The sequence below is a fragment of the Catharus ustulatus genome, chromosome 1, assembly GCF_009819885.2.
Source record: "Catharus ustulatus isolate bCatUst1 chromosome 1, bCatUst1.pri.v2, whole genome shotgun sequence".
In the NCBI taxonomy this organism is placed as follows: Eukaryota; Metazoa; Chordata; class Aves; order Passeriformes; family Turdidae; genus Catharus; species Catharus ustulatus.
In genome coordinates, this window is record NC_046221.1 from 60,740,925 (window position 1) to 60,867,992 (window position 127,068).

At 39.7% G+C, this 127,068-nt stretch overlaps 2 protein-coding genes across 3 annotated transcripts; both read right to left on the bottom strand.

The window, feature by feature from the left end:
- Positions 1-40,570: 40,570 nt before the first annotated feature.
- RAMP3 (receptor activity modifying protein 3) lies at positions 40,571-86,707 on the bottom strand. 2 transcript variants are annotated; one of them, XM_033078413.1, is made up of 4 exons: positions 86,597-86,707; positions 70,884-70,913; positions 67,740-67,872; positions 40,571-48,952 (listed from the first exon to the last, which is right to left on the bottom strand). In XM_033078413.1, exons 1-4 carry the CDS (start codon positions 86,646-86,648, stop codon positions 48,697-48,699), a joined length of 471 nt encoding a protein of 156 aa, XP_032934304.1. In that variant the 5' UTR covers positions 86,649-86,707; the 3' UTR covers positions 40,571-48,696. The 2 variants fall into 2 exon arrangements, with proteins under 2 accessions (XP_032934304.1, XP_032934312.1); XM_033078421.1 differs by lacking the exon at positions 86,597-86,707 and adding an exon at positions 75,187-75,216.
- Positions 86,708-103,141: 16,434 nt separating this feature from the next.
- On the bottom strand, positions 103,142-106,562 carry LRRC14B (leucine rich repeat containing 14B). The gene is made up of 2 exons (XM_033076317.1): positions 105,658-106,562; positions 103,142-103,787 (listed from the first exon to the last, which is right to left on the bottom strand). Exons 1-2 carry the CDS (start codon positions 106,560-106,562, stop codon positions 103,142-103,144), a joined length of 1,551 nt encoding a protein of 516 aa, XP_032932208.1.
- Between the last annotated feature and the right edge of the window lie 20,506 nt (positions 106,563-127,068).

Below are 127,068 nucleotides of genomic sequence, written 5' to 3' on the forward strand. Positions count from 1 at the left end.
TTTAAATTTGACTATTTATTTGTATGTCCCTTTTTTCAGAAATCTGAAATAAATAAACATCATTCAAGTGGCCAGAGATTTCCTGGAACTATAAGAGAATTTAATCTCACTCTCCGCCTACCCAGTTCAGAGTGGAGGGTTTCTGTTTTCCACATCCTCACTTAGCAATTGGGACTCCTCAGATTTAGCTGGAAAGGTCTTTCCAAGTGGTCTAGTCTGCACGATTCTGCTAAGACTTTCAGGCAAATTAAGGGAGTTTTCCAAAAGAAAGTACTTTCAGCTGAAAGTGCCAACTGTCTATTATCTCTGTTCATTTAACTTCCAGAATTTCTTAACTGTTCAACAGATACAATAGAATCAGCAGCTTATAAAGTCTCTGGAAGGATTTTCCAAGTACATTGGGCTTCAGTAGTGTCAGTAAGGCAGTGCATAACACACCAATCCATCAGTATGAAATGAAACTTTAAATTTGAAAAAAGGTCATAACAGCCAAGGAAGGGCAGCTGCATTTCAAGAGTTGCCTTAAAGATGAAGGCAGCTGAACAAGGGTTAGGAAAATGCAGCCAAGAGATTCAAAAATGTGAAGTTTCTAGTCTCGTTGACTGTTTACTGTCTCTGAGAGGCAAGAGATTTCATGTGGAACTTAAAAAATTAATAGTGAGTTACTCTCTCACCAAGAAACATTAGCTTGATGATCAAGCTGGTTCTAATTTTCTGATGCCATCCCATTCTTTTTAATGACAAGTCCTCCAACCCCCCTCAGTCATTTATTTGCGGTTTTATCCTTCTTGCAAATAGTTTTATATCTCCACTTAATCATTAATAAGTCAACAAGACTGGAAGAGGGAGATAAAAACTGGTTTTCTGTCCCACAGGAATGTGAAAATCTTCTAGCCTTAATTTGGAATGGGAAGCCAAAATCTCAGCAGAAATATTAACAGTGAAATAGCTTTTAAGTGTTTTGCTGCATTTCTATTTTACAAAAACAAACAGTTAAACTAAGCCTGGCTGTTTATACCAAAACTTCAGATAAAAGTTATCTGCATGGTCTTTTCCTGTATTTGAACAGTAAACAAACAGTTGTTGAAACTAGCCTTTTCCTACAGGAAATTGACTTCAGCAGCTCAGCAGTTTCATATGAAAAAAAGCTTTGTCCAAGCCTGTCTTGGGTCAACATTTGCACTCCAACTGAAACCTCCTTTCTTGGAAAGACACAAGCATGAAATGGTAGCAAGAGTCAGTGTCAGTGGATCCCAATAGTGTAGACTTTGAGATCTGAGCAGATAATTTTGGCAGATAAGCAAAATGCATTCAGAAATAATTGAAATAGGATTGGTCACAATATAAACAACTGAAATTTCCTCAGACTTCCAGCACAACTTCTAGCTAAACAGCTAACAAAAATAAATCCCAAAAAATCACTGTCATTCTGAATATGTAGACGGCAGAGAGTAATCATAGGAGTCAAATCAAGCTGGTGAAATATATTTAAATGTCAGTAGAAGACTAGTTGTGCTCTCTGTGTCCTAGAAATGCAACCCGGAGTTTTGCCAAGCAAGACAGTATAAATTTACTTTCTCTCTTCACCTTCCTGTAGAATGTTTCCTTATGGTGAAAGATATTAAAAATAAAATTCTTGATGTCACCTCATGGTACTGATAGACCATCACACACCATCTTTTTCAGTGAAGCTCTGTATCTGATAGCAAATTTACTTCTGTGATCATCCCTTTATTTGGTGTGCAAGAGTAACCCCTATTACTCCTGCCAGACACAACATATTCCCATCTTCTCTGTTTTCTTCCTTCATTTTTGGCAAGCTGTGTTTCAGTGCTGGTCAGGAATCATGCTTCCTTGCATACCACTGTGCAGCTGGTCTAAACCCTTCTTCAGTGAGATGTTTAAAGTGCATTTTTTAATGTCAGTTGTGCAGTGAGCTTCACTTGTTTGAAATTTTAAAGCTGTGTCAGTACCCAGATGTGTTCATGCTTAAGTGATTCATGGAGGAGGTTCAGGGAGCTAGTTGGTGGCCAGCTTTACTTTGAAATAACACCAAATCTATGGCATTAACTAATATGATATAGTAGTTTAATCTGGTTCCACAAATCACACATTCTCGTACTTTAACAACTTCCTCTAATTTATCGTTGCAAACAGAATAAAGTCCAAAGATGTATATATAACCTCTCTATGTGAGATGTATTTAGGCATATTTCTTTCAAAGGGCCAGTCGCAGAAAGCAGGAAAGAGCTGAGAGAATCAGCTGAGAGAGTTCAAATATTAAAATGGAAATAATCTTAGAGAACTGTTTAAAATCATTTCTCCAAATACACAAATAGCCTGCAAATGAGAAATAGACCATACCACTTAAGGAACTTAGTTATGCCTGAGCGTGTTCAGAAAAATCAAGGAATGTTTGGTGTGTTACTAGATGGAAGTGTCAGAATTGAGAATTGCATTAAACAAAGGTTGGAGGTGTATATGAAATGTGTGTTCTGTGATCCAGTCATAGCATACAATGTCACTTATATTCCAACAGTTCCAAATTGTACATGATTACTTTAAGGAGGCCTTCTTCAGTTAACAAGGCCAAGTACCTTTCATCTAAGAGCTTAAAAATGCTGACATATTCTCTGAATTGCTGCTTGTTGATTTTCAGGATCTGATCATCAGAGGAGCTCAAGAGGCCTGGTAGGAAATAATATGCTGATATACAAAGGAGGCAAAAACCTAGAAAAGCTGATCTAGTAACATGAGTAAGTGATGTGACCTAGTGACTTCGGTATTGTGAGTATTGACCCTCTGCAATTCAATATTACAATTCATAACTGAGAAGAATATAGAAAATCATTATATAACTAATGGCATACAGGTTGTATGAGACAAAAACGGAAGAATGATTGCACTTATGGAGGGGGCAGATGAGACAGTTGTACAGCCAGAGGACTCAGGCCAGTTGGAAGTTGAATGCAGCTGAATGCAGGAAAGAGTTCTTTTTCTGAAAAGGATATGTGAAATTTTATATATGTATAGGAAGAATAAAGGAAATTTTTAGTTAAAAGGAGGCCTCTAAGTTAGCTACAATGAATATAAAAGCTATTTTGAGTAACGTTTATTGATTATCTAAATACAGCATGATATTGTCAGTGTGATATTGTTGCAAAAAAGAAAAAAGTGGCATTTTATACACACAGGGAAAGTAATGAGTAGAGACAGAGAACTTCTGATCCTTCTACCACCTCTAAATAATAATTAGTACTGCAAAATCTGTTTTGAAACAGAAAATGTCTCGGAGGAAGGAGAAGAATTTTTATAGGTTAAGGAAACCTGTCTTGTAGAGAAAGACACAGAAACATACTAAGTGAAGAAGAAAAACACATATAAGCCTAAGTCCAGGCAAATAAAGCACAGATTTGACAGTGTAGCACTGCAGCTCAGCAATGACAAAAGCTTGACAAGTTCAGGATTTTTGTTTCATTTTTTTCCATAAGTCTAATGACTGCGGAGAGCAACCTACTGTGGTCTGTTCTGTGTTGATCATCACTCAACATTTTGAAATAAATATTAGGCTTTTTTTTTCTAATATATATGCCATGGCTAAAAAAGGAATTAACACTGTAATGATGCAGTCACTTGCATCAAACCGCCTAATCCAAAGTATCCTGTTCTTTTGCAATAAGAACGTATTTCTGGGCTAAGTGCAGCATTTTAGCATTGTCTCCTGGATATATCTACAGAAAAGGCAGCCACTGCAGCCAGAGGGACACATACAAGGATCTTGTTCTCCTTCACACAACACATTTCTGCATCTTAACTGGGCTTTGTTCCAAATGACCCCAAATGCTCAGAGCTAAACTAAGTTTTAGGCTAACAAGGAGAAACTGGTCTTGCGTTAGGAAAAGTCCGTGTTACCACCCACTTTACTGGACACAAACTATCCTACATGATCCTAAATCTCCACCTTGGTGAATCTGAAGTCAGATTTCTGAGTCCCTATGACTAAACCTGTCGTTTCCATTACTGACATCAAAGTACCTGTTGATGAAACATTTTCCTGCTAGATTATAGGATCATTCAACAAATGTATATAGATTATGGACAACATATCTCAACAGTTTAATGAAGAGGGAAACATGAAGATTTTGCCTCTGAAATGTCTTCATTTTAAAACTTTTGTGCCATTCTCTCAACTTGATTGAAAACAGAATGGTTTCTATAGCATGATCCTCTCTGATTAATCACTCAATCTTATTTTCCTCTTCTGAATTGCAATAACTTGTCAGAGAGATTCATTCTAGCTCCATTTCCATCTTGAGGACTAGCTGTAATTAGTTTTGAAGTGTTTGTGCAGTTTTTTTTCTGAAGTTGCTCCGTTTTCTTGTTTTTCTATTTTTTTTAATATCAACTCATTTACTTCAAAAGCAATCAAATGAACACTCACAATATTAATTAGACTTTAGAGGCATTAAGGTATTTTATTCCTGGTAGTAATATTTTACCATTTTATTTTTACCCATTTAAACAACAGTGGCAACCTGCAGTACAATTCTTGAGAGCTAGAATGGTACAGAAGCACCACTTCATGCTTTTTTAAATTTTTTTTTGCATATTGGAGAACACTGCCTTTGATCATGTTGAAGAATCACAGAATGACTGAGGTTGGAAGGGGCCTCAGAGGTCACATAGTCACAATACCCCTGATCAACCAGGGTCACCAAGACCCAACTGCATTGGATCATGACCAGAAGACTTTTTAATATCTCCAGGGAGGGACACTCTAACACCTCCCTCAGCAACCTGGGACAGTTTTTGTTACCCTCAGAGTGAAAAAGTGCATTTTGATGTTCAGATGGAACCTCCCATGTTTCCGCCTATCTGGTCCCATCTCTGGGCACCACTGGAAAGAGCCTGGCTCTCTCTTCTTTGCACCCTCCATTCATGTATCCATTATCATTGATAAGATTCCCCAGAACCTTCTCTTCTTCCAGGCTGGACTGTCCCAGCTGTCTCAGCCTTTCCTCATCCAAGAGATACTCCTGTCCCTTTATCACCTTCATGCTCCTTCACTGGACTCTCTCCAGCATGCCCACATCTCTCTTGTACTTTGGACCTCAAAACTGATCACAACACTCCAGGTGTGGCATCACCTGAGGGGAGGAGAAGGATCACTTCCCCAAACCTTCTGGAAATACTTTGCTTAATGCAGCCCAGGACACCAGCAGTCTTCATCATGGCAAGGGCACATTTCTTGCACATGGTCTTTGTGAGGCATCCCAGACCCTGTTCTGCCCCACTCCTTTCCAGACTGATGGGCCCCAGCGCTTGGGGTTGCTGCTTTCATAGAGCAGGACTTTGCACTTCTCCTTGCTGAACCTCATGAGATTCTTGTCAGCCCATTTCTGTAGTGCACTGAGGTGACTCCAGAAGGCAGCATGAGCCTCTGGTGTATCACCCACCCCTTATGGCAGCAGCAAGCTCCCTGGCTTACTTTTGTCACCTATGTACCTAAAGAAGCCCTTTTTGTTGTCTTTGACATATCTCACCAGATTCATTCCCAGTAGGGATTTAGCTTTCCTAATCATATCTCTGCATGCTTCTATTGTGTCTCTGTATTCCTTCCAGATTACCTGTCCCAATTTTACCCTTTGCATGCTTCCATTTTTGTGTTTAAGTTTGGCCAGGATTTCTTGTTCATCCACATAGGCTTCCTAGCATTTGCTCTTGACCTACTCACTGAAATGGACTTCTCTTTGATTTTGGAGAAGGTGATCCCACAATATTAACCAGCTATCTTGGGCCACTTTTCTGTCCAGGGCATCATCCCATGAGACTCTTCCAAGCAGTCATCTGAAGAAGTCAAAATCAGCTCTCCTGAAGTCTAGCATTGTGACATTGCTGTCTGCTCTATTCCCTGCCTACAGGATCCTGAACTTCACCATTTCATAGTGACTGGTCTTAACATCCCCAACAAAACCCTCTTTGCTACTGAGTATAAGGTCGAGCAACACCCTCTCCTCGTTGGCTCCTCTTTCACATGAGTTGCCTGTCATCAGCCCTTCCCAAGACCAGTCATTTATGGCCTTCTGTGTTTTCCCCTTAACAGGTTATCAGGGTGTTTGAAATCCCCTGTCAGAAGAGAATGGGAAGCTTCACATGGTTCTCTGTTGGAGACTTCATCCATTTGCTCTTCCTGGTCAGGCAGCTCATAGCAGACATCCCCTACACCACCTCCACTAGTCTGCTTCTTCTCCTTTACTCATATCTTCTCAGGTGGGTCATCATCCATTGCCACGCAGAGCCCTATGTGCTCCAGTTTCTCTCTCACATAAAGGCCAATTCTTTCCCCTCACTTTCTCAGGCTGTCTTTCTAAATATTCTATATTGCCCCTATGCAGGCATGGGAGCCTCTGGACAGTAGGAAGGAAGAGCTGAGCTGTTCTCTGCTCCTCAAGAGAGCTATATACTGGGTATCCCAGAGGTAATGACACCTCTTGGCTAGACTGGGGAAAGCTGCAGAGCAGTTGCTGGCTGTCAGGCATTCTGTATCAAGCCCCTTTTCTCTGAGGATTTCAATAATCAGAGCTACCCAGGGACAGCAATCTCTGAAAAAGTAGCATTTTCATTCACTGCAAAACCTATTTTTACTCCTTTGGTAACTTAGGCCATCCTGGCCTTTCTGGTGACAACACTAAGGTTTGCCAGCTGAAGCTTTACCAGTCAGAACTAGAATCAAATCTATAACTGATTGAGACCTCATGTCTCTGACCACATTATCCACTATGTCATTTGTGTTCTTTTGTTCTCCTAATCCATTGATTGAAAAAACTGTTTTAAGGTGCCCTTATGCCAGATACCATAGCTGTCATTAGAAAAGGCTGGAAGCTATCTCATAGAGCAAGTCAAAATGGAAACAAGACAAAACAATCAGAGAAAGCCAGCCCACTACAGCAGGGCATTCAGTGGAGAAAAAAGAAAATGCTCACACAGAAGTTGCAGGACAGGAGATGTAAAGTGTGAAATTTTTGTTGCTGTAGAGAAACCATTTTATTTGGTAAGAGTTGAATAATCTCTACCAGTAGTGCAATGAAAAAAAAAAATCTGCGATTCAACATTGATTTACCAAAATATGAGTATTGGTCTAGTACCGATACTCAACTGTTACAGACAAAAGACTCTCTGACAATTTAAAGTTAGAAAGGGTATGTTTATTCAGCACTGGGCAGCAGCGTGGGGTAGCCCCCTAATATGCACTGCAAAATTACAGGTGGTCACAGAGTCTATTTATTGACAAAAGGTTTAAACAAATACATATTCATAATACCAGCCCCTCCCATCCCCTGCTTCCTATGGTAATTAGCTTGAATGGCTATTAAGCATGCGTGGTTGGCTTCTTGAATTAAGTCTGGGGTCGTTTTTGTGGGGAGGGGTCCTAAAAGGAGGCAGTAAGGCGAGTCTTCCTCACCCTGAACTTTCGACCCTTTTCTGTTAATGACAATACAAATGATTTCTGGGGATATTTCAATTTTTCAAAGAATAGGTTTCTGATTGCGATTGTTCGTGCTTCTTCAGGCCTGCTTACCAGTTTCGTCTTTTCCCATTGTAAGCACAGATGAGCAAACATGAGATGACAGATGATCAATCAATTATTTAAGTTTAACTAAAATCTTAATTTTTCTAAGATTAGTGTTTCAAACATAAAAACATTAATTAGCAATATCACAGTTTTGCTAAATAATTTTGCATCTTTCTTCTGTTTCCACATTACCTCAGAAGAAAAATTTTGAAAAAACCCAGATTTAGTCATGAGTAAAACCAGTGAATGCAGTGCCTAAATTGCTGCAGTTGTATGTGTTGTAAGAGCTTCCAGATGCTGTGCTTCCATTGGGAAGTGAAGCTTTTCAAGAACCATGGAGAGATGTGGACTATTAGGTGTGATTGGACATGCTCAAGTGGGCAGCAAAATTAAGTTTTGCTTAGTTTAGTTAGAGTTAATTAGAAGGCACGACTGATGTGTATGTTGGCTTGCTCTTCCAGATCAGAGGGGACATAAGAAAAGTCTATCAACATTATATTGCTGTTGTCACCAGGGTTCCAAATGTCCCCATCAAGACAACAATTTTGTAAGGTATTGAATGCACACTCACAATTGAGTAACTGAGGTCTAAAAGATTAATTTCAGCTTGTCCCGTTATCCGTGGTGCAGTGGTCATGTTTCTAGCATTCCAGGTTACTGTTACAACTACTAAAGTTTTCCTTCTCTTCTGTAATTGCATATTCCATCATTGTTACTCAGATCACTTCTCCAATCACCAACTTTTCATTTTGATACATGCTCAGAAGAAAAGTGCATGGTAGAATACTGCTGGACCCTTCTAAATTATGGAAATGGCATCCAAACACACCTAATAACAGCTGAAAATGCTTCTTGTCACTTACAATAAAAAGACCAGTTGCTCACAACTGAAAGACCAACAGAAAATAACAGTAGTCATACTCCACAGGCATTACAAGCAGATGTAATTTTTTCCACTCTCATCTCCTCCACAATTTTTTAAAAAAATTGTCTAGAAAGGAAGCAGCTCTCAGATAAATTTTTTTGTCCCACATCTTTTCATGCAATTGCATAAATATATGCAATAGAAACAAGCCTATCATCTGCTATTTTTACATGATAATTTTAAGGAAAGTTTGTCACATGAAAGCAGAATTGAAAGATCCTATCTATAACTTCAAGTGCTTTTTCCTTATGCTCTCTCTCTTACTTAATTTTTTCTGCTTTATGACTGCTTTGGCCACGCTCTACTCTCCCGATGAAACCTGACCCACCCTCAAGCCTGTAGGGTTTGTGAAATTGTTAGGTTCTATGTAGAGTTATACTTTTTGGACATGCAGCAGGTCTGATTACATGCTCACTGGTCTGCAGTGGAGTTAGCATACAGATGATTCATGTAGATTATTGTATCATTTCTAACCCACCTAATAAGTCTGTCTTTGTGGATATATGCAAACAGTAAGAAAATACACCACACTCTTTTAAAGGATCAGGACAGCCCTTTTAATATGACTAGGTTCACACAATCTGTGTGGAAGTGTGTAACTAAGAAACAGGCCAGCCAGTTCAGGAAATATCAAACTGAAACCAGCAGAGTTCGCCCTGTCTTTGGTCTTTCCTCATTTTGATTTAAAGGGAGCCACAAGTGCAGTGCTTCAATTCCCAGAAGTTTCTAGGGAGCCAGGCAAATGAAAAGGGAAGTGCACAACAGAGCTTTTTGTTTGTTGTTTAACTCTTGCTTTGTCATGCACATCCCAAGAAAAAAAAAAACACTAATATGATTTCCAGTTCATTTTTTGTGCCTATTGCTCTTTTTTTTTTTTTTTTTTTTTTTGGTCCATGTATATATGAATGTCTTTATATAGGATTAATAGCATTTTCTGATCTACATTCTAATCATTAAAAAGTTAATGCTGTTCTACTCAATTACCCGCAGAAGCAACTCTGTCTCTTTGGAAAGGTATTGCAGAACTCTGCTGTATCATACACATATCTCAGGTATATCCTACACCTCCCCAAGATGCCTGGAATCAAACAGGCTGCTGCAAATACCTTTCACAGTACCTTTCATTGGACAGGATGCTGGGCCATCTTTTCTAGACCATGCTTTCACCAAGAAAGGTTGGACCAGATGATCCTTGAGGTCCTCTTCCAATCTGAAATATTGTACAAACATTAGTTCAATCGCATGATCTTGGCAGTTAAGAATGTCATCCAACTGTTCCAGAGTGTGAAACTGAGCTACTTCCTTCCAAAACTTGTGACTTATTAATGGCTCATCCTCACTTCTTGAGGAAAGAAATATTTACTTGTCAATGGCATGTAACACGGGGATTTTACACTCCTCTTTACAAAGTAAATTGGTAGTGTCAGCTGGTGTGTCTTCACACAGTCGGTGGTAACTTGCCACCTTTTCAGAACAAGGACTGATAACTATGTTGAGACTTTCTTGCCCATGGGTAACATGCCTTTCTAAACAGCATTCCTCTGTTTGCGTGTCTGTGTGTGTGTGTTTAAAGAGTATCAGATTCCATGCATGGAAAGGTGTTCAGTAAACATAGTGATGGATATACTTCTGGAACATAGAAGAAAGCGGGGAAGCTCACTGCTTCTTACACAGGCTACAAGGGAGGTACCCAGAGAAGCCTGTTAGCTGGAGACAAAAGGAAGGATAACCTTTGGAACTGTGGGAAGAACGCAAAGTGAGGAACTGTCATTTAAGAGGGGACACAGAGAATGTGATCTGACAGCTTGGGAAAGGAGAAAAGTGAAAACCAAACAGCAATGCTCCTGTCTTTTCTCATATCTTGCCTTTCCAAACCACCCAGTTTTGCATAGCATAGCTTTCTTGTTCCCTCCCTTTATATCCACTCCTTGCAGTTCTGCCCCCAGTGCTTCCCACATACCTTTTCATTCTAGCCCTCTTTTCCACTGGTCTACCTGCTTGACTCCTTTTCATTTACTTCCCACAAACATTCACCCTTTCAGATTTCCCAATGACCCCGCAGCGCTGCATGACTGTGAAACAACCTGGATTTGGGTGGCCTCACACCCTCTGGAGCAGATTACCTGCAAGTAAGAGTAACCTTCCACAAGTCTGTCCTTGTTTGGTTGAGGCAGTGTTAATTTTTATATAAGTAGCTGCTACAGGATTTGAATTCAGTATGAGACTGATGTTGATTACACAATGATGGCTCAGCTGTTGCTCTGCAGTGCTTGCCCTGAGCCAGGGGCTTTTCAGGCTCCTCTCCTCTGCCAGTGAGGAGCTGCACAAGGACCTGGGTGGGAGCATGGCCAGGACAGCTGACCCAAACTGGCCAAAGGGATATTCTGGGCCACAGAACATCATGTGCATTATTGAAGCTGGGGGAAGTTGGCTGAGAGGGGCTGATTGCTTCCGGGGGACAAGCTGAGTATTGATCAGTGGGGAGTGAGCAGCTTGATTGTGCATCACTTGTTTCTCTTTCTCTCTTCTTTTCATTGTAATTGTTATTACAATTAGTATTATTAGTGGTATTATTATGTTTTATTTTGTTTCAATTATTTAACTGTTCTTATCTCAATCCACGAGGTACAGCCTTTTTCCCTTCAATTTTCCTTCCTGACAGGGTGGGGGAGTGAGCATGTTTCTTCATGGCACTTGTTAGCTGGAGTAATAAAATGAGTGAGCCTTGTGCAGTGAGCCCTCTGCTTTTCTGCCCTGGCTTTCCCAAGTCATTCCCACAGGTTTCACTTATTAACATTTCTTAATTCATGGTTTCTATTTCCTCAGTTCCCCAGTTCCTTTTTATCTCCTTCCAGAGATTTTTTTTGTCAAATTTACACCAAAATATACTTTAAAACCTTTAATTTATTGTATTTGTGCTTTAATGTATTTGTGCTGCCAATGTTTCCTTATTGGACCTGCAGCTGAAAAGCAGGACTTACAGGCACACATGCTGCTCAGGTCTTATTACATGCAAAACTCAGTGAGGCTGACCCCACATTGCATTCAAAGTCTGACTGCCTGATTGTCTATCCACTACAATATAAGGTACCTTCTCCTTTCTAAAGTAAAAAGGCTTTCATTTGAAAGCATCTCACCTAAAGGGATTTCACCAGCTTCAAAAGAGCCTTTCTTAAAAGAAAGGTTTTTATTTGACAACGACCTATTCTGTGCCTTATGAAAGCATTTGCGGTGTTGCAGACCTCAGGTTTTAAACTACCACCTGCAAAACCTTAGAAGATGAGATTTAAAAATAGAGTTTAGCTGTCATTCTGTACTTTCATTCACATTTGCCTGAATCTGTGCTCGTAGGCTAGAGGAAGACCAGAGAAGGTTTTTCTGTGGAACAGCAGCAACAGGTAAAAATGGTTAGTTACTTAATTTCTGGGGACTATTAGGTTCTTTTACATTTATACAAGATCAGTAGATCTTTAATTAATGAAAAATAACAGAAACTGGAAATTCTACCCTTTACTCTTGCTGGGCATGTTTTTCCTCTCTCCTTCTTTATGAGAGGAACCAAATAAATCAAGAGGTGACTTCCATCACACTAGGGAAGATATTATGTTAGGTATTTTTAATCCACTTGAATGAATCCCCTCCCACCTTGAAGACCACAGTCTTACTCTGTCACTTTTCCCTCTAGTTCTCATCAAAGCAATCCCAGAGCCTTCTTAAAATTCGTTTGTTTTCAAGCTCATTCTCAATATCTTTCTACTCCTTTCTTCCTTTTATCCCTGTCTGCCCTGCACTTCACAAAGGATGACCAGAACTTCTTGTTTTCAGCCTACTATTTTTACAGTTATTTAAAAATAACACCTCAGATGTGCTAATATGAACTTTTAGAAACTGTAGATCCTGAAACAATAATATAATCCTGAAAGCCCTTAACTATGGGGTATCATTTTAAAATTCTCGTATGACACAACAATCAATTAGATCACAATACATATAAGCTATTTTGAAACAAAGACTTCTGATTAGAAGTTCATTTTAATTCTGGAGCAAGCAAAATACGTCAAGAAATATTTCCAGGGAAAAAAAAATCTTCATATGGCTAGAAATACTTGAAACATTCTATTCTCATTTTTCCTTGTTTTATATAATGTTGTAATCTGTAACAAAAGGTGAAATTCATTTCAGTACAAAAAGAAAAGGAAATTCTTTTGATATAGCTGAAAAGTATGGTTTTTTCCCCCTAAATATAATGTTGTCACATTGATATGGAAAACTTATTTTAGAGGAACAGTAGAATAATATGGAGAAAAACTGTCCATCAGAAATATTCTGGCTACTGTAGAGCTCAACCAAACAAGTGCACCCCTTGCCAAAGTCTCTGGGCAAGGTATCAAGTTAGGGACTGTATTGTCTGGATCTTTTGGAGCACAGGATGGAACCACCCATACTTTAACTAACAATTAAGAAAAGCACTACATTTCTCCTTAGAGAAATTGCACAGAACTGAGGCAATTTCCCCAATTAAAAAAAAAAAGCAGGAAGAAAATAATTGAATACAATAAAGGTGCCCAGGTGCAGTATGTCAAGGGTGGAAGCCTACAGGAAAGAAATTACTCAAAGAAAAAATAAACATGGAAATATTTATTATTTACAAATACTTGTCCACCTGGACTACAAAAGCTCTTCTTGAATTACACTCCTTTCAGATAAGTGTGTTACTAATTTTACATGAAAAGGCAGATTTTCAGGGATATAATTAAAATAAATTGATTTGACCACTTATTTAATTGCTTAGAGGACTACAGCTGGAGTTTGGGATTTTTTGTGAGCCCAAGGGATTTGTTGGCCCAAATCCTATTTACCGCTTTGTTATCTTGTAAGAAGCTCATCCTGAACATATACTTGAATTATAACTCAAGTTCTTTTTGAACGTGAGTTCTAACTAGGAAGTGTGAAAGGCTGAGGGTTCCCATGCTTTGTTGAAACCTCAAAATCAGACTGCTAACCTCTGTCTCCAGAAATGGCATAGTAATAATTGAAGAATCAATCTTCCCATGCGAGTTTTTCATTTGGGAACAAAACCAGGAAATGCAAAAGAAGTGGAGGCTTGGAACAACTCAGAAGCAATGCCTGATTTGATCCCTTACTCTCTCCAAAAGCATCAAGTATTTGGTCACTTCATCTATCTTTGTCACCTGCCATCTGCCATCTCACCTAAATGCACCTCATCCATATGCAGGACAGTATTCCCTCTATGTAGGTATCCATGCCACTTAAAACTTTTTCTTGATACAACCAATTGCAAAAATTAGAGGACTTGCTGATCTGAATCTACAGCTCGGCAAATATCTACTCAGCTGCCTGGTGTGGCTTTTCACTAAAATTTTACAAAACCAAAGCAAACCAAAGAAACCATCACCAATAACAAAGAAACCTCCACCAGAAACAAGAAGAAACCCCACATACCAGAAAAAAAAACAATAACAAGTCACAAACAAACAAAAAATTCCACACCATGTCAGAGTAATCCTTAATTACTTTCATTTTTCATTACGGTAACATTCCTGGCCCCAGCCTCTGGTCTCTCCTGCAATGGGTTTGTGCTGTAATTCCAGAAGGCATAATAGGTCTCAGCTGAAATCTTGAACAAGCTCCTCTATGTCCAGCTATCTGCACCAGCCTATATCTATTTGAATCAATATTTAGATCTGCCAGGAAAACAATTTCATTAATGAGCCCCCACTGGATTTTCCTCTCTATCGCTTGCACTGTGATAAAACAAAAATAATTTTACAAACCATTCCATCTGGCAACCATACAATTTTAAGCAATTTTATTACTATACCACTGAAGAGTTGAATACATTCAAACTTTGCTAGTGAAAAATTTAATACAGCTCGCAGCATCTGGAAGAGAAATAGGGAGGTTACCAGGAGGAAGCAACCCCTTTGTGCCAACAGCCAGGTCTGCCAAGGGTACTCAGCCAGCACTTCAGGACACTAAAATAACACCAGTGCTGTTGTTTGGGGGTATGTGAGAAAAAGGTATTTGATTAGGCAAGCTTTTAGCTCCACATGCCAGAGCCGAGGAGTGATACAGAAATATTTATTTAATTTGTTTCTGTCCTGGGTTGAATACAGTCTTAAGGAATTGGTTAGGAAAATGACACTTTAATTGCATCTGTCCAGTTCTAACTGGGAAGAATCCAGAAGCAGACAGAAAACTAAAGAAATACATGAAGTTTTCAAAGTCAGCTACAGCTATAAACCAATTTTATGATGCATTTGAAGTGGGAGAACAGAATATGATAGAAATCTCAAGTGACATTTCTGATTGACCTTGTATGTGGAGAAAATCAAAGAAATCATCCTGAAACTGTGTCATTCGGGAAGCATTTTGTAGCCTGTGTCAACAATACAGTACAGAAAGTCATAAACAGTGGGGACAGAAAAGCCATGGGGAGAGTTGGGAAGAGGAGAAACACGCATGCCGAGGTACTTGACATCATTTGAAAGGCTGAGTCCAAAGTGAAATTCCTACTGGGGTCAACATTCCAGCCAGAATTTCACCACATCAAGTGGTTTTATTAAGCCTTCCCTCTGCCTGGATCAAAGCTGCCAGGCTGAATTGCATTAGAGGGTTAGGGGCTTGACTTCTGCAACTGAGTGAGAGTGTTGCACAACCAAAATCATTACTTGCTTGCAATACCCGCACCTCAAGGAAACTTTCAATTTTATCTTACTCAGTGTTAGCTCTTTTCTTCTGTCAACTCTACCTAAATTCTCTTCATTAACTTCTTCAGAGGAAAGTATCTTTTTTTCTAGACTATGAGAAATAACAGGCTTAACAGCTAAGTCTGAAGGCCAACCTCCTTTGACAAAATAAACCCTTAAATCTAAAACATGCTTGTTAGGTGAAGCAGCTACTGATATTTTTGATAGAGTTAGCTAGAAAATGTCTTTTTGCTGGAGAAACTTCAATACATACTTCCACCTGCTTTTGCTTTTCTTCCAAAATACTTCTAAAATAGGCTGGGATGGAGAGTTAAGAAATTAATTTTCCATTCACTTTTCTATCTTTTTAGAGTAAAAAAGGCCAGACAGTTGTCCCATCTGTCCCACTAGTGCTGCTCAGGCATTGCCACCCAGGTGTGATGGTGCATGCACGTCAAACATGCCAGGTCTTTCCTGTTTCCATTCAAACTGCATCATCACAGAGGCTCTGCAGCTTGTCAACAAAACCTGCCCTACTCTTATGCAGGGAATCAAGTTTCTTAGGGAACTCAGGAACCATGAATCAGTTTATAACAGCCTTACCCCAGTTTTCAATCCCTTTGTTCAGGTCCATATGTTCCAGTGTTTTATTTTACATAGTTCAGTTGGGTTTGTCGCACACACACACACATGCACACACCTCCCCCACAAAAAAAGCAGAAACTATTGGAGGAAAAAGAGGCTTTGTTTCCTTAATTTCATGGGAAACCCCACAGTTTCCAGTTCCCAAAACACAGTGAAGGCACGACACTGCCTTTGTTGTGTGTTAGTATTCTTACTGGAGTGTAAATCCCAAGGGAGTGAATTCCCCTGTTGCAGGGGAACCTGGAAGAGCAGCAGAAATTTCAGCTTTTTTCTCACTTCTTTCACAAGTCTGCCCATGCTTTGGTGTTGTAGTAAAAATGGTGAAGCCTCTTTTGTCAGTACCCTGCCTTATGATGAGGGGATAATAACACACCATGCTGTACAAACTCAAAAGGTAAATCAGTGTTCTCAAACCTGTAGCTTTGTCTTCTTATCCCTGTATCCAGGGAAACAAGTAGCTCTTGAGGCTGACTTCAAAGCAACGAATATTGCAGAGAATTTGTTTCCCATTGTGACTGGTCCAAACATGATGGCAACATTCAGCTTGAGCTGTCAAACCCAAGGAGATGCTTAGTTTAAGGACCTGGCCTTTCTGTTTGTATTCTTTGCTGTAACTTTTGTTGATGATGTCCATTTTTTGGTGAAACCTGCATGCAATTTTAAGGGATACGTGTAAGGATCACTTGCCTGTAATTTGTTCATTTGCATATCAAAATGTTTGTAAGTGACTTGGCTTTACTTTTAGGTGAGATTGAGTTTTAAGAAGGCAGAATTTTATTATAAAGAATCTAAAAAGGCCATAATACTGAATCTGTAGAAACATCAATCACATGATATCATCAACTGGCAATATCAATAAATCACTTAATTTCAATTAAGTTCTCTTCCCCAAATTCTACAGCATTTAAAAAGACCAAAAATAATCTCATTCTTTAGGGTCATGCTAAATGATTGATTTTCAGGTAATTGAACTAATCATTTATTGGTTTAGAAAACTATTTTTCAGCCTGGGAATTATGATTTTTCTAAATCAGAACACTAAATTATTAGCCAAACAACTTCTGTGTAAAAACACGGCAAGTTTACTCTTCCCAATAAGCATATACACCCAGATGATATTTATATGTTTTGAAATAGCTCTGTTCAAGCCAGCAGAGTTGTAGAAACATAAAATCAATGTAATTCAAAGCACTTAGACCTTAGTTGCATTATAAAAGTTGGCATGATATCCTCACCCTGCTCCTGCAATCTTTTCTTTGGATAAGTACAGTGTTGGTCACAGGTGAGGCTACTGAGAACCTCACTCCCTGAGCAACTGACTGACACCATCCCAGTGGTAACTTTAGTTACACTTCCTAGTGCTGGGCCACCTGTCTGTAGGGAATGCTGGATGTTTTCTATCAGCTTTAACACATATTGCCAAACTCTTACCCTCCGTAAGTTAAAAAGGGAAAAAAAAAATTGATTTGCACCACTCATCTTCTAAGTCTTTTTAATAAAAACCTCTTTGGCACATTCCATTACTTAATTTAGAAATCACAAAAGCTTTACCTGTCTTTAATTTCTGGGTAGTTCTGTGCAGATGCTGAGATAAAGCTAATTCTAGTTCTCTGAAAATTCCCCAACATGTCAAGTCTTCTGTGGAAAAGGCACTATTTAGCTCCTTCATGAGGAACTTCATTGACATTTAGATCTGTCCATATGCTGCCCCTACTCAGGACATCAGTCAAAGAGGTATAGGAATAATGTACAATTTTATAGGAATAATTTACAATTTACAATTTACCTAGAGCAATGAGATGCCGCTCTCCCCAGAAAGGCTCTCATGAGGGGGCCTACACTTTATGCAGATCTTCCGCTCAGATGTACACCTCCAGCTACATCAGTAAGGATGAAAAGTGATTTTCCTGACTTTACTTTGGAATTGTCTCTCTCTGATGGAGTGTCACATAACTGCTCCCTTCTCCCTGCAAAACGCACCATTACTGACTGCAGTGCAATGGCCTAGGTAGCACCTATCTGTGCCAGCTTCAGAAAAAAGGTGCTGTCTGGCTAGAACAGCTTTGCAATTATACTCATATATTTTATAGTAGAAAGAGAAAAGTCAGATATGTATAAGAAAAATGGTTAGAGGGCCAGAATAATTTCATTTGAAGAGAGACTAAAGGCTCTAAAGACAGAGCAGACATAATAACTGGTATTGGGATGGTAAAGCATTCACTGAGAACCACTCCTTGTTATGCAGTTCAGAGCCAAAGCACATTTAGTAGAAGCCAGTATGTAGGTACTGCACTCTACGTGTTTATTATGTGGAAATTATTGCCTCAAGATATCACCATATCTACATTTTGGGAAAGCTCATAAAAAGACATGAACATTCATGTACAGTAATTTCATGAGTATAAGCTGCACTATTTTGACTAAAATTTTGGTCCGAACCCAGAAGTGCAGCTTATACTCCAGAGCGACCAGAAATTCATAAATTTGCCAACCCAGAAGTGTGAACCCACAGCAGCCCCGAGCCGAGTCGGAGCCCGCCCAGCCCTGAGCCAAGCCAGTAAACCCCGCAATCCCACAATTCTGTTACCAACTGGCAACTTTGTGAAAGTTGCACGCGGATCCTCACTGCGAATGAAAGTGCGGCTTACAATCCGGTGTGGCTTATATATGGACAAGGAATGAAAAGTTGCCGACACTCAGAAGTGCGGCTTATAATCAGGTGCGGCTTATAATCACGAAATTACTGTAAATCTTATTTAGGTAAATTATGTCAGCATTTGTATTTAGATTTATTAGAAAGACACTAAACCTTTATTTTCAAAGTCATAAATTAAGCTAACTTCCACTGTGCTAGTTATTCCCTAACACTGCATACTTCCCTCCAGCTAATGTGCTGTGTTAACATAATTTACTTCTGATCTCCATACACAGGAAAGCACTTCCACATTCCCAGAATTCAAACTGATCAAACTATTTTTTTTAAAATATTTTTTTGAAAGTGCAATCATTTCTTGTCTCAATCCATTTTCAAGTAAAATTCTGTAATTGACTGTACAATCACAAACCTTTGTGACATTTAGGAAAGTTTTACAGCCCAGTTTCATATGACTTTCTGTGGTTATTCAGAGAGATATGCTAAGTTCTAACTAAATGGAATTGTTGATACCCCAAACTTACCCAGCATCAAATTTAGATTTGTCCCCTGGTTCTAAGTGTCTGCCTTTGCTCAATCATGAAGAGAATTCCTTGTTATTTCCCAACTGTCTTGTATATAAGTTAGCTTCAAACAGCTGAAAAAAGATTTCTGCCTGGTTTTAGCACAGCTTGTTCAAAGCTTCCCAAAGCAATTAATTACTAGTCTTTGATATTTAAAAAGTTCCTGGTACAGGATGTGTCATACCTCGCATCCATAATGTGCTTTCATCCAGGAGATGTGATGGATTTTACAATGTCTGCATCTTCATCCCAGAAGCTGGAAAATATTTTTAGCCTCCTTTTCCTCATATTTCATTTAGTTTTGACCAACATTTTACTAGAAAGGCAAAAGGAAATTTGGCAGACATTTTTCCTTCTATCAATCTGAGACATAGAAATGGAATACATATAACGAATATAGATGCAAAAGAATAAAGGTATTGTAGGTAGCAAATTATACAATTAGTAGTGCCACTTAGGAAACTTGTGAAGCTGGGATTTCCAAGTGTAAGTTTCTTTTAATTTGCCTGCACGGAGCCACGGAGGATAAAATATTTTTGAAAGTTCTTACACAGGAGCCACCAAACAAATGCAATACTCAGTGATACTACCTACTTTTGAAAATCCTAGGTGTTAATTGCTGCAGTGTTGATGTGATGACTTCAGTTTGTTCCAATGTCAGCTTTGAATATGTTTTCTTCATGATGACAGAGTCCTGTTTTTGAATGCCACATGTTTATTTGTTGGGGTTTGAAGGATAATTTTCAACATTCACACTTCAAATCCATGCAAATTCTGTGGATGGAACATCAATATTTTTACAAACTGTGGTTATCATTAAATTATTTTCAGTTGAGAATATGGAATAAAAAATGAAATTTCAGAAATGAATAGCCAGTATTTGTCATCTGAGAGCAAGTAATTCAGTAAACTAAGTATCTGATATCCAAAGCAGGAAAAACACCCTGATTAATGAATATACCTGATGAAACTATGTTTAAAGTTTCCCACGTGCCACAAATTGCGACTGTCACACTAAGACATTGGTTCCATGTTCAGCTGTGATGTTTCCACTGTAATCCTCTGTGATTCTAAAAGACATGCAGAAGCAAAATGTGGAGAAAAATCAGTAGCATTTATAACGTTCTTGCTGAAATTCATATGAAGGGCTACACTAGTGTAGGATGTAGGTAGGAGATAAGTAAACTGTGGGTGAGGGTCTGTAGTGACACAGAGGCCCCACGCAGGTGCAAAGGAGAGCCCCTTTATTGCAAAAACCAGGACTTTTTAAGCAGTTATACCTTTATCAGTTACATAGTTTTAAGTCATAACAAGCATAATCCAACCAACCACCACACAGCAGGATATGAACACACGATGGTTGTAACTTGTTTTTCTGTCCCTATTTCAGCTGAGTCTCTTTCCTTTACACAGTCCTTTTCTACTTAACCAAAGTAATAGGTCTGAGCCATGATTTTACAAGGGCTTCCTTTTGTAAGGCTTTACCCATATGCAACAGTAAATAATGAACTATACCATCATAAATAGAGGATTTTTTATAAAGGAGAAGTTGTGGAGCAAAATAACTGATACAGAACTGCTCAATCATATGAAAAAATTTATTATCTCTTGGTATTGAGGAATATATCATCAGTAAGTTTTTATTCTTCCCCGCAAAAAAATCACACACAAACTCTTTTGTAATCATCAGCTACTCATGTAGTTGGCATAAGTATAATTTCAGGATTCATAATGTTTTAATTTAGTCATTAACCCTACTGTTAGTACCTAAAAAAAAAAAAGTAGTTGTCAGATTTTTATACTACTGAATTTAAAAATAAGCTGATCCCACACTGAACTTTCACTAGCAAATAATAACCATGGTTATCAGCAAGTCTAAATTGCAGAAATCTTTACCTATTTACATTTTTAAAAATTAAATATACAGTAATTTCAACACTATAAGGCGCACCCTTTTGACTAAAATTTTCCCTCGAACCCGGAAGTGCACCTTATAGTCCAGTGCCCCTTATATTATCTACAAAGTTGCGAAATTTGCCAAACCGGAAGTGAGAGTTGCGAGCCGTAGGGGGAGCTGGCAGTGCCACAGCAGCCAGCTGGAGGCGGGCCCAGGGGCCCGCGGCACCACCCCTGTCGGGTGGAGGCAGGCCTGGGGGCCCATGGCTGCCGGGTGAAGGTGGACCAGGGGGCCCGCGGCACCACCCCTCCCAGGTCCAGGCAGTCCCGGGGGCCCATGGCTGCCGGGTGAAGGTGGGCCTGGGGGCCAATGGCTGCTGGGTTGAGGTGGGGCCTCGGCCAGCAACCGAGCTGGGGGAGGTGGGGGTGGAACCTCGCTGCAAAAAAAAAGTGCACCTTATCGTCCAGTGCGCCTTATCTGATCTACAAAGTTGTGAATTTTGCCAACTCCCGGGGGGTATACCTTATAGTCCGGTGCACCTTATGGTCGTGAAATTACTGTAATTTAAATACAAATGCATGTGTATTAATAACTTGTTCATGCCAAATGCCAACCCTTTCCATCCACTAAAAAAATAACACAAATATTAGGAAAGCTACATACCTGAAGGTTATAAAGAGTCAAAGAAGCAGAAGAATTGTACCATATATTGAAGTTCTGAAGTACAGATTGTCCAGACCAGTGTATCATCAATAAATGATTGTGCATGTACAGTAATTTCACGAATACAAGCCGCACTGTTTTGACCAAAATTTTGCTCCCATACCGGGAATGCAGCTAATATTCAGGTGTGGCCAATATGTGAATAATTTTCTGACATTTTCAACCCTGGGAGTGCAAACCAAGTCAGTGCAAACTGCAAAGTCGAGCTCCTGCCACTAAAACCCTGCATTTACGTGGTTGTTACAAATTGATACTCTGTTGCACGGTGGGTGGAACTGCTCTGTGCAGGCAGCACAGGGGGTGGGGAAGGCGGGGCAGCTCCCTCCTGCTGGCCCCGCGGCTCGGGGGAAGGCGGACAGCTCTCTCCTGCTGGCCCCGCGGCTCGGGGGAGGCAGGGGCTCTCTCCTGCTTGGCCCCGCGGCTCGGGGGAAGGCAGGCAGCTCTCTCCTGCTGGCACCACGGCTCGGGGGAAGGCGGGGCAGCTCTCTCCGCTTGGCCCCGCAGCTCGAGGGGCTCCCGTCCCCACGCGCCGCTGCTGCAGGAGCAGGCAGGCTACATCCCCGGCTCCCATGGCCGCCGCAGGTGCCGGCGGGCTCTGTGCCCCCCCTGCCACCACGGGGCAGCGCCGGACCAGGGTGACCGAGCCCAGCGGTGGCGGCGGCCGGCCCCGAGCATCCCCGCCAAGTGGCGGCACCGAGCTGGGCCACCCAGCCCTGTCGGCAGCCCCGAGCCCTCATGGCCCGAGCCAAGCCAGTAAACCCTGCCCTACCGCGGTTCGGTTACTATGTGGCAACTTTGTTGCACGCGGGTCCTCGCTGCGAACACAGAGCGGCTTATACTCGGGTGCGGCTTATTTATGGACAAAAAACAAAATGTTTGCCAACACCCAGAGATGTGGCTTATACTCAGTGCGGCTTGTATTCGTGAATTTACTGTATATGGAAGAGAAAATAGTAATGGTAACAAAGAAAGAGCACAAAGTACATATGCTGCTCTTGCCAGTTGCTGTACAGGCTTGATGAAAATGAAGCTAAAAAAAAATGCCCAAAAGGGTAGAAAATTATTCTTCAAGAAAATTGTTACAACAACTGCAACAGCCACAACTTATTTTGCTTATAGGAGTTTTGGCACATCTAAAAGGACCACTTATATGAGTGTCACATTAAAGTAATTTCACAAACGTGGGGTAAAGCATATCCTTCAACAGACAAGACAGCATATAGATTGTGTCCTAGAAAAGTCTAAAGCCTGTGTGAAGGAGCCACAGAATCACAGAATGATTTGGTTTGGAAGGGACCTTAAAGATCATCTCGTTCCAACCTCCCTGCCATGGGCAGGGACACTGTGCACTAGACCAGGTTAGTCAGAGTCCCATCCAGCCTGGCCTTGAACACTTCCAGGGATGGTCACCTGCAACTTCTCCAGGCAACCTGTCCCTCATCATCCTCCCAATTAATTTTTTTTTCCTAATATCTAATCTAAACCTATTCCCTTTTAGCTTCAAGCCGTACTTTCTTATCCTGTCACTACATATTCTCGTAGTCTTTCTACATCTTTCTTGTTGGCTTCCTTTCGGTAGTGGAAGCCCACAGAATTTTTATCACTTCTATCCTTTCTTTTCTATTAGTACAAAATGTCAGAGGTGACCTGGTAGCTCAGTGAATCAGAGAACAGTACAGAGTACAAACTGTTCTGAAGGGTTACATAAAGAGTTGCAAAGGATATATTTGGTCTCCATATACTCACTTCAGTGATTAAAATATTACCTACTGCAGACTAGAAGGAAAAAAACATGAGAAATTGTAACTCTTGGTTCAGGGATGAACTGCCCTTGCATAGGCAATAAAGAGGCACATGCAAATACACTGGCTAAGTCACCAGCTGTGGTACTTGTTCCTTTCCGTCAGCCTCTAAGAACTTGATTTTATCAGATATGGAAAGTCTTATCACCTTGCAAGTCTGGATCACAGGATCTAGTTTTTAAAATTCTGTTCAGTGAAAATGGTACAGAAAGAGAGAGAATTTCTTTCTTTTGTTATTTCAAGTTTATTATATGCATAACTTTGAGTCAATATGATGTATACACAGTCAGCTGAACAAAGAGAATCCTTCATATCTCAAACAGGCAACAAAATAGAAACAGATGAAACAGGGAAAGGTATAACATCAGAATGGTCCAAGAAGCTTGAGACACACTAACAACCTCAATCCTTAATCATTAGCAAATGACTTCTTATGAACATTGCCTCTTCACGTTACTGAGAAGAAAGAAACCTTCCTGAGGCCATGATACAGAGAAAAAAGAAGTGCTCCCACATATGCAACCAACAGACAGCACAAGAAACACCAGGTTATTAATTTGGTAATCGGGTCATCACTGATAGTGTAACATGCATTTTTTTATACATCTATTATTCACCTTAAAATTACAGTAATTTCATGACTACAAGGCACACCGGATTATAAGGCGCACTTCTGGGTTTGGACCAAAATCTTAGTCAAAAGGGCGCTCCTTATAGTCGTGAAATTATGGTACATAAGGTCTCATTTTAAACTGCTATTCTTTTTATAATGAGAAAAATGCACATTGCAAACTTCTTTGGAAAGGAAGTCTGACGTTGCTGAAGGAAAGTCTTACGTCTTAACTAACAGATATATAATGTTTCCTCCTCAATGCACTCCAAAACAATTCTGAAAGAAACATCTCTGTAAGGTGCAGTGGATATGAGGTAAAAGATCTTGCTTTTCTTTGGGATTTGCTAGGTTTCATATTTTTGAGCTTTGCCTCTGGGTTATGAAGCAAAGCACAAACTTTAAGCAGCAAAGAAAAACAATGATCAGCATAGAACCTGTTCTTCACATTATCAGCTTCTGGTATCGACAGCTTCCACTGGTCTCCATCCAGAAATAAAACTCAGGATGTGTTGATGTAAAACATACCCTCTCATTTGTCAGTCACAATTCCAATGCTCAGGATTACTAGGGATGAAAGATACCCAGTCTGTGGGCAGAAAGCTGGGAATTTGAATGCTGAAAGTTTCATTTACAACAGAACTGTAAATTTAGAAATAAATCACACTTTCTGAAAATAGATCCTCTTCATCTTAAGTTGCTTAATGTCTGTAGAGCAATTTGAGGTGATAAAACTGTGATACTTTGCAAAAGAATGAAAGCTATTTCTGTTTTCATCACTACTATGAATTTTCATTTACTTTCCTTCTGTGTTGATTTGTGTCCTTTAACTGTCTTTGCCTCTCACTGGCATTGCCTGCTTCAGATTGTAACATCTTCAAGACCAGTACTTAACACTCTGCAGCTTCATTCCTTAACATGCTATGGTCCTACCAGCTACCTAGAATCTCCAAGGTTACAAATATTCTATAATGTCAAGACTAATTCTCCAAGCCATATCTGTTTAAAATACATGCAAGGATTATTTTTGAACTAATGTAAAATACTTGCTGGTCTCTATCACAGGTACAGAAACAAAATATTTTGCATTAATCTGTAACTGTAAAGCCCACATTTTACCTGATGAGTGTAACTTGCATTTGTGTTAGGGTTCATATTCAGATAAATTGCTCTTAAGTGTGACTAGACAGACAGGTAGCTTCTATATACGGCAGGAAAGATCAGAGCTTGACTCTTCTGCTCGTTTTGCCATTTTAAAAACTCCAAAAGAATGTGTATATTTAAGAGAGCATGTGTTTGGATTTTTGTGCTAACTACTCCAAGAGCAGTGGTTATTTCTCCACACCAGATTTTTTTCCCCACAGTAGTGAGAACACTTCGTTCAGCTCTTGAAAGTGTTTGGACAGGTTTCCATTTCCCTTACCTGTAACAAGGGTAATCATGCCCCTGTCTCACAGTAGTCCAACAGCCCTCACTCTGAAATATTTGCCTTTGCTAGCACTGCGGACACATTTTTGTCAGCCTTTCAACTCCTTAATTTTCTTGCACAATTGCTGTCATATCTCAATGACTTACACTGGCACCTCTGCAAGGACTGACAGGTGCCTTTGAAATAGGTCTCCCCATCCGTGCAAAGGACTTGTTGTCCTTGAGCGAACATGATTTTATGAGGACTCTGACTGTGAATCTCTCCTGAAAGCATTAAAATTGAAACAATGTTTCCCTTTTATGTTTTGAAGTTTTAGCTTTTGGCAGTTTAAGTATTTGAACCCAGCCAGATGTTAAATATTCTCAAAGGGAAATAACCACATTACCTTTGGATCTGGATTTTGTGAGAGAAAACATTTTACTGGAACCAAGATCATAAAGAGGGAGTAAAAGCTGAACTTCAAATATGAAATGTGCAGTACAGATGAAAATGGTGTTCTAATTCTCAGACAGATTTTGTAATTATGTTAATGGTTTGACTGCACTGTTCTAACAAGACAGATTCTGGGTTTGTGTGCAATTGCAGGGCATATTTCACTCCATTCTAACACTTCCTAGATAATAGGAAATTATAGAAATTCTGACCTTTATTAAATTGTGTCTTGAGTAACATACATCGATGTGGCCCAAGAGGAAACTATTAATGAAAAGTCTTACTAGAGCAAATAAGGTAATTTCTAGAAAGTAACAAAGGAATCAAGCAACTAAAAAAATTGTCAGATGTACAACATACTTATTTTAGAAGTAAGGGTATAATGTGACCACACTATATGTAAAATAGTTTCATAGGTATTATATACCAACACAAATTTCTTCAATAATATTTAAGAATCTTAAGATTTCTTTTTCTAAATAACCCTTCCGTTCTACATTGTTGATGATTTTTCTTTTTTATAGCTCCATAAACAAAGCCTGGAAAAACGTAAATAAAATTAACCAAGTAATTTAATTCCAGATTTTTCCTACAAAAATCTAATTAGAGGAGGTAGCTATATCATTTGCCCATTTCTGAATTTAAGTGAAAGCGTATAGTTGGAATAAAGAGTAGAATCAAAGAATCAGTGCATCACTCTGCTTGGAAGATACCTCTGGATACTCTTCTGGTCCAAACTTCTGGTTCAAAACTTAATCAGCAGGTTACTGAAGACCAAGTACATAATCAGATTGTTTGATAGCTGTTGAGTTGTAGTTACTTGAAAGTCTGGGGCTAAAAAACTGGGTTTTTCTAAAAAGTAAAATCCTGAAATTAAAACATGGATACTGAAAATAGGAATTTATTTTTCTTTAAATAGTCATCACAGTTCTTACATGGAATACATGAATGTTCAAGAAGTACTAACTGGAAAGCACAAAGTAAATAGCCAAGATTCCTTGCATTTTAAAATTGGGTTTCCATATTAAAATCAGTTTTTAATATGGCCATGATTTTGTTTTACCAAACATGAGGCAAACTTCAAGGTGCAAACAGGAGAGAATCTGTATTTATTTTCATAACCAGATTATTATACTCACACCCATACATTTGCTGACAATCAAAGTAACAGGTAGTTCTCACCACAGAACCCATAGACAATATCAATCTATAAATCCATAAGATATTGCTCTTTGATTGTATCATATTTACACACATTTTCTATGTCAAAACCCAGAGACTGTGTTGCATTTTGTAGCATGTATACCCAGGCTATGGCAATAGCAGGAGTGCTGTACTTGTGCACAGAGCTGCCTATAAGCACTCTCCATGCACTACTGAAAGAACAACCATTAGTTACTGAGCAGCTGTTCAACACAGCCATAGAGGAGCAGGAAGACTGTTTCTAATTTTAAAGACTGGAAATTTGGAGCTATAAACAATAAATGCAACAAATCTGGCCAACTTCTTGGTTAGGAGAGGCTATGTAATTTAGAGAGAACATACACTTGGACCAGTTGCTACTCAGGAAAAGAGGAGTCATCCCAGTCCAATTTAATTTCTGTACTAATCTTAAGTAATAAAAACCATCTAAGATGAGGATATACAGAGAAGCTTTCATTCTCTTCAGTGAACAATATATGTAGATTCTAAACAGCAAGGTCTCAAAATAGCCTTGTTTTGAATGTGTTATATGTCATGATACAGGGAGCTGACTTCCTATGCTGCTAAAAGAAGGCTAATCTGATTTCCACCACAGCACTACAAAAAGCTATATCAGGTTGGAGCCACAACCAGACTCTAATGATATCCTGGAACATCCACATTTACTGTAATATCTTTTTTCACCTACAGCAGAATAATTTTATGTTGTCACAGTTCTACCGGAAAAAGGAAAAAAATAAAAAGGACTGCAAGTGCAGCCATATGAAATCATTTTATTTTGGAGATGGAAACCTCTGGACATGGACACCTCTAGAGATGTAGCTGGAAGTGTAGGGGTTTACACTGTAAGAAAGTGAATTGAAGCTTCTTATATAGCCTGCTTTTCACCTAAGTTAGAATAAGTCAGCTTGTTCTGAGGGTCTGGGCCAAATTATCAAAATGCAGTTCAGACTTTTGCACACTCTTCTCTACTGATCACCTTCTATAAATAAACTCAGTAGAAAGGAAACACCCTCTTGCATACAATTAGTATTTTCTTTCTAGTTCTTGCATTCATATTTCACCTCCGGTTATGCAAGGAGATTTATTGTGCTTTTAAAGGAAAAGACAGACACAGAATACATATGTCTGGCATTGCTTTGCTCCCAACAGTAAAAACAATAATACTCTGTTACACATTACAACAGGAGTGTAGTCATTACATCAGTTCATTATTCATATCCTGTGATGTCTGATAAAGAAAGATTTTATGCAGTCCATGATTCAAACATCGATTTAGTTCAGAAGAATTTGTTTTTGTTTGCATGTTTGTTTAAACAGAACAATAGCATTGCTTATCTTTGCAACATTTGCTCAAGGGAACAATGGTCTTGGAGGGAATGCACTATCTATCTAACTTGGTTATACTGCAGAGAGCACTAAAACAGAAAGTAGTTGTTTGAGTCTGATGAAGGAGATAATATCATATATTATAAAATATATTATGATATAAATATATTTGCATCATCATATATTTTATTAGTATGTAATATTAATGAAATAGTATATTTTCATTTCATTAATATTATTTTCAAATAATCTATTTGTAATTTATTAGAATCATTTATTATAAGTTGTGATTTATTATAATGTATTTGATTTTATCTAATTTTATTAATATTTAATATATTAATTTTATTAATATATAATATATTACATTATCAATAAGAACATCATGGGTGTTTTGTTTCCTTACTTCCCTGATAATTCAATTGGAATGTAAACCTCCCCAGGTAGTAAACTAGCATAGGCTCCAGTGCCAGCAGCAAATCTGGCCTTTTGAAGACACCACATTATCAGATATATAGAGGAATTGAGCATTGCAAACAGAGATTCAACCAAGCAGGATGTTGCTATCCTTATCTGTAGAACTAAAGATACTAAAACGATTCAATTCTGCTGAAGGTTTAATCCGTTTGGAATTAGTTTTCATACTGAGATAGGGACATAATTTATTTTCTAACTTTGTGCTAAAGAAAACACCTAAGTTTGTTACTGGTCTGAGAAATATTGATTTTCTTCTTTTTTTGACAAGTTTCCTTACAAATACAAAGCTGTCATTTCCATTTAATGAAACCCATTGGAAATGTTATTTTGGCAATGCTGTTGTACTGCTACACATCAGAATTTTCCTGTGCTATTGTTCTGAACCTCTGGGATTAATGGGTCAGTTATAAACATTTGTTGTTCCACCCTCACAGTCCTTAAAGTGGCTAAATAACTAGGGGATACTGTCTGTTCATGTGCTGGGGTTAAGTACATTCAGAAAGTCTGGAAGGTTGACAATGGACGAATGGATGACCATGTCTCCTTTAGGGAACAAAACTAAACAACTCAAGTATACTCAAGTTCAGAGGGGTCAGGGATCACCACTTTGTATCTACATAATCAGAACAACATCTTTGACATGCAGTAAACATAAAATATTTTCATACAATCAAGTTCTTCAGTTATTTAAAAGTACTTTTTTCCCTTAGATAAGGGAAAACTAAAGCAGAAACTCTCCTATTCAGGATCATGCATTCATTGTGAGTCTTTTGTATAATCATCCTGCAACCTACTGAGCCAATTCTAATTTAATTGACATTGTAAACTTCTATAAATTGTAATACTTCCCCTTTCTTCTTTACTGCATTATTTCATTGCTTTTACATTGTTGCCATATGGTCTTATACTCCATAATATGATGGCATATACTGTGTTCTTTATTACCTCTATAATCCGATGGATTTGACTTTGATTTTTGAAGTTTTTTTTAGCTTGGGCTGTTTCCATTGCTCTTCTAATATGGAAGTATTCTTTGTATGTGTATTAACTAGGATAATGTCATCACTTACACCTATACATTTGTAATACAACCAAACATTCTCCATTCCTTTTATGTTGCTGAATCATTTGGTTTTGATTAGAAAACTTTACTCTAAAGCAGAGAGACAGGAATTTGTGATAAGCGTACATACATCTGTGACCTCTTCATCTGTTCTGACTTAATATCTACCCCTCAGGGAACCACAGAGGTAATCAGTTCTGAAGACTGGCCTGCCTAAGATTATATAGTAGTGTAGTAATACAATGAGAAAGCAATAAGACATTATTCTAGAGCACCTAAGTATCACTCAACACAAAATACAAAATTACTTTTATTGACAGATACAATCAGATACATTTTAATCGTGCAATTGCTTCAAGTCACTAATGGTTTATATCTTTTCTCCCTGTAACTTTACCCTGTAAAATGCTGTGTTTTAGTAGCTGCCAGGTAGAAGAATGCTTTTCTAAATCTGATGAAATTGAGAGAACTCACCAGTTCACAGAACTGATCTTTAAGACAGATCTTACCCTAAACTTATGATTCCTGCATTCAGCCTTTGACTGTGAATTTTTAAAAATGAAATATTTTCCTGTTTCTGGAAAACCAGGATGTGATTCATAAACAAAAGTGCAACATTTTCATTCCCCATGTGATAGCTAGGAATTGTACTTGGAGTTTTCACATAAAATGAACAGAACCCAAAGCCAAACATCGTGCTTGGATCCATATACTCAGCAAGCTACTGAAAACCTTTCCAAAATGTAATGTTGTTCCTTGAAGACTATGACAAAATTAAAATTGATCTATACAGCAGTCTGAGTATAGGATTTAAAGCTTATTTTACAGCTACTTCTACCCAAATATGAACTGAAAAAATAAAACAGCTGCTCTGTAACATTTCCTAAAAGAGAATGGATTCCAGAGCAAAGATACTGTAAACACCCTGAGAACAGTGAAATATAGTCAAATTACATTTGGATCCAACTTTTCCATTACAAATCCCATAGGAAATTATAGTTTGCAGATGGAAACAAAATGTCTCAATGAGATGTGATCTAAGTGGTCCAGAGAGAGGTTTTTATGAAAAGAGCAACTAAAAAAACCCAAAGATATATTGATTTTCTCTTAATTCCTTTTTCTCTCTCACACTCATTCAAAGTTTTACACTAATCCATAAAGCAACCATTGCTTTCCAGGGATGTTTTAATTACTATTTTACAAAAGAAATGTAGTCTTTTTTTTTTTATTAATATGATATCCTTATGACATATCAAATAATATGTTTCATTTAATGAACCAAAATCCAGATGTGGAATGAATCTTTTTCAAAGATTGCTTCACTGCTGTCTTCACAGATGCAGAGAAATCATCTTTTGTTGTTGAAGTCATTGCATACACCCAGTCATAGTAGTCAGACAAGTCACGTGCTAGAATCTCAATCAAGTTGTCAAGCACTTGCATCAAAAATAAATCAGGGTTATTGTAAGTGGAACACCTCAGATCCCTGCAAAGATCTGCTTTACTCAAAGTCTTTTAACTGCTTTTGCTTATGAATACCCAAACTTGCTCCAGTTTGGTACCACCAGTGATAAGAGTGGCAGCAGCAGCTTTACTTTCCTCCAATATTCTCGTCAGCTTTATAATTTCTCAAATCATAAGTTCATCTTTAATAAGCAATTGTTATATTATACCTCCAAAGTTTCCAAACAAGGACTCTTCTCCACTAAATCAACATTTCAACAAATGTATACGTAACTGCCCTGTCTTTGTTCATCACTTAGCTTCTCTTGATTATTGCAGCAATTTCTTGCAGACTAACTTTGCACGGGGGAGTTACTGGTTTATTTACTTTGGGGGCATAGAGCAAGTACATGTTTCTCCATGCAATTACCCATGGTTATAGTTCAAGCACCAACCTAGATATGTAACAAAGATGCATTCGTGAGCTTTCAAAGGAAAAAAAAATAGATCATGCAGATAAAGAATTCATCTCAGAAACTGTGAGACCCAACATGTCCTTTTTACAGAAAGTCCATTGCCTTGCTTTGATGCAAGAGGAAGTGAGCACATGGAAGACTGTGACATGGAGTGACCCATTGGTACACAGCATACTATAGTCCCAGTCCCCTACCCAGGGTTATCCAGTGCAAGAAAAAGTCACAGTTTGCATCAAGACAAATAGATTTTTCCAAAGTCCGAATAAATTTTGGATTATGTGTCTTTCATGACATAGAAGTTGACAATGTCTGTGTCCCTGTCAGCAAGAGGCCTGCAACCCAAAACTGCCTCCTGGGGAAGACGAAATTCAGTTCTGCCACAGAACACAAACTGTCAATGTCAGGATTCTGCACCACACACAAGTATAAAATGCTAAAGGATGGATTTCTCAACAGGTAACTAAAATGCTGTAAAGAACTGGAACATGAGCAAACCTATAAAAATCTTCAGCATGCAACAGAAGGAGATGTATTGTAGCCTAAAGATTAACACAAGAACAGGATGCATGCCTTGTAAGACTTACATTTTTAATTTTTGACACAAGACATTAATATTCTTCCCCATAAAGTTTGTTTGTAACACAAATGTGGATGTTAGCAGTTCTGTGTATAGCAATGGAAAATATCCATTGAATTGTCCATCCAAGTCATTATAACTGTTATTATCTGTACACAACACTTTTCATTAATTATCTGGCACTATTAGCTTGACTTAAGTTGCCATACTTTACTGATTCCCAGAAGATTGGTGAAGACATATCACAGGATTCTTCGTCATTTATGGCTATGGCAAAGAAGAGAATGTTTTGTTAAAACCATTCAAATATTACTTCTTTTTATTTTGTAATAATTTAGCACTGTTTGTTAACAGTCCAGGGAAATTTTTATGTTTTGTTTTTGCATAGCTGAATTCACACAGCCAGCTAGTAAAATACAGTTGTCCTCATTTGGGGGACCACCTCAGTAGACGGGCCTACAAAATTAAAGTGTGCTCTTTGGGTAAGCAAAGCAGAAGTCAAATGAGTATTTCTATTATTAGAAACATAAAGTCAGCAAGAGTCAATTGTCTTAAGTTCATTTGCAAAATAAAATTAGTTTTCCAATTGGAAACTAATTCACAAGGGGAAGCTGAATTAGAATGTAAAGAACATGTTTGTATCCGAGAGGAAATGAAAGCATTGGAAGGAGTACAACAGGGTAAAAAATTGCAGAGTTAAAAAATTAATTGGAATACACAATGAACAGCCAAGCGAAGATGATCCTGGGGACAAGGCACTAGACCTAAGTTCAGAGGCCTTGATTCTACTATTAGCCTTAAAGGACCCTGGTTTTAGGAAATACTGTGTGCCCAGACTATGAGAAATTGGCCAATTTCAGGTAATAGGAAATCACAGACCACATCAGTTGATCCTGGAAGTTCCCTCTTTGCTTATGGGAACAAAGTATACCCAAGATATAATTCTGATTTTATTAAAGTATAATCCCTTCCCAAGCTCTGCTCCATGTCCCTCTTTCCCAAAAGATGTATTAATTTACTTCCAAAGGGATCTTGAGAGAGGCAAGAACATCAACAGCAGTACTGCAAAGCAAATAATTCATTGAGCTATCCAATCCTCTATACTGTAATGCTTTTCTTTTAACTGCTGCCAGGTTTGCATCTTTTACATTCATGGAAAGCATGTTTCCACACGTAACTTCTCTGTGAAGAGCAAACTTTATTTACTATATAACTTTTATAATCAGAAAATTAAGAAAAACCCCAAAATTCATCACCACTGATCTTCATTTCAGAGTTGCTCAGTCAAATCAGTGGATTTACTGCAGAATAAAACTGGCATATTGTGATAATGAATCAAACTCTTAGTCTGATAATTTCAGGTTATTTGTGGCCAGTGATATGGCAACTGCTTACAAAATCACTGTAGCAATCAAATATTGACCTTGGTTTCCCTATAATTTGCAGCATGATTTAGAAGAAAAAATTGCAAGGAAATTTAGGCAGGTATTAATCTAATGGGAAATGAGGATCATTTAGATTAGGTTATGGAAGCAAGACTGTGACCAGGCAACAAAGAAACAATCCTCACAATTCATGACCAAAAAAAATTTAAAAATCAGTGGCCTTACTAAGAAATTTTGACAATAGTGATTAAAAAGCTTAAAAGGAAAGTCAGTATCTGATCCACAGTCATACATGGTTTGCATTCTTTGAAAATCAAACGTACATTACTTTTGTAAACATTGTTTCATGTAACAGATTATCAGCATAAATATCTTGGGGAAATTGAGAGTCTATTTAAACCAAGGCAGTCCAGGAACATAAATAAGAAATCATAAAACCACTTGATACAACTACACAGAAAAAAAGAAAAAAAAAAACCAGAAAAGACATAGAAACATAGAATTAGAGGATGTTTTGGGCTGAAAGGGACCATTGAAGGTCATCTTGTTCCATTCCCCTGCCAGGTGAAGGGGTATCTCATACTGGATCCACTTGCTCAAAGTCCCACCAGTTAGACATTGAAAACTTAAAATGATGGGGCATGCATAGTTCCAGGACCTCACCATCCTCACCCCAAAAAATCTCTTCCTTATATTCAATCTAAACCCACTTGTCTTACATGTAATTTCAAGTCCTCTCTAAGACTCAAACACATTTTGTTTGCAGAGAACAAAGCATCTTGCTTAACGCAGAAAGTACAGTAATTTCATGAGTATAAGGCGCACCGTAGTATAAGCCACACTTCCGGGTGTTGGGAATTTTTCGTACTTTTTCCATATATAAGGTGCACCAGCGTATAAACAGCATTTTCGTTTACAGCAGGGATGCTCACGCAACAAAGTAACCAATTTGTAACAATCACGCGATCGTGGGTTTTACTAGCAGGTGCTCAATTCACGAGTTCCGCTCCCCCCAAGGTGCTATTGGGAGCCCCGGCTTTCCCCAATGCTGCACCACCGGTGGGAGCCCCCTCTTTCCCCTGCGGTGCCAGTGGGAGCCCGCTCCCCCCCGCTGCGCAACATAGTAACCAATTTGTAACAATCGTGCGATCGTGGGTTTTACTGGCAGGTGCTCAATTCGCGAGCTTGGCTCAGCCCGTGGCTCACACTTCCGGGTTGGCGAATTTCAGAACTTTGTCCATATATTGGACGCTCCGGAGTATAAGCCACAGTTCCAAGCTGGGACCAAAATTTTAGTCAAAAGGGTGTGACTTATAGGCGTGGAAATACTGTACTTCAGATTCACGGATCTAAGTAAGCAGTAGCTACTGGCCACCAGATCCATCCCATCCCCATTCTAGGAATACTTCATATACGCTGCAAACATGTAAAATGTTTCTTGAAATTATCTCACTTGTAACCTGCTTATTCTGTAAGAATAAGCATTAAATGTCTGGCAAAGCAGGCTTACACTAAAACACCTCAGACAGCTACTTCACAGTCAGACCAGGCTTGGATGTGTCCAGATTGTTTTGTTTGATTGGTTTTTTTAACTGTCAGTAGCTTTTCATTTGGAAAAGCAGAGGAATGTTTCAGGATGTGTTTGTTAAGAACTCTTTTCCCCTTCCCTAATCCTTCCTTTCACCCTCACAGAAATCTGCTCTGGTCAATGAGCCAAAAAATCTCCTTTAGGGAAAATTTCACTTCAGTTTCATGAATGTTCTCTAGACTAAATGACAGTTTCTTATTTTCTTCTCTGAGGTCATATTCAGGAAAGCCAGTACTTCTAAAATGCCTTCTCAATCTCTAGCAGTCAATATATTTATTTGACTAGAGAGAAGAACCGAAATATATTGTATATTAAAGAGACCAAATGAAAGTTATACATGAATTACAAGAAGTATTTACACAATTATTTGCTTTGACTTCAAAGCTACTCTCTGCATTATACATTTTTTATTGAGATTTTGAGGCAGAAACCTACATCGACTCCAAAATTACCAATGACTCCTGTATGCTTTGGTAGCATTAATATTCTTGATTTCTGTACAGCAAGTCTGGTTTTTGCTGCTGCTATCTATCTCAACAAATTCTTGGGCCAATAAGTTCCACAGTTTAATCCTATTTTGTGTGAAGAAGCCCACCAGATTAGAATTTTGTACCTTTTAAGTCTACTTAATATTTCCAGAGACTATGTTACACACCAGGGAAAATGTGGTTAATAAAAAATTAATCGGAAAACCAAAAACTCTTCACAGCATTCTACTGCATTTCATACAAAATCTATGACGTATTCTTTGGCATCAGTCTGTCATCAGTGGTTTAAAAACATTTGAGCAGAAACGTGAATGGAGATTTTTTCCTTCCAACAACATGGATATACTTCCTTCTAACTGAAAATAACTTCATTTCAAGCAAAATCAAGTATATTATGACTAATTACTGACAAATCTACTGAGTGCTTTTGTTTCCATTCAGCTAAGCTAACTGATATATGACATCCTCATAATTCATAAAGACTAATTCCCGAAGACTATGACTACGTACAGTAATTTCACGACCATAAGGCGCACCGGACTATAAGGCACATCCCCCGGGAGTTGGCAAAATTTGCAACTTTGTAGATCATATAAGGCGCACCGGACTATAAGGCACACTTTTTTTTTGCTGCGAAGATCTGTGCCGCACACAACAAAGTAACAAATTAGTAACAGAAACCTGCGATCGTGGAGTTTACTGGCAGGAGCACAATTTGGAAACATTTTTCACAAATCGGCGTAGGCTTTCAAAGGCAACCCCAGGTGCCCTCCCTGTGCAGTGGGCCCTGGCACTCCTGCCCACCCCTGGTGTCGGCTGGCGCCGCTTGGCGCAGCTGCAGGGCCGCCTCCCACTTGCAACTCCATGCTGCTGTGGTGCTGTTCCCCCTCGCGGCTCCGTGGAGCCACCCTGGCACCCATCCTCGCTCGGTTCGGCAGCGCGGCCGCCCCGGCGCCCGTCCTCGCTCGGCTTGGCAGCGCCGCCGCTTCTCGCCGCTTCCCCGTGGTCGGCAGAAGCGCCACCACTTCTCACCCCTTTCCCACGACCGCAGGGGCTGCGCCACTGCTGCCACTTTCCCGTGGCCGGCAGCGCCCGGCGGTTCTTTGCTCCCCCCGTGCCCGACGGTGCCCGGCAGCGCTTCGCTCCCCCCGCGGCCAGCGGTTCCTTGTTTCCCCCACGTCAGGGCCGGCGTTGGCTCCCTCCCTCCCCACCCAGCTCCTGCCGGCCGTGGTTGCCTGCTCCTGCCCCTCCTCACAACTCAGCGCTCCCACGGCACCGCCCCTCCCTCGCAGCTCACACTTCTGGGGTGGCAAATGTCGCAACTTTGTACATCATATAAGGCACACAGGTCTATAAGGCGCGCTTCCGGGTTTGGGGGAAAATTTTAGTCAAAAGGGTGCCCCTTATAGTTGTGAAATTACTGTACTTCTCATCTTTTCATCTCCAATAAACATTCCCCAGAAAAATGAAAATTTTTTTCATTGTACTGTGTCATTGTACTGTGCCACTCTTGTACTATTGCTTATGTCTTTGATAAGTGGCAAATTACTTCTGCAGACTTTTATTTTAAAATAATTATCATAGGCACACAAATCATTAATTTATTATTTTAGGGGGTTTTGGTACAAATTTCCATCCCCTCAGGGATTTGTTTCATTAATGGATTATCTTGGTTCATCTCAAAATTCTCCAGTATTCATAGCTGTGAGATTATTGCACACACACATATAGCATACCAGGACTCTACTACTCTACATTCTGGCCATGTTTTTTTAGCTAAATAATAGTAATTCATGTTTTGCAGTAGCCATACCAGTTTACATGCACGATGTGAAAACAGACAAGCATGATCAGTGTTGCATTTCCTTTTTTTTCCCCTGATTTAAGAAATAATTTTGGAAGTGTATTTAACCAGGGATATAACCAGTTATCTTCATAGAGCATCCAAGAGAATTTGTGTGGCTCTAATAACATATGTATAGATGCAGGACTCCCACTGTCCATACCTGCAAAGTCAATAGAAAGTGGCAGGCTCCTCTATTCTCATCATTTGCTGTGGGTTATAACCTGGGTACCACCCCTCATGCTTGATACTGACTGTATTGGCAGAGATCCAAAACATGTACCTTACTGAGAAAATATCAGCTCACTCCCCTGAGCTCAATAGTTATATTACACACCTCTAAGCAAAGTAGTTTTCAGGTACCACAGTGAATAAAGAGTCAATCACATCCACCAGGCCAATATTCCATCCCAGTCTACATGGAGAAACTGCTGCATGGGAAACCTGGGTTTGCACTCAAGTATCAGTGCAGAGAATCCACACCAAGCAAGGACATTCACATGAATTATCAGTTCAGTCTCTTGTGCATTTTATGGTCAGAATGAACTTCCCTGGGATTCTTCTTCCTTGGAACTTCTGTCTCAAAATACAAGCCAATTGAAATAAAAATGTCCTAACTTTCTTTTGAATTATATTATTTCTTCTGAATTACATTATAATTTCTTCTGAATTACATTATAATTTCTTCTGAATTACATTATAAGCCAGCTGCAGAAAAAGTGACCCTATGCCATCATGTAGGTTTCTTATGAACTGCATTGTCCTTGTTAAATGCTTGACTTCTTGTCAATCTAACCCCAGTCTCAAAGGAGGGCTATAAATAGAGAGCAGTTACTGCACACTTCTGATCCACGGCAGCAGCCAGGAACCCTGCAATTTCTTAAGAGAGAAACACACAACACAAACCTATAAATATTTCTATTTTCTTTTTTTCTCAGGCACTTTTTCACCCCAGAGAGTGGAAATAAAACTGAGGAAACTGATCATATGACCCTGGGAGAACTGAAATCATTGCTCTGATATGAGCAGTCTTTGGTAGGAGCCTAAGGAACAGGATGCTTTGGTGACATTAGCAGTCATTAACTTTTGATCCTGATCATCAGACCCAGGAAATTTGTGGCTTGCACCATGCCTCGTATTTATTGCTCTAAGACATGGGTTACCACTACAATCTTCCATTTTGGAAGGCCTGTGGCTGTCTCAGATACATCGTGTTTAGTGGGAGAATTTAACAAGAACTTGTACTCAGTTTTTGAAAAAAGGAGAAATGTTTAACACAGATTTATGTGATTTCAGGTGTATTTTCTATTACTACCTGTAAAGCTGTAAGATGAGATATTGTAAGGGACAATATTGTTTCAGTTAATTTTTTCAGCCCTTTTTTTTCTATGACTTTTAAATCTCATGTATTTTTTCCTTCAAAAACAAAATTCTTTAATAAACTAGTGTCTACATAATGACTACCAGCACACAGACTAATAATTTCCACAGCAACTGATGACTAATGCAAGAAGAAAGTATCTGGTTGAAAGTTCTTCTGCAGCTGGAAATATTCCCTTGCCTTTCAGCCTCACAATATTTGGAGCTGAATTTTTGATGGCACTGAAAAGACCAAGTTTGGATTACTAAAGTTGAATCAGAAATTAAACATCAGTCAAAGTCAAACCTTACTTTGGCATTGCTCTTTCTCTTCTATCAGTTTCAGAGCTGAATTTTGCTCTGTCATAGATCTGGTATGATCCAGTCAAAGGCAGGTCAGCAGATCAGCTCAACTAACTTCACTGGTGCATAAGTAGGTTCTAAAGTCATTTAAGAACAAGTCAGGAAAGAACCATGCAAATGTACAAGCCTACAACCAACTGAATCCATCAAAGACACTAAAAGTTTGAGTAAAAGTAAACAACTTCCCAGATCAAGGATTGGCTGTGGTACTGACTGGTGGATTGCATTGCAATAGATTGCACTTTAATGCAGGTTTGCTTTCTGGCATGCATTCAATTAAAACACTCCCAGGTTAACCAGGCAATTTATCTCTACTGCTCCTATTTCCATTAACTTATAAACATTAAGTGACATTTGCCCTGGAGACTTCTCTTATGTTACATACTGCTAATGCATTCTTTCAACCAGATTTGTAGGGGTTTCTTTCATGGAATGGAATGGGACAGAAGCAAGTCACTGCTGTTGGCAACCACAGGCTTGTGAGAAAGACATCACATACTTTTGAGGCATGAAAGTGTGTATAATAAGTTAATCAATGTTTCCCTGGTATCCAGGTGTCAGGGAGCAAGGGCAAGGCAGTGCATCCGCATCCCTGTGGCACACCAAGAGGTGTGTCAGGGACCCACCAGGCTGCCTGGGATGTGACCTGGCTGGTAAGCTGTGGTGGCAGGAAAGACCTTTCATAGAAAACTTTATTCTCAATGTCATACTTGGTTTTCATCAAGGGTGTATACTCTCTAGCCTGCCTATCAGTGAGAGGTGATACTTCTCTGAAGTTGTACTTAAAAAATGACTTGGAAAACCTAGTGCATTAATTAAAAGTGATAACCATCCACCTTAAAAATCAGATTCATTCTCCATAAATAAAGTGCATAGCACAAGTGCAAAACAATGCCAACTTCTGTTGGTTGCTCATCACACTGTTTTGTCTGGTCGTTTTCAATTTCCACCAGACAGGCATCAATCCCCTTGCCTATATCCTTGAACTGAAATAACACTTCAAAAGAGACATCATGAATTGTATTTTTTTTTATTATTATTCCAAGGCTTTGACTTTGGATAGTGCTTTACAGAACAGTAAATGGTGCATTCCATTTATAACAAACATTTGGGAAAACAACAGCCACATTTTTCCCTCCAACTATGTATCCCCATGAGCAAGAATAGTACATATTCAAAAAAGAGAATTATGCTCTATTTTTGTCTGTGAGCTGGGTGGTCCAATTGGTTGCTGCATTTGCCTTTCTTCTCTAAACACTTTGATTTTAATAATACCTTTGGGCACAAAAGAATATGAGTATGACAAATTCATCCTATGTGTCCTGACTTGCGTTACCAAATCTTTGTACAATATACTTTATTATACTGGCAAAATTTAGAAACCAAGGGAAAACGTCCGTCTGTAACTTCTGCATAAATTAATTTTACAAATATAATAAAAATGTAAATGAATACTTAGATTGATTATATGATTTTTGACACCACACATGTTAACGGTACTGTAAAATGTCTTTCAAGTTTTACTTCATCTAAAAACTTTGTCATTTTTTTCTCAAGACAATACATCGGTTACCTTTTACTTCTCCTTATATGCACCTTTCTAACCTATCTATAAGTCAAGATAAAAGGAAATAGGCAATATTTTCCATTTGCTAACATTTATAAACACCAGCAACATTTCAAAGGAATCTTAATTGCTTCTTGGTGTATTTCTGAAGGGCAAAAATTTTTAAGACTCTGTAGACTGCCCTAAGAATTAAAGAGAATTAAGAAATGCAGTGGTGGAGAAAATGTTTGACTGACATTTCTTTAAAGCCATTGAGCTAAAATGAAGGTTAACCTGATTAAAGGAGACTGTTAAGATCACATGCTGTGGTCCAAGAGGAAAGTTCTTGTTCTTTGAATTCTCCAGACTGCAACACATCCTTGTGATTGGGCTCAAAGAGATTTGAGCCCAACAGAAAGGAGGCACTGCTCTACTTCTTACCACACTTTTCCCTGAAATTTCTCATCATGGCAATTGGAGTGATATTAATTGCACCAAAAAGCACACCTTGTGTCTCCAGACAGAGAGCTGACCCGTTTTGTTACTCCCCTGAAAGCAAGGGAGTCCAAGTCTGATTTCTTACCAAAAGTACATTGGCAGAAAATTACCATGTTCATAATAATGCTCTATAAATACCATACTAGAGAATGGAAAACAGAGTTTGCACCTATACAATTGACCCAGCTCTAAGCAAGTGAAATCAAAAATTTCACATTTGCCAGCCTTAAGTGATAAAAAACTTGATGAGCAATGTGGGTTTTTCAATGCAGAATTGCACTGTGGTCTCTGGAATACACATTACTTAAATTGCTCTGTTTTATAAATTTTACTTGATTAACTGTGTTTCTTCTCTTGAATTTGATGTTCTTAAAACTTCTGGAACCCAGGACAAGTAATCATAGCAATCCGTAGCAGGGCAAAAAACTCAAACATTGTGTACATTTGGGAAACTCCTGCAGCTGATGTAGATCTGGTCTTTGCTTTTCCAAGTGTTCGTCTAACTGTATTCTTGCTGGTTACCAAGGTTTGGGTTTCATTCTTTAATGAAAACCTCAACTGGCATCATAAACTATCATATTGGCTCTTTTATGTAAGCAAATACTATAATGTTGATTTTTTCCTCAGCAAAACCCTCCTGTTTCATTAGTACACTTTTGCAGTATTAGAAATATTTGTGACCTAATGCTGCCCTTGGTTTGTATTTCTAAACTGTTACCCTAGAGTATACACTGACAGTACCATATATTACAGAAAATACCATATCTATCAGTTTTATAATCTACCAAAGTACGCAGCCAGAGTCAGAAACATTTTTCTTCATTTTCTGCAGCTAAACAAAAATAATTTCGTAATTATTTCAGATTATATACAGCATGCAGATGGAGAGGATCCAGTGATCAAGCACCACATCTGAAGTACTGAAATTACACTTACTGGTTTCTTTTCCTGAAAAGAGCATAAGAAAATCAAAGTTTATGTAGTAGATTTATGAGAGCATTTTGTGTTAAGTATTAAGGTTTTAATTATTAGAAAGGACTGCTAGTTCTGCTACTCTGCTCAAGAAAGTACTCCTAAAACATGTTATTTTTGCTAGAAAAACCAAATTGTTGAAAGACAGAAAAAAAAAGATAGTCTGCAGATATTCTGCCAACATGATTGTCTAATACCGGTTTTCTCCAAATGTTTTGAAAAGTAGTTTTAATGCCCAGATTAATTCTTAAGAAGGGTAACATTTACTGGCAGAGCTCTTCACTTTAAAATAAACTGGGACAAATTAGGCAGTCCAAGAGAACTGGGATTCACTCCCTGCTGACAGCAAAATTCATTCCAACCACCTCATAAATGTTATACTCTAAGCAAATCTCTCTCCTTAGAGACTCAAATTCGAGGGAATGCACTCATTCAAAATCCCAGCACAGAGATCCCAGCGCACAGGTCTCTAAGATGCTGATCCTATAACGCTTCTATAAACTGTAACCTCAATTACTAACAGTTGTCCTTAAAAATCATTCCCTTTGTCAAAACACAGCAAACTCAAGTCTTTCCAGGTGAGACTTTCCAGTCTGCAGAGTGACTCCAGATAGCCTCAAGCAGCACTCTACTACAGTGCCCCACTAGGACTAAGAAAATTTCCTTTCTAATCTGACTATAATATTCCTTCAGGTCTGCTGGCTCAGACTGTGACTCTGACATAACTGTGTCCAGTATTTTCATCAAAAACAAAACAGAAAGTAAGATACCAGTTGTCTGTGTAACTATCTTCATATCTTTGAAAAATTATCCATGCTGACCTTAAAGAAAGTAATCTCATTTCAGTAATTTGAAATAAGAATGACTGAATGTGCAACTGCTTTCAAATTTAGTTCCTATCCAAGTTCCTAACAAAACAACCTGCTTGTTCAGGTCTCATAAAATGTGTATCTTTGCTTGTACAACAATTGACCAATATAATCTATCAAAATCTGAATATTTTGGTGGTACAGGAGTCTAATCAGACACAGATACACTCCAAGACAGGTATCAGTCGGTCTCCCCAATGTCTTGGCTCTTATGAAGCTTGGATCTGTGCTCATACGTGACTCCAATCGCTTCTCGTGCACATAAACCAGTGGGATTTCCTCTTTGTAGTGATAGGCACCCACATAACATTTTCTGGTTTATGTAGAATTTCTTTATGCATCAAATATTGAGCAGATACGCCACTCACACTCAGTCATGGAGTCTCCATAATGCATAAAACAACTATTAGCTGGAAAACAGCAGCATATTCCCCTTGCAGTTATGCTACAGTCCTGTTGAAGAGAAGGGAGAAATAAGGTACATATTTACATACATAAGTAGGTTTTCTCCAAGACAACCTTATAAGATAAGGTTGTTTTTATGAGGTGAGTAATTAAATATATCATCATTTCTTAGGATTTGAAGTGATTTGTGTCAGTGGAATTATCTGTGTTCCCACTCACTGTCTCTACATCTATGCAGTTCCCTGGTGTGCTCACCAGGAATAGTTCAGTTAGCTTCCAAGTCACTCAACATATTTCACTTTTAAGCAGCTATGTGTAAAAAAGCTTCCACTGTTGTCATTCTTAATCTTTAATGGTTTTGAAACTGTCAAGCAAAAATTGCATTCTCCTGCAGTTCTGAGCGGCAGGAGAATGAAGATGACAAAAGATCCATGTTAATGTTAATCATAGATGAGAAATATAATGACACTTTTCAGAAGCTTAGAGCTCTGCTTTAACAGGTACAGGCTCCTTATTTCCCCCTTCTAGGCCATTAATTTAAAAAAAAAAAAAAAAGAATAATTGTAAATAAAAGAATAAACAACAAAGAAAAACAATCAGCCAAATAGGCTGAATCAGGAAAATTCTCCCCCCATGTTATTTCCCATTTTTTTTAATTGCTGTCATTTTGAATCATTAGATTGTTATAAGTATGTTCTTCAACTCAGTGTTCTTTAAGTAATTTGTGATCATTCACATTCTTATTCTCATAGCATCCTTCTGAGATTATTCCCTACTCAGACAGGGCACTGAAGAACAGAGGTCTAAGGTACCTGGCGCATGATTAACATCCTCTGTAATTTAGATCTCTACTACGTTGTAGCTGAGCCTACAGTGAAACTGTCACTAGGATCCATTTGATGGTCTTTTGAGAGCATTTCTGGTCATTAATCTTATCAAAACCAAGAGTCTCCCTTATAATGAGATGAAAACGAAGCATGAGACCCTATCTCATGTAGATATCTACACCCCAGATGCAAAACACTTTAAAAGAAAAAATATCCCACCATGAAGGATTTAGACAGAACTCAGTTATATATGAATGTCAAATCTTAAGGAGTAATTCCAGCTATGCTGCTGCCATCCCTGCAAGTTCCAAAGGAAAAAAAAAAGAACAGTAGCCTGGTAGTCTTGTCTGTATACACACACTCCCAGGAAACTCTACAAAGGCACATATTCTACAGACTCATTTGAAGCTGTTTCCATTCCAGCAGTCAGGCCATCACATTAGTCATGGTTTCTGTGCAAGACAAAAAGGCACATCCCTCAAAACCGAGTCTGGCACCACATTGATGTGTCTCCAGACACTTCTCAGCAGTTAGCTCTCACAGCAGCTCCAGGGTGGTACCTTTATGCTGCCTGTGACCACCTGGGTCTGCCTCCACCCCCTCAAGTGTTTCAGCGCAGTTGGTGTAGACAGATTATGCCTATTATGCACCATTACAATTTGTGTCCTTTCAAAATGTTCTGCTGAGAGTTCAGCCAAAGACAAGGTAGTAGCCTCAATGCTCCTCAGATTTCCTACTGTGCAGAAAATTTGCTTTTCTTGTCAAATCCACAGAGTTATCTGAGGGCTCAGATTCCTATTTCAAAATTCTTTTAGAGTGTGTTCTGAAACACAGACTCTTTAACTAAAATTCAATTGCTTTTTTAATGTCCACTTCTGGGTATTAAGACACCACTGCATGCACGTAGGTATTTCTCTCAAAGTACACAGAGATCACTATTCTTCTTGCATTCAGAAGCAATGACAGTCACTAATTGTCCTCATCCTTCCAAACCACCCATGAGCTAAAAAAATACAATGTTTTCTTTTTCTCCTGTGGAACTCAGACTTTGCAAACAGACCTCAGGACCTTTCATTTTCTGAAATACCCTCATGCTTTTGACAATCAAGACTTCAGCAAAATAATACCCAGCACTGCTGCATCTTGCTGCCTTGCAAAATTCATACTTTGTTTCAGTTTCCAAAAAAGCCAATGTATTGCAGCAGGTGGACACCTGCTGCCAGGATGCACACATGACATTCAGACAGGAAGAGACACCACCTACACCAGTCAAAAAAGGGGCACAAACCACACTTCCCCAGTTGTTACCAAAAGCAAAAAATCCCAGAACTCACAGCAATTAGCAATCTCAGCTAGCTGTCTCTTCTGTTTTGGCCTAAATATTGCTGGGGAACAACCACTCTTCCAGTTCTAGGAAAGATTTTCAACAAGTTGGTTTTTTTCTTTTTGAATATCTTTATTCCTGAAACTCTGTTGGGACATCAAATTAATTTGAAATTGATAAATGAGCCAGATTCTTGGTACCAGATGTGATTTTCTTGCCAATGGAAACAGGTTTTTGGGGAGAGGTAGCAAGGTTCATGCACCACTAACTCTCATTAATGCGTAGTACAACCTATATCAAAAGATTCAACAGTTATCATTCTGGGTCCCTATTAATGTACACAACTGTTAAGACCTAACTCCTGCAGCTGCTTTTTTCCTAAAAGCAGTATAAATATTTCTCAGATTTAAACCACTGAGGCTACATCAAATAATCAGTATTGTTTCCCATGCACAGTTTCAACTTCTCTGCCCTTCTTCATCTATATAAATGTAATGGAAGATCAACTTGGATAAGGAAGACACACAATTATGTATAGCCTCCAAAGCACAGACTAGTGTCAGAATTCTCTACTTCTACTCCATGGCACATGAAGTAAAAGCTACTATTTCTACTTCTTTGGTTCTTATATTTTTAAAGACTCTTTGAACTAGAGATTTTAAACATGGCATTCTTTAAAGATCACAGTACACATCTGGTGATATGAAGTCATCAAGCTTTCTTCTTCCCTTAGTATCCAGACCAATCTTATTTTATAAATTAAGCTTATGAATCAAGCTGACTGATAGCTCTCAGGTGACCTGTTCATCAGGTGAACACAATTTCAAATGAGTCAAAAATGGTCCAGAATTTGCCCCAAACACAGCAATTAGGTTGAAATTAATGTGGCTTTCAAAAACTCAAAAATTTTGCTATGTGGTTTCCAAATCTAAGTTTTGAAGCTTGCTGAAGTTTAAGTAAAATGAGGACTAAAACATAAGACTGCGTGGTTTTGGCCACACAAAATGCTTAACCAAACAATAACTTGAATAAAATGAATGGGTTGGGCTTTTTAACTGACCACTAGATTTGGTGGTCCAAAGCATTTTAATACAGAAAGTAACAGATAAATACAAAATTCAACCAAAATCCTTAGTACATTACTTCACTCTTCTTTTTTACAAAGAGCAATTTCTGCTAGCATCTAGAGAATGAGGAAGAGTCTGGAAAACCACACAGGAAACACTTTTGAAATTGAATCATTCCAACATTAGCGTAATGAAAAAACAAGTTGTGAAAGGACATGAAAACAAACCAGTACAGCTCACAGGGGTTATTTATTTATCTATATGCAATGTATAAATAATCTTGTAAATTGAGCACTTCTAATTCGATTCAAGCATGGAAATGCTTTTCATACTCACAGACCTGAGTGTCAAACACAGAGCCCAAATCTTAAAGGAGGCAATCTAACTATAAAGTATATAAATGCAATTGCTTGGTCATTCAACTGTATTTTATTTGTGTGCATAAGGTACAGAAAAATGAAAATTCACTTGTATCAGACGTTGCACACTTGTCATAGAAGAGCACTGGACTGAAAGACGTTTTGAAAGGAAGATTTGCAACACAAAGTTCTTTTGTTTTGAGCATATGATCTTTATTTCAACTATTACATAACTTGACAGAATTAGATTTCTGAGTTGAATTTTTTCTCTCCTTTTACTTCTATTCCAAGTTTTGATGTTCATACTTTAGTTCCCACACTCTTCACAGGACAAAGAATTATTTATGTACAATACTCTGAAAGGCACCTCAATCAACATGACACCTCTATATTTATTTGTAGGCTATCACTTGCACAAAGTGAAGTGAATGTGGAGAATATACAGTGAACACAAGTCATCAAGAAAAATAATCATAAAAGAGGAAAATTAGAGTCTGGCATATGAAAGTTTCTTCATTACTCCTTAGTATATTTATAATCAATGAATTTCATTTTCCAGCTCTGTAAAGTAAGACCTGTACATCCTCCCAGAGTTTGTTTGTAAGACATACAATTCCAAGAAGCCATGCTTAAAGGAATTTTATAAACTATTTTATAATGTGGCATGATAATTTCCCTGTGCAGATAGTCACTGGACACATAAATTGTTTCTTTGCCAGAACAATACTTCCCAGTTTTTATAATGATGATTTTGACTAACATCTAGGAAAAGCTGCCACCTGGTTACATCCAGGTTAATCAGTTCACCAGTTAATCAGTTCCTTTGCCAGTGATCTTGCCAAGTCACAGATGAAAACCTTGAGTGTCCTGCACAAAACCTCAAGAGATGCAACTTTCCCCACAGTCAGTATTACACACATACAGATTTGCAAAACTTTACCAGCCAGCTTTACCCATAGAAAAGTAACTTTACTCCTTTTGCAGGCAAGGGGTCCATTTGCCTGAGAAGTCTCCTGTTTCTGGGAGCTGCCTGTGAATTCCATGCTGATGAGGCTTGATGGAAGTAAAGTTTTCCACCAGCAACTCATGGTCAAGGCAGAAGCAGTGACTTGCAGAAGCAGCAAGCAGCTCTTCTTTCACTGGAGCATCTCAGTATCTCACTGGTTCCATTTCAGCAGATATGAAATCTTTATGCCAAGTTCCTCTCTTTGTCCTCCTCTCTTAGTGTTCAGGGAATAAAGAAAGGAAGAAAAGGAAAGCCCAGAAGAAGAACTTAGACCAGGATATCACTTCTCTTGCTGCACCATACTACCAGTGTTATCATGGCACATGTCAACATGACTGGGATCAAGATCAGTGTTATGAGAATTTCATCCGGTGGATCTTCCCAGTGAACCTTTTCTGAAGTACAGTTTGAAAAGAATTGTTTATGAATTCCAGTGATAAAGCCTTCTGCAAGGGGGTTTGGCCAAAAACAACTTGCATTGTTGGCTTCACGTTCTGTGCACTGGGTAAAGTTGTCGTAATACCTGGGAGAAGAAAATTAAGAGAATTTTAAATAGAATGTATATGCACATTACACTTAGAGACAGCTATGGAGGGCACCACACAACATCTCTGAGAGTGTGTCTATCATGGAGCAACTCTGTTGAAGGACCTCTAATGGAAGCTGTGGCTACTCACTACACAGTGAGGCAGAAGAACTGACTTCGCATGCGAAGTGCTGAGACCCCAGATAGACAATAGTCAAGCCCCAACTACAGCCAGGATGTCCTAATGTCACTTCAGTTCAAACAGAACTCTCTCACTAGAGACACCTACAGATTCTTTAAAAAACATGCACACAAATGTGTCAAGAACAGGACATTTTGAACGAAGTATGGATATTTCATCCCTCAGCTGCCACTGGACATGATGATGTGGTGAAAATTATCATGTGGCACTAGGACTGAACTACAAGATGCAGTACTGTGTAAAAATTCTGGTTCTGTTGCACTCTCATGCAGTAAGAAAATAATCGGAAAATAAACACACAGAAAGTTAGCTTTTGACAAAATTCCTCTTCTTTCCAACTCCAGCAAATGCCCAGTAGGGAATAAATAAAATAACAATTTCTAATTACATGTTTGCTTATGAAAGGCTGGGAATTCCTTGTAACACCTGACATAATGATGTCAATGCTGCATGTGCTAAAATTTACATGGTCAGGCTTATATTTACGAGAATTGGCTACCCCTCAGGAAAAAAAAAAAAGGAAACAATAAGCCTAAATGAGTAACATATGGGCTTTGTGGTGTTATTATAAGCCAAAGAAATTGAGGAAGTGAATGGATATGGGGGAGGAGATAGGAAATTAGGAAGACGAAGAGTGTCTAGTCAGTGCATGAATAGGGTAAGAAATAAGGAAGCTGAATTATTGTCTGTCACAGTTATTTTAGTCCTGCATGACTCAACAAACTCACTTCAAAGGGGAATTAGAAAGGAGAGAGCAAAAATCCACATGACATCTCCAGGGACAGCACCCTTTTACAGCATCTGAAGACCCTACTCTCCCTATACAGTTCATTTAAATATGATTGACTCCTTGTGACATTAAGTCCTACAGGGGACTAATGTTGACTCAATGCTTTTCTGTAAAGAAGAGACGTTCAGTGTTTGGACCAAAAATAAAGTCTATTGTCTGCTGTGTGTCTGTCAGGAGAAAAGTCTGCCCACCCATGCTACAAGCACACAGGTTGAGAGCAGCTAAACTCTCAGGGCTGTGCTCACAGAAGGAAAAGCCTCACAGAAAGTTCCTTGCAGTTCTCATTCTCAAGGAGTTTCAGCCAATACTGCCTCATTCTTAAGCAAACACACTGGATAACCTAACACCAAACTCCAGCATGAATATGCATATACACACAATGTATGCATATTTTAAGCAAAGCTACTAGAAAGGAAGCTTTTGTGATATCAGCAACTACAGGACAACAACAGGAAATAAGCTAAAAATAAAGTACAAGCATCAGCTGTTTGCTATTTTAATTCTTTCATTCTTCTGTGCGACCTGATGGCATCCATTCTTTATGTCCTTGGACTAAATTAGAAGCTGGACATGTCTAGTTGAATGGGGGAAATACAGTCCCAGAGGACCTGAAGAGCAACAGGTCTGAAGGCAAGGCTACAGGGTTCAGCAGTTACAATGCAGAGATGGAGGAGCATTCAGCTGCCCAGACATGTCAGTGCTCCACCTGGCACAGACACCAGGCAGGACTCCAAAATGCTGTACTCTGCTCCATCCTGCTCTGGGCCATGCTCTCATGGGCACCCTTGTGCCATCAATGTCTGCTGTTACAGCCACCTCAGTAAGAAAACCAACAATAAATACGTTTTTCTGCATAAAAGTACCCTAAGCTCAAAGATTTGATGATTTTTTTTCCCCTGTGTTTAAAATCCTATAGAAAATTCAGTGTTATACCAATTATTTTTCTTAAATGTTAGATTTATAAACTAAAGTATTTCCCACTGATTTTTGATTGCAAATACAACATAACTAGAAAAAGCTGGTTAAGTGTTGCCAAAAGGCTAGATAAAACTAACTTGTGATATACATTTTATTTGAAATACTGAATCCCTAAGACCCAAAGTAGAATAAAAATGTTATCGTAATAGTTAGAATTCCTTACAATTTTTCCTTAAAACTTTCTCTCATGGAAAAAAAAAGAAAAAAAAAATCTACCTGCAGTATAACTCTCTCACAATTGTGAGAAGGTACATAAATGAAATATCTCAGCTGTTGGAGAACCGTATGTCTGCCAGTTAAGCTAAATTCACTTAAATATTTATGTAGTTTAGTCATTCAGAGTTTATGCACTGCAACAAAAAGTTCATATTAAAAAAAAAGATCCTCTGCATGGAACTGCAGATCAGCTGCCTCAGAAGGGAGCAACTGAATCCTCATTCTACAGCATGGATGTTTTTGTAGCTGACCAACTGGCTTGCAAGTTACTAGGTTTTTTTTAAGAGAGAGATGGGGGTTAAGAGATATTTAATACCAGTTCAATTTTCCTATGCTTGGTTATTTTATGTCCTATTTAATTCTCTTTATTGAGATGGTAAAGGCTGGAACAGGAAACCTTTTCACTCTGTACAATAAAATGGTTATGACAAAGATGTCTTGGCCTCTGACTGGAGATACTTTAAGAGGAGGGCATCAAAGTCACACAACTTGTGAAAGGAAAGAACAAGAAATGGCAGTTTCTACCATTCCCAGAATGAATAACTGGAGAGCACATTGGAGCTCAAGCTCCTTCACTTCTCAGTTTATAAGAGGGTGTTCTTTGTGCTGAGACAAATCTTCATCTCTTTCAGGCTAGCACAAGGGACCTAGGTCCTACTCAGGAAAGGGATATTCGCTGGGAGTCAGGTCACAAGCTTTGTGACAAATGGGACAAAAAATAGTATGAGTTTCAACTCAGTTAAGTAATCAAATAGAAAAAAACCAAAATCTAAGCATAGTCTGAGCAGCAAAATTAATATAAAGATGTGCTTTACCCTGATACACTCAGGACTACTGTAGTTTCTATTGAGGAACCAACTACTCAGTCATACTATACAATATTGAAGATACTTTCAGAGAACACAAAAAATAATTCCTTTCAGAGCAATCTCTGAGCTACAACACATTTGTCATGAAAAACAATTTTCAATACTCTAGAACAATACTTCATTTTCAGAGCGCATATACTTTTTCTCCTGTACTTTATCTTTCCACTAAACCAAATAATAACAATTTTGTCACTGGTTTCGGGTTCTTGGGGTTTTTTTTTGTTGAAGCCTTGGAAGATTTTATTTTGTGAGTACTTTACCCATGAGAAAACATATTTTTATGTATTACCTATAACAAAGAACCCGGACAGCAGGCAGTTTCTGTGAGGAATGGCAGTGGACACATTTGCCTTAATGGGACAGTGTTTCATGGAGTGTCCACTCACACTATTTAAATAGACAGCTGGGTTTATTACACCTCATCTGTCTCAGGGTACACAATTGCCTCTCACTCCGGGCACTTCTCAGTCTAAATGAGGCTTGACTCCTATCCGTATTTTCCCAGGGAGGAATGTGGTAAATTCTAGCTCTTTCTTCCTCAATATCCCTGCATGGGAAAACTGCAGAGATGATTGGTTTACAAAAACCCACAGCCTCCACATTTTCATGAGACTAAGAAAACAGATTGTTTAATTAAGAGTTTTAACAAATAAGCATTTTCCAATGCAAAGTTGTTATTTGAGAGAATCCTAAACAATTCTCAAAAAGCCAAATATCATATATATGCCACTTAAACATTTGAGGGCTTTTTCTGGTTGCAGCCAGTAAGCCCACTGTCAGTTCCCATAGGAGAATCTTTCCACCTCTTCAGCACTCATGGATAGACTATCACAGAGACACTCAGCACTCAAGCAGTCAGGAATGTTTTGCAGTTGTTTGATGAGGAGAGCCAGGAATTAAAAACCAAAACACCCCACTTTCTCAACCCCATTTCAAATAAATCAGTTTCATGATTACTGATATAATTATGGAAGGGTAGTACAACATACATATAATACATTGTGAGTAATTTTTGTTATTTTGAGTCAACTAAGTACACAGAATACAGTGAAAAATCTCTCTAGCATAATTGAGTCTTGATGCAAACTAGGCCATAGATGCACCAGGGACACTCACTCCTGCTACTCTACAATCCCAGACAGCAATCTAGAGGAACTGTTCCAGGACACTACAAGTCATGTGGTGTATTTTAATAAAGATGCTTTAAAACTATTTGTTTTCCCCAAATTAGTCAATCAAAAATTTCTTTATACACAGTCACATATTAAATTGAATTTTCATCCTTGTAACCTCCTCCCAGAGTGGACTACAAAACGTTGAAATGTAAAAATATTAACAAGAAATATCACTGATGAGAAAGGCTTTTCTTACAGTATTTCCAGATGAAGTGGAGGCAGGAAGTAGCAGAAAACCTCACCAAAATAAAAGGCCTATTCTTATGCGAGATGCAGCCAGACTGTATAGAATTTCAGGGTGTAACAGCCTGGATGAACTTCAAATAAGGATCCAAACCTTAAAATGATAATTTCCTGATGTTTCACTACTATATTAAAAGGACAATTTTAATTTTATAGTGAGTTAGGAGCCTATAAATATGATGGAATATTTCTGAGATTTTCTCAGTCAAAATCTCTCCAAATATAGATTTGTGCCTGTGTCTCACAATTCCTTTAATCACATATCTTCTGCCAAAATGAGTATTCTCACAGTCACATTCTTACCTCCTTAATCAGATCAGATCTACTATTGGGCAGCTCCAATACAGAATTCAGCCTCAAGAAAATAGCATGTTACAAAAACATAAGGAAGGAAATTAATGGGGGAGGGGGGAAACTGGTCTAATAACAAAATTATAAAGCATAGTTTACTCTCATGTCACTAAATAATGAACATTGTGACAGATTTGCTCACTTGGGTTGAAAATAATACACAGACTCTGGTATCCTTTGAAGTAATTACAGATCTTCACCCTTAATTTCACATCAACAGCTGTCTGGAAAGTGCAAAATGGTTGAATAAACCTAACTAAAACCCCAAAAATGCACAACTATTGCCACATTGTTGCTAATTACCTAAAGGTACAGCCAGAAAATGTAAATATAAAGAGCAACTGTAGATGTAATCAGTTACTTTATACACCTAATAGTCATCTCTAATGAGCAGCAGAAACACATTACACAAATGTAGAACACGTAGCCTGACATCAGGTACAACATCATTAAAATCAAATATTTAGTAGCACCAGAATTTTACCCAGTCAGAAACTTCTACTGGCAAGCAGGCTTTACCTTCCACCACTCCTGGCCTAGATTTTAATGATTACTAAGTTGTACACTCGGCCCACTTTTGGAGGACACCCAGTAAGAGGGGAAGCAGTCTCTGAAGCCATCACTGCATCATGTCTTCAGAAGCCAACTCATAATTCTCTTGAAATAGACAAAACTCAAAACAGTAAGTGAAGGCAAATCCTAATCCCACAAACACTTAATCCCACTTAACATTTACATATCCAACTTCTTATATGCACAATGTCTTTTAAGTAGCCATCACTGATGATGTGTGGAAGAAGATGTCCTTAATAGCATTAATAGAATCATTACCTACCTACCCCTTACAGTCAAACACATCAGGCTTGTGATTCTGCCACAATTTTAAATCAATTTTTAAACCTCTTCTTATGGATCAAGTTTCAAAGTTTTTGTCACATTGGTCAACTAGTGAAAGCCCTTCATTTTCTTAGGCATCTCCACATGAGACAGCATGTTTCTGAGCACAAACACATCACATGTTTTTGTGCACATCAGTATTTGAAATTTTACAGCTAAAATTTTAAACGTTGCACTATAACATGTGAAGGGAAGCAGGAAGCATTCCACAATTCAGCTCCAAATTATAAGACCATCTTTTGATCTCCAGTAAACAGTTCTCAGTGCTGAAAATGGCAGATGCACAATGTCTGCTACCTCATCTGCTTTTTCTTTATTATAGTCAATTATTTCTCTATTCAATTCAGATTACTTCACAGTGGCAAAGGCAATACCTGACTAAGATCTGGATGTTTTTCTTTCCCATCAGCTGTGCATCTCCCCTCAGTGTCATTAAGAAAACCATTAGCATTTTCTGGTGCGTATTCTCCTTCAAAGGCCTAGCATGACAGAGATGAGAGCTCTGAAAAGCCAGTAACATAATTTGAAAGCACATTCCTGCTATTTATGGTCATGTTCCATTTTAAATCAAAGTCCCGCGTGCTTAGAAACAGTCAGTGGAAACACTGGAATAATTGCAGGGCATGATGCACAAGACAGCTTCCTTTAAGATTCCCCTGCCAAGGAAGGGGGTTTAGGACAACTGGTACAGATGAGTCCCACACCTGTTCTGCCTAGCAAAAAAAAAAAAAAAAAGCCTCACAAAAAAAAGGAAGCTAGTAGAGCATTGCCACTCAAATCTGCCACTGTATCAATGGAGAAATATGCAAGCAGTACACTATCCTTGTATCTATCTCAGCTCAGCTCTTTCCCCAAAAGCATTTCCACCTCAGTCACCACAGATTTGCATAATCATCCAGCACCTGGGGAGGAGCCAGAGTCAGGAGGGAAGATGCTAGCGCAGAACTGCTCTGAGCTCATGCCACATTTCAGGAGCTCAAGGCTTTTCTTTCCATCTAGATGAACCAAGCTGACAGGTGAACAGAGAAAATGTGGCCTGAATTCAGACTGGTGCTCCACAGCTGGGTCTCCAGACAGCCACCCAAAACAAGCAACCATGAAGATAATCATTTTTCTGACCAACAGACAAAAACTCACAGGAAAAGAAATTAAAGAAGGGCCCTTCTTCAGTCTGCATCTACAAACAACTGCTTCATATTCCATTTTTATGAGGATATTAAAGAGTATTAAAGTGTCACCTGCTGAGTAGAAGCTGTTATTAGATTCCACTTAGTCCAAAGTAGCACAAGATTTTTATAATATCACAGCATTATTTCTTCAAGTGGAAAGAGGGGAGAGAAATATCTGGTAATATGCAGCTGTGAAATAGAAATCATCAGTTAATCAGGCTTATACTTTGAGAAACACCCACTGTAGCATCTCCACGTATTGAAAAATTTAAAAAACCCAAACCCAACAATTAATCTGCTTTAAAGTTGAACTGATCATCATTTTTATAACCCTCCTCATATAGTTTTTTCAGCATGTAAAGAACATACACTTTTCCTGATTATTGATGGAAAATGGGTTTTATATAAACTTTTAAAAATTCCTGTAATTAAAAAAGCCACTTTGGGAGAAGAGTGGCTGTTGTGTTCTGCTGCAAGCAGAGCACAAATAATGGGAGTAAAAAAAATCAGTCAACTAATTACAGATCTTAAGCTTCAGCATATGTCAGCTATTGGACTAGTTAAAGAATAAATGCAGTCTTGTATAATAAATTATGTGAAATTGCAATCTAGGCACAGACAGTTCACGAACGATACCAAAATTGGTGAAAAATTAACCATAAAATCAGGGGAACAATAACAATATTAGAAATTTATTTAAAATTAAGCATAAATACCGTTAGGCAAGAACCTTATTACATAAAATTCTGCTTATCTACTGTACAAGTACATTATTACGTTAATATAGAACCATCTTAAGACTTCTTAAGCTACCTTCCTGCATATAAAAATTGGACTCAGCACCTCACCGGCAAGTCCCAATCCCACAGGAAGACATAGAACGCCTTTCTAGATGCAAGAATGCTCATTTTAACATTTCTATGTTTACTTTACAATGATATCTTAATATTAAGTGGCACATTTTAGGAGTCAGTGAAATGTATGAAATGCATTTGTGTATCTGAAAGGCAAAACATAAATTTCCTGAATGCTGCAAAGAATTGTGCTCACAATTGTTCATCAATGCACTATGCCTTGACAACCTTTGATTTCCACTCATTCTATACTCAGCATTTATTTTAGAGAAAACTTTTAATTTTACAAAGCTGCCATATCTCTCTTACTTTTTATAAGCACTACAGGCATCTTATGCATTGCCTTCAAGTCTGTCGATGCAGGCAGCAACATTTCTGCCTTTTGCAGATTACGCAACAGACTGCAGAAGGTGACTTATCTGCTTAAGAGTGCAGAAGACTTCATTTCTTGTCTTGTAACTACTTTCCAATACTGAATAATATACTATTCTGTAAAGATAAATAGAAATGTCAGAGCCTTGGCAATTACCCACATAATTTTTTTTTTTAAGTATTATTACATAATAAACGTCTGTAATTGAAACAAGATCCTGAATATAAAACATATTAGTATTAATTCGTACCTATTGTGTTTTCAACAGTTAACCACACGAATAATATCACATGTAGCCTGGAGCAAGTAAATCTATTTTTTTGTCTCTGCTGAGTTAATCTCTACTATTGTATGTTCATGGTTGATCCATTTAGAAACAAAGAATGCAGAAACTGTTTTGCAAACCAGAAGTACCAAAAAAGCTTGCATTAACTTTTCCTTTTCATAATGCATTTATACCTTCATTTTCACTGCCTCTTAAAATACACTGTCCATTATATATGCTTTGCATAATTCATATCAGTCTATCAAGTTATACCATATTATTTTGCCACCAAGAAACTTTACACAGAAATCTTATGTAATGTTGCTTTTTTTAAAATACAGCCTTTAATAATAGGCTCCATGAAGATTGTTTTCAATTATTGATCTTACCACCATAAAATTCAAAAAGGTCCTGAGAGGTGTTGAAAGGCATATCAGCTGATAGTAGTGAGATTTAACAGCAGACTGCTTTCTAACATCACCTCTAAATTCCTTACATTATTTTTTCCAAGTGACTTAGAATTATTATATTCTTATATCTTAACCTGTTTGTTAGTTGACTTGGAAATATGAGCACTGACCTGTTGATGCCAGCTTGTGAGTGCAAGCCATCACCATTAGTCCAAGGCATCTGAAATACACATCAATTTGACTCACAGCACCCTTGCTAAAATATTGCTACTGGGGGATTCAGGTGACATCAACTCCAACAATGTTGAAAACTCTTCCAGAATGTTAAGAAAATACTGATATTTATATCAGTGACCTCTTGGCAAATGCCAGATTTCACTCTCTTCTTGGAAAACAAAAAAGATTCAGTACAAATAAATTTAACAAGTATTAAAAACTTGCTGAAAAAACTGAAGTCTGACACTAAAAATGGAAAAGTTTCCAGGTCTTGATAATGTAAAGGTAATTCTCTTCCTACTTAGCAGGAGACTCAGAAGATCCTTCTCTTTTTTCATACTGACAGAACATTCACAAAGATTTGAAAAATTAGTGATAAATTGAAGAACAGAAAGATCTGAGCCATTACAAACCTTGAAAAGGTGGTTAATAGGATGAAAAAGCACATTATTCTGGTGTGATATGGTATGGAAGACCCAATGTCTCCCATGGTTTAACAAAGGAAGAAACGGTTATCCATAACGAATAACAAATTCCAGTCACTTTCTGCCTATTCCACAGCACTAGTATCCCTGAATGGTGGCTTTTGTAAACTGTGATTTCAACATGTATTGTGATATAAATAATAAATACATAGTTTTAGTTCACCAAGTATGAGTTCTTGCTAGTTAGTGTATATAATTCAGCAGCCTCTCAAAATATTGGCAAATTTCTCCTAATCCTCTACAATAAACTCATTCACCGGTTCCAAGTGAGCTCTTCAAAGCAAGGTTTTGTTTGCAAAAAGCAAGATTTTTCAGTGTCTAAAATGAAAACCCAAGAAATCTCATCAGATGAAAACCTGATAAGGTTTTGGTAGTTTGTAGCATAGCTATGTCTGTAATATGCTGCAGAAAAAACTGATGGCTTTGCATTTAAAAGCAAAGTGGTCTGGAGGTCATCACAGAATTTAGAAATGCCAGTGTTCTTAATATAGCAATACAATTCAGAAGTCAGAGTAATTCACTAAAAATTCAACATTCGTTAATGTTTTTCACCACCCTCCTGCATCACGTAAGATGGCCACAGCAAACACAGTTTTAGAAATGCATTGCTGTAATTCTGCACTAAAGAGAGAAAAAGTATTAGAAATGAGTATCCAAAGCATCTCAATTCCATCTTGGAATTATCAAATGTAGACTTTATTTTCACAACATGTATTATATAAAATGTCTATGCCTCTCCCTTACAGTAAAGGTGACATTTATAACTGCACTAAAGAACCATATTCCAGCCTCTGCATCCATCAGAAAGTAGTTATAAGGAAATGGAAGTATTCCTGCCTCATGCTGAACCCTGGTGTTTGAATTCAAACTAACCCCTTTATTTATATTCATCAGGACATATCCTTATCTACACAATATAAAATAAAGCCAATACATTTCATATGAAAGTATGATCTGAAATACAGATGCTGTGGAAGATATTCTACTATAGCCCCATTAAAGGACCCACTGTGCCTCTGCATTAACTTCATGGTAACTAGGGTGGTTGATCCCAAAACAGCACACAATTGTACACATTCTCAGCACAGCCCTGTAGCTGGCTTCTCTGTGAGATTTTATAAACTTTAGGTTTCCTTCATTCCCAATGTTTTAAACAATAGAGGGCAAGCAGTATTATTTCTGCCATGAAAAATTGCTATTGTCAGCTACCAGCATGATGGCAACACAAGTGCTCAAATACAACAGTTCTTTTCCATTGTTTTACTTCCTCACACCTAATTGATTTATAAGCTGCTTTCCTTTTGAAAAGAAAGGCATGAGTCACAGAAGGAAAACAGTATGTTCTTGGGGTAACAATTACCAGCCTAGTTTTGCCACTGCTACCATGACCTCTGTGAGTTTTTAGACGGCTTTTTTAGTACAAAACTACTGTAAGTTTTGAGATGTAAAGAGGTGAAAGAAATACACAGGTAAAAAAGATTAAATATCAGCATCATCTTCATTTCGATGAGAGCTCAAAAAAAAGCAGTAACTGCACCCGTATGAGAAGCTGAAAGGAAGACAATGCTACCAAAGAGGACCAAATGCTGGAACGTACCACACCAGTCCTTTTCCTATACCCCACTGAACACTGAATGGTAAACCAGTTACACTGACATGAGGCCACACAAAGTGCAGGTGTACAGTAATTTCACGAATACAAGCCGCACCAATTTGACTAAGATTTTGCTCCTAAACCAGAAATGCGGCTAATATTCAGGAGCGGCTAATATGTGAATAATTTTCTGACATTTACAACCTCAGAAGTGCCAGCCAGAGTGCAAAGCCGAGCTGCTGCAAAGTCAGCATTTTGCGATTGTTACAAATTGTTACTCTGTTGCACCGCAGGTGGAGCCTGGCTGCCTGCAGGCAGCACGGGGGGCGGGGAGAGAGGCGGGAGAGCTCTCTACCACAGCCCGGGGGAGAGACGGGGGGGCCCCGCGCTGCAATTGCGGCGGCTCGGGGAGGAGAGGGGGGACCCGGGTTGCCCCTACCGCAGCTCTGGGAGGCGGCGGGGGACCCAGGCCACCACTGCAGCCGCTCTGGGAGGCGGCGGGGGGCTCCGTCCCCGCCCGCCGCCGCCGCAGGAGCGAGGGGGGCTCCGTCCCTGCCTGCCACCACAGGGCAGTGCCGGGCCGTGGTGACCGAGCCCAGTGGCAGCGGCGGCTGGCCCCCAGTGGCCCCGCCGAGCGGCAGCGCCGGGCTGGGCTACCTGGCCCCGTCAGCAGCCCCTAGCGGGCCGAGCCTGCACAGCTTTAGCTGAGCCAGTAAACCCTGCCCTGCCACCATTCTGTTACTATTTGGCAACTTTGTTGCACGCGGGTCCTCGCTGCGAACGACAGAGCACCTTATATTCAGGTGCGGCTTATTTATGGACAAAAAACGAAATATTTGCCAACACCCAGAGATGCGGCTTATACTCAGTGCGGCTTGTATTTGTGAAATTACTGTACTCAATCTTCCTTCTCAGAAACACTGAGTTGAGAAAAAATATTTTCTTCTACAAAATCTGGACTAACAAAACTGGGAGGACTTACAGTTGGCTAAATAAGGGATTTTGGTCCCCCTTCTCAGTAAGATCTTCAGGGGAAAAGAAGATATTACCCTTCAGACACATACAGAACTTTAGGCAACAACATTGCAGAAAATTACCCAAAGACCAGGCAGTAAGATGGCCTTTTGCTGTGCAAGCACATTTGTGATTTGCAGCAATTTTATCACGACTTTGCCCAAAGTAAACCGTAACTGATGTACCTGTCTGTCTACAGGGATATGAATCCCAAGACAAACAGACAGCCCCCTCCTAACATGACACAAATGGGGAAGGGTGGGACTCCCTTTAATCAGTAGTGTTCTGGATCTAAAATTGTGTGTGCTGGTCACCCAAACATCCAGTTTCCAGCAGCCCCAGGTTGCCTTTCATGTGAGAAAACCACATGCAAAAATCCAGAAGCAAGACTTTTCTGAAAATATATAAAAGAATGAACAAAAGGTGTTGGTTTTTCTAATTATTAGACCATTACCATGGGAACATATTAGCTCACATGAATCAGTGGCTCACCTCAGCCGCATAACAAGCCCAGTGGTTTGTCTGAGATCTTCACTAGGGATTTGTACTGAGATTTGACACTAGGGAATATGCCAATCCTATCTGGAAGGAAATGGAAGAGGTGTTTACCCAAGAAATGAGAAGGCTGAGGTATGCCAATGACATTTTTGCCTATGGGGTGTCACTAGAAAATGCTCCAGTCACACCCCACAACTTGCAGAAGGCAAAGCAGGAATTTGGAGAATGAAGAGCTACCCACAGTAGGAGAGTATCTGGTCCAAAAATATGTAAGGAACCTGAAGGTCCACAGGACCTGACAAGAGGCATATGCAGGTCCTGAAAGACCTGGCAGAAGAAGTGGCTAAGTCACTACCATCATAGTCGAGAAGTCACACCAGTTCAGCGAAGTTCCCGTTGGAAAAAAGGAAAGAACCCCCCTTTTTTAAAAGGTAAATTAAAAGGAGCACCTGTCCTCTGAAGACAGGCTGAGATATTTAGGGTTGTTAAGCCTGTAGAAGAGGCTTTGTGAAGAACCTTGTAGCACCTTACGATACCTAAAGAGGACTAAAGATAGCTGAGAGGGACAGTAGTGACAAAACAAGGGGGAATGGCTCTAAAGTGAAAGAAATTACGTTTGGATTAGATATTAGAAAGAAATTCTTTACTGTCTAGAACAGGTTGCCCAGAAAAACTGTGGATGTTCCATCTCTGGAAGAGTTCATGGACAGATTGGATGAGGCTTTGAGCAACCTGGTCTAGCGGAGGATCTTCCTGTCCACAGCTTGGAACCAGATCATCTTTAAGGTCCCTTCCAATCCAAACCACTCAGTGATTCTATGATTTTCACAGAACATTCCTCCTCTGTAGAAGTTTTGTCATTAGCAGCTGGATGCAATTGGTGATTGGTGTCTAGATCAGACTTCCTGCAGTAGTCAGTGGGGAAGATGAAAAAACTCAGATAACTGATCAAGAAAATTACTCAGTTTAGAAGGCTCTTACATACACACTCAGCCAGCAGAGGTTCTTGGCTCCAAGCCTCAGAAGTGTGGACATATAATTTCATTTTGGGCTGCACATGTTTCTTCCAGAGTTTGCTTTCCCACTGATGTTAATGTGATCAAGCTTTCTTTTATGTAATATTTTACAATGTTTCTTTGAAAACTAGGCACTTTTACAATTAGCTTAGTTGGGCCAAATTCTAACAGGCAAAATTCCCACTGACTTTAAAATTGAGCAACAGGATTACTTTTCCAGATTACATCAAATTTAGTCATACAAATTTTTTTCTTTAATTCTTATTTCAAATCCTCAGCATGTGTACAGAACATGGGTGGACTCCCTCATCATCTTCAATGGGACAGAAACTGTTTAGAGAATTAGCATTCCATGTAAAGTGTTGTGGGAAAACTACACTAAGACTGTACAGAAAAAAGAATCATTATTTACAGTGGGCACAGACTGTGGACCATGCACACAGAAAAGCAGGAAATTTCATCAGGCACACACACACACCTGCAATGAATCTGCTTCAGATGTACAGTTAAAGAAAAAAATAACCCTCTCCTATTCTGCTATGAACTAGAATTTAAAGCATGAGAAAAATCATGCTTTTAACGTCTTCTGGGTACTGTAAAGCAATGTCACACAGCCATTGCCTCCCAGCAAATTAGGGACTCCTAGAGCTCTGAAAACAGGCAAAAAGACATGCAGGGATTGGAGGAAGAAGCTTGTTATGATCAGTTCTTCTTCTCAAACAGAAAGTCCAGATCTGACATATGTTATATGCACTACTTTGCTAGAACTCTCTTCAAAACACAAATTGTTATTTAACCCTTGGACTCTAAATCCACAGCTATTCCTTGGCTGGTAAACACAGAATGACTGACTGGGAGCTCTCAAAGCAGCAGGTGTGCAACCCTAGACTCTTGTGAGATAAGCGCTGCAGCAGCAGTACTGGCTTGAAATAAGAGGATGCTTCATCTGTAAACAGATTACACTCTCTGTTTGTAGATGTAATGATCAATACTAACCTTTCAAATGCAGAATGGATGCCTTTCCACGATACACTCACTCACTCTTACAGGGTTTAGAATAGTGACTACGGGGGAGATTGTGGGGCCTGTATTATGCAACAGTGCAGACATGGCCACAGCCATCTCTCTGGCCTCAAAATTCCCAAAATGCTGGTAACTAACTCAGAAACATCTGGAAAATGATGATGCAGAGGAGAGAAGACTGGTGCTTGGGAGCAGGCTGAAACCTCAACAAGGCACTGAAAATCATCTTTAGTGTGTTTTGGTCCCACATTTCCATAGGGGTTAGGCCTAGGAGACACACACAGATTTGTTTAGAGACTGTTTGTTCTAGCTAAATTGTTTCCAGGATCCAGTTAGAAGCATTTAAAAAAACTGTTTCATGAGCTAAGAATAGAAAGTAATCTAAGCAATTACAATAAGGAACATTTTTCCAGGTTCATGTAAGACAGCTCTGGACACTCCCGTCTTCATCTGGCCGTTGCTTCAGGAATTAGTCATACCTGGGCTCTCAACTGTAGTCCCACACCAGGATTTATCATAGGACACTAAAAAAAGTCTGACTGTCAATAATGAATTTTGGCTTGTGGACAGCAGTTGATTTTACATATTCAGCTGTAGTTGCTAAGTATTAAGAAGATAATACAGAAATAAAACACATAGTTATTATATGTAGTGCAGCACTATTAACATACATGCTATTATAAGTTGACATAACAGAAATATTACACATGAAAATAATCTAAAGGTCTCAGCAAGACTGTGACTAGGCAAACTTCTGTTCTGTCAATGAACACCTCTGGCTGTGTATTGAAGGTTTTACCTTTCTTGTAAGCTGTTTGTGGTTGGCCTTCACATTCTGATGTCCAAGCTGGAACCACTGAAACACACCACGTCCAAACGACTCAAAATATTTTAAAATCCCACTTTGATCCCTCATCCTATTTAAGCTTTCAAATACCTTTGGACAATTTGGCCCAGAGTATTTGTATCCTAATTGCAATTAGGATACTAATTACAAATTCTCACAGAAATATGGAAAAATAAAAAGGGAAACTGCATCTGTAAAGCTTTACCTGACAATTTACTGTTTATATGTGATCATTTTACACTTCCAGCAAGATCAATATCAGCTGTGGATCCTAAACTCTCATATTGGTTTGAGGTACCAATTGCCACACATAGAAGCCTCGTCTGTTCAAAATCAGTAAAAAGGCTGCTTTTTAAAGAACACGAGTTTGTCAAGAATGTCAGAGATGTCAGAAAATCTTACCGTTTGTTTAAGTTACAGCAAATTGGAGTCACTGCAAATTCTCTCACAAATGTTTGGCCAAATGTGAAGCACTACAGATAATTCCTATTTACAATCCCATAACCAAAGGACAGCCATTTACACTGAAGAGCTAAAACTCCTCCGTGAAACAAGGAATTTAGAAAAGTAGCAGATTCCATTAACTGTTACATTCCAATATCAGTTACAAAGATTTGTTTCTAAAATGAAAGGAAAACCACCATGCAGAAATTACTGCATGAAGTTTCTTTTATACAAAACTCACAGTTTTAACCCACTATCTGATCCAGGCTGATTAATTGTTACTGCTGGAGGCTAGATATAAAGTCAGCAAAAACCAGTACTATCCTGTTTAAACATCTGAATTTTAAGTGCCCATGGCTAGATATACCAGTTTTTCATTAATTTGTCAGATTAGTCCAAAATAAGAAGTGTTTCTGTCCCATCTCTCAGGGCTCCTCCAGTGAGCTGGAATAAATTAGCCTTTATGTGTCCTTGCCCAGGGCAGGGGGGCTGGAACACAGGGATCTTTACAGCCACTTCCAAACCAGTCTATTCTGTGATTCTATATGCTTCTTATAGAATGCATGACATCAAATAACAATGCGTATTCTCAAAAGAGTAAAAATCTTAAAGGTAGATGCACATTTTCTGCTTCTTCAGAGCAATGAACTCCTATGGTAAGCTTGTAATCAGCCTTCTAATGCTTGATTAATCCTTGATTCAGGAGATAAATTTCAAAACAAATTCCTCCTGCTACTCTCTCCTAAGGTAGAACTTGAGACATTATAAAAATGCTTTTTAAGAAAATGAGCATTATGCAAAATTGTAAAAGGTTTTTCTTCTGCAAGAGCCTTGAATTCTTCCGGTACTGCTTTTGAGGAAAAATGAGCAAAGCCTCAGACTGAGCAACTTCTTCAGAAAAATTTTCTTGTCCAAGGAATAAAAATGACACCGAATGGTAAACACAACTGGAAAGGATAAAATCAAGGTGGATTCTTAACTTTAATTAAAAATCAGGAAAACTCAGAGACTTCAGACATCTCCAAACCTTGAAAAATGATTGCACCAAAATATATAAATTATTGAATAAATTTTAGCAGAAATCTTGCAAAACGTTGCCTGGTTTTTCACCTGCATTAATAAAGCCATAGTCTAATACGCAGAGTTTTTTCATTGCTGCAAGTAATCCCAATAGTTGAGGTCACTTATCAATTTAAACAAAATATCAGCAAACAACCCTTGTGATTATGAAACAATTTCAATGAAGATAAAATGGACCAAAATTACAGTGTTTCCTTCAAAATAAATAAAACATCTTGTACCTAGATGAGTTACAAAATTAAATTTGTTACTCCATAACATACAGATATTTATTAAATAAATTTAGTAGTACCAGCACTGCAAGGACTTTCTTTTTCTTTGTATACGCACACTTCCCTGTCAGATTTGACTGTAATTTCTTCCAGCTGGTTTAGAAGAGCTAACCCTCTCTTGCTCTTCCCCACAGCTGGAGAGAGCTGCACGAGTACATCTTTCACTCCAGTGCCATAGGATTTAAGAATCTACCTTTAAACAGATTGCAAGATTTTAAAGTCATCAAGGTGTGCAAATAAATGTGCTAGGAAGGAATAGCATCTAAATTGATAATATGCTGTCAGATTATGAAACATTATCAGCAGGTGAGGCATTTCAACATGGTGCTGGTGCTAAGGGAGTCTTGGGGAACTGCTTCAACACAGCACTGCAGTCCAACATTTCATTATCTGTTGAGACTGCTGGTGATCAGCTAGTTAAAGTCTTGCATCACATGACATGACACTAAACAGGACACAAGACCAATGACCCTACAAGAACATATCTGGAGTTCAGTGACACTATAAGAGGTCTGGTGACAGGTGGCTTGGGGCTGCTCTGCCTCCACAGTAGCCTCCAGAAACAGCACCAGCATGGCTTCAAATGCAGGAAGATGTTCTGCTTCAGGCTGGCTCGTGCCACACCAGCTCTAGTTCACTTGAGTCTTGTTTTTTGAAGTGTTGAACACCTGCAGTTTCCTCTGATTTCAGCTGGTGTTGAGGGTACTCAGAGCTTCCGAAAACCAGGCATTATGCATGAGCAGACATGGTCTTAGGAAGCAGATACTCCACAAAGCCAAAAATGTCACCGATTTCACAAACCCTGTGAGTTTTCTCCAGATCAGAATTTGAAATGTGCAGCTTTATAGAGAGATGTTTAAATACCTCCAGCAACTACGGAACAGGAAAAGAGATTAGAAAATGATAATGTCACCCTCACTACTGTCAGTCTTGTAGTATTTTAAACATCTGAACAGAATGAGTGGTGTTCACTCTCTCCATGCTAGCTGGCAAGCAAAGAAACATATGCCAGCAGGTTCAGTAGGACAAATCTTTTTAAATTTGGATAGGGCAACTTCACATGAGGTGAATTTCTGAAACACTATGATATAACTAAAAAAAAGGAAATCAGAGGAGGGAACTGCATTACTGTCAAGAGAGAGAACAGCATGATTCTAAAAGCATTATTGCTTTAGTGGTTTCACAGAAAAGAAATTACTTAGGGAATGTTAGCTTAAAAGGCACAGAAATATAGATTAAATTTAAACATGACTGTTTAAAGTAACAATAGCAGCTAGCATTACATAGCCCACTGGTTAGTTTTCATTAAAGTGGATTATTTTGCACACTGTTTGAGTTAAGAGCTGGGTGTCTCCATGTGCACATGGCCTTACTGCAGGGCTTAAGAGCTACAGCTTAGCCCTCTGCAAGTGGCAACAAAACACAGAAGGTTTTCTATTTTCTGGAGCAGAAATATTTTATACGCTTTAGGGGAGAACTGCTAAAACCAAAACTAACTCTTACATGATAAATTCTGTCAGGTTGCACCACTTTTTTGAGTCCACTTTCTTCATCATCTCTTCAAAGAATTTCCCACAGGCAGGCAACTTTTCTAACATGAGAGATTCATTGCAGAGCTCAGTCTGTTGACGTGCACCTAGGAAACACCAGAAACACTTTAATCACAAACACTGAAATAGAAGCACAAACACATCACTCAAATTTGTTCACACAGTCCAACTTGCCATTTACATTCTCATACAATTAGCATTTAATTTTCTAAGCAATTTTAGAAAATAGACAAAATAGGTATCTACATAGATATGTTAAAAACATAACTTGGTATAAAAAACTGAAGGTTACCATGTACAGTACTGTGTTTTAAACCTAGCATAGAGGAACCTATTTAATCACTTTTCTAATCTTACTTAACCACTACTCATACTAACTCATTACCACCCATTTGCATTTTTAGTTAAAAGGTAACTGGATCTCCCAATCCCTCATCTCAGTGTCGAAAGCACTTTTCAAGCTTACACAGATGCATGGCTACTAACTATATTACTGTGAAATTATTTTAACATTGGAAATATTTGTATATCTTATCAGTTAGAGGGTGTGAATTTCCACAGTTACAGCTTTTTCTTTAGTATAGCTGCTAAAGGAATTCTAGGGAACAAGTCCTATGAAGAGTGGCTGAGGGAGCTGGGGTTGTTTAGGGTGAAGAAAAGGAGGCTCAGGGAGACCTCATTGCTCTCTGCAACTTCCTGAAAGGAGGGCGTAGCCAGGTGGGGTTTGGTGTCCTCTCCCAAGTAACAAGCGATGGAACAGCACAAAGTTGTGCCAGGGGAGGTTTAGACAGGATATTAGAAAAAATTTCTTCACCAAAAGAACAGGCTACCCAGGGAGATGGTTCAGCCACCACGCCTAGAAAAATTTAAAAGGTGTGTAGATGTGGAACTTAGGGATAGATTTTAGTGGTGGACTCAGCAGTGTTGGAGTAACAGCTGGACACAGCGATCATAGAGGTCTTTTCCAAAGAAACAATTATATAATTCTATGAATTATCTACAATCATCAAATGAAATTGAAATTACAGCATATAGCTACTTGCAAAGAAAGAGTTAATCTTGACTTGAGCAAGCCTGTATCTTTTTCAACCTATAATGGCAGCTCCAGTATATTTAATCAGTCAAATGTTTTTCTCAACCAGAACATGCCTGTTTTGGAGTACAAAGATAATATTTTAATATTTCTTATAAAATTGAAATTCTGAAAAAATTCTCTTCAGACTAATGTGTTTGATTTTGATAAGCCTGAAACATTCTTTTTGAGCAAGCCATTAAACATCTTGCTTTACCTCTATAGATGCCACTATTTTGACCATTCTTGTGTATAAAAAATGCACATTGAAAATTACCTGTAAATATATGTATATAAACATCTTTAATACAAATACCTAAATTAAATTAGTCAGAAAAAAAAACTGTGAAAATTTTTTCCCTTCACAGCAGCTCAAATCCGAGAAATGTATTTAACCAAACAAAACTGCAACCCAAAACTGTGCATACCTTAACTGTGTATAACCCTAAACTGTGTAAACCCTAACTAGTATATCAGGGAATCCCCCTGAGAACTCTGGAGGAATAGGTTTTTTTTAAGAATACAGCCAAGGGGAACAGACCATTTACTCCTAAAAAAAATGTACTGAGAGCATATTTACACCAGGGAGAGATGCTTCTATTAGTTGCTTTGAAAGCAGGATCCTATAACTGCTGAAAAGAGCTGGTGGTTCTAATTTTGAGTGGTAACAGCCAAACACACCGCCTGAGGCCAACTGAGGTCAAAACCACATAGGACTTTGCTTGGTAAGAGGAGAAGTCCTCATGGCCCAATTCCTTACTATCTTGTAAAGAAAACCCCAAACTCTAAGGCAAGATGACTGGTCTCAGGCTTCACATCATAACTCAGCCATCACTCAGAAGCTTGAATACCTCCATTTGAAATGAGGCATGTGATAGCAAAACAGGTTTGAGTGAACATCATTTTACCCAGGAAGGAGCTGGCTCCTTTGGAGCCTGGGCAGGAGCACCTTGCAATTTAACTCCAGCTATCACAGCTGACTCCTCAGCCGGTGGTCACTCCCTCTGTGATGTTGTGTGACAAATGACAACCATCTCATCTGGCCAAATAAGCACTTTGCTTTCACACATTTGCCAAGAGCAGCAGACTCATAACAGGACAGCCCATGCTTCACCTGAAACCTGAAATAAGTCTACAATTCCTACAGATCACAAACCTCTCCAGATGTATGGCTCACCCACTGGAACCTAATCCTCGCCCCTTCATCATGTCTGTCAGCGCTCTTAAAGCTGTCATGAAGCCTTCATCCATGTCGGCAAAAAGTCAGAACTACAATTAATCACCAGTGATAGAAGTGGCAAAAAATTACCACACAGGGGCAGCGCAATTGTATCCATGGGAAGTTAGCATGATAACATGGATCCTGCCTACTTAAGTGTTCCTGTCAATTCATCTGGCAGCTGCAGCAGTTACCAGTTACACTTTCCTCAGCTAGACCTGCAGATGAATGCTAAAACCTGCAGAATTCAAAACCACACAGCTCACAACTTAAATCCTGCACTGATGCTTTGACAAAAGTTACACAAAGCTGCTTTTTCTGGCAGGGTATTCTAAACAGCCAGCTATCATTTGATTTATAACCAAATCCAACAGAGCACACGTTCTTCTTCCACTATGTCACATGTGCTGACAATTTACTCCAGCCCCTTCCCAGCAGAGTGTTTGAATGGATTTTCCATGCCCTTGGTATTTCTGGTTGTCTGTATTTAAAACAGCAATATTTTTTCAAGGTCATAGGAAAAAAACCCAAAACTCTATCAAAGTCATTTGAGCAATAGGATGAGTTTCTATCTAAATCCCTGACCAAATGAGTTCAAAATCACGGAATTCTGCAGTTTCACCATTACTATTCAGAATGACCTTCACAAAACACTACAACACTCTCTTTGCATACAACCAATGGACAAGAGCAGTTGTAAAAAATGCATGACAATTGACTAATTGAGACAAGATAGGATGGGTTTCTCAAAAGTCAACCATTAGCAAAACAGAAACAGAATTTTGAATTTTTGAAGTAATACTCACCTACAAATCCAAACGTCATTAGACCATTAACTAGGAAGGAAAAAAAAAAAAAAAAAGATGAGTTAGATACTTAGTGCAATTACAAGCCAAGTAGAGGATAACTATGTCTCAACAGAATATTCAAAATGCTTATTCAAACACTAGTTTCAGTTTTTTTAAAGAGTGTGTCTGAATGAAATGAGTATTTGGAGAACATTATGTTTTTAAATTCCTTTTTATCTATCCTTTAAATGGCTGAGTCAGACCTCTTATAGGTCTGTGTATACCACTCCTTCCTCTAGTTTCTAATATTAAGGATTAGGGACAGGGCTTCAAGCTTCTTAAGGGTGAAAAAGTTCAAGAAGAAAACACATACACTCAAAACAGGTGTACTGCACATTCTAACATGCAGAGAAAAAAATCATTTTGTTGTTAAGCAAACACAACCATAAGTAAATGTGTACTCTCTTTGTTAAAAGCATATTGCTGTGTTTAAGTCTCCAGCTTCTGCACAGTGAAGTCAAACATTTTAAAAAACATTACCATCAAAACCTGTAAGCTTCTTATGCAAAAGTTATGCTAACACAGGTATGTTGGAAAAGCAACCAGGGAAATGGAAACAGACTATACCAATGGAAGAAGCCTTCTGATTAGTGATTTGCAGTATATCCAGATGAATTAAATTAACAGAAGCCCACTGTCTTTGCACAGCTCCAGCCACACCCAGGATATTGTAATAGCTAAGAGGGACATGGCTTCAATTATTTTTTATGTCCCACTGAAAAATAAAAATTGCTGACAAATCTTTATAGTGTTAACCTCACATCAGAAATTAAATGAAGGATATCACACAGATGGGTGCCTCCCTGTTTGTAGAATACATGGCAACCCAGTAAAACAGACCAAGATATCTGTATCAGAGTATCAGTACCAATCATTAATCTAGGCCATGGTCACTGGGATGTGCCAAGCTGTCAACTGAGTTAACTGAAAATTATTGTGTACATGCATGCAAGAAGAATTTAGATCCTTCTAAGGAACATATTTTTCTTCCAGAAAAGCATTAATCTCTGTCTTAGTTACTAACGAGCCAGAATGTACTGTGAAGAGCAGGAATCCACACATTGGAAAATTGTCATGCATCCAAACACAGAGATGAAACTCCATAATACACTCTGATAGCTGTATCTCTTTCACAAATAGAGCACTTTTCTCTCCAGGCTATTAGCAGATGGGCTAATAAATACACTTGATTCCCTGGGTAGGTTTTTCTTGAATCCTCATTTGAAAATGTGCCTTATTGACTGCAAAAGACTAAAGATCGCACTAAAAGCACGTGCTTTACGATAAACCCAAACCCACCCATTCTGGGTAAACAGTGTAGGGCACACAGAGATACCCCAGGTACGCCCCTGGAAAGTCACAGACTGCACCTCCAATTCTTATTCTATCAGTTCCTATCACTGTGCTCTATATCTTTCATAGTTATGGTTGCAGTAATCCTCACAAGACCACAGCAGTGCAAATAAAGAGAGGGTTTACAACTAGAAAGAGCCAGCCTGCCCCAAGTGTCAGTGAGGAAAGCTGTGAAAAACCAAATACTAAATAAAGGCTTACAGGTTAGTGCTCAAAAATTCTCCTGCCCACAAGAAAACATGCTATTTGCATTTTTGAAGAGCTCATAACAAAGTAACACAGGATGTTTTTCACCTATTCTCAACCAAAAGAGTCCAGATACCATCAGAGAAGGGTAAAACAGCCATTCAGATTACATCTCTCATTAGAAGATTCATAGAAGAAGAAAATGGGTCTGTGTTGAAAGGTGTTACCAAGACCCCAAAATAAAACAGTTGGCATACACTCCCACCTAAACTAACATTTAGGGAGAGAAAAGGAGGTTCAGTTTAACTGTACTAGCTGCCTGAACTAGCTGCTCATTTTTTTCCTCCATACATGGTAGCAGCATGTATGATCATCCCTAGCATCAGCTGAATGAGATGGGAACAACCAGGTTAGAACCAGAGCAAGAGGTGAAGCAAAGTATCATCAAATTAATGATGAGGAAAAATAGATTTGAAGAGCTTTTGGAAAGAAAAATAGAAAATAAGGTAGGAGAGAGTAATGGAAAATAAGAAAATTGAGGAAAAAAACCCCAAATTTTTTTATTCACAACCTTCTTCAAGATCTTGTATATTCCTGTTGCAAAAAGACATCATTGTGACACTAAAAAGCAAGTTCAAAATGAGATTCACAACCAGATGTAAATTCATAACTGGGATACATGTCAGGGTAACCGTCCTGTAATTTCATCAAGCATATAAGCTTTTTATGTGAAATAGAAAAATGTTTCTCAATGTTTATTTTTCCTCTATGCTGTTATTATTCATTGATATTTTTCCCAGAGGCCTAAAAGATGCACTGAGTGTCTGTCTTGAAACTACTTCAATAAATCTGAAGCAGCATACATATTGCTATGTGTTCTCCCTACTCCACCTTTCTCCAGACATGTTTCAAGAACAATTATGAAAATCTTGTGTAAATATATGAGTGAAATTTTACAGTTTTCCCTTGTCTGAATGTTTCTTCAAGATGCTATTACTGATGGTATAGTAAGATATTTTGAGTGGTTCCCATACTTTCTCAGAATAATTCTTATTTTAACAGATAAAACTGCTGTATGCACCTTTCAGCCAGCAACTGCAGCAGTGTAATACTGTGCATATTCTTCAAAATTTGTGATGTTTATTCAAAACCTCATGTTTATCAATCATTATTTTCATAAGCAAAAAGAACATACAAGGACCTTGAGTTAAACCTCATGTCAAGAGCCTACCTCTGTATCTCTTTTTAAAGGCAATCCTGTCAATCACCATCATCTAATCTTTATTTACATCAGGATAGATCTCCATTGGAAATTATGCACTAACCAAACAGCTGCCTTTCTGCAGAACTTGAAGTTTTACTGATAGCAGCACATAACTGTGCAAGAACTGTCCTGAAATACAGTTCACCAAAGCAAGTAAAACCAGAGTTTGAAATGGGAACTGCTGCTCTGCAATCATGCACATATGATTTGTTGGAAACATAGGTGAGAGATTAATATCCTATCATTAATATAATTTTTATCTATCTGTATAATTTTGTCATACTGATAAAATGTCAATACCCACATTTTCTTATAAACCTGATTTTAAAACCTAATAAGCCAATCTTACAGCAGTTTAGTGTTTCTCCAGGTACTTACATGTTGAACAAAGCTACCTGTTGCACTGAGGACCATGTTAAAAATTCAATCTTTTATGCAAACCCCAAGTCATACCATTACAGGTGCTCTAGCAGGAATGCACAGATACTTCAGGCTATCTAATGCAAAAGAAATTCCCTGTGGAAATTACTTCTCCTATGCTCTCACCCAATGTTAAGAGGCATCCTACTACATCAAAAAAACACTGGTTACAATTGGCTTAGGGTTTCTTTATTATCTGTTTCCTGGGTATTCATAATTTTAAGAGATTCATTTCACTAGGGTCTGTCTGAATACAGAAGGACAAGATGAGCGAATACAAGAGTCACATGTTTGCCTTCCAAAGCCTTTAAGCCTTTTCTGAAACTCCTCCATTTGGGTCAGGTCAAATGTACATGGCCAAAACACGATACACTCTGAATAAGATAAGAAATCCTACAACTTGATGGGAAAGCCCAGAAGCCTCTATAAAAGTGGAAGGAAAGGAAAAATAATGCTACTGGTACAAAAACTAAACCACCTGTCACTCTTTAAATAACTCTCTGCACAATATACATGGCTTAGAAGGTCATCTTTTGTTCTCAGCTACCTACTGTCCTTTTGAGACTTCTTAAGAGGAGTGGGATGAGGAGAGGAGGACGGGGACAGGACACAAGAACAACATGACATAGTATGAAAGAAACAAGGAAATGAGGCAACTGAAGTTCACAGTGTCAGGCAATGACAGGAACTCAACACAAAGGAAGGATGCCAGGAATAAACAGAAGTTTGCAATAAATATAGTACTTGAAAGAAGTGTTACACTTGCATTCAAAATTGGCCCAGAAAAAACTGTGTCTCAGCATATGGAGTGGCAGGAGCAAGGTAAACCTGTTGGTAGGGTGCACTGATCTGTCTCTGGGTTCAAGAAATTTTCTTGAGAGCTAGTACAACATGGAACTCAACTTTGCATTACCTCCTGCTTTGACGCTGAATCCTTTTTAATGCTCTTTTTAATCCCCTTGTGTCAATGCTATGGAAGATGCTTATGTAGCCATAGAAATATAATATTCAAAACTAAAAGGGCAGGTCAATGCTTACTTTATCACAGTTTGAGGCACTACAGTATTGTTTTTTAATTGTGAAAGTAATTTCAGACTGTTAACTATTTTGGACATTAGGGTCTTCTTCCTGCAGAGAAAGAACAGCATGAAAAGAAGTAAATTAAGCCTTTTCATTTCATCAGTAGAAATCAACAGGGAACGCATCTGAGGGCAACAGCTGTTCCAACCCATGTTGGTACAGAGCTCCCCAGTTTTCCAGTGACTGCTGGAAATGTGGAAATTAAAGGAAATGTGACCATTATTCTGAAATCATGCTTCAACTAAGACTCTTTCACAGAAACAATACAAATTACTATCCTTTATATTGTTTTTTTCAAGTTCTTAAATCACTGCTGACAGCATATTAATAATGAGCCACAATTTCTGAACAGTTTGTCTACATCCAGAAGTGTTGGATGGGTTTTCTACTACTTTGAAACTGGTATGCTCTATTCAAATAAATATATAACCAGTATTTTTAATAAAATATTTATTTCTCTATTAATAATTAATCATTTATCAAATCAATAATTAAATTAAACATACCAGTTCAACAACTAACTTGTGAAGGAATTTCTTAGCTGAACACCAAGATCTGTATTGTGCTGGAAGTTGCATGGCTCAGTCAAAAAATTAACAATGTTTTCCCCAAGCCTTTTCTGTCCCATTACATTTTTGATGAAGCGGTATGTGATGGAAATACAAAATACTTTTTTTTTTATAACCACTGACTTTTAGACAATGAATAAACTAAATATTCCAAGACAGAATCAATTGCTTGAAATAAACTTTTTTCACACTTTTATCAAAGTGGTATACACAAATGTGATCCTTGGCTAGAGATCCATCCTTCCAGAAAGCAAAACTAAGGAAGGGTAAGAGGAATACATTTGTTTCTAGACTAGAAAGAAATCTGTGGCATTAGAAATGGTTTAAAGATGACATTTAGCATAAGTATATCATCTCCAGCTGGTCCAGGGGGGTTTCTTGTCCCACTCTATTCTGTGCTGCTGCGACCTCACCTCAAGTCCTGTGTGCAGCTTTGGGCCCCTCAACACAAAAAATACATTAAGCTATTAGAAAGCATTGAAAGGAGGGCTGCAGAGATCACAGAATCAGTTAGATTGGAAAAGACCTCTGAGATTATTGAGTCTAACCTATGACCTTGGCAACTAGACCAGAGCACTAAGTGCCAGATCCAGGCTTTCCCTAAACTCTTCCAGGGACGGTGACTCCACCCATCTCCCTGAGCAGCCCATTTCAATATCAAATCATTCTTTATGTGAAGAAATTCTTCCTAAAGTCCAACCTAAACCTCCCGGGCACAGCTGAAGACGGTGTCCTCTTGTCCTGTCACTGGTTGCCTGGGTGAAGAGACCAATCCCCACCTACACCCTCCTTTCAGGCAGTTGTAGAGAGTGATAAGGTCTGAGCCTCCTTTATTCCAGGCTAAACAATCCCAGCTCCTTCAGCCACTCCTCACAGGACTTACTCTCTAGACCCTTCATCAGCTCCACTGCCCTTCTCTGGACTCATCCTAGTAATGTCCTGCTTGAAGTGAGAGCCCCAAAACTGCACACTGTTGAGGTGTGGCCTCAACAGTGCTGAATAGAGGGGGAGAATCAACTCCCAACTCTTGTTGGCCACACTTTTGCTGATACAGGCCAGGATGTCACTGGCCTTCTCAGTCATCCTGGCTCATGTCCAGCTGCTGACCAGTACCCCCAGATCCTTTTCCACCAGGCAGTTTTCCAACCACTCTGGCCCCACCCTGTGGTGCTGCATAAGATTGTTTTGGCCTAAGTGTAGGACTTGGCCTTGTTGAACCTCAGACCTATTGATCCAGCCTGTCCAGATCCCTCTGCAGAGCCCTTCCATCCTCCAGCAGATCGTCATTTGCATCCAACTTGGTGTCATCCACAAATTCACTAAGCGTAGACTTGATCTCCTCATCCAGATCATCAATGAAGATACTAAACTGGGCCCAACACTGATCCCTGGGGAATCCCACTAGAGCTGGCTGCAATACTGTTCACCACCAAAGTGAACACAAAGTGAGCACCTGTCCAAGTTGTGGGCTGCCAGCTTCTTCAGGAGCATGCAAGGTGTCAAAGGCTTGGCTGAAGTCCAGATGGTGAAGGGGGATGCCATACAAGGAGTTGCATAGGTCACTTGGTTTGTTCAGCCTGGAGAAGACTGACGAGAGACCTCATGTGCTCCACAACTTCCTTGTGAGTGGAAGAAGAAGGCCTGGCACTGATCTCTGCTCTGTGGTACCCAGTGACAGGACATGAGGGAATGACTTGAAGCTGTGCTAGGGATGGTTTAGGTTGGTTATTAGGATAAGGTTCTTTACCTAGAGGATGGTCAGGCACTGAAACAGGCTCCCCAGGAAGTGGTCATAGCATCAAGCCTAAAAGAGTTCAATAAGCATTTGGACAATACCCTCAGGTACATGTGGGGCTGTCCTGGAGCTGGACTTCAACGATCCTTGTGGATCCCTTCCAACTCAGGTTATTCTATGATTCTATGGTATAACGTGGAAGAAAGAGAGTTCCAGATGATTACACACATCAGGAGACGCCTCTGGTCAGCAGATACAAGTATAACATTTCTAAAAAAAAAAATTCACTGAATTAACATCTGTGTGTGTTACCTAGGATGTAAGGCAAAGACTGTTATTCACCATGTACCTATGGACCTGTCAAAGGCTTTGTGCTCCTTGTTTTCATCTAACTTCTGCCTGCAAGACCTGGGTCTTGTGAGTCTTGGCATACAGTAGTTGCCACATAAGTGTGCAACATCTACAGCAACCAGACCATAGCTCTTCATGATTTATGACTACAGATAAACACATTGCTAGCAAATGGAAGTGACAAATCCTTCTTTCACCTCCTGAACATCTCTACTTCAGGTTCACTACAGCCTTGTGAGGTATTGCTACTGAGGTCTTCATTTTAGATGAACTATGGAAATAATGACAGAACTAGTAAGAAGTCTGTCTAAGGTCAAAAGCAGAAACCAGCATCAGCCTTAACTACAGTGTGAGCCAGCAGCAGTCTGGTGCCAGTACCTATTTCACAACTATCTCCTCTCAGCAAATGTTACCAAAGCAACTGAAGAACAAGATCTCTCTGCCCAAAAGACGATTGTGAAATATGTCAGCTGTGCAATTTATGGGAAAGGTATGTCAACTAATGAGACAGCATAATTCTGATTCACTGCCCTCGACAGTGAGATAGCTTGAGAATCACACACACCCCAGACCACATGAGAACTGTGACAGCCCCTGAAGTTGGCCATCTGCATCCAGGACCCCAGGTCTACACTGTATCACCTGATCACCTGAAAGCACATATTTCATCTAATGGCTGCTCATTATTACAACCCAGATGCCTGTCATTAGTCAAAAAGGCAGGGAAACACAATAGAAAATGTGATGTGATATAAGGTTTCCCTCTAATAAGGAAAAATACAGATTTTATTCCATACCTGACCAGCTGTGAAACAGTGTGAAACACCAGTCCCTCAAGGCTAATAGAGGCTGCAGTTTGCTCCTGTGAGGTAGCCCGAAAGAAAAGTCAAGTAATGTTTTGCTTTTTTTTTTTCCTTTTAAATAACTTTGGGAAGGGGAAATGACCCATAAAGATTTCACAGACAAGGGTCACTGCACACTCCCTCCTGAGGAAGTGTTTAAAACCATGGGATACTTGAAGACATTTAAAGTTCCTTCTTCCCTTAACAGGCAGAACATTTAAATCAAGATACTACCATCATAGAAGGCCTGGGAAATTTTTTTCCTTTTCAGACCAGATTACAAAAATTTCCCCCCAGCACATCCGCCTTCTCTTGATGTTGCATATAATCCTCTCACAGATTCCCAATGCTGTTACATACCATGCTGAGACATTACATCAACATGATTCCAGTGAAGTCATGTTTTCTTTCAATTTTATGCCTACTATGAAATATTAAGCTGACCTGACCATCCAAATGTGGTTTGTTTCTCTTCAGCAGCCCAGTTTGATTACCAGGGTTCCAGAGACCTGGATACTCATCTACATGATCACAGAATACTTTAAATTACATGCTGCCATGTAACAAGAACACAAGGCTCTCAGGTCCTGCCAGGAGCCTGCAAAGTTCCCACAAGGTCACAGCCTCCTTTGGGCATCCAAATATTTGGGAATGGGGCCCTCCAGGGCCTGCAGAAGGATCTTTGCTACCACATGGTCCTCCATGGGCTGCAGGGGCACAGCTGCCTCACCCTGGTCATCAGCACAAGCTGCAGAATAATTTCAGCTCTGGCATATGCAACACTTCCTCCTCCTCCTTTTGCACTCACCAGAGTTGCTTCTCTCTCATATCCTCATGCCACAGTTGCAGCAGCTGTTCTGCAGCAGGCTTTTCCCCCATCATAACTATTTAATCCCAGAGGAGTTCCCACTGCCACTGACAGGCACTGATAGCCTTGACCAACCGCAGATTCAGCTGAACAATATTGGTTATTCTCTATTCATCTATAGATCAGAGCTTGTTTAGCTCCAACAGCATCAGTGGGCCTGAAAAACTGTTCCCTCAATCTGCCTGCTTTCACAGTCTCAGAGATGTTCTAGGCTGATATTTTCTGTGGCTTTGCTCCCATATGGCAGGCAAACTTTTTCCCCTAAAGCCTAAGCAAAATCCTCCTAAGGATTTTGGAGTCATGCAAGAAGTAAGCAGAAAGGAGAGTAGATAAGAATGAGTACTCCCTTCCCTCTAGTTTTGCAAACGTGTCAACAATAGTTTTAGTCATGAAGTTACAAAGGCTTAATTTATTTATACAGCTGTGGAGTGGCACACTCTGACACCAGAAGGAATCCCTCACATCTTCCCCATCTTTTGTGGAACAAGGAAAAGAAGGTCTTACAATAATTTCTGGACTAAGCCTAGAACATCTGCTCAAAGACAGATATTGTTCCTAAAGGTTTCCAGTGTACATTTCAAGACTGCAAGAAACCCCTATTTCCAACAAGAGGTGTTTATTTTACATTGTTCCTACCAGCACTTTTTATTTATTTGACAAGTTTTTGTTTTCTAAACCACTGCATGATAAAGTATGAAGTAGCTGGGAGGAAAAGAAAACCTAAATATTGCACAGGCATATTTGGCATGGAACAGCATAAGCCGTATAGCATCAAGCATCCTAATGGTGTTGCAGTGTACATTTCACCTGCTCTGTACTGCTCCATCAGAAAAGTAAGACAAAGAGGAGTTAGAACCTACTTTAACTAAAACTCAACAAAAATAGAAAGTTTAAAATGTCACATTACTTCACAGAGAGATTCCTCTCCCCATTTTCAAAAATATTTAAATCCAAAATCAAAAAATTTTAAAATACAGAGAGAAAACAAGTATTTTGAGGAACTCAATTTTCTTTTAACCTTTACTTTGCAATGCCCTTTCTTTTTGCTCTTTCTGGTTTACACTGGAGCCAGTTAAATAGAAACTGGACCAATGGCTATTCCAGCAATATTATCTCTATTTCATTGTGCATCACTAAGTAATTTAATGGTAAAAAATTCCCATCCCAAACATAGCCCTGCAAGTATGCTCAGCAGCCACATTTACTAATGGCAAAGGTTACCATTACTGAATGCAAATCAGTCTAGGTCCACTGGTCAAAAATAAGAGATTTACACCATTTTTTAACACAATACAGTCAGTTCTCGTTTTGTGCCAACTTGAAATACAGACATAGTTTATAAAAAAAACTAAATATTGATCTGCTTTCTAAAAATAAAACAGGCACAGAGGAGATTTCACACATACTAAATGACAATTGATGACTCTGTGGAAATAAAGGCTTTGAGCATCTCTTCACTGAAAGCCAAAACAAATTTGTTTTTCCTATTTCTCTTGAAAACATAAGCTTAATGCTTTATCATTGTAAGTTTACAATACAAATTGCTAAAGAAACCTCTTCTAATATTAAATAGGACAAGTTATGTTCTTGGTACATGGAGATCCTTGAGGAGTAAAGCTGGAACAGCTCATGAACTCAAGAGTTGTGGAAAGACAGCCTTACACTTGCAGCCACTTGTCAAAAACAAGCTCAAAGAAAAAGTCTCTTCCACATCCCCCTGTGGCTACCAGACAGCAACCCTGACACGAAGGCTGAGATCCCCCTCAAGCAAAGGGCTCCCTCCACTCCAAAGATACAGAATACGTGTCTGGGTATCCCAGAGATAGCCACAGCTCCTCAGACAATTCCAACTGCAAGCACCCACATGGTCTTCATGCCACCACAACAGGAGAACAGCCCTGAGGACACTCTTCAGTCACTGAGAGTGAGCAAGATAAAAGATCACATGTCAAATCTTAATGCCAAGTGCTGAAGTCTCAGAAGAAACCTGAGCTTTGTGTCCTATTGATGACCATTTTAATAACTTCTATAATGTTCCATTTCCTGTTCCAGTATCTCCCAATCTCTTCACAACATTTTATAGCTGTGAAATCTCTTCCCCTTTCTGCTAAAGGCAGGAGGGCCACTCAGAAAAAAGGCTGCACACCCTGTCAAATCTCAAACTATGTCTTTTGAGACAACAACAAGAATGCAGTAATATTTTATAACAATTAGAGTCTCTAACATGAATATCTCTGGACACAAAGGATGCAAAAGGAATCTGTCACTTGTGACAGTTGGAAACAAAATGATTTCACATAATAAGCGACAGTCATTACAGGCCAATGTTAATCGCACTACTTATTCTGACACTGCCCACAGATAATGCTCTGCAAAATAAAGGCAAATTAGACACATTTATTAGAGTGTGAAAATCTTAAGACAGATGCTTTACTGTAGGGGCCAGTGCTTCTGCAGTCCTTTACTCATCCAGCTTTATCTGGTTAGATGCAAACAAGACGTGCTTTCATGAGTCTGGTGCTCTGCTAGGGTCTCAGCAGCGCCTACCACATCTTCCTCTTCAGGTGAGAGTCCCCCTAGCTCTGAGCATGGGGGAGCAAGTGACACCTCATCTGCAGAAGGTCTGTCTCCATACAGGCAAAACTCCGTATTCCTGGGGACAAACTGAGCCAAGGGCTGCTATGCAGGCATGTCCCTTGTCCAAGGCAATATGGTAGATCATGTTAAGCTGCTCTGAAGACAACAAGGGATCATCCTCTCTACCCTTTGGGCCATTTCTAACAGCTCCACTGCATTTTCTTTTGAGATTTTTAGCAAGGAAAAGAGCTGGTTTTTCTTTTTAGACTAGTTTCAAGGTAGCCAATGTATGGAGATTAAGCCTAAAAACCTCTGAAAGGGCGCCTTTCTTCTATTCCACTTTGCTACTCCTTCTTTCCTCATACTTGCACATTTCCACAGAAGACCTAAGAGCCCTTCAAGCAGCTTTCAGGTTGTTCTACATATATATTCATATTAAAATAATGTCAATTTTTCCATTTCTATTTTCCAGTTTATCTCAATGCAAGCCTGGTTGTGAAGAGATTCTTATTTTAGGAAAGACAGGCTGTTTCTATAAAACACTAAATAATACACTTCTAAAATTCTGTTCTGAAATAAAATGGTTCATGTGACAGCTTTCACTATACTAAAAGGGTGTGAATTAAAACAGACTTCATTATGCTTGTGAAAATTGAGCCCCAAATGAAAGCACAGTTTGCTTTCTTCATGCGTCTCTCAAGTACTAATTTCAATAGCCAAGACACAGATGGTAGCAAATGGTGTTTTGCAAAGGACCACTCATTGCATTTTTTTCCTTGGTAAACTAGAAATTGATTCATTTGTCTGCAGTTCAAGCCATGAATCATTTCAGTTACCAGTAGATATGTGGGAGAAACTGAAACACAAACAGTGCAAAAACTACTGGTGGTGCAATGCTTAAACATAACTCAACTGACAAAAACTTCCTGTAGCTCCCCTTGAGCTCAGCTCAAGACCCTTTCCTTCAAATCATGCAGTTTGTGTGTATCTGCACCTATAGCAACACTTAGACAGTGTAGAATTCAATCTCCACTTCATAGTCTCTTGTGATCTGCCTCATAGGCAAAACAAAACTACAGGCAAAGCCCTGAGACACCAAAGGTTTTAAAACCTTAACAAGGATATAGATAGCAAGATCTTACTAATTTAGGAGCAAGACCAGCATTAGATCTCATTGCTGTAAATCAGGGTTTAAAAGTCCAATTTCTCCTCCATACTTTCAGCCTGGAGTTGCCTCAAAAATGGAGCAACATTCCTCCTGAAGGCTGGGACCCAGCTAGCCGGAGAAAGCATTCGATGCTCTGTGCTACCACCTGCAGTCCACTTGCCACCACAGGGACAATCCTGCCACTCACCCTCTCAAGGGAACTGGTATGAACCTGTCCCCTGTTGCACATACACATCTTGGGAAAGAAGCAAGACCTTCCTGACAAAAAGAATCAGGAGACACAAACAGGGTGAAGGGTGGTGGGAAGAATGCTTGGATCCAACAGCAAACTGAAACACAGGCTGCATTTACACCAGGATCTTTGCTTCCAGGATGGATGTTGGTGAGGTCTGCTGCCTGTCTTCCTGCTTGCCTAACATGGAAATCACGTCCTTAGAAAATGAAGCACCGTTTTGGTAGAGAAGTGTATTTGTTAGAACTCTGTGGTCTGTCTCAGAATAAGATGTTCTGTTTTGCAAAGGTTTATTTGTTTTACATACACACACTCGCCTGAGTCTATTAAATTCAGAACTCCTACGACAGTATTCCCTTTCTTTGTTCCACCCTTTGCAGCTGCAAAACAGCATGATATTCATAACAAAATAATGGCTTGATTTGGTTTTCAAACTTTAACCCAGTAAAATTGTTTCCTGTTGGGTGCTTTTTTTTTCATCATTAGAATCCAAATTCTCCAGGACTTACATTTGCCATGTTTCACACAAGGGGAGCGCAGGACCTCACAGAATTTGGACTTTTATACACAGTTTTTTTCATTATTGTTTGCAGATGAGATGTAGTCTTTAAAACAGAAATTAAAAATGTAAACGGGACCAGGTTGTTTCCAACTGTCCAGCTGGTTACCTGTGACCAAAGCACTAAGTTTGGCTAACCCCTGTGAAAACAGGATTATGAAATGCAAAAACCTACCATCTGAAATCTGCATACAAGAACTGCTCCAGATAAAGATCACACTGTTGATAGAGGTTTAAACAAATATATTGAGAAAGATTACTCTAGAATTTTGAAAATACCCAGCTTTACTCCAGTAGTATCACAAATACAAATAATACCACTGAAATGCAGGTGTTACATAAAGAATGACAGAGAAACGTTTGGGAGGGAATTCTGAAACAATTACCTGTGTAAAAAACCCACTTCGTCTGTTAAAAAGTCTTGGTCAAACCCTTATGTTTCTTCTTAGTTTCGATACATAGAAGTAGAATAAGAGAATTTGGTACGATGGTAAATACAACACTGTTTCTTAGATTATTCCTTAGGTGCTTTGATTCTACGGTTAGTAGGTGTCTTCTAAGTATCTACAGCTCTGGGAAGCAACCAGAGGATTTCACCTGACAGTTGGTGTTTCCAGCTCAGCCCTGGATGTCACCAGCCTTTTTTTGCCACCCTCACTAAGCATGGACAACACAACAGGTAGTTATGCGCAGGAATTATGTGTCAAGAGTCCTAGGCAGAAAGATACAGAAAGTCTGAGGTTAGACGCATAGTCCCACACCCCACACAGATGGCTTCCCATTGCCTTCAGAGAGCTTAGCACTGAGGAATGGTAGTTTCACCTTAATGGCAGAGGTCACAGCTCTCTGCTTAATCAAAAGAAGCTATTAGGAATGACCATTCAATTAAAGCAAAGATTTTTCCAAAATAACTGGTTTTAAAATTGTGTTTGTATTCCCAAAGAAGAAATTTTGTTTTCTACCACTTTAGGTTTTTCTTATTAAAAAACCTGATTTCACATCCTTGAACTCTACGGTTTTTCTACTAGGAAATCAGTCTCATTTCATTAGTTCGTGATTATATCGACCCTCTCCAATTCCAAGCAAAAGTAATGCATTATCAGTTAACAGGTATTCTTAAAATCTTTTATTTGTGTGTTATTCTATTAGGAATGGAACTAGCACACTTTAAAATGTCCAGCACAATTGATTTATCTGTGCTTCTCTGGTGCAAAAGGTCCTTCTTTAGCTTCCTGAGCCACAGGGACACTGTCCCTCAATCTAGTAAATCTCTGAAAATAAATCTCCAGTGGGCAACTTTGCTTTGCAGAAATCACAGTTACATCAAGACATCTCCCCATACAAAAGGACTATTGCCTAGTTTCCCTAAGTTCACGATTGCACAAATCTTTTCATGTTTCAAGACAAGTGTTGGTCATCTTTTTATTCCTTTTCAGTGGAAGGATAACAGAAATCTGAGTAATTAAGCTAAAATCTAGGAAGTCCTCAAGTTACAGAAAATCAGAAACTTGTGCATGTAACATGTGATTCTTTTGACAGACCAGCTCGGATGTTGCTACTGAACACTCTCAATACAACTGTCCATTTGTTTGTGGGTCTTTTCATAGACATATGCGCAATATTTACCAGCTTTGTACTTTGTAACGGGTCTAAAATAGCAAACAAAGGTCAGAAGTCCTCAGATACATCTTCCAAAGGTACCAGGCCTGAATTTTTGTCCCTTAAGTGTGACTCACAGGCAATCAACTACATCTTTTAGTTTACTGTTAAGTGAAGGCAGTCAGAGCCGATTTCTGGCAACTTCAGATGACTGCAATTGACTAAAACAATCTTCCTGACAAGGAACAATAAAATAGTTTTTCTAGCAGCCGAGGCACTCTAAGTGAAAGATCTGAAGGATACCTGTGCTTGATAACTCCGTGCTCGGAACGCAGCCACTCTAACAGAAATCAGCCCTTCAGTATGCAGGAAAAATCCTTCCCCAACAGCCGCACGCACCTCCCCAGAAATCCTTGTGGGATCCATGAGATGTAAGAGCCTGACTAACGTCAGAAGTTTGAGATGGTTTTCGCTGGAGCCTGGGCGCCCTGTTCGGGGCTCCCCTCAGCGATGTGGGCGCGATGCTGAAGGGGACCGGCGGCCCTGGGGCTGTGCCCGGCCCCGCTCCCCGCCCGGAACGCTCTCGCTGCTTGCTCGGAATGGAGAGCTCCGGAGGGAAAGCGATCCCCGCTGCGTCCCGACCCGCAGGCAAGGGATGCCCGGAGACCCCCTCCCAAAGGGATGCTCCAGCCAAAGTGGGGGCGCTCCCACCTCCCCCGAACTTCAGCCCTACACCCCGGCAGAAAGCGCTGCCCTCGGGGACCGCGCACACGCGAGGATGCTCAGCCGGTCCCGGTGCAGCAGTCCCGGGGCAGCAGGGCCCAGCCTGCTGCCGGGACAGCCCCGGCCAGCGCCTCCGGGCACTTACCCCAGAGCAGCAGGACGGGGAGCGGCCGCCGGCGGCTGCCCTGCTCCTCCATCCCGGCGCGGGCGGCGGCGAGCGGCCGCGGGGGACGGAGCCCGCATGGGGCGGCCGGTCCGCAGCCGCACAGGGCCCGAACCCGCCCCAGCCTCAGCCCGCCCGCCGGGGAGGCTCCTCTTCATGCCTCGGCGGCCAGCCCCGGGCGGCGGCGGCAGCGGGGGCGGGCGCGCAAGGGAGCGGCTCCCCCGCCCCCGGGGGCTCCCAGCGCGGCGGGGAGGGCCGGGGGTAGGCACGAGTGAGTGTGAGATGCGTGAGAGCGTGAGTGTGTGCTCCGTGTGAGTGTGTGTGTGAGATCCGTGAGAGTGTGTTTCGTGAGAGTGTGAGCTCTATATGAGTGTGAGCTCCGTGAGAGTGTGTGTGCTCTGTGTGAGGGTGGAGCTCCGTGTGAGCTCCGTGTCAGTGTGAGCTCGGTGTGTGCTCCGTGTGAGTGTGAGCCCCGTGAGAGTGTGAGCTCCGTGTGTATGTGAGCTCCCTGTCAGCGTGAGCTCGGTGAGTGTGTGCTCCGTGTGAGTGTGAGCCCCGTGAGAGTGTGAGCTCCGTGTGAGTGCGGCCCCAAGAGCGCGGCCGTGCCTCCCGCTCCTCCAACAGCCGCGCCAGGAGCGATGCCGCTCCCAACCCATCGGTCTGCGTGGCTGCCTAGGTGGAAGGCACCTAACCCGCACTGGGAAGGTTCTGGTCTTAAGTGTCCGAAGCACTCAGGGACTCGTCACCCCTTGCCCTGGGAGCCAAAGCAGCTTCTCCCCTCTTACCGCAACATCCTGGCGGTGCGGGTGAAGGCATGAGGAGCTGGAGGGCCACCTGTGTTAGCCCACCTTGCATGGCACCGACATGTTGGCATGCTCAATATTTACAGCTGAACATGGGCAGCGAGTTGGCCTGACCTCACACAGACCCAGAGCAGCCTGGAGTTCCAAGATGCTAAGTGTGTTTTTATGTTGCCATTTCGTCTTTGCCTGTCTCTTTTCAGAGATGGTACAGCTCCTGATTTTCATCAATATTTAAAGACTGTGTTCCTGGAGCTCTCTCTCTCTCTCTCTCTAGGAAATTTGCATCTCCATCAAGAAACACCAGACTGGGAAGCTGCTAAAGGCAACTTTTGTTACCTAAAAATAATAATATTGCTCAGTAAAAAAGACCCAGAGTGTTCTTCTGGTTACATGGGCACTCCACCTCGATAACTGCCTTTTAGTAGAACATTAAATCACCACCGTTATTAAAGGTCAAATGTACCATAAAATTTCGAATTTCAGAAGAGATTTTCAAGCCACACACAAGAACAAAGGGTAATTTTAGGTATCAGTCAGGTTGTTCATATTGACTTTGTATGCTTGCTTAGCACAATGCTTCCAAACACTTTTGGAGAGTGGGACCCCAACACAGGAGCAGAATTACACATTGCACGTGCTTTTGTAACCACTGTTCTCAGGACACAACCTTTGTCTCATTTATGCTGTTATCTAGGCTGACGGAAATGGAAAACTTTGGAAACCACAGAGAAGGCTGGGAATCCAATGTTGAAACAGCTCTGCAGACATTTAAGTGTGTCACTCAGAAAGAACCTCCTATCACTTGTGTGCCACTTACTCCACTTAGCTGGAAGCAAATCTTGTACAATACCATAAACCATAAATAAACCATAGCTCAGGGAGATCATCCTTCAGCAGAGGGGCTGCCATTTCTGCTTTGTAAGGAGTGTTTGCAAGCTGCCCCTGCCAGAAGGAACTGCCGCAAAGCGACAAGCGTGAAGGCACATACACCACAGACTCCTTATACCATCTATAGCATGCTTTCTAGCAGTAAGATCCTGATTTCCATCACAAATTCAGTTTCTTATAAATCTGAAAATACAGTTAGCATTTTCAATAATTTAGACTGATCTCAAGGAGGTTAAGCATCATCGTTTATATGCAATATTATATGTTTAAAATATTTTAAAAGTACAGTATATTATACAGTATAAAGGCAATATTTTTTGTAGCATATATGGAGATAATGCTGACAGGTCTTTTTACATCAATTGCATTTGTTTACTTTGCCTCTTTCAAATGAAAAACTGGCAAAGTGAATGTTACATTTTCCCACTGTCAGGATTCAGCAAGCACTTCCCATTTAGAGCTTGCAGCACATAGTTTGAAGGTGCAAACAGTATCTCTGAGGTAGAACAAATACATAGAATTTATAGATAAATGCACTAATGCAGCATGTTCCACTGGATCACAAACCAGCTGTGCTAGGTGGTATCTTCAGCAATGTGGTCTAAAATGAGTACGTAAGTTTGATTCACATTTGAAAAAAACTGTGACAGCGTTAGAACGGTCGACAAGATGGTTCAAAAAACTTAGGCTGCTTGCAGTGGGCAGTGCAGGACTGCCCACTCACCTCACACCCCTTGTACTGCAGTAATGCGAACAGATTCACGCCAGAATGACTTCAAACAACCTTCTTGTTCTGCAAATCTGCCTCAGTAGCATCACCTACGCCAGCAGTAGAAATCCAGTTCACCTTCAAATAAGAAATACCGTAAATGCCCTTAGCTGTACAAAGCTCTGAATCCCATCTCTCACACACACACACTAACAATGACCTCAGAACCATAGTCAGTTTTAATTTTCAGACATACAGCCTCCAGAGACCACACTGACACCTTCTCAGATACCCTGAAAACAGTGCTTCAATCATATTACTTCAGGTATTTTCTAAAATGCTTAAATCTGCTAACAAAACACTGAGTAAAAGAAAACAGAGTGACAGACATGTAGGTAGTTGTTTCGGTATGGCAAGTTCCTGAGGAGTCCGTGGTGAGAAGAGATGGAAGAAGTCAAGCTGCCCAGGACAGGTATTATTGCCAGCACTACAGGGTTCAGAATGGTGCAGGATAAGGTAATAAACTTTCCTGCTCCAGAGTTTAACTGATTCAACAGAAACTGAAAAAACAATAAAATAAAGAGAAAGCTGAAGACATTACACTACAAAAAACAACATTGCCTTTCCTTGTCGCCTCAAGAACTGGCCCAGAGTGAGAGGCTGTTTGCCTGTATGGAGAGACTTTGCCCAGTGTCAGCTGAAAGCTTTCTTCACCTCTTCCTAGCACAGCAGTTTTGTATAAAAGACACATTAAGATTTCAAGACCACATTTTAATGGGATTGCTTGCTGGACTGAGGTTTGAAAAAGCAGGTTCAGTTTGCCTGTGGTTTTAAACTAAAGTAGGTCATCCTTCCTATTTAGTGCTCCTAGAAGCACGCCATTCCTGCTCCAGAATTTAAAAAAAAAAATAAAAAAAAAATAAGAAAAAAGATCTGCAGGTTATTTAAATAATTCCTCTCTTTTTACCATCAATATAGGAAATGTAAAAACAGGATAAACCCCGCAGTTTGAAAAACAAGTAATTCCTGCAACTCAGAGGCCCCACTGTGATATATTGATTGCACATAATACCCAAATTTAGTTTACATGATGAGCTGAAACTCTTCATGCCTATATTACCTGAAGTAAAAGAGGGAAAAAAAAATGAACAGTTTTTTATGTAAAGATCTTAGACTTTTTTACATAAGAATACATGAAAAACATAAGAATCATGGAATACAGAAACAACTAAATGCCTTGACAACCTTCTAAAGCTTAGATTTTAGGCCATGTATGGATGTGCTCTGTGATTTCAGCAGGATTTCCATGTTCAGAGCAAAGCATCTAGGGAGCATTCACATGTTCCAGACTGCACTCTATTCCAAAAGTGCTGAGCTGTGAGAATTTAGCACCTCTAAGCACCTCTTATTTTATATACCTAGCTCTGACAAGAAATGGAATATTCAATTATTAATATTCAATTTGTTTCCATACTAATTTCTACTACAGTAAATTGTGTTGATTTAAAAAAACCCACAAAACCCAAAGAACTGTACCCTATGTCATCAACACTGACACCTACCAAATAAAAATTAAACATTCCACAAGTGTCATGATGCAGGTCAAGGGGAAGCACACAGGTTTTATGAAATCATGGCAAATGCCTCTTCGCTCTCCCTGGAGGGAAGCTCCCCAGTCAAGGGTCCTCCACCAAGACACCCACTCCTAGTTTTACACCCAGCAGTGCAAAACGCTCCATCAAAGGACCCGAGTGCAAATCTATAGGAACTGGGATGTCTTGCTCATTCCTATCTGCTGTTCTTTGACCAGCAAGAGTATCCCAAGACCACTGGTGACTGTATATCATGCACATCATAATCTTCTCTTTCTGTTGTGCACAGCTATCCTTTTTCAACCCCAGCCAGAAGCTTCATTACAACAGAAAGTCTTTGCATTTGTCTCAGGGACGGGAAACAAATCATGTCTTCATTTTTAATGTAAATGTAAACATAAGCAAAAGGCACACAATGCTCTATTCCTTCTAGACTAAATAAAGCCAAAACTAATTTTAAGGGTTTTAAACAGTTCACTGTCAGTTATGTTCTAGAGGCTCTGACTTTCTTCTCAGAAATTAATTTTGGTTTTTGTTGACAGGCTGGCTGAGCAGTTTGGAAAATGCCAGGAAAGAATATATAGACTGTCTCCCATACATGGTTGTGTCTCTGAGAAATAACTGAGCTTGGAAAATCAGGGAGAAAGATACAAGAAGAGAAGTTGAAACACACACCATTGGGATTTTGGTATTGTTATTTTTTTTTCCTTTTACTTTTTTCTATTATTTCCTTAGAAGTAATAACACTGTTAGAATATATTTTCATACAAAATCTTACAGAGCTGAAGGCTGAGGCATATCTGAAGGAACATTCAAGGATGATTTTATAACCATTGTAACTCAGCTGACTCCACAGAGATTGGTGAGATAGCAACATAAACCTTCTGCAAGAGAAAGCAGAAAAGCCTATTTGAGTTCAGTCTGAGCACAGGATTTCTGATTGCACATGTGGGCTCTGATTGGTGCAGTTCTGAATCAGAGTTTCCTTACATGAAAACAAATTCATTGTCCTTCCTAGGTGCATGAATGACTGTCTTTATGGCTGAGCAAGACAGATCCTGGGATACTTCTTATATGAGAAATTCCATAAATCTCCATTCTGTGGAAAAATGCAGCACCACATAAACCAGAAGATATTACTATAGTAAATAGAATATTATTTGGTGGGACAAAATAAGTGCAATACATAGGATTTCTTATTATCCAGTCCTAATATTGGACTATATACATATCCAAGTATAATATTGGACTTTATACTATATATCCAAGTATAATTGTCCTAAAAAAAATCATAACGTATTTTCATTGTCTGAGTTCAACCTGCTATTGCATTCACACATATTTCTACCATAATAAATCATCCTATTTTAATCTTGTCATCTCTACAGCCCCAAGGCAACCCTAGTTCATGTATAGAACACTCACACCTCTTTCTCTGACACATCTCACAGCAGTTGCTACAAATTGAATAAAATGTGAAAGCAGGCACAGATAGTGCCTCGTGCTGTTCTACTTGACCTATTTCCCTCGGAGTGCCATGATGCAGAGCCCCAGCTTTCATTACTTGAGGAGAAAACCTAGAGAGTTTCTCCATCATGCATTCACTTTATTAGCACTACCTCCCTTACTCCCGGCTGGGAAGAAATACACAGTACATACTTCCACTCATTAATGAGGAATTTGGAGAAAATTTGTTGGTAGTTTGCCTGAAGAACACCACTGATTTTCACTGCCATTTAAAAAGGGAAGGAAGGAAAGAAAGGTGGTGTTTCAGAGACACCACTGCTTGGTTTTCCATCTCTTTCATAAATCTGTCTAGGGATTGCAAATGAATCCATTCACAAGGGCTCTTTCACTATTTGACCACATGCTTTCATGTCTTGGGATTCCCTCCAAATGATCTCAGTAAAAGAGACCAATTATTCCCCCACACGGGAATGAAATTACAGTTTGCATTTACAAGTGCATCAATTAAAGGTTTAATCGAGTTTATTGCACTTGCAGAAAGGAGATCATCTGCTCAGGTTCTGCTGGGCTCAAATGACAGAGAGTATCTCAGTGTGACAACTGATTGTAACTCTCATTTGAAAAAATTATGTTTCTCAAACATCTGAGACAGCACAAAAATAAAAACAGGGCACGGGTGGGAACAGTGGGTTGAAGATTTATCCTGGTAGCACTCACTATCTTTGTCTTATATCAAACAGCAGTGCAGGCTGCTGGGACAGGTGTGCTCAATCTCTGATTCACAGAGAATCAACCCAAATTTCAAGGAAATTCCTATTATTAAGAACAGTAAAGTGTGTATTTATGCATTAGTTAACATAAAATAATATCAATCCTCAAATGAAAATATAAATAATAGAAGAAAGGAAATATTATATTTTTAAATATTTACTTTTTATGAAAGGCTTTGCTCATCAAAAATTTCACTTTACAGAGTATGTAGCCATTCACATTTAATTGAATTGCTGTGAACACCTCTTACTATTTTTGACTCTAATAGTATAATGATCTGCATCTCATGGAAGTGTCAGTTAAATCTTACTCAGGATCTCTTCTTACCATCACTTATTTTTGCTCTAAATATAGAAAAGATCAAAAACAAAAAAGTGAGATAACAATAGTTCCCATAACAAATTTACTAGGTAGTAAATGATTCTGTGAGAGGGAAGTGAACAAATAATAGAGATGAGTAAAAGTGCTTTAAATAACCTAGATTAACTGATATAGACAGCTATTTTGTTGGTAGACATAGATATAAAATATTCCAAAAGTGAGCTATTTTTGTCATTGTGGCAGAGATTTCTAAATCAGAGGAAGGATGTGAGTAAGTGGATGACAGGCACAGCAGGTAGTGTACCACTGGCCCACATGCACTTGCCATTTACAACTACTATATCAGCTACTGAGTTGCAACCCAATTTCAAGTGGAATTTACTGCTTGATCTTACCAGGCATAGTACAGTGCTGCACTAGAAGTGAGATCTATCAGAAAATATGAAATTGCCCCTAGCCCAAAAGTCAGACCAAGATTACAAGTTCATAGTAAAGTCAGTGTTTGAGCTCACTGGAGGTAGGGGTTTTTTTGCACTGCTGCTGCAAGAGTGTCGTTTGCCTCAACCATACACTTGAGCCTCAAATAAATGTGAATTTCAAAACCAACGCTAAACAGAATAACCCAGAACAAAAATAATTATAATATAACATAACAGTAATTCCCCAAAAGTGCTTAAAGCACGTGTTGGAGGAAAAAAAATAATCCTAAATATTTAATCAAAAAACCAAAACCTGTTCACACTGTAATTAGGCAACTACTTTTAAGACAGTATTACCTCCAAATATTTTAAATTTGCTCTGCCCTCTATGTGTACGCCCCAATTCTTCGTCTGTCAGAACCATCACTGTTAACTTTTTGTCTACTCTTCAGAACACTGCTATTTTAATTCCGAATAAAGTAGAGGCCTATGACTGAGCTGGTGATGAAAGCTCAGTTCATAGTTTGAGACAGAAATGCTGTTTCTTAAATGAATAAATTTCCTTTAACAGATTCCTTGTCACATTTCTTCCTTTCTGGAAGAAATAAATAAAAGGATCCATCCTGGTTTTGGCTGGGATAGAGCTGATTTTCTTTCCAATTCAGTATGAGACTGATGTCAATAACACTCTGATGGCTCAGCTGTTGCTCTGCAGTGCTTGCCTTGAGCCAGGGGCTTTTCAGGCTCCTCTGCTCTGCCAGTGAGGAGCTGCACAAGGACCTGGGAGGGAGCATGGCCAGGACAGCTGACCCAAACTGGTCAAAGGGATATTCTGGGCCACAGAACATCATGTGCAGTATGAAAACCGGGGAGAATTGGCTGGGAGGGGCTGATCACTGCTTGGAGATGGGCATCAGTCAGTGGGTGGTGAGCAATGGGGTTGTGCATCACTTGTTTCTATTGGGTTTTATCACTCCTTGTCTCTCTTTTCGATTGCAGCTGTCAGTAGTAGTAGCAGTATATTTTATTTTGTTTCCATTAATAAACTGTTCTCATCTCAACCTACGAGCTTTGCCTCTTCTTTCCAATTCTCTTTCCACTGGGATGAGGCTAGAGGGTAGCAGCTACATGGCTTTTACTTGCTGGCTGGGGTTAAGCCACAACAGACATTTTTGGTGCCCAATGTAGCACCCAGAGGATTTAAATAACAAAGATCTGACTAGAGCTTGTTGAAACAAATTACTTTAAGGACCCGTTTAATTGGCGTAATTATCTGGTCACCATGTTGTTTCATTTGTTCCCTGCAAGTGTGTTCACAGGCACGTTACAGAACACTTCTTCTGGATGCACACGCTCCCCGTGGTGATGCTGATCGTCAATGGGGTCTGGGCTAAAGTTACAACTCAGTTGTTCTTTGCAGGAGTGGTTTATGACATGATAGAATCGTTGGTGAGAAACCAAATCCTGTCCGTGTGCTTGGCGCTGCATCGCTGAACCTCGGGAGCCATCTGGTGGGAACTGTTCACAATCGCACCTCTTAGCTGCTGCTCGTAGCCTCAAAAGGACCTTCATTTCCTGAGCATTTCTTTAATTTGTGCGTTTTGCTGAGTATGAACGTGGCAGTTTGCGAGATGAGCTCAGAAAGCCCAAGTGGGAGATTGCTCTTCAGGCAAACACTCCTAAGTGTTACTTTCATCAAATCCATATGTGTAGGAGATGGGTAGGGATGTTTTCTGCAATACTAACACATAGATTTACTTTTCTCAAATATCTTTTTTCTGGAACCTAAAAAATTTTAATTAATTGATAGTGAGCTTCCATTAAACGTCAAAGATGCTGATCTTCCTTAAAAAACTATGGAATAATGTGCTGTTCAAACAGTAAGTGAGAAGACTCAGGCAGGAAAGCATTAATATTATCTAGATATCACATTAATGAGTTTCCTTAATCAAAGAAATCCTTTGAAGATAATTTTCTTCACGAGATAAGAAAAAGTAATTGCCGGCATGGAGAGGATGTGGGTCACAGCAGAAAGGATGCCACGCTCTACCAGGGAGAGACACTCCATAGAAACAGTCTGAACTGCCATTCCTGCAGTCCCCTGCAAAAAACCAGCAGAATGAATCATATGCAGTAATTAAACAATTAAGCCACCACTTTAATAATACAGGTAACTACAGGACAGATCTGATGTTAAAGTAGCAATTTCGTTCTCTAAAATGCCACTCACAAATTTAAGCTAATCTTTAAGGTCACAAATCAAAGTGTTGATTTTTTTCATACCTTCTTCTCCACTTGCCTGAAGTGTGACTGTTCATGCATCTAGAGCTCTCATTCTGTCACATCCTCTGTTAATTCACAATAAACATTTTTGCCATCCATGCCAGGCACCCCCACCATCTGATCACATTGAGAAAATCCAATTGCCTACATTTGTTTTTTCAAATTTCTTGTCCTCGTTTAAAACATCCTTCAAAGCCCTCCCTGACTCTGCCTTCTGCTGACACCTTTATACACTTGCATTTCTATGCTAGACCTCCTAATTCCCCCCCAGACAAGGGATATGGAGGAAGATCAAGGCTTTCCTGACTGTATGAGCCAAGAGAACTTAGAGCCACAGAGGTCACTGCAGCCTTGGTCAGGTGTGGTAAGATGATGCACCCAAGCTGCCTGTTGAGGTGTCCTCAGCTCCTCTGCTCTACTCTTCCGCTCCCTCCCAGGGGAGGCCATGCAGCAGATGCGCCCCAAGAGGCAGCATGTTAACTGGCCCCCTCACTGCAATTAAGAAACCAGTTGGGCCCCAGCCAAATTGCTCAAGAGAAGTTCTGCCCTCAGCAGAGCAGAGCAGAGGTGTTGCTCCATCCTGCAGGTGCCTCAGAAATAGGAGGATCAAGTAGGGTTGCTGCAAGGTAGGTGATTTTTCTACTAGTCAAAGGACAGCAAGGAAAATGGGGCATTTAATTCTTCAGAGGGCTTCCAGATGCTTCCCATGTGTGTTGGAAATAAACACTGATTGAGGAACTTTTCATTAGATGTGCATGGTGCCTGTAGCTCTGGGAAGGCAAAAGATAATGCTGGTTTACATTTTCTTCCAAATCTACCAGGCCAGCTAAACACGCAGCCACTCCCTTGCCTGGTTTTATCAAAATGGGCTTAGCACAATCTAACCGAGACAGGAAAAGGAAAGGTTAACCTGGACTTAACCTGGAGACTGTGTTCACAGAAACAGGCTCGAGGACAAGTACATGTGCCTTTATATTCGGAGCTCCAATGGAATGAATCTCAGGCTCAACTGAAACCAATTTGATGGTGACTGAAATACACAGATAGAGAAAAAAAATCTTAACACTTCTCAACACAATCTGGAAAGATTATTTAATTCTCAAAGTATTAAAAAGGTAACTGAAAAGTAACTGAAATTTTTCCATTAAATGAGTATCTCTGAACATAAATAGCACCAAGGTAAACAGAGTGTAATAAAATCAGATCAAAGCATATGGTTGAGCAGTCTCCTCTGTATAATGTTCTACATGGTAGTGCTTCCCTGTAAGACCATTAACACCATTGACTTAACTAACTCATTTAACTTAGTGGCTTGGAATAAATGTCATCTTCCTGAACTACGATGCTAAAACTTCATGCATTATTCCACCCACATTTCTTGTCTTTACAGGCAACAGTTACACACTGAATATATAAATGAGTAAATTGATTTAGCCTAGTAGTAATGTAAGGAAATACTAACAAGTTAATTTTTGTTTCCCCCTTGTTGAGGAGGTAGGTTTTGAGCTTGTTCTCACATGATATCCAGGAATCAGGCATTATGAACCTAATCTTGAATTATCCTAAAGCACAGCATCATAATAGAGGAAGTGGCCAAGACTCACTACATATTCCTTTAAAAATGAAATATGAAAAATCAGCACTGGACTTAAATATTTAAAGAACTTCATGCAGCAGTCACACTGTTTTGAGGTCACATCAATGTTCTTCAATGTACATGTTGCACTGGTGAATGGCTGCCCCTATATACACCATGCCAATATATCAAACTTCTGCAGAAACAGCAGAAAAAAACACTTTGAAAGACACAAAGTATTCCAAGTGGAAATAGCACTTTATGTTGGTTTATGAAAAAGAATGAGAACTTAAAAGAATGAGTGAGGATCAATACCGACTACACACAAAAGAAGAAACGTGTGGTACCATGGGGCATTTTTCAAAGTAGGTCATGTATCAATGACAAGCACACTTTGCCTTCCAAAATGTGCTCTGCCACTGTGTATCTTGGCCAGTGATGCATGAAAAGCAGTCTGGTGCTTGCCCTGCACTTGTATTGGACACAGGGAGAGCTGGGAAGCAGCACCAGTGAACAGTGCAGCAAGCTGGGAGCCGTCCAAGCACAGGCTCTTTGCACAAGGAAGAACCTCTGGGGAAGTGGAGCCAAGGGAGTAGCAGAGCTTGCTTCTATTCCAAGCTTGTAATGGGCAGGAAAGCCAAAATATCAAACCACTGAAGAAAATAAAAAGAAGTAAGCAACGAAAAAGAACTACAACTTTTATTTAGCATTAACAAAGCTTTATAGTTCTGCTTCATTAGGAGCAGGTTAGGTAGTGCCCAAAATAAAAAGTAAAATAATGAGAAGCATAGCCAAGGTTATCTTTCGGTCTGTAAAAACTTCTACAGCAAACAAAGAAAACTCTAACAAGTATGTTGTATGGTGGATCTCAGGCTAAGAGAAACCTTCAGTCCAGTGAAGAAGAGCACGGAAAAGGGAAAGGAAGGAGCTTAGTGCATGATTTCCCACAGTTCATAGCAGAGGCAATAGAAGCAAAAAAGCACTTCTGACTGAAAGACTGAGAAGGAAGAAAAAAAATTACCACCACCTTCAGTATGGATTCTCAGAACAGATATGTGCCTTTAGATGTTTAAATATTCTCAGTTCTAGAATTTAAAATATTTTAAGGTTGAGAACAAAGTGGTGATTTGATCATCTTCCACAGAGAGAAATAATTTATCTTTTTTCTGGATAGACAAAGGTGTTCCCCTCAAAATCCTATGATCCTATGTTGCATAAAGTCTGCACATTCCACTTGAGATTAAAACTATCTTTAGGATTATTTTGTAAAAGTTTATTAGGTAAAATTAAGCAATATCAATGCTGTACCTTAGACAACAAACTATCTTTAACCTTAGTACCTAAAAGAATGATAGAGAAGGTCATGCTGGGTGCTGTTGAAAGAATTTTAAAAAATAATGTAATCATCAGTCACAGACAATATGTCTTCTTCAAAAGTAAAGCTTGTTTGTTAGGCATAAGACTATTTTAAAAACCCCTACAAAATAATGCTTCCAGTTGCTGCTTTTAGGATTAACCAGCTTTGAATCTCTGGTCACACGTTCACTGAAGCAGGGTGTTAAATTTCCATAATAAATTATTATCCTACACACAATAATTTTTACACAGGGTATGTTTACTTTAAGGTAGTATGGAGAAAAGCATCAGGTAGAATGTTCCTTCCCTTGTTTCTTTGCAAGGTAGTTCATGCAGTCCTGCTCTATTGTTGACTGATGCATATCTCAAGGAGAGAAAGAGGAGCTTTGTAAAGCAAAGTTCATACTTGTTCAGAAGAATTGACCTATAGTCCATAACTTTTGAGTTTAAGAGTATTAATTTAAAAGGTGTAGGATTATATTGGGAAGCTTGTTTCAGTTTCATGTAAGACAACTTTCTTGCAACAGTAGTGTTTATTTGCCTTTTTTCTACTGATAGGCTTTTATGTTGTTGAGACAGCTGTGTCCAAAAAGCTGCTGTGCTGCTTCTTCCACAGCAAAAATCTTACTATCATCTTTTTTCCTTTTGCTTTTATCAACTTCTCTGTGTGTGGCTGAAACATAGCATGACTTAAATTATGAAGAGACCAGATGTAGCAAAGGTCATTTATAAAGACTTCTTACCTGTTCTTCATTTTCATGAAGTTTGTCAAAGGAGAATATTTATTTCCTATGTACTAGGTATTTCACTGAACTCAGTACAGTTACTGAATAGGGGAGTTTAGAAATTTCAACAGCAGGAAGCTCGTCTGGCAATTCTTACCCTGCAAGCAACTGTTGATGAACAAAATATGTCCCAGTAAAAGAAAATAAAATATGCTAATGAATAAAAAAATACAATATAGTGAATAAAATATGGTACTGAATAAAACATGGTGAATAAAATAGAAATTTAACAGTCTCTTTTTTTATATTGGAACTAAAAAACCAGCCTTTAGCTTCTCTGTGATACTCATTATTGCATTTTGTTTGTTTAGAACATTTGCTTGAATATGGTGAGAATGGTTTTGGTTTTATCCTGGTTTTGTTTTTTCCAAGGTTTTTTTTCTATGTGTATTTCATACATGTGTCTTTCACAAATAAACCTCAAGGGACTTGGAGTATTCTTTTTCAGACACTTAAAGGAACATCATGAGCAGATGTGGTAGGAGGAATTGAACACAGCTCCATTCACAACACATCAGACATCTTCACTCCATTGACAGCTGTGTGGTTTTAGTGTTGTGGTAACTCCTGTCCTGTCTCTGTCTGGACAGCAATAACTGGAGCTTAGAAGACTGTCTCCACCTTAAGCTGGTATGTAGTCAAGGTTTTATACAGCTTTCTGGATAGACAGTACAAATGGATCTACTCAGGTCTGAACCCAGTGAAGCTGCCAATAGTCCCATAAGGAAGAAGAGGGAACACCAAACAGGATTCAGTCTGTATCTGGGTGAACTTGCAAAGTATAAGGTAACTTTATATGGTTAGGTCATTGTAGCATTAATTCTTCTCTAACAGCTGCATTCCAAGTCCCACACACATGGAAAAAGGAAGAAAGAGCAGGTCCAAACCATAATCATGCTGCTGGGGCAGAAGACATGCAAGAACCCTTCTGAGAGAGGGCAGAAATCCTTGTTGCGGTATGTCAGGCAAACACCAAAATGCTAAAGCTTGACCTGTATTTAAAACCAACTGTAACAACCATAATTAAGAGAGAAACTAAAGAGAAGAAGGTGGGATATCTGAGAGCTAAAGCTCTAAAATAGTCATAACAGTGACCCTCACACAAAAGCTACATGCTTCTGCTGGCCCACGAGCCAGCATATAGACATGAGACTGAAAACGGAAGAAAGGCAGGAGTTTGTGGGGTTCAGAAAATGGAGGAAATAAAGGGGTGAACTACGACAAGAAGAAACCAGAAGGACAGCTACATAGATTGCAGACTTTATAAGTCATCTAATTATTCTGAAATAAGAGCTGTCTATTTTGTGTGTACTGAAAAAAAGGCAAGGACTGGCTGTTGTAGTGCAACATGTTCCAAAATGCCAGCCTTCACCTCGAGGTACAGCCTGTTAGATTAGAAGGGGGAGGAATCACTACACTTTTACAGCTATGGTACAGTGCCCTGTCCCATAAGTGCCAGCAAAAGTGGCACTACTCATCCCAAAGAGGTAGACATGGGGCATAGCAAAATTCGAGTAACTTATATCTGACTAAGAAGTCATGGGTCAGGTCTGGAACTGACAAAATGGCAAGGTCAGAGGGAAGAAAAGGTAGGGTAGAGGCAAGGATAAAGGAGCAGGTGGAATTCTGTCCAAATATAAGCAAGGTCACATGGGATCCAATTCTGTCATTTACTATTCACAATCCTTATCTTAGTAACTCAGATTATATTTTATGTTTTAAGTGCTATGTAAACATACACACGTCATGACCATTCACTTTCAATTTTACCATCATATGTTTAATCAATAAAACATGTTAGAATGTAAGATGACTTTAAAAAATTATTTAAATGCATTATGTGGAACCTGTAAGCTCTCCTTAGTACTCAGTCCATTAATTTTTGTTTCATTTTGGGGTTTCTTTTAATAAATTAGATTAAGAGTTGCTTGCATATTCCTACTGTAGATAAACAGAAAGCTTGACAAATCAGCACTGCCTAAATGAAGGAAGTTTTTTCCTTACCCTCAAATGATGAGGCCCAGCATTATTTCAAATAAACTGTCCTGGTTATCTTTATGATGATCCTCAATATTACAATGACACCTTCAGCTCCTGCTACAGACATTCACTTTCAGTCCTGTTTGATCATGTTTTCACAAACTGTTAAAGTATATTTAATGGCAGGATATTGTACATTAAGCTGGGTGGGGTTTTTTGTTTTTTGTTTTTTGGGGTTTTTTTGGTTTGGTTTGGTTTGGTTTGGTTTGTTTTTTTTAAATTATCTAGAAGCTAATCAAGACTCTAATTTTACAGCTGAGTAGCACTTGTTTACCACTCAGGGCCTATTTATAGTACTCTCCCCAGATGTGTGTCTTGTGGCCCTTACTGTCCTGACATCCAGTTGGCCCCTTTCCCTATGCTACAATGCTACATGTGTGGAGTCTAGGGTCACTCTAATACTTTCCTTGCACTAAAGCTTGACAAATAAATGTGATTTTTCCTGATACTGGTTGCAAGTCTGTAGAGAACATACAGTCCTGATGGAAGGCTGGCAGTGTTTTACACATGTGAACTTCTAGTTACTCAGCAACCAGCCTTGTCTCTTTCCCATATTTTTTTAAATTGCCATTGGATTAATATTTTTTTGCATGTCTTTTCAACACTAGTCCTTTTTTCCAGTATTACCACTGTCCTAGACTTTCTTTAAAACAGCTGAAAGGAGCAGGGTACATTCTACCAGCCAAGAGGCTGATTCCAGGAAGGTAGTATCTTGAGGTACTGACCAGCTGACAAGAGAGGCATGGATGTGCAGCACTGTCCTGGTCTGCCTTTCTAAAATATACATTATACAAGAACATATACATTATACAAGAAAATATACAATATACAAGAACATCAGCAGAGTTCCCACAGACTGCTTAATATTGCTGGGTAAGTGAGATGAGATCCCTTGCTGTCAGCCAAACATTTGGTTTGCTGCCTCTTCCCTATGGAATTTTATTCCTCATCAAGGGCAATGTATAAGACAAATTCTGTTTATTGCACTTGCCTCTGCCAAAGAAAGAGGCACAGGGATATGGAAGCTGCTATACATCCTTCATTATTGGGAATATACTGCATAAAACACAGATTGGTGAATTCAGGTCATGAGCAGGAAAAAAAAATCAGTTTAGGGAGCCACACATGAGGATGTGTGCACAATCTTTTGAACATCCTGCTGGACTTGGGAAGGACTTCCCTGTTTTATCTGCAGGGCTACCAGGCCAGCTGACAAATCTAAGGGAACCTGTATAAGAAATCAGCCAAGCTTAAGCACCTATTTTATTTGCTGAGAAAAAGTGCATGTGTATAAAATAATGTGCTCTTAAGGGTCCTTTCCTTTTAAGCAAGTAGCACTTGCATAAGGTGTGTGCAATAGATAGAGCATAAGTTACAATACCTCAGGTGATTAGAGGCTATTCAAACAATAGTAAATTCAGCTGAAAAACTAAAGAAATTCACAAGTGATGATTGAAGGCGCAGTTCTACAAAAGACTAAATTAAGTTCTGACTTGGCAAATCATCTCATCACTACTTTAACTCATTTTGTTAAATGAAGTAGTGAACTTCTCTAAAGTCTCTTTGAAGGACTTGATCAAGTAAGCTCCCAGTTCATTGTTTGTCTCCTGAACAGCTGCATCATAACTTCCAAAGAGCGGTGTTGAAGCCTTCACATCCTCTCTATTTGCTTGGAGTAAAATGAGGTTAATCTCCTCTGCAACCCTTTCATATTTTTGGTGATCAAATCTGCAAAGACCGGCATCATCAATGGGGTATGTGATGCCAATAGGGTAGCAATCCCTTGGAACTGGGAACTCCACATTTTTCAGCATTGGCAGTTCACAGAGAAATGTGAAAAGGTGTTTAAGTGCTTGGGATGACAGTGGGTTTCCAATAAACTTAAAATCCTGTAGTTTCTGACAAGGGCTTAAACCTAAAATCAGCATGTTGACATGAGTGTCCTGGATGTTACAGTCCTCCAGGGTAAGACTCCTAAGCACCGAAGAGCAGTGGCTGAGGAGCTTAAAGAATGTTGATGGGTAAAGCTCAGGTATATCATGACCGCTCAAGTCCAGGGCTTCCAAGTGATTGGCATGGAAGCTATTGGCTAAAAAGGCCATATCAGCGTGGTTCAAGGAGCAGTTAGAAACATCCAGCATCTTCAGTGGAGTTTTTAGTGGGCTGCAGAATTAAAGAGAAAAAAAGTTTTATGGTACAAAATGTTGAAAAGCTACATTTACAAAATTTCATGCATCTAGCCACATTACGAATGCAGCCATCTACCACACTATTTTTTTGAGCCTCTCTTGAAAATAGGAGCATGTGCCAACAATAGCAAGTACAATAATTTCATGACCATAAGGCGCACCGGACTATAAGGTGCACTTTTTTTTTGCAGCGAGGCTCCGCCCCCAGCTCCCCCAACATGGTTGCTGGCTGAGGCCCCGCCTCAACCCGGCAGCCATGGGCCCCTGGGCCCACCTGGACCCAGGAGGGGCGGTGCCACAGGCCCCCGGGCCCGCCTCCACCTGGCTGCCGTGGCACTGCTGGCTTCCCCCGTGGCTCGCGTCTCGCACTTCCGGGGTGGCAAATGTCGCAACTTTGTACATCATATAAGGCACACCGGACTATAAGGCGCACTTCCAGGTTCGGGGGAAAATTTTAGTCAAAAGGGTGCACCTTATAGTCATGAAATTACTGTATATTTTCCTCCTGAAATTAGTTCCATTAATTATCTCCTTCTTTGCATGACTCCACTGTGCTATTTAAATGGGGATTAATTTATTAACATTCTGTGTATCTATTTTTTAAGCAGTTATATGTTGCCAGGTGTCTGTGACTTGCTGAATTGAAAGCAGATCACCACTGCCATAAGAGCATTGGTACCTCCTTCTTGTAGAAAGCTTCTATTATTCCAGAGATTTAGATAGTTTCCATTAAGGAAGGATTAATTCCAATATGGAAGCAAATCAGTATTCTGACAGGATATCTGCATTTGTTTCTAGCTGATTTTCTTCTGCTACATTTTTAAATGCCCAAGAGGTTTACACATTGTAGTGTTCTGGAGTTGCAAAGAGACCTTCTGATGAAGAAGGCTGGAAGAAGCGTAACTGAGATTACACTCAGATATTCACATTAAATATAAAATAATTCTGACAAATGAAAATCAAGAGATTGGTTTCAGTCTTACTACATCTTAGTGCAACTTCTGCCACAGGGCTCACCTGGATCAAGCTTAGAAACCTGCAATTCATTTTAATTGCATCAATCAATATATGCAGTAGGCTACTCATAAATTTTAAATAAAATGACTTCTTGTATGGGAAGAATTTTAGACCAAGGTGACTTGACTGCGTGAAACTTTTATCTGCATTTTTAAAAAAAATGCTCTGAAAAGCTTACAATTAACTTATTTCCTGTTCCAATATGAATACTGCTTACTGGTAGTTTGCTAGCTTTCTGCAAATTGCAAATTGTCCACAGGAATTCATAATGAATATTCACATATACGCTTAATATGCAGTACAGAAAAACATCAGACCTCTCTTGTCTTGACATCAAGAGATATAACAACTGAAATCAAAGTCTCAAATTAAAATCTACTATTCCCTTGCCCTCCTTAAAACACAGTATCTGTGGGAAAGTATATTTACTGACTGTTCTTTGGAGGACAAAAATTCACTAAAGATACTCACAAAAATACTTGGAATATGACTCGGGACTTGCACAAAAGGCCAATGCAAGCTGATTAATACATAAGTTCAAATAAAAAATGTCTGGGTATACCAATTTCTTATGTGATAGCTAAAAGTATATTCTCACCAGATGGACTCTGGAAGACTAATCAAAACAGGCAGTTTTTTCAAAGTGTATTAGGTACATATTGGTTGCTAATTCTCCCCAACAAATAATCTTTCCCAGCTTCCTACTGCCCCTTCCCACACACACCCCAAGATATACTCACTTCCCTTACTCTCAGAAATTCCCAGCTCGCTAGTGGCACAAAATGCACTTTCTTACAGTGCAACTGAAAGCAGAATGACCACATTACCTGAGAAGTTTCTGTATTCTTCCAGTGAGGACAGAAAATGATATACTCAGCTCAGTGAGCTGTGTCATTTCACCCATCTTTTCTCCAATGTTAGTAAGCATCTGTTCATCTGTCGCTGTGAACCTCCTCACATTAAATGTTCGTGCTGGCAAGGTCAAGGACATCAATAGAGGGAAGTGAATACTGTTGAAGAGCATTTCCAAGTGCTCCATTTCCAAGTGAACATTATGAACTATTTCCAGTTTGCGCAACGAGGAGGGATCAGTGAGCTTTATGATATAGAAGAATTTCTGCAAGGTCAGGTTGTCAGATCTGAATGCCACACAGCAGATTTTCAGTGGACAACTGCATTTCTTCAACAGGGCCTGTACAACCAGCTCATAGTTCCGCTCTGTAACAAACAAGTCAATTAGCACATTGATACTGATTTCAAAGGTACCTGGATTGCACTGTGCTTGTTGCAGGTAAACCAGCAGTTCTGAACAAAGCTTAGAGAGCCGCTGTGTCCTGGCCCACCTGCCCATTGTCTTCTTGCACTTACAAAACTGAACTTCAACATCTTTTATACCTGTCAGGTCGACCACTTTCAACTTTTTCATGTAGGGAGAAGACTGATTCAGCACATAGTCTCTCAGCCCTGTCAGACAGTTTTCCAAGCACACTGAGCATGTTCTACGGCTCAGGTCTTCCTGGTAGTCCAGAGTAGCTCCTAAAAGTTTTCCCATGTTAAAATCAAAAAGTGGCCAGTTCTCTACCAAGTCGTGAATCACTTCCCCTTGCTCCAGTAAATAGCTGGCTTTAAAAAGAAGTGGAAAAAGATCATGGGCAACAGCACCAAGACTCTTCCTGGCAAACTCTGCATTTGACACAAACGCTTCGGCGCTAATGAATCGGAGAGACTTCATTGTCGTCCTGGACTCCTTACCGTCATGGAGAGTGACTTCTATATTTAACTAAACTGGTTGCTTACAACCTTCTATTTTTATCTTCAGCTGCTGTTTGCTGCTAGCGGAAGCCTGGGAAGCCAGAGTGAACAGTCACATGCTGCCTTCTATTTTAGAACTATACGGTGAGTCTGCAGTAATCATCTGTGAGATCTTTAGTCAGAGAGCTTTTAAGCCCTCATATTCATATCAAAGATAAATCAAGTAAATACAGACTTCTACCCAGAAGGAACAGTAAGATCAGTGGAGCACACATACACGAGAATATTGCTGTATCTTTTTTATGCCATACAACAAAGCACTCAGAGTTCCACTTAAGCACATAATAGGATCTGTATTCCACTTTTTTCCATTAAGCATGCTATGCTGGGGATTCACATGCTCATTTCAATGGGGATGATTTCCCAGAGCTCCTAAAACTCTGGCCATAAGGAAAGACTGAGACATTACAGTCATTGAATTACAACAATGTCCCTCCGTTTTGCCTTTCCTGTCAGCAAGGAATAGCTGACACAATTGCTGCAGTGGAAAAGACAAAAGACTCTAGAAGAGCTCAGATCAGGACACTTGCTTGCGGCAGGAGACTGAAGGCTGAGTACAAGAGAAGCTGAACAAAACCGAGCACTGTTAAAACTCTCTCATGACTTCCAAGGCAAGCATCCTACTGCTCTTGCTTTGAGCAACAGATGGTCTTTTCTTTCCAGTTATTTGAGAAATTATAGTTCTATTGTGATAGTGAGTGGGAAAACATTCAAAACATATCTAGGCTAGGAGAAAAGCCTCTGTCACCGACCTATCACAAGAGAAGAGATGATGTTTCTTCCTTTCGATCTGGCACTTCCAGAGAAAGCTATGATGGACAATTTCCTTACCGCTCATGTGTTTGCTAGGCAACCAGTGAGATGGAGACTTACTTCAAGCTGTGCTGATCCTGCTTTTCCAGATAATTCCACATCTGCTCTGCTGTAATAAATTCACACCACACTTCAAAGATAAGATTTTTTTTCTTTTCAAGTAAACTCCTTATGGAATGTCTGAATATTTTATTGAAAGCAAAAGAAAATCCCCAAATATGCTTTAAATTTCATGGAAGGGACATCTTTATTAGACTATGTCATTCTGAGGAAGCTTTTTATTTTTGCAGATTTTTGGTTTGTATTGTTTCAATTTTACCTTCAAATAGATGAGTGGTAAAAAACATGCAAGGTGAAATAGATAGAACTTGACAAGGTATTCTGTATTTTCCTTTGATTTTCAACTCCAGTTCGTGAGTATCAGATGATGATGGTGATGTCAGTATTACAGTATTTTGTGCAACTTTATTAATGCTGAAAATGGCCACATATAATTGATACCTGTATGACAAATGTAGAAACTGATTGAAACTTTTGTCAGTTTAGTTTTATTGCCTTTCAAAATGGAATAAGCCAGCCATTAAGTTTTTATCTATTTACCTAGTACATCTAGGTCTCTCTATTTCTCAACCTAGTATACTTGGACCTCTTTATCTGCTTACCTGATACACTAGGACTTGTGGGCCAAAAGTTCCAAGATAAACTACTCTACTGTTGTCCCAGATTTTTATTAGAACACAGCAATAGGAATGCTGCCTGGTTGTGTAGGGATAGAGTCAGAAAGGCCTAGGCTTGGCTGGAGCTGAACTTGGCAAGGGAAAGAACAATAAGAAGAGATTCTGCAGGTATTTCAGCCAAAAAAGAGAGGTCAAAGAAAGCGTATTCCTCTGATAAATACAACTGGGAAACCGATAATAACAAACTAGGAGAAGGCTGAGGTCCAATTGTTTTGCCTCAGTCCACACTGACAAACCTCTCTTCCCACACCTCTCAAGGCAGGGACTGGGGGAGCAAAGTCCCTCCCGCTGTAAAAGAAGATTGGGCTTGTGACCACCTAAGGAATCTGAACGTCCAGAAGTCCATGGAACCTGATGAGATGAATCCCAGAGTCCTGAGGGAATTGGCTGATGCAATTGCCAAGCCACTCTCCATGATATTTGAAAAGTCATGCCAATCAGGTAAAGTCCCAGGTGACTGGATAAGGGGAAACATTATACCCATTTTTAAAAAGTACTGGCTTGCCAGCCTCAACCTCTGCCCAGGAAGATCCTGGAACAGGTCCTTCTAGGAGCTGTGCTAAGGCACAGGGAGAACAGTGGGCTGATTTGGGACAGCTAGCACAGCTTCACCACGGGCAAGTCGTGCCTGACCAACCTAGTGGGTTTCTATGATGGAGTGACTGCATCAGTGGAAAAGAGAAGGGTTGCAGCTGTCATTCGTCATTATGTAAGGTCTTTGACATAGTCCCTGACAAAATCCTTCTCTTTAAATTTTAGAGAGATGGATTTGATGTGTGGACTTTGGTGGATAAGGAATTGGCTGGACAGCTGTATCCAGAAAAGATTGGTCAAGAGCTGAATAGAGATCAATGAGAAATGGTGTCCTCAGGGTCGATATTGAGACAAGGACTGTCTCAATCAATGACATAGTGGCAACCAGGGCACCCTCAGCAAATCTGCAGATGACATCAAGCTGAGTGTTACAGTTGACATGGGCAAGGGATGAAATGCCATCCAGAAGGACCTGGAAAAGCTGGAAGTGGGCTCATGGGAACCTTATGAGGTTCAACAAGACCAAATGTGAGGTGCTGCTCCTGGGCTGGGGCAACTCCTTGTATCAATACAGACATGAGAGGATTAAGAGCACCCCTGAAAGGAAGACCTTGGACTGCTGGTGGAGATGAGCCAGCAAGGTGCACTCACAGCCCAAAAAAGCCAACCATAACCGGGGTTTCATCAAAAGCAGCAGAGCCAGCAGAGCAAAGGAGAAGTTTCTCTCCCTCTCCTCTGGTGAGACCTCACCTGGAGTCTAGACTTTCAGTATTTATCTGTCTAGAAGTCCTTACATCCTTATCTAGGCATTTCTTTATAAGAAACTATTCAGCTTCAGCAGTCTATCTAACCTAGTGTTGTGGTTTAATCCAGATGGCAACTAACTCTGTGCTGCTTGCTTGCTCCCCCCTCCCCAGGCGGGTGAGAAAGAGAATTTTAAAACCCATGGGCTGAGAGAAGAATGGGTTATTAATTGAAATAAAGTAAAAAGAAAAATAAAAAGAAAATAAAAACCAAACCAAAAGATAAAACCAAAACCCCACCTCTAAACAAGACGTGACCCACATTCACAGCTCCTACCAATAGGACCATGCTTGTTTCAACATCCCAAGAGTCTTCAAATTTGTCAAAATTCCCAAATGCCACTGTAATTAGCCCAGAGAAGGAGATGTGGGATAATATAGGTGTGATTGTTTATAGTTCCACCAGATGGCTCCCGAGGTTCAGAGTGATGCAGTGCCAAGTAGGCAGACAGGATAAAGCTCATGACCAGCAAATCTATCACCTCACAAGCCATTAATACAACGTCCAACAAAATTATAACCTCAGCCTAGGCCCCAAAGGTGATAAACACCACATCAGGGAACACATACTGCAATAAGTTATTACGTAACACAACTCTGAGAACAAGGGCAATAGCCATGAGGCAAAATAAGGCTTACAAATGCAAGTAAATTAGTAGTATTGTTAATCTCTTTCCTGAGAATGTTTATCATGAAACTCAGAACTCTGCTGCTTTCTACAGAATATTTCTGCCTTGCCAAGTGGTCATGAAAAAATTGAAAATCCATTACATTTGTGGTGTTAGAATCTGATCTATGCAGATGAGATTTTACATCAGCTTCATCTACAAAGAACTAAGGAAGTTACTTTATTATGGCAGGCATAGTTGTGTAAAACAAGTAATGCTAATGATTGAAAAAAAATCATAGATTTTACACAACACAACATGAACATCATAGCAATGAAATAAAATAACAGCTTTCACTACAAAATGCAATTAAACTTATTACAATTTTAAAAAAGAGAACAATTACAGTAATTTCACAAATACAAGCCACACCATTTTGACTAAAATTTTGCTCCCACACCGGAAATGCGGCTTATACTCAGGAGCGGCTAATATGTGAATAATTTTCTGACATTTACAACCCCAGAAGTGCTAGCCAGGGTGCCGAGTCGAGCACCTGCCAGTAAAACCCAGGATTTTGCAATTGTTACAAATTGGTTACTGTGTTGCGCGGTGGGTGGGGCCAGTTCAGCGCCAGCAGCGTGGGGGAAGAGGCAGGGGGCTCTGTGCTGACATCCCCACGGCTCGGGGAGGAGGCGGGGGCTCCGTGCTGCCATCCCCGCGGCCGTGGGGTAAGCGGGCGGCTCCTGCCCCTGCCTGCCGTGGCAGGAGCAGGCAGGCTCCGCCCCTGCCCTCTGCCGCCGCGGCGGGAACGGGGGGTGCTCCGTCCCTGCCTGCCACCGCAGGGTAGCGCCGGGCCAGGGCGAGCGAGCCCAGAGGCGGCGGCCGGCCCCGAGCGGCAGCACCGGGCTGGGCCACCTGGCCCCATCAGCAGCCCCAAGTGGGCTGAGCCTGCACAGCCCGAGCTGAGCCAGTAAACCCCGCCATGCCACGGTTCTGTTACTATTTGGCAACTTTGTTGCACCAGGTCCTCGCTGCGAACGACAGAGCGGCTTATACTCAGGTGCAGCTTATTTATGGACAAAGAACGAAATGTTTGCCAACACCCAGAGATGCGGCTTATAGTCTGTGCGGCTTGTATTCATGAAATTACTGTAAGTACCACACAGTCACTCATACAAATTTACTGGTTTTGTCAGCTCAGTCTTCCTCTCTTTCACAATGATTATGTTACTTGGGTATTAATCAGGTATTTTTTAAAGATTTGATCCTTTTCTTCCATATTTAATGAACAATCGTCTGGCTCTGGTTGCACTCCTTTCTTGTAGTATTGATGTTCTGTGAGGAAGAGAAAAAAAACCAAACCATATTTTTGTGCATCTAGTGTTTTGAATAGTGTTTTGTTGTGCTGGGCTTTTTAATTTGTATTTGGGTGGGTACAGAAGGATAGAGAACATCACCTTTGCCTTGTCAATCAAAATCTGGAAATCTTCTTTCATCTTTCTCACTTCTTCCAATGAAAGTCCTCCTCAATCTAAAGAGCCATGATATTTCTCTTGGTCATTTACAAACTAGTTTTACCTTCATAAAAATGCAAAAAATTTGTTTTCCCATTTAGAAAATCAAGCATACACTATTCACAGATATAATGCACAGATATTAGATGATTTTCATATATTACCTCATATATTTCTCTGTTAAGAAATTCTGCCTCCTTATATTACAACCAAATTGGGCCACATTGACCTGATGACTATAATTTGTTCTGCATGATCATAAATTGCTCATATTAATATTTATAGCACTGCACAGATATTGTATCTGATCAGCACTAAACTATAAACAGCAATATATGCAATGTCAGATAAATTTAGTTATTTGAAAAAAGAAAAATAAGTTTAAAACTGCCTTTTGTTTAATACAATTACTAAAAAGTAATAATGATCTGGTCACAATTTTCCTCATATTTTCATGCTTCTCCAAGATTCCAGAGCTGCCAAAGGCATTTTTTGGAAAACAGCAACAGTTTATGGACTTCCTCCTCTTCTTGACTTCACAATCTGGTTACAAACTCCACGGTATCTCTTAGATGGGGAGGAAAGATCAACAGGAGTTATCTGATATGGACTTTGTCAGGGAGTAAACTGCATTCTTCAAGGCATTAATCCCTATTTTTTAAATGAATGTCACTGCAAACATGCCAGTAACTATAAAATATATTACTTTATTCAGCTTGTCAAATTAAAATGTACCTCCTCAGAACCAGAATACATTAATTACTATGAATATCAGACCCTCTTTCATTTGCAAAGATGCAACAGAATGAAGTTCCCCTGTCTAATTCTCACTCAGAATAAAACCAAGAAAGCAACTTGGTTCACATGAAAAAATCTTGGTCTGTTCAGTACACAACCTCGGCCCATAAATTTCAGATAAATTCCATGATGCTAAAATAATTCCTACTAAAATTAATGCCCATTTATGGAGGTAAATTTAAGTTTTACATAAATTCATTCATTCTTAAACATAATTAATATTTATTATTTCAAAGTGCCTTAGAATATCTCCTCTTACAAATTAAATAAAAAATACAGTATCTTCATGCAGTTTTAGCTGAATTTAAATACTAGCTAACACCATGAAAAAATGCCACAGTAAGAACTACTCTTAAGATGCATGTTACTTATCACTATTAGTATACTATCTTTAATGTTAGTTTTCTGTAAACACCACTGTTACTGATACCTTAATAAGTCCTTTACTTTTCTTGAAATAACAGATACTAATAACCAACATTTTCACCCAGTCCTAGATGCATTTAATAACATAGGGATGCCATATAATGCAATTAGTAATACAAAGGATGTTAAAAATTGTTCACCAACAAAAGACGCAGCAATTCTTCTCTGCATATATCATGTTTGGGTTTTGTCAATGTCATACACTCCCATACTGTGATATGAAAAGCCATACTGAATATTTGCAGTACCCAGTGTTCACAAGCCTCTTTAGAATGCCACTCTTGGGTTTCAAAAAAAAGTATTTTAATAAAATGCAAAGTGTAAAATAAAGATTGTGAACTAATAATTTCATGGGTATCTCCAAGATCTTATATATCTTTTCACCTACCAATTATATAACCATCTGGACACAGTGCTGAGTAATGTGCTCTAGGGGAACAAACCTTCTTGAGCAGAGAGGTTGGACTAGGTGACTTCCAGGGCTCCCTTCTAACCTTACCCAGCCAGACATTCTGGGACTCTGTAATATAGTTACATATTCACCTATTCTTACTTGTTGCTTTAGAGCTCATTTATGCATTAGACTATGACCTCTGCTTATGGAATGGCCAAGAACAGACAAACTCCATTTCAGATCAGGAGAGAATATTCTTTCTTCCTCAAAAAAGAAAAGCAAAAAAGATATAAATGCAGGAATTTCACTTTGTCTATAAACAATAAGACTCCAATTAATTCACGCTATTTGTGTCAACAACAATTACTAGTGTATTTCGAACATTTCCAATTCTGTAAACATTCTAAGCTTGAATAAGTCTCCTCACATACTGGTTGTATAGATCAGTGAGGAGTCTCTGAGTCTCTGAAAGAGTCTGTTGCTCTGACATTGATCCAGCAACACATTAACTAGTGGGAAGTCAGGGGCACCGAGTTTACTGCTTAGGAGATTTAAACTGCTGACCTCAGGCTTTGATTTTTTTTTTTTTTGGTTTGTTTTTTTTTTTTGTTTGTTTGTTTTTTTTTTTTTGTTTCCATGTGACTGCCTTTTCATTAGGCCTGACCATCTGCTGGGAATTTTACTGGTTGTTTTCACAATGTCACTCATCACTGAGACAACAGCCTTCCAGAAGAAAAATGACCTTTAAAATCTATCCTTCTCAAAGTGTACCAGCAGCCCCCTTTCTTACCAGGATAATTCAATAGTTTCTAGATCCTGTATCGGTCTTGAGGGCCCTGTTGCAATACATACTAACACTAGAGGGTGACAGCTACATGTAGCATAATCGAAGATAGCGCTGGCCACTCCAAGCAAGCTGTGATGACACTAAGGTGTTGGTAAACCAAAATAAGCTACTGAATAAGGATGAGAAGAATGTTCTGTAAAAACAGTTACATCCATCATCAAGAGAAGTCTCTTTTTGATCTCTGAATGCAGGGAGACAAAGTTAAGCCAGTTTTCACAGAGAACTCTGCCTGCAGCTCTGCAGTTCTAAAGTCAGTATCTCAGAGTAAGGCAATAAATACTTCAGACTGCACTGACAACACACAAATCCCACCATAGCTGAGGTATCTTGCTATGTTTCTGCAGCCAAGAGACAGATTATCTAAAATACATTATATAAGCAGCACCTGTAGAAAACCAGGCCAAAGAATGTCTGTATCCTTCAAGGAAATCTTGACAAAGATAACAGTGTACAAGAAAAACACTTTCGCATTAAGCTGAAATACCAAAGTAGAAATGAAGGCACTTTATACTGTGTCCATCCATAGAAAGAAACAATGAAAACTGAATAGCTAGACAGAATCTTAATTCCTTATGAAGCCTTGCTCATACTGTTTATGCAGCAGCTCTGAAAAACCTAGAAGCTGTGCAAAAATATCTAGTCACGTCTCTCAAAGATGTCACATTTCTGAGCATTTTCAATCCAACAATAGTCTCTTATGCACTAACTAGAGCCAAAAACTAGACCCACAGTACTTCACTTTGTCTCTTTTTATTTTTTTCAATATACACTCATCCCTCAGTTACATCTCTGTATTAGTTAATTAATCTTTTTCTCCAACATTTATTTAAGTTTGTTGACTTGGCTTACCTGCACAACAGGAAGTGGCTTCCTTATAGTAAGAGAACTGAGAGAGAGCTCCCTTTTCCTGATGTACAGCAGTATATTTTAGCTGACACAGGAATATTTCAGTGGGTGTGGTTTTCAAACTCAGGAAAACATGCTTTTCCATATTCAGTGGCCATAGTAACTTCACTAAGAAGTGCACAGTGCTCCATTTTCAAGTTACTAGATGGTCTGGGGTGCTGCTTCAGTCCCAGTTAGCAGAGCAGCTGTATTTACTGGTTCTCCACAGTCTTATCCTCATATTCATGGTACATTTCAGAGGTCAGTCTTCTGCAACAAAGGGAAGCTGAGCATAGCAGTCTGTAACTGTTCAAAGAGTTCAGAGTAAGAGTTTCGATAATATATTACTTTCACCACTATCTTCTCTCCTGCTTTGAGCTTACATGAGAATGTGCACTTCCACATCCTGCTTTTTGGATTGTGCATGAATCAAATGCAAAAGAACACTAAACCAGCGGCACTGAGCAACAGAGGACAGGTGAAGGACTGAAAGTCCTTCCTGGAAATGTTAATAGGGCAAAGCAAAGAACACGAAGAATCACAGCTCTTCCCTGATTGCAATGTTTTGCTGTCTCTGGGTTTTTTTTGGGAACCTGCAGAATGAACTGTCTTCTCATCTAGGCAGTGGGACAGACATTGAATAATCTGATACACTGGCTGATTACCTTGAACTAATTTGGCCAGAAAAACTTGTTCTAGTTCATGTTCCAAGGATCAAAGAAGAATGAACAGATGTGTTGTGCAGGCTCACAAGATTCCCAGGCTCAGAACTGGTAGCAAGCCCAAAAACAAATGCTGAAAACATTTGCAAGGGAAAAATCACTAAAAGTTTTAAAGTAGTTCATCAGCGATGTCTTCTATTTTGTCTGAAAGCATATGGTCTAGGCTTAGGCTGTTAATAAATGTTTATAGCCACTAAATCTCACCACAAATTTACCAAAAAAGCTGTATTTCCACTTACACTGTCAGCAAAAGATGTCCAATGACAAGTTTTAAAAGTTCTCTTCAACCAGATTCTACTTTTAAAGGTAACACCTGTATATGGTTTTCTTCTGCATGACAAACAACACACACTTTATTCCACACAACTTTTCTAATATAATTTATGTCTTAACATACCCATTCTTTTTCCTCTTATTTGATATGCATGTGATTTTTAACACCTATTTCCAATTACTTCATTGCTTCGTGATACTTGGAAAATAATCTTAAGTAAATCCAAATAACATAATACTTTATCCAGAGCATTTAAAGTTTGTTTGTAATGTTGCACATTTACGGCATCTCCTAATGCTCTTTGCATCCAAGTAAGAGCAATGACAGAATCACAGAATCATTTAAGATGAAAAGGACCATAGGACTAAGTGCCATGTCCAGCTGTTTCTTGAACAAATCCAGAGATGGTGACTCCATCCTGGGCAGCCCATTCCAATGTTTAACAACTCTTTCAAGGAATAACTTCTTCCTGATGTCCAGCCCAAACCTCCAATGGCGCAACTTGAAGCTATGTCCTCCTGTTGCTGGCTGCCTCGCCTGGATACAACCTCATTTCCAGCAGTTGTAGAGAGCAGTGAGGCACCCCTGAGCTTTCTTTTCTCCAGACTAAACAATACAAGCTCCATCAGATGCCCCCTGTATGACTTACCCTCCACACCCTTCACCAGCTCCTCTGCTCTTCTCTGGACATGCTTCAGCATCTCAATGACTTTCTTGGAGTGAGGGGCCCACAGCTGCACACAGGATTTGAGGTGCAGTCTCACCAGTGCCAAGTACAAGAGGACTCTGCCTGTCCTGGTCCTGCTGACCACACTATTTCTAATTCAAGCCACACCCTCTTGACCTTCTTGTCCACCTGGGCACACACTTGGCTCATGATCAGCCTGCTGCCAACCAGCACCCCCAGGTCCTTTTCCACTGGGCAGCTTTCCAGTCATTCTTCACCCAGCCCGTGGAACTGCTTGCGGTTGTTGTGTTTGGTCTTGTTGAACCTCATAAAATTGGCCTCAATGCATTAATCCAGCCCATCTAAATCCTGTGAAGAGCCTTCCTACCCTCCAGCAGATCAACACTCCCAATCAACTTGATGTAATCTGTGAACTTACTGAGAGTGCACTTGATCCCCTCATCCAGGTCATCAATAAAGATATTAAAAAGGACTAGCCCAATACTGAGCCTCAGAGAGCCCCACTGGTGACTGGCCACCAACTGGATGCAGCACCATTCACCACCACTCTCTGTGCCCAGCCATCCAGCCAGTTCTTAATCCAGAGAATGGTGCTCCTGTCAAAGCCATGGACTGCCAGCTTCTCCAGGAGTGTGCTGTGGGACACAGTGTCAAAAGCTTTGCTGAAGTTCAGGCAGACACATCCACAGCCTTTCCCCCATCCACCAGTTGGGCTACCTGGTCATAAAAGGAGATCAGGTTGGTTAGGAAGGACCTGTCTTTCCTAAACCCATGCTGGCTGGGCTGCCTGAGCCCTTGGTTGTCCTATATGTGCCGCCTGATTCCACTGAAGATGATCTGTTCCATAGCCCTCCTGGTTACCAGGGTCACACTGACAGGCCTGTAGTTCCCTGGATCTTCCTTCTGGCCCTTGTTGTGAGTGGGCATCACACTGGCCAGCCTCCAGTTGTCTGGGACCTCCCAGTTAACCAGGAATGATTATAAATGATGGAGAGAGGCTTGGTGAACCTTCCAGCAGCTGCTTCAGTATCCTTGGATTAATCCTATCTGGTCCCATAAACTTACGAGTGTGGCTCAACAGGTCACCTGAATAGTAAAGTTCTTCTTCACATTCAGGTGGAATTTCTTGTGCATCCATTTGTGCCCATTGCATCTTGTCCTATCAATTGGCACCACTGACAAGAGCCTGGCTCCATCTTCTGGCACTCCTCACTTAGATACTGATAGACATTCATGAGGTCTCCCCTCAATTGCTTCTTTTCAAGGCTGAACAGGTCCAGCTCCCTCAGCCTTGCCTCATAAGAGAGATTCTCCAGATCCTTGATCAACTTTGTAGCTCTCCCCTGGACCCACTCCAGGAACTCCATGTCTTGTCCTGAGGAGCCCAGAACTGGACACACCAGGTGTGTCTCACCAGGGTTAAATAGAAGGGCAGGATCACCTCCTTGGCCTGGTGGCAATGCTCTTCCTAACGCACCCCAGGACACCACTGGCCTTCTTGGCCACCAGGGCACTGCTGGCTCATAGATAGCTTGTTGTCCACCAGGACCCCCAGGTCCTTCTCCACTGAGCTGCTTTCTAGCAGTTTGGCCCCCAGTCCCTACTGGTGATCAGAGTTATTTCTCCCCAGGTGCAGGACCTTGCATTTGCCCTTTTTGAATTTCAGGAGATTCTTCTCTGCCCATCCCTCCAGCCTATCAAGGTCCCTCTGAAGGGCTGCACAATGCTCTGGGGTGTTGGCCACTCCTCCTAGTTTTGGGTCACCAGTGAACTTGCTGAGGAGGCATCTACCCCTACATCCAAATCATTGATGAACAAGTTAAACAACACTGGGCCGAGTATAGAATCCTGGGGGATACCACTAATGACAGGCCTCCAACTAATCCTGGCACAGTCCCTGTGCCACTGATCCTCCAGGATCTGCTGTTCAGCCAGTAATGAATTCATCACTTCCAGGTCAGGTTGGAAGCAGTGAATTCTCCAGCCTAACCTTACAGATGTTCCACAGAAGAGTGAGTTTGGTCTGGCATTGTAATGATCTGATAAATTTTACTAGTTCTGTTTTAAAGTCAGAAAACTGGGCCACAGGAAGCAGAGTGAGCCAGGGTTGTGTCCCCCAGAATACTTTACAGCACATAGTATGCTTGAGTCTGTTTCTGTATTCCTCATTTCTAGTTTAAAATATAAAGGGATGGGTGATGTTATTCGTGTGTAAGCATAGAGCATAAAGAGTAGTTGCTAAAGAGCTGCTAAGCTTCAGGATCTCTCTTCCTTAAACAGCAGCAGTGATCCTGAGAGTGATGCCTACCTCACAAAGAGTCACAGCAAAAGATAATTTCTTTAGCTCAGTTTCCCACCAGCTCACTCACCTGGAAGCAGGAGGAAAAAGGAGACAATCACATTCCCCATTCCTTTTGGCACATTGTACTTATTTTCATTGGTGTGCATGCCAAGGAATTCCACACACAATTGGAGTGTACTGATTGGAGATAATCACACAAGATTACACCAGCCTCATATTTCAGTAAAAACCTTTATAGACATATACTAAGTACTAGTCAGAGAAATGCTTGCTAGTGTTGCTACATAGACTTAGCCTTTCTCTAAGCACAGTGCTTCAGGTACTTCTGACCCCTTGGATCCATCTCCTCATCAGCTGCATCTTAGAGCCTGTGTTTATCTCTTTGAGGCAAAAGAAATAGCTTGATCTGTTTTCTAGAGTTAAATATTTAACTCTCTTTTATGGCTATTTCAGCACAAACTTTGAAAAGGCCCAACACAGACATAAAATTTGAGATAGAAAATTACATTTTGATTGCCTGACTTTTTCACTCCATTTAGCCTCCATTCTACCTGGATGTCTAGTTGTTTCTACCTCCTAGAAACACTTTCTCAAATGCAATTCACTTGGATAAGATTCACTTACTGCCCCAAGAAGTCCCTGTGTCAAAGCAGTAGGAATTAAACTTGGTTCACCTGCTGATTAAAGCTCAAAGACAAATAAGACAAATTAGGTGATAAGTTCAGTCTTCATAGCAAGACATTTTGAACTCAAAAAAAAAGTTCAAAATGTTCCAATTCTCTCTTGAACAATCTACTGAACTTTAACTTGTCCCCCATGCTGAAATGATTTTGAACAGAGGGCTCGCAGAGTATAACCACTGAACCAAGTATTGCTATACCTAGAATGTTTCTCAAAAGGTATGACAGACAGATTTGATAAATTTGCTAAATGTTGTCTTCCCCATTGTGTACCAGATGAAAGTCAAAGGTGCAGAGCTTCCCTCTGACCCCACAGATCACTGCAGATATTCTCTGCAGTTTTATTTAATAGAAATTTACTTATGCATGAAAGAAGAGCCTTAATTTTCCTAATGGCAAGTATTGTGTAGCAAAAAATATACACTGAATCAGTATTGAATTCGCTATTTATGCGACAACAAGTTACAAGCACTGAACACTAACAATGTTTTGTGAATTATGGGATATACAATAGAGTTGCACTACAAGGCAACTCAAACCACCTGACCAATCAACAAATTTGTTCTTTAGAACTTCCTCTTTAATAGCAATATTTTTCAATACTACCAGCATTTTCTTTTCCTTTCAAGCATTTTTCTGGCATTATTTTGCTTGCACAATTTATACATAAACCTCAGAGTGAAAAAAACACACACTTTTCTCCTACAAGGATATGTAAATGCATCTGTTCTTGTATTCCAAATTTGGAATGCATATAAAATTATTAATACTGTTGATTAGCTATCTTCATTTACCAACATGTCACCCAATCCAAGCCTTTCTCAAAAACCTGTATGCAAGTAACACTGTTGTATTGTTCTGCTTCACTAAGCCATACCTGTTTGTTAAGACAAATGCAAAATTCCCCCCTCAAGAAACCCACAATGGCTCTAACTGAAGTGTGAAAATCTCCATTTTCTTTTTTGAAAGTGCAGCCTGTTGAATGTACTCAGTTCTAAAGCTAAGGATAAAAGGTAAGGAAGGATGGTGTGTTGCCCCTTCCCTCATAACTTACACACAGAGACCAAGTTGCTCTTGAAAAATGTGAACATTTACTCATATTTACTTTGTCTCTCATAGGATACAAAATGCTACCTGAACCTCTTGATTACTTAATATAATCATAAAAGTATTACCTACACCCACCAAAACACTTTTTGTTGTCTCAAGGACTTTTTATAGGCTCACTCATCTGCTATCACTTCCCTGACAGCACTTACATTCAACATACCTTTATGCTTCAACAGCTATCAACACTTGTCTTTGGAGCTTGGGTTTGGTGATGCATCTTGAGACTTCCTCCATCCTGATTTCAATGCAAAAAGCAATTGCATAAAGGGTACTTTGTCAAGACAATGCAAAGCACTGACATCCATGTCACCCTAAATTTCACTTGACATATCTTTCAGCTTACACCACCCTACTTTATGTAATTTTATAAACACTAAGTGCTCCCAGGAAACATTTCTCATTGCCAATCACACACATTAGATTAGAGTAACTGCTTCCAAATACTGCAAAATGTTCTTCTACTGCTTCATGATGCATGCTGAGATAACTTTCTCAGTTACAAAGAAGCTCAAACAAGCAAAAAAAAAAAAAAAAAAAACCAGAAAAACCACACACACACAAAAAGATTACACAACAGACAAACAAAAACAAGATAGCAACAACAATACAGCGAACAGCTGATACACCGCCTCTCCAGGAGCTAAAAGATCCATTGAGGGTGGATAGCAGGGGTGTAAAAGATAGGAGTAAAATTATTATCTCATCAGTGCATCACTTCAGAATGTAGAATGAAGCACTGTGATGAATAAACTTCATTATTATCAAGTTTCAGCAAGACAAGGCGTTTAGAATGAGCCATGGTATGCAAAAGCTTCAGGCAGAGCAGGAATTCTTGCAGCGCAGAAAAGTCTTGTATGTCAAAAGGAGCTGTGGTGTTTTACTGATGGCTTAGTTAATTATTAACACTCTGGTCTGCTGCTTAAAAATATATTATCTATTTATACTAGTTGAAGGTGTATGGTCTGCAGCTTCAAAAGAGGTGATTCAACTGAAACCTGTGGGCATGAGATGTAAATAACAGGTAATCTGCCAAAGGGGAGGAGAGATTAAAATGAAAATAGACAGGTTATAGAATATAGAAAAATCGAGATAAGGCATGCTCTGATTGCTTGATTTTTCATAGTTTAAACATACAAACTAATAGTCTTGAATCTGTATGTTAAACTTGAAGAAGGGTGGCCGAAGAAGAGAAATGAAGTTGTTTAATTGTCTTGAGATCAAGTCTGATGAGGAGGTGAGGGAGCTGGGGCTGTTCAGCCTGAACAAAAGGAGGCTCAGGGAAGATCGACGATTTTAATCACTCTCTGTAACTATTGAGCAAGGCAGGTGTAGGGCTCTTTTTCCAAATAAGAAATTATGGGATGACAGGAAAGAGCATCAAGTTGCACCAGGGGAGGTTTAGATTGGATATTAGGAAAAATTTTCTCAATTAAGAGGTTGTCAAGCACTGGAACAGGCTCCCCAGGGAAGTCAGTGGTGAAGCTGCTGTCTCTGGAGGTATTTCCAAAACCCATAGGTGGTGATTTGGTACATGTTTTAGTGGAGGATTTGGTAGTATTAGGTTTATGACTGGACTCAGTCTTAAAGATCTTTTCCACTCTAAATGTTTCTATCATTCTAAGGGGAGGAAAAGTTAATTTTATTGATGAACAGTTGGTGAACAATGTTTTTGTAGAAAACAGGATGCCAATTCCCTGAAGTATACTATTCAGGGGCTTACAGTATGAAGAGAACTTTGTTTTCTACAGCAATGGCAGCATAAAGATTAGAAGTCACATTGTTTGTACATGGAAGTGGTATTATAATCACAGCATGTGGCTCTACTTGAATGTTATAATATCATATAATTGGAGTCCACTTCATTATCAAGCACTTGGACCATGGGAGTAAGGTGCGCCCTTATTTTTTTTCTCCCAAACAAAAGGCCATCATACCACAGTGCTTTCAAAATATTTCACATGAAACTGTAGCTGTCAGTGAGGTCATGCTCACGCTGGTGAAAGAAGACCTCGAGAAAGGGTAACAATTCGGTGTGAACACAGCTGTGCTCAGGGCTGCACGGAGCTGGGTTTAAACAGACGGTGATCTTTGGAAAGCGCCCGGGGAAGGGCGCTGTCCTTTCCCACGTCTAGGGAAACCGCTAAACCGAAACACAGGGAGGTTTGAGCCCTCCCATCGCTTCTTCTACAGGAGCTTTGCAGGTCTGAAACCCTGCCAGCTACAAGACTGTTTCCCAAAACTTAACTTATTAATCGCGGCCCTTGCAGTGTCTTTCTGGCGGAAACCGGCGCGGAGCAGCCGGAGGAGCCAGAGCGGGCCGCGGTCAGGAACGGCCCGGGCCGGGGGAGAGGCGCGGGGCGCACGGCGTGAGGGGCCGGGGCGGCCGGAGCCCGGCCCGGGGACACCCTCACACCGGGATACCCTCACCCCGGGGAATGCCCTCACCCCGGGGAATGCCCTCCCCCTGGGGAAAGCCTTCACCCCGGGCACATCCGAAGCAACCGGAGCGCCGGGGAGAGGCGCGGGCTCTGGAACAGCCCTGCCCTGCCCCTGCCCTCCCTTCCTGGAGCCCAGCCCAACCCGTCCGGGACAGAATCCTGCCTCTCTGGCCCGGCGGCCGCCTGTAAACACTTCTTTTGAAGAGCTCGTTTGTATCGGTGAGCATCAGGTCCAGTAACAATTCTAACCGGCCCTAATCTAACCTAACGAAATCTAATCTAATCCCATGGTTTGGACAGGAACACTGCTGAGTTAAGAACTGGCTGGATGGCCGGGCCTAGAGAGGTGGTGAATGGTGCTGCATCCAGCTGGGGATCAGTCACCAGTGGTGTTCCCCAGGGCTCTGTGCTGGGGCCTGTTCTGTTCAATATTTTTATTGATGACATGGATGAGGGTATTGAGTCTTTCATTAGTAAATTTGCAGATGACACTTAGCTGGCAGCATGTGTCGCTCTTTTGGAAGGTAGGAGGGCCACAATAACCCCCTGCAGTGTTACAGACTGGGACAGAGTGGCTGGACAGTGCCCAGGCAGAAAGGGACCTGGGGGCACTGATCGTTGGCAGACTGAACATGAGCCAGCAGTGTGCCCTGATGGCCAAAAAGGCCAATGGCCCCTGGCCTGTATCAGGAATAATGTGGCCAGCAGGAGCAGGGAGGTCATTCTTCCCCTATACTCAGCACTGGTGAGGCCACACCTTGAGTGCTGTGTCCAGTTCTGGCCCCTCAGTTAAGGAAGGATCTTGAGATGCTGGAGTGCATCCAGAGGAGGCAACAAGGCTGGTGAGGGGCTTGGAACACAAGGTGAGGAACAGCTGAGGGAGCTGGGGTTGTTCAGCCTGGAGAAGAGGAGACTCAGGGGTGACCTTATCACTCTCTACAACTGCCTGAAAGGTGGCGATAATCAGAGGGTTGGTCTCTGATAGAACCAGAGAACACAGCCTTAAGCTGCACCCAGGTAAATATAGGTTGGATATTAGGAAAAAGTTTTTACAGAAAAAGTTACAAAGTACTGGAACTGTCTCCCTGGGGAGGTGGTGGAGTCACCATCCCTGGGCGTGTTTAAAAAAAGACGATGTGGCACTCCATTGTCATGGTTTATTTGAGGTGTTAGAGCATGGGTTGGACTCGATGATCTTGAAGGTCTCTTCTACCCTAGTGATTCTGTAATCTAATCTAATCTAATCTAATCTAATCTTGTAATCTCTTCTAATGGTTTTTTCATACAGTCTCCTGTAGTAAAATTCTAATTGTTTGCAAGGCAAACTGAAACATAAACTCGTAAAACTACTTGAAAAGTGTTTCTCTGAAACTATCTATCCATGGATTGCCAACACCTGTCACATGCTGTACTCTGTGCTTGTGCAATGTTCCCATGTAAAGGGATTTTGCTGTCTAGCCCTCCCAATTGCTCAATACTACTTATTATCATTAAAAGTGAGACTAACTAAAAAGCCCAATAAAGCGAAAGAAAATGCTAACAAGGAGGATATGAAACTAGATTCATTATTTGCAGAAAAGCCTAAGTATTTCTTTCTTTAAATGATCTTGGTGAAGGTAGTTTCTTATTTACCTATTCAGCAATGTTTGAACCTGAATGTCACATGAAGTGGACTCAGAGCTCAGGTGGATCAGGTGAATGCTTGAAATGTACCACTATTTCCTCATTAGGTATGGCAGAAATGTAGACAAGAGCCTGTATTCTCTCATGACAGGTATTTAAGTTGATAATTTTGCACAAAGTAATTCTGGATGTTCAGTCCCAGTATTTTGGTTTGGTTTTTTTTTCCTTTTCTGACTCTGCTGTACAAAGGTTACTACAAACTTGTGACAGCATCTGATCTGCTGGTCACTGGCTATTCAAACTCATTATTCCATTCCTGCAAACTGGTAGTGTTGCTAACAGCTATAGTTATTTGGAATCCTAGTGAAATCTAGCAAAAAGGGTGTTTTGGTCATACTCAGTTGCTCCTAGAAAAGTAACTGCTTGTGTCTTCACATATTTACCAAATGTATACCAAAAGTACCATTACCTTCCTTCATAATAGATTTTCTGCTCTTCTAGGTCTGTCCAGAGTGTATCCAGATCCAACACAGCAGGACAAATTCATTCAGATTTCTTTTCAGGTGGGAATTTCCAAATGATTTGCAAATTCTTGAATATATTAGCTAGATGTTTCAAGGTATGGGGGAGGGTAAAAGAGGGGAAGACAGCCACCTCTTCCTTTTCCACTTTACAAAATTAGTTGCCTAGAAGGGCAGTGCTTCCATGGGAAGATATATCATAGTTTAACCTCTGTACTCTTGTCTATTTCATGTTAGAATCAAGCATCATTCTAACATTAAGCAAAATCATGAGCAAAACCAGTTTCTGGTAATTTCAAAATTGCCATTTAAAAAAAAAAGTCTAAATTTTTTACAGTGCAAGCCTGTTAGAGAAATAAAACATACACAACACAAGGTTGTCCCCTAATGATTTGTATAAGAGTTAGAGTTTCTTAGAAAGGTATATTTGTTCCAAAACAAGAAGGAATTATGCAATGTAAAAATTGGATTAAGAACAGTAAAAAGAATTGCAGCACAGATTATCTTCTGTCCAAATTAGGTCCATTTTTGTATCCATATGGTAATCATCATGTTTATTCTCAATATTTTGCCTATTCTTGTATAATAAAAGTTGTTTCACTTCAGCTATTGCTTCAGCACACTTACATCTCTTGTTAGACAATGCATATTCTAATGCAGACAAAAAAACCTGTTTTACAATGTTCCAGAAAGCCTAACTGTCCCATGTGGTTCAGCAATCACCCCAATGATGAATTTAACACAACTCTTCCATTGACACTTTTGGGTGTTCTCTTTGTCCTGTGAAATATATTTCTAAAGCAGACCTACCTGTGTTATGGCATGAGACTTTACAGTCATCCTACATTTGATGCTCTCCAGCATATCTATGTCTCAAAAAATGTTTAGGTCAGTATTGTGGCCTCATTCCTCAGTGATAGGACAAGGGGAAACAAGTTGCCTCAAGAAACAAGAGACTGCAGGTTTATATTGAGTAACTGGAAAAATTTCTTCATTGGGGAAGGGTTGACAAGCACTGAAAGGGACTGCCCAGGGAAATGTTTGAGTCATCATCCATGGAGGCATTTAAAAGACCTGGATATGTGATCAGGGACCTGGTTTAGTGGTGGGCTTGGAAGTGATAGATTAACAGTGGGATTCACTGATCTTAGATCTCTTTCTAATCTAAATGATTATATGATTCTGAATGTCTGAATAGCTCCATTAACTTAAGAAATATAGGCAGTGTTCTGTGGATTAAATTTAGGGCTGTATATTACTTGTTAGTTTGATCTGGCTTTTAAGCATGTCAAAGAAGTAGGAGTATGTTGGAGTGATGTTATAAATACTGTTGCTGAAACTTTTATCTGAAAAGGCTAGTTGACTAAATGATCATTGCCATTTTGTAATGATGCTGTTATTCTTTATGCATGTCAGGTGATGGATAGAATCCACCAATTTTTAGCAGAAACCAGTTTGGTGCAGGTAACTGTATTTATCTTGATAATCCCAGCAACACAAAAAATACTTTTTATCACACACAAAACCTGCGCAGGTGACAGATTTTAAATCATGTCTTGTAAAAGTAAAAATAGACAATATTTTTCCTTTTAGAACTTTTTTTTACTTCCCCCAGAATCTTCAATTAAACTGTTAGGTTATGAAACATGTGGTTCATCTTGGCACACATAAAGGAGCACAGAGAGACAGTGATGGTCAGGAAACCC

Excerpts from the sequence above, each read along its gene's own strand:
- RAMP3 (XM_033078413.1), bottom strand. The coding sequence starts at position 86,648 with ATGGAGGAGCAGGGCAGCCGCCGGCGGCCGCTCCCCGTCCTGCTGCTC. Across the intron at positions 70,914-86,596 it reads CCCCGTCCTGCTGCTCTGGG|TTAATGGTCTAATGACGTTT; the intron begins GTAAGTGCCCGG and ends TTTCCTTCCTAG. Across the intron at positions 48,953-67,739 it reads AACCTGACAGAATTTATCAT|GTATTACGACAACTTTACCC; the intron begins GTAAGAGTTAGT and ends TTCTTCTCCCAG.
- LRRC14B (XM_033076317.1), bottom strand. The coding sequence starts at position 106,562 with ATGAAGTCTCTCCGATTCATTAGCGCCGAAGCGTTTGTGTCAAATGCA. Across the intron at positions 103,788-105,657 it reads AGAATACAGAAACTTCTCAG|CCCACTAAAAACTCCACTGA; the intron begins GTAATGTGGTCA and ends TTAATTCTGCAG.